The sequence below is a fragment of the Lonchura striata genome, chromosome 14 (assembly GCF_046129695.1).
Source record: "Lonchura striata isolate bLonStr1 chromosome 14, bLonStr1.mat, whole genome shotgun sequence".
Taxonomy (NCBI): domain Eukaryota; kingdom Metazoa; phylum Chordata; class Aves; order Passeriformes; family Estrildidae; genus Lonchura; species Lonchura striata.
The window spans coordinates 17902305-18043529 of NC_134616.1; the positions used below are offsets into that span (position 1 = coordinate 17902305).

The 141225-nt window shown below is 45.9% G+C and overlaps 1 protein-coding gene across 2 annotated transcripts; it reads left to right on the forward strand.

Annotated features, from left to right (window-relative positions):
- Positions 1 to 6230: 6230 nt before the first annotated feature.
- LOC110467900 (transcription factor SOX-3) lies at positions 6231 to 59394 on the forward strand. Of its 2 annotated transcripts, XM_077786590.1 has the most exons (2): positions 6231 to 7459; positions 59325 to 59394. In XM_077786590.1, exons 1-2 carry the CDS (start codon positions 6529 to 6531, stop codon positions 59363 to 59365), a joined length of 972 nt encoding a protein of 323 aa, XP_077642716.1. In that variant the 5' UTR covers positions 6231 to 6528; the 3' UTR covers positions 59366 to 59394. The 2 variants fall into 2 exon arrangements, with proteins under 2 accessions (XP_077642716.1, XP_021380986.1); XM_021525311.3 differs by lacking the exon at positions 59325 to 59394 and having other exon boundaries at positions 6231 to 8303.
- The last annotated feature ends 81831 nt before the right edge of the window (positions 59395 to 141225 follow it).

Sequence of the window (141225 nt, forward strand, 5' to 3'; positions counted from 1 at the left end):
GTAGTCCAGCTGAGTTAACACGAGAACAGAACTTGTTTACAATAAAGCTTTGTGGTTATAATGTTTAAATCATTACTGAAAGGTTATTTCAATTACAACATATTGATTGGACAATAGCAAATTATAATTTACTTGTTGCACCCAATCATACAAGTGTGGCTAGAGAGAAATGGTAGAGGAAGAAAGAACTATTTCTATGATTGCATCTCAGATTCACAAGAAGACTTGTATTATTTTTATGTGCAGGAGAATAATGTTCAAAAATAAATTTCAAACTAAATAACTTGAAACAGCTCATAGTTAGAAGCTATTATGCAGCAAATTAATTTTATACTTTGAGAGTATAAGTATTATTTCTAAAATAATAATGGGTTGAAAGTCATGTGGGGAGAACATGCCTGAAGTAATCTCTCGGTCCCGAGTGTAATGAAAAAACTCAATTTAGTTCAGAACAACTAGGGTTAGTTTTTGACTACAATCAAAAGACAGCAGAGTGTTATTCACTCTTCATTTTCCTCAGGTTCTTCAGCCCTGTTTTGTTTTCTCTGCAGAATGCACACAAGTATGAAATGCACGTGCAAAATGTAATTATTTGATGTGCAGTGGAAACATCCAGCTACCTAACAAGAAGTTTCTCATGTTACACCAGTTCCTTTACTGAATATAATCCATCCTGATTGACCTGGAGAATGCTATCCTGGGCTGTCTGAGTATTATAAAATATGTAATATTAGTTAACTGATTATAATAAAAACAAAAGGAAAATGGGAAAGCTGCCTGCCTGCCTTGTCTTGGGCTCCTTTTTTTGTGCAACAGAGTTTATATTCCCCTCTGTGTTTTTCCACTTTCCTTATTTGAAATGAACAGCTGTAATTGAAAAGCAAGAAGCTCCATGGTTTATAGAAATAGGTGTTGTTAAGAGCCTTAGCCATCTAATTTTCTTCCTATTGCAGGGCAGGCTTCCTATTGTCTGTCCTTTAGAGCTAATTTCTTTTCTGATCAAAAGGCCCACATCATTGAAAAGGTAGTAATGACTATTCATTCGCTTGAAACCTCCATTCTGCAGCCTGCAAAGCTTTATTTAGAAACTGCTATTTCTTTCTAAAAGGAAAATCTCATTTGTGTCCTCTATAATGTCAATTAAAGTAGAATATATTTTAATTATATATCCTGGAGAGAAACCTTTCAGGATCTCAATTTGCTGTGCCAGTGATACAGGCTGTAGTTTGAAACAATATGTGCCTTCAAAACTGCGTGTCAGAGTGTAGGAATAAGGTGTGTTTTGATTTTAATTTGCCACTAATGAATAGTTTATTTGCAGCTAATTAGCAAGTTAGAGTTTTACAATTAATGTCCGATTTCTAATCCAGCCGCTAAAAAGGAGCACGGCCATGATTACCAGTAAATAAGGTGGTTATTGCATCTGTCCGGAAAACGCCGGAGGAAAGAATCGCGAAGTTTTAAACGGGGAAAAACAGAGATTATTTGAGTTTGTGGGGTTTGTTTGCTTTGTTGGTTTGGGTTTTTTGGTTTTTTTTGTGTCTCCGCTAAAGCCCCACAACAAGTACCGGGGATGGGGGGGATTCCCAGCCGGGAATTCCCTGTCCCTGCCCCTGGGGGAGCGGCCCGGGGGAAGGGGCGGCTGTCCCCGGAGCCCCCGGCCCGGGCTCGCCCGCTCCGTGTCCCCGCTGTCTCCAGGGCCACCCGCACCGGGGCTGCCCTTGCCCTGCCCGGGGGCCGCAAACGGAGCTGAGGGGTGGGAACGATTGAGAACGATGGGATCGTTCCTGTTGGAGAATCCTTCTGGAGATCAGCGGGTAAAGCTGGCACTGCCAGCCCATCAGCGAGCCGTGTCCCCAAGCGCCACATCCCCCCGGCTTGTGAGGGATGGGGGCCGCAGCAGCGCCCCGGGCGAGCCCTGCTGGGGCTGGCTCATTGCTGTAACAGCGAGGGGAAGTTGCAGAAAGTGCCTGTTCCCCTCATCCACCGGGAATGAGATTTCTGCCAGGCGTTGGGCAGCGGGGGTGGTCTCTTTAGCATCTATTCTCGGGCTGGTTTTTCCCTCGGTGGTTTTGCGTGAAAACACATGAGCTAAATCTGTGGTTTCCTCGGGGCTCCGCAGCGAGCCCTGGCGAGTTATCCTGTGCTGGTGGTCCCCTCTACAACTCTGTTAATTGGTAACTCGGGGATGGAGAGAGTCCTTATTAGCAAACTGCCCCCTCCGCATCCCTCCCCTCCCGCTGAACACAGCTCCGGGAGGCGATTGCCAGGAAGGGCTGTTTGTCAAAGGCTAATAAACAAATTCCTCGCGAACACCTGAATGAGCCAGGGCCAGGAACAGCCCAATTAAAAAACGGGAGCTACTGGTTGTTTTTTTGTGGCGGTGGAAACAATCCGGACTCGAAAAGGGTCTATTCAGAGGGCGCTCCGAGAGGTCTGTTTGCAGCCCTCTATTGTTGTCAGAAGCCAAATAAAAGTTCAGCTGGGGGGGGCGGGGGAGGGAAGTGATTAAAAAAAAAAAAACAACAACAACAAAAAACCCAAAAAAACATTCACCGCTGCCTCCTGAACGCGCTGGGAGGCTCAGTTCAAAGGGATCGAGCTAAGACCAAACGACGCTGGCCGGGTTTACCCACGCACTTCAGATTTTTTGTTCCTAAATGTTGCGATTTTTAATGATGTCATCAGAAGTAACCCTTGCTTCCCCGGATCGGCGAGCAGCAGGGACAGCTGGGGGCTGTGTGCAGCTGCGATCTCCACGCGGCGAGGCGCTGGGGCAGCCACGGCGAGGAGTTGGAGTTCGTTTGTCGGAACTAATGATTTTGTTGTCCCCCTGGCCAGGCTGGGAGGTCGCTCCAGCCCTGTCAGCCCCGCGGCGAGAGAGGCAGCAGCAATCTCGAGCTGCCTTTTGGCGTGACAATTAAATGGAGAATAAAACAAAATAAGAATCTCCTAACGACCTTTAGCTGTAGAATCAGCCTTAAATGGCCCATTTAGCAGCCACATCACCACGCTGAAAACTTCTGCGGGAGGACGTGAATGCTACCCTGAAACGGGGATCACGTGAAGTTTTATCTTAAGCATCGCTAAAAGGCTGGGCGTTTTCGGAGGATCAGCCTGGCGAGGGTCAGCAGGGTTCAAACGAAAGAGGCGCCCAGCTCCCTTGTCTGGGCAAATTTCGAGAACGAACCCTCGTGGATCTTGGTCGGAAATTAGGCTGGTGACCATGGGGACGTTTTAATAACGGGATTAGACGTGGCCGGGTTCGTATATTCTTGAAAAGCCAGCGATCCTCCCTGACGCAGTTCCAAGATTCCCCCGAGCTCTTCTGGAGCCGCAATTAACATATATTAATGGTTCTTTCTTATTAAGCGTGGATCTCTCAGAAACTCCAGCCAGACTCTTTTAAATGGCCCTTTTCAAGCGCCGCGTCTCTCTCGCGTTCAAGTTGGGTCGTGCTGTAAACTCCTTATCTCGCCTCACGCTCCTTTGTCACCCAAATAAATAAATAACAATAATAAAAGGCTCCTCAGCCTTTGACAACTGTATTTACACGACCTCAAGTGTTCTCCGACCCCCACCAGACACACGGGGCTTCCCTCGGAGTGAATTTAAGAAAATGGCTCCAGGCATCAGGTTTGTTGTGCCGGGCTGGGTCCCTCCTGCCCTCGGCCCCTTCCCGGCAGCTCCGCAGGCTCCGTCCCCGTTCCCGGGCGAGGCGGAGGCTCGGATTTGCTGCCGAGGGGGTGGACTGGGGTCTCAAAGCGCGCTGCAGGTAACTTTGGGGAGCGGCAGCTGCTCCAGCCGGCTCGCCTCGTTCTCCTGCTCCGCACGCCGCCTCCCCGGCGTTTTCAGGGCAGGGACAAGGAGGGACAGAGCGACAGCCGACCGCAGGTGCGGGGTGGCCAGGGGAAGGGCTGCTGGTGGCCACCTGCGAGCGGTCCCGGGACAGCCCCGAGGGAGGGAAGGCGGCTCCGCGCTCCGCTGCCGAAACCCCGGCCGGGCGGAGGGATTGGAGCACAGGGTCCTGCTCACCTCTTCTGGAAATAGCAATCAGCCGGATTTGGGAGTTTTCCGAACAACATGTGCGGCGTGGGAAGCCAAGAGCGGCGGGAGCATTACAGGGAACTGTGAAGTCTGGAAATCCATGAGTCTGTACTTACATTTGTATTCAGTTCTTTTAAAAGATTAGCGTTCAAGAGAAATGTTGTCTTGGTTAGAAATAATATGGACCTTAAGCGTGCTTAAGAGCTTGGCTTTTAGAGGAAAAAAACCCTCTAATTTGATACTCAAGCAGTTCATAGTCGAATTGAAAGACAAGTAAGAGTCCGAAACTTAACGTTGTAATATTTATTCAAACATTGACGGAAATACTATTCAGGGGGATTTCAGCACGTCCTCTGATTCTCTATTCAGCCTAATTTTTCGTTGCATGCCAGCGTGTCCAGTCCCTCCAACAAACGCTCATCTAAAGAAATATCAAAGTACTGTCGGACATACCAGTCCGACTTCCTGCCAGTCTGGCAGGTCTTAAACCTCGACTGGAGGGGCCAAAAATATATTGAGGGTTAGAAGTTAATTACGACTGTCTGAAGCTTTCCCAAAATATTACAAAAGTACAAGCGAACCACTCCCGCCTCCCGCTGTCACCCTGTCCCCTCGGGCTGCCAAATTTTGACTTTGCTCAATACACCAGCAGCAAACCAAGCAAAAACCAAAGTGCTGACTACCCCATAGCCGGTCGCGAGCGGGATTTATTTCCCCTTCGACGTTGTTCAATAGATCATTTTGTCAAAAAAAAGAAATCCGTACAAAACGAGCGAAACGTTCGAGTGCTAAATCCCAGCAGTGTTCAGATCGGCTCACTGCACCCCCTCCACGCCACCGCGCTGTTTCCAGTCCCCGCAGCGCCCGTCCGCTCCCGTGCGGGCTGCAGCAGGGCCGGGAGCTCCTCATCCCCGCCCTGCCCCGGAGGTTTCCTCCTCCCCGTGCCGATTACCGTCCTCACACTCGCGGTCTTGTCTTTGGGGTGACCCCGGTGCCCGCCAAGCCGGGAGCTGCGGCGGCAGCATCGCTCCTCGCCGGGCCGCCCAGGACGGGACGGGAGGCTCAGACCCGTCCGCACCTCAGGGCCCCCGACCCTCCCCGGCGGCCCACACGCCCCTGGGGCAGTTTGCTCATAGCTACAGCGGCGATGCTGCCCGCATCCTCCGGCAGCGAGGCTTTCCCCGAGCAGCCTGCGGCTCGCTTCGCCTCTCCTGCCCCAGCGCTCCCCGGCCCGCAGAGCCGCCCGGCTTCTCCAGGCGCAGCTGGAGCGGGGCCGCAGGGGGATGAGGAAGAGCAGGGATGGGGCAGCCCAGCCCGCCTGCCCCGTCCGTGCAGGTGCGGTGTCCGTGCCTCTGGCGAAGGAAGGGAAGGAGGGGTAAGGGGAGGGGAGGGACGGACAGGGAAGCCGCTGATTGACAGCTCCAGTGGGCGCCGCTCCACTCGCTTATCCGCCGCCAAAGTTTTCTTTCACACGGAGAGAACTTTCTGTTGCCATGAAACTCGGGGGATTCGCAAGCGCCGTCCCCTCTACCCCACCCCTCCCTCCCGTTTTGGGGCAGCCGAGTGGAAAAGCTCAAGTGGCAGCGGGGTGGGTGTGGGTGGGGACGGCCGGGAGCGCCCGGTCAGTAGCCACCCATGCCGGCCCCGCGGGGCAGCCCCTCTCCCAGCGACAGCCGTGCCCGATCCTGGCACGGCAGTGTAGATTCTCCCCCAGGCCACAGCTGAGGAGTGGGAGAGTTTAGCCCGTCCATCCCTCCCCCGCCCCTTTATCCGCTCCGGGGGTGCGTCCGTGCAGTGCGGGCTCCCTCGGTCTCCGGGCAGTCTCTCCGAGCTTGGCCCGGGTCTGTGCATCAGCCCGGGAGCCCCAAACCTCTTTGTGCCCGGCAACCGCGCAGCTCCCGCTCGCAGCGCTGCGCTCCGCCCCGCTCCTCCTCCCCGCGGCCCCGAGGGCACCCCCGGGCCGCTCCTTTCCCCGGGGGCCGCTCCTTCCCGGGAGCCGCTCCTTCCCCCGTCCGTGCCGCGGCTGCTGGAGCCGCTCTGCCCCGGGGCAGGTGCAGGGCCGGGGCGGGAGGGGCCCGGCAGCCGCGGCCGCGGCATCCCCGGGCCCGGGTCCCTCCGCCCGCCCCCCGGCCGGGCAGACCCCGGCCCGGGGCTGCCGGGAACCGCTCGCTGATTGGCCGCCGCCCCCTCATTTATAGCCCGTCAATCACGGACCCCCGCGATCCGAGCGCGCATCGCCGCTGCCGCCCGCGGGAGCGCTCCGCACAGCAGCGGCTCCGCCACCGCCGGCACCTCGGGGAGCGGCGCTTCTGCCCGGCACCCAAACTTCCTCTTTCTCTCGTGGCAGCCGCCCAGGCAGGTTTTTTTTGTTTCTTTCTTTTTTGTTTGTTTGTTTGGTTTTTTTTCTGTTTTTTGAACTTCCTCTCCTCGCTCGGTGCCCGCCTGCCCGCCGCCCTGGCGCACCTTTTACCGGCCCCGGCCATGTACAGCATGCTGGAGACGGAGATCAAGGCGCCGCAGCCCACGCCGGGCAGCACCGGGGGCAACTCCGCTCCGGGGAGCGCCGGCAAAGGCGGCGGAGGCGGCGGGGCCGGCAACGGAGCGGGAGCGGGCTCGGACCAGGACCGGGTGAAGCGCCCCATGAACGCCTTCATGGTGTGGTCGCGCGGGCAGCGGCGGAAGATGGCCCAGGAGAACCCCAAAATGCACAACTCGGAGATCAGCAAGCGCCTCGGCGCCGACTGGAAGCTGCTGAGCGACGCCGAGAAGCGGCCCTTCATCGACGAGGCCAAGCGGCTGCGGGCCGTGCACATGAAGGAGTATCCGGATTACAAATACCGGCCCCGGAGGAAGACCAAGACCTTGCTGAAGAAGGACAAATACTCGCTGCCCGGTAACCTGCTGGCTCCGGGGGGGGGCAACGCGGTGAGCAGCCCCGTCGGGGTGGGGCAGAGGATTGACACTTATGCCCACATGAACGGCTGGACCAACGGGGCTTACTCGCTGATGCAAGAGCAGCTGGGCTACAGCCAGCACCCGGGCATGAACAGCCCGCAGCTGCAGCAGATGCACCGCTACGACATGCCGGGCCTGCAGTACAGCCCCATGATGTCCACGGCCCAGACCTACATGAACGCCGCCTCCACCTACAGCATGTCCCCCGCCGCCTACGGCCAGCAGCCCTCCACGGCCATGAGCCTGGGCTCCATGGGCTCCGTGGTGAAATCCGAGCCCAGCTCGCCGCCTCCGGCCATCACTTCCCACTCGCAGAGGGCCTGCCTGGGAGACCTGCGGGATATGATCAGCATGTACCTGCCCCCCGGCGGGGATGCCACAGACCCTTCCGCCCTGCAGGGCAGCAGGTTACACAGCGTGCACCAGCACTACCAGAGTGCCGGGACTGCCGTCAATGGTACCGTACCACTAACTCACATATAAACTTGGCTGCTCCGGACGGCTCCCCGGCTTAATCCCTAACCCACCACCGCTCTAGACTACACCGGGACGTACGGCAGTGTTGCTCGGCTTAGCAGACTTAATACTAACTCTGGAGAAATTTTAAAAAGGAAATCCGTTAGTTGTGTACTTTTTTTTTTTTTTTTTTTTTTTTTTGTACAAGAAATAATATTTGAGCAAGTTGTTATTTTAATAGAGCACAACTCCTGCCTCCTAGAAGCCGCTGTGAAGTTTTCAAACCACGGCAACTCCTTTCCTGGTTTCGGCTAGGTTGGGTATTGTTTTATTCGCTTGAAAGTTTTTTTTTAAAAATCTTGCATCTTCCAGTTTGATTTCTAGCGTTGCAATGACATAAACAAAAACCGCGGGCTTTTGTTTTTAAACTCGGTTGTTCACATAATCGCTGTGGTTTATTAAGTGTTTTGTTACCGACCCTCGCTTGGTTTCTATCAGCAATCTGTAGCTTCCACGACTTTTTTAATTTTGAGGTTTTAGTCCTTGAAAAGGGGGAGGTGGGAGAGAGCAGAGCTGTGCGGGTCGCAAACGCGTTTCTTTTATTTATAGTAAGTTGTATGTCTTGGTTTTTCTTAAGCTGTAAACTTATGTAAATGGGTTTGTGAATTTTACTGTGAACCATGTTTTGACATATCGGATAAAAAAAAACAACAACGTTTTAGTTTTGTTACCGGATTCCTTCCAAAAAAAAAAAAAAAGTTACCGAAATACTTCTTCCCTGTTCCTAGTCCTCGTTTGCTTCCTTCTTCCGAACGAAGAGAGATCAATAAATTTTCTATCAGGCACGTCGGCGGTGTCCGGGCGGTTTGTGCGGATCCCCCGCGGGAGCGCGGAGCGGGGCCGGGCCCATCGCGGGGCTCCCGCAGCATCGCGGCCCCGCCGCCCGCTCCGGGAGCTGCCGCCGCTCTCCGGCTGCGTTCCTCGGCCTGCCGAGCCGGGCTGTGTTTTGGGGGGCGGGCGAGGGAGAATGCGCTCCTTGGATTTGGTTTTCTTTTCAAGTGAAGCGGGAGCCGGGCCGGCGCTGCCGCTCTGCGAGCCGCGGCCACTTGTTGCCTCCCCGCCCGGCTGCGTTGTCTCGGCCGACGGGAGCGAAGGGATTACGGCTCCGCCTCGCCTTGTTGTGCATTTCCCTTTTTTTTTTTTTAAATCCGGAGGATTTGCCTAGATACGCCAAGTCATCTAAAATATTTACAAAAGCAAAACCCGTTGGGGAACTCTTAATTAGACACCATTAAAAATGAATGGTTACGGGAGTCCCCAGAGGAAATAAATAATTTAAAGTATGTTTGACGAGTGCTTGGAGTCTGGACGACTTTTCCTTCCTTTCCCAGCCCGTTTGATTTTTTTTTTTTTTTTTTTTTAGTGTTTTTTATTTTTAGGGATGTGCGTTACTCGTGCTGCGCTGCGGAACAGCCCCCGGGGCGGCCAGCGGAGCTGAGCATCGCTTCTCCCCCGCCCCGAGCCCTGTTCCGGCCGGTCCCCGCGTGTGTCCCCGCTCCTGGGCAGCTCCGAGCCGGCCGCTCCGCAGCGCATCCCCGCTTCGAGCTTCGCCGCCGGCCTGCTCCCGCAGGCACAGGAGCAGAGGGGACGCCAGGGCGCTGCTGGGGTTTGGGTTTGGGTTCGGGGGCCTGCCCTGCCACCCCGTTCCGACGGCGGCTTCGGGCACAGCCGGTGCCCCTTGGCTGCGCGGGGCGGCCGCATCCGCGCTCCTTCCCCGCCGCTTCCCCCCGGGCCCGCAGCGGGGATGCCCCGGCAGCGAGGGCGTCCCTGAAGGCTCCTGCCTTCTCCGCCGGGAAGCAGGACCGGGCAGGGCTTTCCTCGGGCTCTCCACGGGGTGAGGATGCTCTGCAAACCTCCCCGAGAGTCCCGCTGGCTGGCGGCTCCCGGCGCGGTCCCGCAGCGGGCCAGCCCCGGCCCCGCACGCCGCCCCCGGCACGGCCGGGGATCCCCTCTAATGAGAGCCCCCGTGTTTCCTACCCGCGGCTTAATTCATCCATGAGATTTCTGGTGAAATCTGGCGAAGCCGTGGCGCTGCTTCTTCTGCCTGTTTGTGCTGCTGTCCCACAGGTAGGAGCAGGAGAGTAGAGTAGCTGGTACCATGACTTAGCTGGTACCTTGAGGAGAAGCAGATCCATAAATAACCTGGAGGTCTGAGGGAAGGTGGTAGCATCTGTGGAATTAGCAGAGTACAGGGTAGCAGCAGGACCGATTTCATCTCAAACTGTTGCCCTGTGCTCTCCAGAACCGGCAGTACCAGGACAGCTCTCAGTAAGGAAGAGTGAAATTCCCATTTTCTGAAACAATTCTCCCTCCACCTTCCCAGGCAGGTTTGCAGGTGCAGGTCTGACAAAAGCCAGGGCTCCTGAGCAGGTGAGCAGCTGCCAGCACTGGAATTGTACTTGGTGTCTTCAAACTGCAGCTGCATCATTATAAATATTTGTTCTTTACCTCTGGTTTTGTGGAAGTGGATTCTCTGCCATGAAAGAGGAGAAACACCTTTTTCAGAGTTTGTAGTATTTTTAAGCACAAGTTATTCTTGTTTGGCCTAAGTCAGGGCCCAAGGAGGGTCTGTGAGCGAGTTCCTGAGGGGTCACAGAGAAATGTCTCTATAAATGTCTGTGCCTTGCTCTCTCTGGAAGGTCCTATCAGTGGTTTGGCTTAGGGCTGCTTTTCCTGATATACTGGTTTTGAGATGTCCGGGTAAAATTCCCAATGCAGTTCTCAGCTTCCTGGGGTAAACTTTATCCCAAAGTTCATAAGCTGTGTTCAGAGCTGTGGGAAGGGTTCTGAAAACTGCACACACTGGACTGGACAGGCCCTTGGAGCCCAGCCTTGTACATTAGGTACAAACAGAGATACAGCCTCTTCTTCCCTCAACGGGAGTGTTTTTAATTACAGAGCTAACAGCATGGAAGGAGACATTGCCTAAAAGGCAACTTTTTTTCCCCCAAAGAGCAGTTAACAGCCTTTTCTTGGGCCCAGGAGATTTTCCTCCTGAACAAATACAGATATATGTTCTCTTTAGACCTGATGAAGGTTTGTTTTACTTGTGCTGAGCTCCATTTTTACCTTTGCAGGGTATCTGGCCCTTGACATCCCTCCTGCATGCATGCAGGCATTAAATCTAAATGCCTTTTTAGCACTGCCCAGGCAGGATCTCCTTCCCCTGCTGGTGTGGGAGAGCTCAGAGTGGAGCCATTACCATTCACAGGTAAAGTTCCAAACTAGGAAGCGCTGGGTTGTTGCCCACCTAATACAACTCCAGCCTTATTCTACAACATCCAGCATAAATGCAAGTGCACCCTTTAGAATGATAGAGCACTGGCTCTGGAGAGGTTAATGCTGGCATTAAAGTGCAATGGCAATATTTAGGCTTTTGTTTTAACCTGTTTTTGAGGGGAAGATAACACTTGGTGCTGTTGGTTTGTCAAAATCCCATGCATTGGGTTACATTTTCATGGTTCCTTCCTATGCCAAAGAACTTCAGAGGTAATTTATTGCAAAAAAGTTGGTAAGTTAATATAGTTAAAAGTTAAATTTTTGAAACAGTGAGTAAAATATAATAACTAGCAGAGGAAACTTATGGTGAGTATTTTAATAATATTTTAAGAATACATATTAAACTGCATGTTTTTGTATTTCTGCTGTTTCTTTGCTACAAGAAGAGATGAAGACTAAATTCAGAAAAACCATTAGCATAGACACTTTGTGAAAACATTCATAAATTATCTTTTTAGTTGCCCCATATCAAACAAGGGACTAAAAAGATACTTCTCAGGAGCATTATTAGGAAGATAGGAACTTGTGTAACTATCCTCCAGTGCAGTGCTAAGGGAAAGGATGATTTCTCAGGAATGAGTACACCTGAAACCTGAAGCTGGGTGATGTTCAGGACTGGAATGTTGCTGCTGTTCTCAGTGCCTGCAAAAGTAAGAAGCTCCAAATGGTTTCTTTACCACTACCACAGACTTGATCCCAGATTTCCTGTAGTCATATCCAGTTTATTCACATGTTGCAGATTCAGATTATTTCTATGGTAAATTCCATCACTAAATTCTGACAAAACTCTGAAATAACAAAGAGAGAAAATTTTAATCCATTCCTTTAATATTTCTCAAGGAAGGTGTGGATAGCCATCATTGCAGAAGTTTGCATGAGATAATTTAGTGGTTAATGCAGATTTCCAAATTAGTTTTCCGCATACTTCCCTATGACAACTTTTAATTGATGCCACTGGATGCAGCAATCAATGCAACAGTGACTTTTTCCCAACAGAATGTCCTCAGGATGAGGAATTAATTATTCTTTGCTGCGAATACCATTCACAGCCAACTTCTTTGTGTTGCAAGTCAGGCAGACAGGATTTTAGATTTTCTTCTTCCAAAGGCATCCTCAGAAGCTCAGTATCTGTATTAAACCTCAGTTTTCCAGTTTCTAAAATATCTCAACTTCCTTAGTGCAGCAGGAGAGATTGCAAAGCATGTGAGCAAACATGAGAGAGAGCAAGAGAATTGGGAGAGGTCACAGAACATCCACAAAAAGATGTATTCATACCTTCTCCATGATGAAAAAAAAATGTACCACAGTGTTGTGCTCAGGATGCTCATCTTTATTGCTGTTGCTAAGTTCAACTAAAATATATTTCTATTTATTCAGGAATACATCAAATTAAGACCAATCAATCTGAGCGTGGTTTGGCCTGGTTTGAAAATATTTGTGCTGATACCAGTGAAGCCTCCAATTCAAGTCCACATGAGGAAGAAGTTGTGGGGTTTCAACACATCCCGTTGATCTTGTGGAAAAATCTGCACCTTTTTCCATGCTTTGGCCATCCCATGCTGGGGGATTGGTGCAAACTCCCCTGGCTGATGGGGTGAGGTGTGAAACACAAACTCCTGCATAAACTGGGCTGGCTCCAAAGAAATGCAGAGCGAGGGGGGCTCAGAGCCCCATGCCCGTGTGTATTTTCCACGTGCACCCAGGGCTGAGAGCCAGGCACCCGTGGGGAGCAGCTTAGCAAGAAGAGGGAAATTAAGCAACGTTCAAAACTTGTGAGCTGCTGTCATTTATCTCTTCTGTGGCTTCTGATTGAGATTCTGGCCTCGGTGAGCTTTTCCCTTTGTCTCTGTGGAGAATATTATGCATCTTTTCTATGCAGGCCATAGGAAATAGTAGAGCAGTGATTGCACCAAGCCTTCAGGATTTCCCCTTTGTACAAGACTCAGCTTATTCATTTCATGCATCATTCACAGCTTGCTGTGCTGATTTCAAAAATTCTATACATCCACTCAAAGGGGAGAGACACAAAGGGGAGAGACAGAACATAGTGCTGGACGTGCCCTAGGTGCAGGTAATGCTCCCAAATGCCATTTACAGGGGAGAAATCTTGAAAGTCAATGGGAACTTTGCCCATTCAGAGTTCAGGATAAGACACTTGGCATTGATTTCATTTTCATTGTACTGTGCTGCCAAGTCAGAGAAGCTTCTCTTCCACAAGGTTAAGGAAAGATATTTTAATCCAAGTAATTCTTTTCTCTCTCTTTATTTTTCCCTCCCCCTCCCTTTTTTGTCCCTTTTGATTCACTGGGCAGTTTTGCTTTTACAGCCCGTAAACAGCAAATGTCATAGTAGGAATTCCTTTAAAAAAAGCAAGTTATACTTTCATAATTAAGCAAAAAACTTCCTTTCCTTTAAGCCTGAGTCTGTTAAACAGGTGAACATTTGTGAAACAGGTGTGAATTTTTTATGAGCATACCAGAGCTGGGATAGTAACTGAATTAAGTGTCATGGCCCTAAAGTTAAAGGAAGTAAAGGAGCTGAATATACAGACTGGCAAACATTTGAACCAAGGTAATTCTGTGCAGTTTTCCAGGCATTCAGCAGGGCTCTGTGAGTGGCTGCAGGAAGGATTAGCTCTGCCTGTGTTCTCTGTCCTAAGAACTACTGAAGTTTTCCTGCCTTGGATGATTTTGTGCAGAGAATGGAATATTATAATAAACTTTTTTAAAACTATACCAAAGTAAAGAGATCAACTCCTTGAAAGTACTTTGTTTCCTTCTGCAATAACTCTTCTGGTCTTCTCTCAAGATTTCAGAATTTACTTGTATAAATTCTAGCCAAGAACAAATGCTTTGGTTTGAAAGTCTTGTGTAAGCAGGGGTGAATAACTTTGGATTATTTGTTACAGACAAATAGGAGGAATCTTTTGGTTTTTTTGTTTTTTTTTTTGTTTTTTTTTTTTTCCTTGTTGTTGTTTAGACAGCAGTAAAACAAAAATATCATTGGAAAGTTTCAACTGCGGTGGCATTGGCAATATCTTTGGAAGTTCTGGAGGCAGATCATTGAAGGTTCTGCAGTAGGAAACAGGACTGTTTTGGCCTCTAGCACAGGGCTGTCCATCTGTGCCCTGGAGTTATTTTGTTCTCAGTGACTGACAGGCCAGTTAATGACAGGACCAGGCTTGTGAGCTGCACAGAGAAGCATGGAGCTGCCAAAATCTGGCACATCCTTTGGACTTCCTGTTACATGAAGCTTTTCCCACCATCGTTTCCTTTTCAATTATTCAAGACAGAACTAGAATTTAGGCCAGCCTAAACTGAACTGAACAAGTATTTGATGAGGTTTTGCAGTCCTGTGCCTGGGCTCGGGTTCTGCTTGGCTGCACCTCCCTCCTCCATCCTGCCAAGGCTCAGAAACTGCCTGTGAGCACAGCCTCCACACCCAGGGGAGTTCCAACCAGTCAGTCCTACCTTTTTTTTTTTTTTTTTTTTTTTTTTGGGTGAAATCATTTTCACTGGACTGTCAGAATGCCAGCCTGGAGAAAGAGCCCAGGGTATGTTTTGATACACCACCTCAAGAAAGGTCATTTCTCCTCACCCCTTCTTTCCAAGCAGAACTACTTATCTCTAGCTTCTATTAGATGTTCTATTAGAGCTTCAAATTAGAGTTTCTCACAGCTTCACACCAGAATTTTGTTGTTGCTGACAAGGTATGAGGGTATTGCCAGAGTTGGGTGCTGTGCCTTGCTCAGGTAGGACTGCAAGGAAAGGAAGGAGGAACAAGGAGAAATACTCTGCAGCAGTGAGGTTACAAAGGCACTGGCAGACTTTTGGTGCTTGATCTGCTTCATCTTCAGTGCAAAGCAAGCAGATGTGTAGCAAATGTGCTTTTGTCTGTATCCATTTACAGACACACAGTGGCAAGCACATTTCTCTCCCTCTCAGGATTTTCATAGAGGTGCACAGAGAGAAATGAAAGAGAAAACAATTTCTATTTCTGCTCCTTGTTTTTCCCATGTGGAATGTGTTTGGAGAATTGTTTACCCGGGGTGTTGCTTGGTTGGATTCTGGTGAGGATTGTTTGAGCCTGATGGTCAATCCAACCCAATCCAATCCAATCCAATCCAATCCAACCCACTTGGGACTGGGCTCTCAGAGAGGGGCACGAGTTGAGTTAGAGTCAAAGTAGTATGCAGTTTTAGTATCCCCCTTTTATATAGTATATTGATGTATTTCAGCATAGTTATAATAAAGAAATAATTCAGCCTTCTGAATTGAGTCAAACATTGTAATTTCTTCCCATTGGGTTCACCTGCATTCACAATAGCACACATTGTTCAGTGAAGCCAGAGGTTCTGCATCAGGGTGGGAGCAGAGGAAGGACAGTGTGATGTTGAAATAAACACAAATTAACTAAAATGCTGTGTGATTCCAGCACCAAATTCTCTGTTTGATTAGTGACAAGGAAGTGGCTGAATATGGATGGAAGCAGCCACGGGGTCTCCTACTTGGTGGGTTTCCAAAATGTGATGCCTGAGCTTGTCAACCCATGGGAGAATTCCCTGAATTGCTCTAATAAGAACCTCAGTCAGCCATAGGTTTTAGGGCTGGCTTGTCCACAGAGGGACTGGGGAGGAAAAAAAGCAAGCAGAACAGACCTTTATTGTCAGGAAGGTAAAAAAGTCAAGGTTCTAAGCAGAGGCCTGAGCAGCTCAGGTGTGAGGAAGAGGATTTGGGTTTACCTTGCCCACTCAATGAGAAAAACCCCACTTGTAAATGGGGGGGAAGGTGGCTTCAATGAACTGCATCCCAAAATTTGTTATAAACATAACCCTTGAGCACTTTAAATTTTGATGTGCTTTAGGCTGGGAGCTTTCCAGGGGAACAGGACTGGTTTCCCTCAGCTTCGGAAGTTTTAGGTGTGATTTGGATGATCACATTCATTTATCCAAGCAGGTTTAACCACAGTTTGTGGCTGCCCTAATTCCAGCTCCAAAGGCTGGAGCAGCCCAAAGGGAAGTGTGGGAAAGCAAATAGCAACGCCCAGCATGGGAGGTTAGTGCAAGCTGGGGCTCTGTGAAATGCATTGTTCCAGCCAAACCGAGACCCTCTGCTCCCCTTTGAAGGCAGCTCATGAGCTGCACTGCTGCACGTGCAAAGGGGCACTAGAGACAGGGCAGCAGCTTAAAATCAGCCTTTTATGGTTCAATCACAAATCTGGGCTAGCTGCAGGCATGGGAATTACAGGTGTAGAAAACGGCATGGTGACAAAAAACACCAAGAGAGGTTTTTCTGATTCTGTTTAGTGAAAGGGGCAAGATGTAAAAAAAGGGGAATGATGCAGCTAATGGAGATGGAAGGAGAAAGTCCAAAGCAAAGGAGTTTATCACCTTGAAACATGTATGTTTCACTTCTGAGGATTCCTTAAAACTGTGAAGGAAACAATGCAATGTTATTTTGTATTTAAAATAACCAACATTTTCTGTGTCTCATTGTTACTTTTTCAAAATGCACAATGTAGCCAGAATCTTATCCTTACCTTGGAGTGTGAGCGCACCAGAAAAAGGAGTTGTAGCTAATGAATGAGCAGGAACAATAGAGATCTACTGGCATTTGTCCCTAAAATCTCTGTGTGAAGGGGAGGATGGATGGGGGAGCTTTGAGAGGGAGCTAGCCCAGATCTGCTGAATTTCGATGAGGATTTTTCTAGTTTGTCTCCCATTCTGGTTGGCTGCATTATTATTTATCTCATCACTCAAATTGTGGTAGGTGCTGCTTGCCTTGGAGTCTGAATAACAAAGCTGTTGGGCTCGGCAGAGTTCACTTATGCAGGAGGAGAGAATAATTCTCTCCTCTCCAGGAACTGCTGGGTAAAATTTAATAATCTTGGCTGTGTCTCAGTTTAGGGTAAAGGATCATAATGGTTCCCTTTGACCTTAAAGTACAGAAGTATTTAAAAATATCCAGGTGTTTACCAGGATTGTATCCAAGGTGCAGTCAATGAATTCCTCCTACATTCCCTTGTATCCCTGCAATAACTTTTCCTGAATTTAGGGTATAAAAACTAGTTTAATAATTGTTGGATCAAGTAATAGAGGAAAAAAAATAGCATACCATCCGGTCTGCATGTTATCCCACAGATGGTGCTGCCATGGCCTCAGTATTTAATAGCATTGTTCATATTCACTGTTAAACTGAGTCTGAAGAGGGAATTTAGTAATAGCTTTCAGGTAAAATTTGACTAATCCTAAAATAGCAACATTTTCACCTGAGACACCTGTCAAGGAGCAAATTCTCCTTCCCTGGGCCCAGTGAAGTCATCTCCAGGCTGGATATTTGTGGGTAGGAGCAGCTGTTAAATGTTTGACAGCATTTCTGTTTCAGTGGCCTTAAGCACGCTCAACACTGAGAGGCTCCTGAGCTGAGAGGGAAAGAGAAAAAAGAGAAAACTCCCTGGTGCTGAGGATGCTGGTGACTGAGTATTGCAGAATAGCTGAAGCCACTTTATGTGGGAATCCAGAGCTTCCCTCTGGCTGCCCTGGCAGGTCTGGGACCCTGGCAGGGCTCAGGAACCCCCTGGACAGAGCCCCCAGAGACACTGGCTGTGATCTCTGGCCATGGAAAAGAGTTTTCAATCTTACAGGATCAATTACAAGCTCTGAGTGTTTGATATTAGTAATAATTAAGCGTGGCACGGGTGCAAAAGTAAAATTTTAGGATTCTAGATTAGGGGTTCAAAGAGGACAAGCTGGAGGAAATTGGGTGTGCCTTGTCCTTTTTCTCCTTCTTCATGCCCTCCATGTCTCACTGTGGTGCTGGCATTTTTCTGTTGGTTCAGGCTGGGGACACACTGTCCAACGTAGGTGACAGATATTGGCACGTTCTTGTAAATCCAGCCCAGGGAGTTTCTGGTATTTAATGTTTGTCACATCCCACTGAGGGCAGAGCCCCACACGCTGCCCTGCAGGACAGAGCTGGGCAGGGCAGCAGAACATGTGAGAGATAAACAGAATAAACAACCTGGAAACCAGCACAGACCAATTATGGCTTCTGCTTTGGCAGTGGGGCTGACAGACAGAGACTTTCTACAATCTCAGAATCATCAATAGCTCAGATTCCAACAACTTTAGAGCCAGCAGGCAAGAAAATTGTTTTTATCATGAAAATTTAGACCATGTAGAAATGCCTATGCACATCTGGGATCACTGGGACCTGTGGGTTCCTGTCCTTGCTGTCAGGTAGAGAAGATGGCAGATTTAACAATCCATCAGCCACTTGGCATTTACTCTTAAAGACTCTCTCAAATGTCCTGGCTGTGGCAGAGGCACTGTGCAGATGTACAGGATGGGTCTGTGCTTTTTAGTGAAGGAAAATTAATCAGGGAAAGGGAAGGTGAGCAGGATGTTGATGCAGTTTCCCCACGTGTGTCTGGACCAGCTTGTCACCCACAGAGAGCAGGTGGAGAAAACTGAGACTCAGTTCAAAAAATCACTTAAGATGTCTAAAAGACATTCTCAAGAAACATATAAAGAGGTGGGTATATGAAGGACTGTGGGATGACCACTGAAGGGAGTCAGAAGTCTGAATAATACCTGAAAGAAGCAGAAAGAAAAGCTCATTCTGCTGGGTGGTGGCCTGTGACACAACCAGGCAAACTGGGAGGATTTAATGCCAATAAAATAAAAGGCAGATGTGCAATGTTCTCTCCAGGAGTTTTCAGATGTTTAAGCAGGGCTGGATAAAACATCTGGGAGCTCTAGAGGAGAATCTTGTGTTGGAAGAAGGGGAGATCAGTGTTTCCTGGCTGTCCTTCATGTTCATTTGTAAAAGAATTTATTTTCTCTGACTGAAACATCCCTGATCTGGTGTGTTCCTCAATGTCTTGGAAGTGCTATACTAGGAGAGAACTTGTAGTTTGATGATGGTTCTCAACTTTGTTTTTTTGTTTTTTTGTTTTTTTTTTTTCCCTGTGAGATCTCAAAACACTTTGCAAAGGAATCAGTGCAACTCAGTTACATAAAGAAAAAGGTCCAGGGGCCCCCAGTGAGGCAGGGGCCGAGCCAGGGGTGATCCCTCACCTCACACTGATGCTCTGCCCACAGTTTGGAATGGAATTTTCCAAATGGGCCCTGTCTGCAGCATTTCCTTATGCTGATGGTGGAGCTCCAGCAGCCCTGGAGGGAATTCCTCCCAATTTTCCCCTTACACCTCTGCTAAGGGTTCCTGGCCTTAGGAAGGGAAGAGTTTCCATGCCAGCTCCTCAGTCACTGCATCCTGGCTTAAAGAAATCATGCTTTCACATACTCTGGGCTACTTCTGCTCGAGGGCCGGCAATCCTCCTGCTTCATATGGCTTTGTCACTCTGGCAGAGGGACACTAAACAGTCATGTTTTGGTTTTCATTTTTCATTGTTTTTCATTTTTCGCAGTGCAGGCTGGCACAGCTTATCCAAGGAGAGTCAAACTTAATTTAAAGATACTTTTCCTGCCCCCAGTAAATAACTACACCTAGATATTTGGCTTAATTTCACTAAAAATAAAACCCCTACAAAGTTTTTCATAATTTTCATCAAACAGAAAAGGCTATGTGTTTTGTAGTAAAGCATACTGAAGACAAGGAAAGATAATGGGAATTAAAGTTTATCAGTGTTCCCTCAAAAATTTCTGAATTATAGGGGTTTGCTTTAAGTTAATTTTGTTTCAAATCAATTCTGTGGTGGGGTAGTTTGTAGCTGAGTTTGCTGCTAGTTTGATGCATCCGTTGAATTTACTAGCAGCTGCAAAATTCCAGGAGCCTGGCCTTTTCATGATTCAGTGACCATGTAATTGGCCATGGGATTTATTCAGCCTTTTCATTCTGTGACCCTTCCCTACAGCATCCTACCAAAACCCTCCTGGTTAAATTCTGTGCCTTTCTGTTGTGCACTCTGAGTGAACAGCTCACAGTTCCAAACCCATTTTCCTTGCATATACAGCGAGATAAAATATCATATTGATGGCTGCCTGCTTGTTGGCATCGCTGCTGAAGCTGAGAGTGTGCAAAAATGACAGTAAAATGTAGCGAGCTGGGCCTTTGTGAGCACGGGGCGCTGGATTCGTTCTCGGTGCCTGCTTTGGAGGCAATCAGATAATTCTGCAAGCCGGTTCCTAGATGGGCCATCAGGAGCAGGCGGAGCCCAGAGAGACAAACAGCCAAGCACCTCCTCAGCCTCCATCCTGAAGAACTCCGGCACTTCTCGGAAACGGATTGAAGGAGTTAGCAGCAGTGCTGGGCGCTTTGAGCATCCCTCCGGCTGCCTCCCTTCATCCGCCCTCTGCCTGGGAGCTGTGGGCGTGGGAGGAATGCGGGCTCGGTGCTTATCTCTCCATCCTCTCGTCCCGAGCTGCTTTGGACGGGGGATTTGCCTGGGAAAGGTTGCCAGGGGAAGGTCAGCTGCTACACCGATAGACATTGGTGGGGAATGGAGTTTTTGCGTTGTTTAGATTGGTGCTAAGCCCGCGTGGTGGCACACAAACGCGGTATTTTCACACGGGTGATGTTTACTGTGACAGCTTTACCTGGGTCACACGGGGAGCCTACCCAGAGGTTATCACTTGTTGCTTCTGGCACTAATGGTGAAGATTTTGATCTCTTGTTATATATTTTGGCATGGAAAAACTAGTTCTACAAAGGTGTGGCTGAAATCAAAATTTACTGTAGGTTTCACTTCCAAGGGCCGCCGATGCGGCAGGATTAGAGCTGCAGTGTCACCCGGGATAACTCTGCAAAGTCACCAAAAGCACCTCTTCCATCTGAGAATTACTGCAGGTTGTTTCAGGAAAGAAGTGGGAAAGAGTGCCTTAAAATATGCTGTTATTAAAAAAAATTAATTGAATAAAAATATCTTGTTTCAGTGAGGGTTTTTTCTCTTAAACAGATTTTTTTTTATTTTTTCCCGGAGCAGTAAAACTCATGCTATACCAGTTGTTGACTGATATTTGAAAGGGGTAAAAAGAGTTTTTGGCAGTTATTTAGATAAAGAAGCCTTGCCAGTGTCCCGGTGAGCAATGAGGGATACGTGGTAGGGGAATGAAGAGTGGCAAGAAAGAGCTTTGCTTTTTTTTTGTTTGAGAAAATTGAGACCACAGTTTTGTTTGTTTGTTTGTTTGTTTGTTTTTTTTTTTTTCTTTTCAAACATTTTCTCAAGCCTGTAATAGCTCTGGACATCCTGGGTGGATCTGGATCCTGGACCCACCCGGTCCATGGCATAGGAAAGCTCAGCTGCAGTATGAGGCAGGCTCAGAACAGAGCTCATGGGCTCGCTGGATTTCACCCCCTTGGGTGAATTTTCTGCATTTTTGAGGTAAAATGGCAACTCCCAGCCAAGGCACAAGGCTGCGATGATCGATGATCACCCTCGGAGCTCGGGGATGCCCCAGCAGTGGCAGGGCAGGGGGTGGCATCCTGCATCTGCATTCAGATCTTAACAGGCTCTGCTTGCCCACTCGCATTCCAGCCGGGAATGACCCCAAAGTCCCGGGAATGACCCCAAAGTTCGGCCAGCCCAGCCACCATCCCCGTCCCCCCGGGTGCCCAGGGTCATTGCGGTCCTGCTGCATACCTGGGCAACGAGCCGAGATCCCCGGTGATTAGAAATGGGTGATTCTGCATAGAATTACAGAGCTGCAGACAGAAATTCGGAGCCCGACTGCGCAGAGAGGGTGGCTTAATGCACAGGAGGTGACTTAGCTTAGGACTTCACTGAACAACTTCTGATAAATTTCATTTTATTCATATTCTGTGACAGACTATCTTTTTGGGATGGTTTTGTTTACCCCCATCACCCCCCCAAAGAAGATAGTAATTAAATTGCTTTCTCTTTCTACAAACTTTTGTTTTGGGGTTGTTTTTTTTTTTTTTTTTTTGAGGTACCCCAGGGCTGATGGCTGATTTATGTAATTTAAAAGTTCATCTTAAAAAAAATCTTTACCTTGAACCACAAGGCTGAACTGGAGCAGAATTGTTTATGATGTTGTACAATAAATTAACCCTGCTCGGCTTCAAAAAATCGTTAAAGTTTGGTTTGTATTTTTCCCCCATTTTCACGTCCTCTATACAATGACATTCCTGCAGGAAGTGAAATTTAAATCTTTTAATGATGTTTTTGATTTTATTTTATGGATGTTTAGATTTAATGATGTGTTAGATTTAATGATGATTTAGACCTTTTAATAACGTCGTGACAGTTTAGGAGAGGAATAATTGCAATTACAGTATAAATACTGCTGATTCTTTGTGATGCCAAGCAATAGACCCAGCTCATGACCCTCACTGGCGGCTCACTCGGCTCTTTTGGGGGCACGAGTGCTTTGGGAGCCCCTCCTTGGCCACACGAGGAACGGGCTGCTTTCCTGCCCCTCTGCCCGGGAGCTGCTGCTGCTGCTGCAAAAAAAAAAAAAAAAGTTGGGTGAAGATCTGATTTAATTCCTCCTTGTTGCAAAGCCACAAGAACACAAAATTGTCATCTTGAGTGCCACGGGACACAACCTTTGTGCTCGTAAACCCTAGATCTCGTGGAGTGCTTTTCAGGGAGGCAGTTCATTCGGTAACTCCAACTTTAAGGAATTTAGATTTTTAAATTAAAATAAAAATTTAAATAGGAATTTAAATTTCCACTAAAAGGAACTAGGAGATTTGGGCCGGAGGAGCCCAAGGAACTTCTGGAAATTCCCGAGGGCACTGAGGAGCAGCAGGGCCGGTGCCTTGTCCCCTTGTCAGTGGAGCACCTCGGGGCACCTCGGGGGCTCTGGGTGGGAAATGGGTACCCCAGCCAGGAGCTTTTCTGGCAACTTCCATGGGCCCTTTTCCCTCCGGCAGCCCGGGCAGGGCGCGGGGCTGTGGGACGATGGAGCGCTGCCCTGCAGCCGTGGATCCCGCTGAATCCCTCCTGGAATACCCGGCAGCGAGCCCCGGGCCCATTCACCCGCATCCTGCCCCACATCCGTGCCCCACATCCCTCCCGCGGGCACATTCAGCTCCGCATCGTGACTAAGCCTCATTTGCACTTGTGCATAAATATCAGGGTGAGATTTTAGCACCTTCCTGCACGGCCATCACCGGCACGGCAGCCCGAAAAATCCTCTGCTCTGCCTGCCCCGGGGCTGCCCCGGTGACACGGTGGGGGACAAGGGGACAAGGCACCGGCCCTGCTGCTCCTCAGTGCCCTCGGGAATTTCCAGAAGCTCCTCCGGCCCAAATCTCCTAGTTCCTTCAACTAGAAATTAAAATTCTTGTTTACCTTTATATTTTAATTTAAAATCTAAATTCTTTAAAGTTGGAGTTACCAAACGAACTGCCTCTCTGAAGAGGATCTCTCTCCACGAGATCCAGGGTTTAAGACCCCCGAGGGTCGCACTGGAGAGTCCCAGGGGCTACTAATTAGCAAGCGGAATAATTAATTTCTGGAAGTGGCAGGGGAAACTCCGGTTTTGAAAATGATTCCATATGAATTGCACATTTAGGAGCCCCCCTGATTGAGCAATGCCAGCGGGAGCCAAGCCCAGGGGGCAGAGGCAGACCCGCCTGGGCGCTGTGCCACAGCAGCAGCCCGGGCGAGGTGTCAAACCCGGGAGCTCCAGGTGTGACAAACCCATCAGCGAGCCCTAAAGCCATCTCGGCAGCTTGGCATCGATGCTATCGGGGCCATCGGCAGCGGGGGGTGCTGGCTCCCCGAGCTGTGAAGTCGCCCTGAAGGAGCTGCAGCCATCCCGGCGCGGCTGCATTCCTGCGCTCCTTCCACCCCGGGTGGAGCTCGGGCTGCGCGCTTTCATCCGCCCCGCTGAGAAGCAGCCAGGCAACCCTCCAACAACTTTCCCTCTGGGAAAGAGGGGAAAAAAAAGTCATATTCACCCTCTGCCCGGGATGAATAAACGTATGACTGGGTATACAGAAAAAAAAGAGATGCTGAGGGTTCTCGTAGTGCTGATCGGGGTTATTTTTGCCCTGAAATGCATCTCATGGCAGCTCAGACTTTTGCCAAGTGCTGCTCCTTTCCTTGGAGTAGGGACATTGTCTCAACATAGAGATGCCTCCTGCTGTGCCACACTTTAAAAATGAAATTTCTCACAGGCACGAGAAAAACAGGACCGAACCTCTCAAAAATTATGCGGCTGACAAAACTGGTCAAGCTGTAAGACAAACAGTAAAAAATTATAAGAAGCAAAATTTCTAAAAGTGATGTGGAAAAGGATGATGGGGCTGTCTAGGAGCAAAGGCTGTAACTTGGATTGCAGCGTGGCACTAGACAGGTGAGCAAAGAATTAGTGTGTGCAAATGATACTAAAGGCGAGAAAAGAGCTTTTTAAAGATCAACTGAAAATTTGAACCTGTTAAAATATGTGGTCAACTTTTTGATCAGTGTGGTTGCCCTGCCTGATACCCGCAGTATGTTTAGGTCTTCTCAAAAACACTTTAATCCATTTCTAGAGGATCAGTTGTATCTGATTCAAATAACATTTGGCTTCCCTCCCCACGCTCCCCCATTTTTTGCCGTAATTTCTTATCTTTGGAGTTCTGTGACAATACTGGCGAAGTATTTATGGGTGGAAAACAGGGTGTAGGTGACCTTATTTTAGCAGAGCTCTAAATCACTGAGCACCATCAGGAGGTGAGGACTCAGCCCATCACTTTTAGCAGTTATTTTGCCTCTGCGCAGGCTGACTTCCAGTCAGAACACTTCATATCACCAGCACCGTTCGCTCCCAATTAGATGGTTAAATTAACCCTTCATTAAGGCGACGGGAGGTGATAGAGACACGTTTCACTGCAATGAATACAGATTAGGGCATGTTCGCACCTCCCATTGTTCTGGATGCTGGGCTGGAGATGCCTGCTCCAGAGGCTGGGAAAAGAACTGCTTTGAGAATTTCCATTTCCAAAGGATCTGGGATCACATGTAAAATCTGCGTTCCCCCAGTCATACACAAACACGTAACTGTTTGGAGAGTAACAATTTGCATTATTGGAAGAAGAGCATATGGACAAAACTGAAATATTCTGCAGAGTATTTAGCACTGAGGTATTTGTAGCACCTCAATTCTCATGGTGACTTTAGGCTCAGTTTTTACAAAGATCTTTGCATTTAGATTGGCACATACTGAATTGGCATTTTTGCAACAGACTTAATTTTTTTTTTTTTTTTTTTTTTTTTCTTTCAGGTGGTAGTAACTTGAAAGAAGTTTGATGATTTTTTTTTTTTTTTTTTTAGGTCCTGTGCAGAGATGTGTGTAAATTGACCCAAAACACAGGACAGCTACTAAACTTGGAGATCATTGCACATGTTGGGCAGTGTGAGCCCAAGCATGAAGGAATGAGATCTTCCTGCCAAGTGCTTGGCTGGCATTTTCTTAATTATATATGCTATTTTATAGGCTTAATGCTCATGCCATGGCAGTGCCCAGAGACCTTGGGGTACAGTGTCCTGCTACATCTGCAGCCAGAGGTGCTGCCTTCTGTTGTGGACCCGGGCTGAAGCACTTTTTGTTGCCTGGATTAAGAATCTGATGCGGCTGACTATGATTTTTCTTCCAGAATAATTTTTTTTTCAGCTGGATTAACTCCTCCAAGTTGCCAGGGCAAGAGCAGAGTGGTTGTGAGCAAGGAATGTGGCGTAAAGTGTTTCCAAGGTGTAGAGGAGATTTAAAGCAGTGAAATGCTGTCTGTAGGCGTGGCAGGGGAATTTGTGATACTCTGCTTCAGGGGCATATGTAAGAGAAAAAAGGGATTTAAATAATAATATATCAATGTCTGTGTTGGCCAGTTTTTCCAGACCAGCAGAGTATTTTTCATTCACCTCTTTATTTTCTCTGCTTTTTTCTGTTGCTTTGGGATGAGTACAGTAAAGACAGGAATATGCATACAGAGTTTTGCTATTGGGGTTAAGCATAGGTTTTAAAGGTTTGTAGACCTTGCTACAAACAGGTCTATCTTGGCTATGTGAGTTAACATAATTTTTTTTTACTTTTTCACGATATTAAAAAAGTAGTTTTTAGCAGACCGTTCAATTTTCAAGGCCTCCCAGGGTTTAAAGAGCTTTTGAAGAAATAAATTCTATTTTTTTATTTTGCCAGGTCTTTTTCCCACAATAAAATATACTATTTTCCTCAAATATAAGGCTTCTTCTCCCCCTTTAAATACTTGGAAAATTAGACTTGTATTCATTGCTGCTGTATTAAGAACAGAGAAGTTTTAAATTCTTCACCAAAGCCAGCCCTGATGTTTGTTGGCAATATAGGAATCTGCTTTTGTCACAGTTTTTCATTCATCTGGGTGAACTTCCATGCAAAAGGTTGGGCTGATTCCCACAAGAAAATACGGTCACGGGCAGCTCTGAATTGCTGTGAGAGCTGAAAACTTTGCTCCTGGTTTCTTCTTCCAAAGACTGGGGGTGATGGCTGCACTCTCCAAAGGAGGAGAACAGCCTGGGAGGGGACAAATCAGAGACAAATCCCCATATTTCTTGGAAAGAATGAAAGGTGTGAGGTACAGGAGCTCTTAGCTCCATTCTCAGGGAGTCAGAGAATGGTTGGGTTGGAAGAGACAATAAATCCATCCCTCCACCACACCAGGAGTCTGAGAGCCCAGTCCAGCCTGGCCTTTGCACCTTTAAAATCTGCTTTATCTGTGCCTCTGGCCTGCTGTGCTGGGCATTGCCACTGGGCTGCTTGATTTTTGCAATCTGCTTTTTAAAACTATTTAAGGAGTTTATTTTGGAGCTCTCCAGTTGCTGCCACCCTGCTGGAGCTGGTTCAGCACCTCTCCAGATAAGAAAATGGACAGAGCACCTTTCCTTCAGTGTGTGATTTGAGCTCCTTGTATCTAGATTTGCTCTGAATTACCAGAAAATAGCAGAAAAGGGATGTCTGAATGCAATTTCTCTGCTTTGATGAACTCAGCTTGCTCTGTGATAATTTCAAAAGCACAAAACAGATTTTCTTTGGGATTTTTTGAGGAATTGGTTTTTTTTTTTTGGTGCAAAACCACATCATGGGAAATGCCAGCCTGCAAAAGTTAGATAAGTCAACAAGGCTACTTGTAAGAATAAATGTAAATTTCAGACCCTACAGTATTACTGTGCCATGCTAAAGTAAAATAACGATTGCAATGACAGAATATTTATCTGGAAAATAGTTAAATCTTGAAATATTTTGAGAGTTCTTCCAAGAGCGACAGTGCTGTGGTTGTATTTTTCTAGATGAAGTGGGGAAGTGATGAATTCCTCTAGCAAAGGCAAACTGATTTGTTGCTCTGTTTCCTGGTTTTTACTCAGTGTAGTGGTGCTATTCCAGCTGGGAACTTCTTCTGAAGCACACTGTATTGTGACAAAGGGTGTCTCAAGGCAACAGCACTGAGGAAACCACTTATTCATGGCTGCTTCAGGGTTAAAAGCAGCCAGGTTCTGAAATGTGTGTGTTGTTGATCATTTTGGGACTATAATCTACATAATTACAGATAAATTTATTATTGGTTGGGGGAAATCTAACTGGAAATGAGACATCATCCAGTACATGTTTAGCTCTGGTCGTTTCTTTTATGAAATGAGAGAATTGTGAGGTTGCATTATCAGCTTCATGGATTCCATATTGTGTCATTTATTGATTAGGTGCCATTGCTAATTTGTCATTTTTTTCATAATTTTGTCCTAAAGCGTTACCGTTAGCCAAATTTGTCAACTGGACTCATGTGACCAGACATGCTGTCAGTTCAGACATTTAGAAACAGAGTTGATGCACAGAATAAAGGTGTAATAATTGTTAGAACACACATTGCATTTTTCCACAGGGGCAAAAAGAAATCTCGCTAAAATGTATCTGAACCATTTTTGAAAAGCTGCTTTTTAAAAGACAATCACGTATTTACCAACACCATAAAAATGATATTCTCTAAATTTATTTCAGGAGCAAGGATCACCTCAAAGTACTTGGACTCCTCTTTCTGTGTTCTGTGGGAAATTCTGTGTGTGTGGAGGTGAGAGCTGCCCAAAAGTGCTGCTTATTTTTGTTTGCTTGTTGGGACTCCTCCAGCAGCAGAAGTCACTCAGGAACAATCACACTCTTATTTTACTGGCTCCTGGAAAAGCCAGCCCTGCTGGTGTGGTTTAACCCCAGCTGGTCACTCAGCCCCACTGGTCAGTCTCTGTCCCCTGGTGGGATGGGGAGAGGATTGGAAGAGTGAAGGTGAAAAAACTCAGGGCTTGAGATAAAGACTAACCTAAAGCAAATAATAACTAAATAATAACTAGTCGTGTATGCAAGCAAAGCTAAACAGGGAATTGATGCACTGCCTCCCTTGGCAGGCAGGAGTTCCAGGGAGGCAGGGCTCCATCTCTGTACCAGTGACCTGGGAGGACAAACTCAGGATGTCGCCCCTTCCTCCTTCTCCCCCAGCTGTGTGTGCTGAGGGTGATGCCACAAGGTGTGGGGTGCCCCTGGGGTCAGCTGGGATCAGCTGTCCTGGCTGTGTCCCCCCAGCTCCTCCCTGGTGAGGGTGAGGAGCAGGACAGGCCCTGGCTGTGTGCAGTCCCTGCTCAGGGATAACTCAGACATCCCTGGGGTATCAGCCCTGTTTCCAGCACAGAACCAAACCCAGCTGCTGTGAGGAAAACTAATACCCCAACCAAAACCAGCACACCCAGGGAATGAACCAGCCCAAACCTTGCTTCTCAGCCTCAGATCTGTGCTGTGCTGTACCACCAGCACCATCCTGCCTGTGCAGAGATTCCTTGGAGGGGCTTGATGTGGGCTCCAACAGTGCAGCACAAGCAGGTAATTAAAGACAGGGAAGGTTTATTCCACTAACCTCAAGAGAAGGTTCAACAGAAGGCTTCTATAAATCTTTCTCCTCATTTTCTCTATGCTGTACCCAGGGCAATGCTGATGTTTAACAACAACACACAAATAATGGGAAGTCAGGGGGCAGGGAGAGTTTTTCAGAGCCCTGCTTCCTGCCATGTGCAGAAGATGTGAAGGTCTGGGTGCTGCCTGCTCACCTTGCCCAAGAGCTGTCCCTGATTTCTGTCTATTTACCTGCTGGAAGGAGGAGGATGAGTTCAAGCCTCTCTTGGGTACTAAACCCAAGACTATTTTGTGTAGCTGGAGCTGTGCTGATAATTTTACAGTTGGTTAACAACTAGTGGCTTCATGGAGCCAAAGTGTAACAAATCTAAGAGGAGTTTTTTTTCCTGGAAGTAAAGCTGCAGTGAGCTTTCCTTGGATGGCTGAGAAGTTGCAGTTGTGGATAGGAAATAAGCAGAGATTCTCTGATATTCGAGGTCTTGGTTCACTGCCATAAATCATCTCTGAGGGGTTGTGTTGTGGGGTAGGGTAGAGAGACATTGCCTCACTTGATGCTGCCTTTTCTCTTCATCTTTTCCAATATTTGCTACAGTTTGATTCTAATAATCAAAATCCAGAAATTTAAAGCATTTATTGGTCTACAGTGATTTCAAGTGACAGCAAGTGTGAACTCTTTCCCACAGGAATATCCCACTAGTCTCTTGCAGAAATGGTCGGCATGCTAATAAAGTATTCTAGAGAGCAAAGAGCTCCTGCTGGCTCTTGGGGAGCACCCATGTAAAAACTTCACTTGGTGGAGGATGCTGAATCTGAACTGGGACAGCTGAAAATTCTGCAGAGCAGGCACCACCCCAGCCATGCAGGTTAAAGCTGAAAAATCTTTATTTTTGAAGAACTGCATGAGTGGATTCGCAGTTCCTAAGTGGACTCAAACCAGAAGTGTTTGCACTGTCAGCCCAGAAGTGGTGCTGGAATAATTATTGTGCATGTAGCTCCTAGGCCTTCCAGAACAACCTTCCCATTTATTGAGCAGTGTCAGAGAAAAGTGTTTCCTGAGGCTGGGCTGGGAGCTGGGCTCTGGGCAGAGCTGTTCCAGGCTGAGCTGGGATGATCTCACAGATGCTCTGCTGTGAGCTGCCACCCCTCTGCTCTGCCCAGGGGGGTGTGCAGCCTGCCTGAGCTTGGCCTGCCCAAAATTCTTGCTGTCTAAGGAGCTGGCTGGGCTGAGGGCTGGGTGTCTGCAGGGCTTGTGCCCACCTGAACCACCTGGCTGGGCTGAGGGCTGGGTGTCTGCAGGGCTTGTGCCCACCTGAGCCATGGGGCTGCTGGAAGTGACCACACAACCTCCCGCTGGCAGCAGCAGGGCAGGGCTCAGCCAGCAGGACAGAGTTCTCAGCTGGAAATCCATCATTATCTGCGAGTGGGCTGCAGGTGAGGAGATCATCCAGGGGTTGGTGTGGATGTGAGGCAGCACAGACAGTCAGTCCTTGTGTCTGAAGCCTGAGAATTGGCTTCTGCCCAGCAGCATCACCGGTGGGTGATGTTCCTCCCTCTGTTCCTCCCTTCTCTGATGGCTCATTGTTACCTTGCATAACTCCAGCTCCTAAGGAAGTCTGGGAAGATGACACAGTGAATAGATCATTACCTGTAATAATCAGCAATTTAGAAATTTGCCTCTAAGGAAAGTGTTTGGCTGTCTTGTTTGTTGGGGGGAAAGAAAGACAAAATGATAATTTCTCTAATTGGAAATCTCTTTTCATCCAGGGTAAGGGCACTTTCACACCAAAATCACTGTCATTTAATTCTCACAGCATCTTTGTAATTTGTTACGGGTTTAATTGCTGTTTAGATGAAACATTGCAGAGGAGAAAAATCAAGTTCAGATTTTTTTTCCCCCTTTATTTTTCTTCTTAGATTACCCACTGTAAGATGCAAATAAGAAATATGGAATGAATAGGAAACTTTGAAGCAAACCCACTGAGATTATGTGGAACTTAATGCAAAGCAGCAAAGAGTCAACAGTAATAAATGACTATGTAAGGATTATTAAATCTTAATTTAGTATTCATACAGCCCACATTTGCAATTTTTTTTATCTAATTGGCCAGTGTTCTGTGACTGTGAGGCAAAAATGATGATCCAAACTCATAGCTGTTCCGATAAATGGAGATATCATTAGCAATATGAAGTAGGTGATCATGACTTCTCTCTTTTTCATAAATTACACTAAATAACCATAATGCTGCAATTTAGCGGTCCAAAGTTCATCCTATTCAGCAGGCCATCCATAGTCAACAGTTTAAAGAAAGGGGACCTGCTGAGAAAATGGTGGTCTAATCAGATGCCATAAAATCTGGCTGATCAGATGAGCCCCATTTTCTTTTTTTGTAAGGAGATCCTAATGAAGCAGAGCATTGAGGGGATTCACAACTTTTGTTCCTCCATTTGATTATTCAGGTTGGCTGCACCAAGTTCTAAACTAAGCAAGCGGGGTCTAATCCTCTGGGCTGTTTGCATACACGCTGTGTTTTACAGGAGACTTATTAAATCCCACTTTGCCAGCCCCCAAATTGTGTGCGACTTATCTCCAGTGCAAATGATCAAAACACTGAGAGATGCAGCAAATCAAACCCAGCAATCGAAGAGGAATCTGCTATTATTGTCTGCTCCCTGCCTGCTGGCTAATTTACCAAGCATGGCAAAAATGAAAAGTACTTCACACCGCAGGCTTCATGAATATCCAAAGTGGTGCAGAGGAGAGGGGATGCTGGCTGCGAGCTCAGCCAGAGGTTAAACTTCCAAAGTTTGGGCCTGTCCTTGGCTATAACTAAACCCTGTCATGTCATTTGAAGTAATAAAAGTTCAGCAGTGCACCCGTTTCTATTCTGTTGTGGCCTCGGCAGCTTTGATTTGGCTGCCTAAAATACAGTTTTTCTTTGGAATAATACGTGGTGCTTTCACTTTTACTTGCATTTAAATGGACAAACCCCTTCATTTTTTCCTTCCCTGTAGCTACTGGGTATTCTTGGTATCTTTGTGTTGCCCACAGCTGGGAATTGCTCCCTCGCAGAAAATGTGGGGCAGGATGGCAGCAGCCTGATGGAGAGCTCAGTGCAGCCAGGTTTTTGTGGCAGCCTGAGCCTGCCAAGCCTGCTTTGAGAAGTGCTGAGCTCCTGCCCTCCGTGGAGTCTCAGAGCCCCCACTTACTGCCACAGTGAGTCAGAAAATTGGAAAATTGCTGCAAACCTCCCAGATGTGGCTCCTCTCTCTTTTCAGAGCGTTGCTGCCAGACTTGGAGAGGATTGCTTGTCTGAAGAGCTAAACACAAACAAGCCCTGGTTGTGTTCTGTAAACAGTGCAAAGGTGTAATGAGCCACATACACTCCTGGGAGGGATGGCCTCTGCTGAGGGCTTTTTTTATGATTACAGAAGAGGCAGGTTTCCTTTGCAGCCTTAGACAAGAGGGGGAATTCCTGCAGGAATCCCAACTCCAGTGCTAAACAAAAGGAGAGCAGTGTGCTGCCTGCCATGCTGCTGCTCCAAATAAATCTGCTGGTGATAGCTGCCCAGGAAAAGCTCAGGCAGCTGTTTTAGTTGGAACCATCTTTCCTGTGCCTTGATTTGGGCTGTCCCATCGAGGAAGTTTCTTTCTGTGCAGGACTATGGAATATCTCCGTGTTTATTGCTGCCTCCTGACACCTGTAAGCACTTCTGCCTATGAGCACATTAATTCACACCGAGCTCTCTGCCAGACTGAGATCACTGCCTTGGACACTGCAAGTCCTTCAGAGTAGTCATTGGCTTTTTTGCAGTTTCTTCAGCATTTCTTTCTGTTTCAAGCCCTTGGAGAGCAGTTTCTGTTCCTGCTTTCACCCTGTAACACACCTTGCTTTAATTTTCTGCACTGGCTGTTGGGAAGTCAAAAATCTTGTCTCAGCTTTGCCTTCTTTAACCACTTTCATCAGAGCCTTTTCCACACCCTCCCCTGTAAGCAGCTGACCCCCTGCCTTTTCTCACCCCCTGCAAGCTCAGCTTGTCCCAAGCTCTGCTATTGTCATTGTCCTTGGGTATGCAATGCCCTCCCCACAGGGGCTGCAGAACCATCTCGGTGCTCACCTGTCCTGCACCTATGGCTCCAAAATTGCCAGAAGAAAACTGTTCCAGAGGGAAATCACTGATGTTTCCCTGCCTTGGCTTCCCCACAGCCTCACCTGGCTCTGCAGGTGTCTGTGTTTTAGGGAAACCCACCCACATCTCTCCAGCTTTCCTTAGGGTTCAGTGTCCCCAGTCAGAGGTGCTCCCAGGCTTTTATAACTTTGCAGAGATCACCACTGCCCTGCTTCACCAGCAGAGCTGTTCACAGGAGCACCCCCAGCTTAGCTTCAGGTTAACCAAGTGTTTAATCCCTTCCAGGGAACCTGGTTTGTTCTGGCTGGAGCATCTTGGGAGGCAAACGTGCGAGTGGTGCTGCTGGGGCTGAGGGGTGGTGACCTTTGGCAGATGGTGTTGCAGAGATGCTCGGGGGCAGGCTGATGAGCAGGAGCCTTTTCCATAAAATTGTCATGTAGAGCATGATCTTCTGCTTGGATATGTTTACACCACAAAAAGAATATATATTTAAAAAAAAAATTTTCCAGTGTAGTTTGCCACTGCTCAGTGATGGTGTCCTCACCATGAAAATCAGTATAATTTGTATGGCAAAATTCTACTTTTAAAATTCCCTCTGCAAAAGAAAGGATGGACTGCCAGTCTCTTGAGGCAGAAGCTATTTTCTACTCTATACACAATGATTAGATCTGTAAATTTTCTGTCAATATCAAAGTCGTAAAGATAATTAATACTGTTGCCTAATCTACTCTCTACCTGTGCAGGAGAAGAAAATCTTCAACAAATAATATTCTTAAAAAGCACTTAAGAGCTAGGCTGTGTGTACATAACAGAAATTCTGCTAATTCTCAGAAATGTAATTTTTTGTAGGGAAGGAGAGGAGTTAAATGAAAGGGAAATGGTCAACTGTGTTTTGAGGGCAAGAGATTACTCTGATCTGTACTATTAATTTTTTAGAACTCTAGCATAGCAGGGATTTGTTAGCTCACACAGAATTTGGTTGAAACAAGCAGAATTTTCCCTATAAAAACCGCTTGTGCCAGGATGGAGGTGTGTGGGCACAGAGGAAAACCTCTGCTGAGGCTGACTCCTTGTTGCACACCCAGGGCCGACCCCGGGCTCGGCCCTGTCCTTTCCTTGTGGCTGGCTAGATAGAATTTGATTGCAAAATAAATATTCTATTTTTTTTTTTCATATTAATTTGGCTGGACAAATTTTCATTTATAACAAGTACTTTGTGTGTGCCTGATTGCCAAAGCCCTGAGATTGATGGCCTGCTAATCCCAGTGACACCATCCCTACACCAGAGCCAAGTGTTTTGGAAGACATCACATCCTTTGCCAGCCTTTCTCATCCCAAAAATGCTGAAATGGACCATTTGTGTGCAACTGAGTTGCTGCCCTTCCTCCTCTCTGTTCTACTCACAGACAGTGCTCCAAGGGAATTCTCATCACATTTCTCTGCAATGGTTGTGGTCACCTGAAATAGTTTCAAGCACCAGGATATCATAGATTTTGTAATTACCAGGATCTCCAGGGCACTGAGGTCTGTTCAGCCAACTGATTTATGTTACTCAAATGCAGCTGTTTAATGGTATTGAAATATTCCTAAATTTTATCAGGTGCTGGGATGGAAAAGCTTGTATTAACACCTCCCCTTTAATAAATGAAATATCCTAACAGTTCCCAGTGTCAAACCAATGGCTGATTAATCAGGCTCTGGTTACATCAGAGAGTGCTGGATTGCCTGATCTCCCTCCCACTCCTGCTTTATGCATGTTCAGCCCTTTAAAACATGGATGTTGTACCTGTGATTTAACAAAGCAGAGCAGTGAGAGGGAGCTCAGGGAAAAATTGTGAGGCTGCTTTAAAGACCTCCACAGGAGATTCTGCTGTTGATAAGTTGGAAAGAACAGCCCAGGCATTAAGATTATGCTTTCAAGGTAAAATATTTTCCCTCAAGTGATGTTACACATTCGGGGTTTTGTTTATTTATTTATTTTCCTCTTAAAAACAAAACAAAACAAAACCAACACAGCAGCGCAACACTACAAAAGTGGCACACACATGTTCAGGCCTCCACAGGTTTAGACTGATGTTTTACTTGAAATAACACTTTACTGACGTTTGGGATCCCCCAATTTCCAAGGAGAAAAGCTGATTATCTTCGGAGGCAGTCTTCTAGAGAAGAGCAGACCCCCAGCAGCCTTCCGCCCCAGCCTGGATCAATGCAGAGAAGTGCTCTTTGATGGACTTTCAGGCCCTGTGATCTCCCAGCCCTGGGGGTTTAAAGGATGAGCATATCAATCCAGGACCACTGAACTGCATTTCCATTGCATCAGGGCTCCTCCTCCCGGCTTTGTCCGGACAAACTCGGCTCCTCCTACTTTTGTCACTATTCTTTCATGCTTTGTTTAGCAAACACAAAAAAAGCTTTGCTTGTTGCTGGGTCTTTTTTAAGCTTTGCATAAAACAGTTTAAAGTGCAGTAATGCTGCGTACCTGTGATCACCTTCAGGGTCAAAATCAGTTTACAACAGATTAACCTATTTATCTTCGCCCCACCTCACCCCCGGCTTATGATTTGCACGAATACAAATTGTTGTTCTGATGAGCACAGTCTTCCTACTTTATTCTGAACTCGGACTTTGCAAGCATCTCTAACTCTGCGGATTTCCCTGGGAACACTTTTCTAGAAGGCAGCACATGTGTGCCTGCCTTTCTTTCCTGCCGTTGTCCTGCTGCGTTTCAGCATTCTGAGCAAGAAGAAAACCGGTCACATGTAATTTGTAGAAGTTTGGGTACCACTGCTGCAATTATTTTTCTTGCCCTAATAGTTAGCATTAAAAATGTGTGTGCTTAACTTTATTTTTTTTTTTAAGCTGTAAGGCTTACAAACATGGTGTTATAGATTCTATTTCTGGTTTTTTCTCCTCTAAAACAAACCAAAAATCCCCATTCTCTGTGATATTTCCCCATTCTCTGTGATATTTCCCCAATCTCTGTGATATTTCCCTATCTGCCCACTGTTTTGGGGTAGATCATACCTAAGTCTTGAAGTGAGAAATGCTCATGGAGTATTGCATTTCTTTAATAGTGAAGTTCAATGAAATAACTCAGTAGCAGAATAGATTCTACATTACCTGCATTCTTTAAAACCACTGCCCATGAAAAAGGTCAGTGGCCATGGGAGAATAAACCTGTATTTATTCATCTTAACCTGGATGTAGCAGTGCAGGCAATGCAGTTCACACCAGCCCCCCAAGAGTGTGAGCACACACTTAACAAACCCAGGAACAGAGTGGCTCCCCAAAACTGCTGAGGCAGTGTAGGAGAAAGACTGTCTGGTGCTGTCTTGCCACATCACCCCCAGAGAAGCTCCTGAGAGTCCCATTAGGTGAAATTGTGGAGTAATGCATCACCTGGGAGAATTTGGCTTTTGGGCAGGTGATGACTTCCTACAGGGCTCCTTTCTGAACTATTTGTAGGCTTCCCATAAGGGAGTCTTCAAAATCCTAATGTGATTGAGCAGCTCATACTTAGGGTCCTCAGGTGCTGAACTCAAACCAGTTCTTCTCCAGTTCCCCCCAAAAAGAAGAAGCTTCCTCCTCTACTCCAGGAACCGCCTATGCAGTTCCTTTGCTAAAAAGGAGAGAAGAGCTACAGTCCTGTGCCAATCTTTTAGCATTTTTTGGGCTATGTTTTTCTGTAGGACACTGATCCCAAAGCACTGCAAGATCCCAGGAGCAAGGGCTGAGAAGCTGTGCTGTGCAGAGCTGGCCTTGGAAACTTGGAAACTCCTGCCTTTTCTGGGCAGGCAGGCAGGAGCTGGGGTGGTGCCACGTTCCCCCAGCCAAGCCCCAGGCTGCTGCCAGGCTGGAGAGAGCTCTTTGGGATGGGCTGATCCTAATGGACTCACTGTAGCACTTGGCTCTTATTGATCCCTGTCCTATTTCCCAGAGCCTGAAGTGGGTCAGCCTTCCTTTCTTAGGCTGAGCAGGGCGAGCCCTTCCCAGCTCAGGCTGATGCTCAGAGCTGAGCCTCTTCTGAGGGCACAAGCAGCATTTAAACCCTCAGCCTGGCTCTAAGAGGAGATGCTGATTTTTATTCTGTGCCTGCAGCTCTGCAGTCCTGGCACTTACTGTCCCAAGTGGGCTGCCTTGGGTACAAAATAATGCACCAAAAGGCAGGGGGTTACTGAATTAACTGTGCTCTGAGCAGGAGCATAATAACGAGCACAGATGACGGGAGCTGGCTGTGAGAGAGAATAGGAACAGGGATTTTGGGATACAGGACCAGCAGGTCTCAGATTGGCTCAGCCATCTTTGGCTCTCTTCTGCACAATCACACTTCTCTCAAGTGTGAAGAGAGTGGGAGAATTGGTGAAACAAATAAAGACAAAGAGCCAGAAACTCACGAGCTCCATGAATTTACTGCCTCCACTGTGTCTCCCATTCGCAGCAGGATTTCTTGGCTGCCCTTATGCTAAATCCAGTTTGGCAGGGCTGAGGCTGGAATAAGATCTGCTGAAGGCTTTAGAGAGGTAAATGTGAGGTTAAGGTGGGGAAGGTGTGTGAGAAATGATACTTCCAAAAATTTAAAAGGTTTATTAAAAACTTATCAAAAACACAACAGAAGATGGAAGAGAGAAAATATTGCAGCGTGGCGCCGGGACCAGAGGATTTTTCCCACCATGGGCTCACCTACACAATGGAGGTTTCCCCTTTTAACCCTTTGGCCACTCCCAAAGTTCTGTCCATTAACTCCTCCTTCGCTGTCCAGTGCTGGAGATCACTGCCTGACACCTTGATTAGGGGTCAGGTGCTGCCATGGTAACAAGCCTCCCAAATGTCCCAAACCCCATAATAACAATGCAAGGGGGGGCAAAACAGAACTATAAATCTATAAAAATTAACACATATACATGAAATTTGCCTTTAAATTGTGGCATCACTCATCTATCACAGGTGAGACTGGGGCAGGGGCTGTGTTCTCTTTTAGCCCCTGGCATGACAGTGAATTTCCCCTTCTCTCTGCTGCCAGAGGTGCCCATTCACTCTGCCCAGGGTGAGCTACACATTCCTGACCCCCTGAGCATTCAGCGAGGCCACACACCCCAAACCTCCTCACAAAGGCAGCCATCAGATGTTCTTACATATTTTGTGCTCTGACTGCCCGTCCTTAGGGGTCGCTTTTTTTAGATCACACTTTATTTTCATACGCCTCCCCTGTTGAGTGCCATTTATGGGACTATATCCTCTTATTTTACCCTGGCTGCAGTTCCTGGGGGTCAGGAATGTCAGAGCCCCCATTCTCCTTGTCCCCTCTGGACATTCTGTACTCATGGTACGTCCTTGCTGCCGGGGCCTTGTACATCCATGCTGGGTAAGCAGCCTGAATGTGTACTGATTCTGAGGCACATTGCTAGGCTCAGGATCAGGACCCCACTATGAAAACTCCTCTGCCTCTGCCTTTGCCCACTGGGTTGCAACCAGCAGGAGGGTAAACCATCTTCAACCATCTTCTCAGCAGCAGGATTCTGGTGTTGTACCCGGCCCGAGCTGAATACTTATGTTTAAGGATGCCCTACCTTGAATAGTTTAACTGAGTCTGCAGGGTACTTTGTTTAATCTCTGGCACTCAGCAGTAATGATTGGAGCTTTTGACCTCAATTTTCCCCTCAGCCCATTTTGGAATAGGTGAAACTACACCCAGCAGTCTACTTTAATTATACCCAGATGAGTGGTGAGCCCTAAAACATGGCTAGTCAGGCACTGTTCTTCCTGCAGGCACTTATCACACCAGCCCTTTGGCCAGAATCCCCTTATACAGTGTACCACCCAAACCTCGTTACAGTATTCACACTTAAAATGCACAAATGGATAACAACCACAGCCTGGTTCAGTGCACCTTATCAGATCCCTATTAGTTATTTACTTGGCTGATGAGGGTTAACTTCAGGTCTCCAGGGGGATGCCTGCTCCGAGCACCAGGGCTGGATGCAAAGCTCAGTTCGAGGTCTCTGCCTCAACTCTCCTGAGCCCTTGGCTTGGTTATTGCCCCATATCTTGGTTTGAATAGACAGGAGTCTGTGAAGGAAGGCAAGAGCCTCCTGTGAAATGGAAAAGGTAAACCCCCTCCCTCTGAATTACCACAATTTCAAAATTAAAAGGCTCTCAGGCAAAGATATGGGAATGGGAATAACAGTTCTTTACTAGGAAAAAAACAAACAAACAAAAAAATTATAGGTAGTATAAATAAAACTAGTGATAGAGTCAGAAACCTGACACCCTGGGGAGTCATGGTGCTGGTAATAGTCCAGTTCAATGGTGGCTGCTCCTCCTGGAGGGGCAGATGGAATGCTGCTGGAGTGGGGATCTGGAGAAGGGTGGAGTTTTCTCTGAAGCTCTGGGGATGGAGTAGATGGGCATGGTCTTCCTCTGGGAATCCAGTGAAGGGGCTGCCCTGGTGTCCCAAAAATGCTGATTTTATGCAGGTAGGAATGCTTGGCTCCTCCCTCTGGGTGGAGCATCTCACCATGGGCTGATGGAACTTTACCAGTCATGCAGTGAGCCATTCAATAGCCCATTAACAGAAGATATCTCCCCAGAGGGAGACATTGTTCTTGGGAGAGATAAGAAAACTGCCCAACCTCCAACAGATGGCAATAGAATACATGCTGATCTTACAAGCCAGGACACCCCAGGACAGCTCTGCTGATAAAATGGGATAAATGCTGATTGGGAATCCTCTGTGGGAATTTCAGGGCTCTGGAAGTAAGGCAGGTTGGGCTCCTGTCCGTGTGTAAATGGATTTTCTTCAGTGTTTCTTCTTGGCCTCTCTCTTTTGCTCATGTACATATAGACATGGTGAAAAAAATTAAAATCTGCCCCAGATATTTGTAATATTAAAGAAAAAATAGTGCCTTTGTTTTAGTTTACAGGTGTTTCTAAAGCATTTCAGTGTAACTGGAATGGGGCAAAAAAAGTACTTAAGATCTCAAGAAGCCCAAAGTTTAAGTGCTGAATCTGAGTCTGGGAATGAAGCTACATGCATAAATCAAAATGCTCAACCATCCCCTTTGGAAAAAAATCATCTTGTAAAGCAACATTCAAACCTCCAGACTGTGACAGAGCAATAAAATATTACCCAAAATCCCACGTGACTAAGCAAGAGGTCTTAAAGCCTGACTTTCAACTGGTCTGAATCCAGTTTTTGTTTGGGAACTAATTCCTAGTTCAAACATTATTATAGACCAATCTCTAGGAGGAAAAAGAAAGTTAATACCAAAACATAGAGTTCTAGGAATTCTTGCAGAAGGAAAAGTATCATAACCACAGCAGTGAATTTTGCTGCTTTGTGTCATCTTCTAGGGAAAAAAAAATAAAAAAAGGTGCCTAGAATTACTTGTTTGTATTTTGAATTTTGTTTGAATTTTGTTGGATGAAATAGAAGAGGATATTTCCTAATGATCTAAAATTACCAAAGAGGATAAGATAACAATTAGGGAATTGCATTTGTCATTTCTAGTTTATGGCAAAGGGCTACAATAATTACATATAACGTGTCATTAACAGATACCATGTTTGAAGTCCTTCAGTCTCATCCCGGAGTCAGTTTTTAACTGTGGCCCACATTTCAGTGATTTTTTGCTCTTTAGACAAGAAAAAGATGAGAGAAATTCACCGTCATCTGTGATGAGCTGTGAGAACAGAGCTAAGTAAGTTTTAACAATTGAAATCAGGGGGAAATGTGGTAGAGAGTGACTCTTTTTCTTTAAGAAGTCTGGTGGAAAATATGATCAATCTCTGCAGCTTCAGAGGGAATCAATTTCCCTTACATAATTTCACTATATTTCACCATTTATGGGCTATATCTGAGGTGGAACAGTCACCTAAGTTTTGGGGAATTCTCTGGTATTTTCACACTTAATTTCTTCCTTAATATTGTGTTTCAGATTGACCAATTAAGGTCATCTAGAAATGAAGCAAGGTTATGCAGACATGGGTCAAGGAACTGCACTTTCCTCTTTCCAGGAAAAGGTTTGAAAGCCACATCATCCTCTCCCTGTGCTGCTGTAGCAATTTTGGCAACTGTGAAGAGCTACTCCATTATATTTGTGATAACTTAGCTTTAAATAATTATCAGCAGCTTCCTCAAGCACCTGACACTGGCGATTTGTGGGGCTCCAGAAATTTGTGTGTGCATGAGCAATATTTTTATCTGGGATTTTGGGTAATTTAGGAAATTTGCCTAAACAGGAAAGCCAGACTTAATTTTTTATATCCATATAATGATTCTTGTTATGTTTCAGGCTGTAATAATGTTCTCAGACTTTCATTTTGGTAGAAGCAAATACTTTATTCCTGAATAGGTGTGTATGCTCAGACTGTGATGTGATTACAAAATTGGGACTGTGGATTAAGGCTTGCCATTAATTAGGATTTTTTCCCACCCATTTTTGCACTGAGAGTGTTCTGAAGAACTGTGTTGCCTCTTTGAGCACCATGAATCCTCCCCTGTTTATTTTTCATTCACACTCCTCTGTCCTTTTCTGCTGGGTACCAGAAAAGAAGTCAAGTTCCTACAGTGGGAACTTTTTACTCTGTGTTAGGAGATTTGGGATTTGTCCAAAAAACTGTGACCAGCTGGTTGAGGACAGCTTCCAGAATATTGGATAGGAATACAACAAGGAGTAAAATTTTGGGGACAGACTGACTTTTCCCAAAGGGGAAAGAAGCAGCAGCCACTGCTGTCATCATTGTTATTGTTTCTGAAAACACTGAAAATGGTGAGTATGGCAGTCAAGGGCCCAGTTCAGTGCCTCAAAATTCAGCTTTTCTCTTTGGGTACCTCAGGTGTGTTCATGCACAACTCTGAAAGAGGACTTTCTAAAATCAAGGTGGCATCCTAAAGATCTCTTTACTTCTGCAGAAAACCAACTTTCACATGGTTATTGCAGGTTGATTTGGGGTTTGCTACCCCACCATGTGCACCAACTGCTGCTGGTTCAGTCTATTTTAAAAGTAATTAATTTCTGGCAAAATATTTCCAGAGAAAACTGTTTGCTTCATCTTTCTAAATGGAATTTTTCATTCATTTTGTCTCACTTTATTTTGTCTCATTTTATAGGAGATTATCTCTGTTAAAATTATTTTCTCTTCCTAAGCTGTCATTGCCCCTTTCCTTCAAAGGCTTATCTTGTGAAATACAAGTTTCCATGGAGATATTATTTAAATATCTCCTAGCTCCTATTTAATTCATAAATCAGAAATCTATAAATTATATTTCCTTCTTTAAATGTACAAGGACTATTTTTTTTTAAAGAGGATGTTGACAACTGGCTTGTCAGTAACACGTGTGTTTGCAAACACTGGGGCTTGGGTTTGGCAGAGCACAAACTCCTGGTTTGAACAGATTTAGTTTATTCATAAAGAAACTGGAACTTTCTGGTTGACAACACCATACTAAAAAAAATATAGATCATGTGATTTCAAAACACCAGAAATGCTTTTTTTTTCCTTCCAAAAAGGCTTTTCCATAGTGAGTTTGTGTGATATATCATGTCTTAAGAAGAAAATCTTCTATTTTAACCTAAATGAATGGAAGTCTCAGGCAGGCTTGAAAAACAGGAATGTAGCAAACAGAATAATCTCCTGCATATTTCTAATATGATGAGAATATTTCTAATAATGGATGACAATCAGCAGGATAAACCTTTGCTAAATTAATGTCTCTATTAAACACAGGCACTGGTAGAAGCCAAATTTCTTAAATGATATTTGGCTATTTTATGCCATTCTTGCCCAGGGAGGAAAGGGAAGCAATGCTGTATCCAGGTTTTTGACCCTTTGGATCAGCCCTTGCCAGCTCTTTGCCCCAGTTCACTCCAGTTTTTCTGCACACCCTCCTGGACTGGCCAACTTGTCTAAATGGACAAATCAGTACCAGACTATTAATCCAAAGCACCCCAGGTTTCCAATGCTTTCCCAGCAAAGAAGGTGGGCAGGGAAGTGAAGGAATTTATGGCAGAAAGGGAAATCTGACCTTTGTGGGGGCAGCAGAAGAGGCAGACCCATGTAACACACAGCGAGGCTTGGGCACTAAATAAAATAACATTCACTTGGGCAGTAAATAAAATATCAGGTCCATTTCCAGCTGCCATATTCTGGTGAAAGAAGGGAATAAAGACAAGGAGAGAGAGGATGATGAGGAATTGCTGCAATCCCTGCAGTAACCTGAGCCCAGGGATGGGATCTCGGGAGCACCACTCAGGGATTGCTGTGTCCACCAGGGAAAACTGGGCATGCCAGGGGGTATTTCATGCAGACAGCACAGATTAGGGCTGGGTTTGGAGCTCTTCAGGGAAATCCTGCCACTAAAATGACATTCCTGGGCAGCACTGTGCCCTTTGGAGAGAAACATCCTCTCTGAGCATCGCTGGTGTGTCCCGAGCCACAGGCTCCTCTTGGAGACCACCCCAGTCCTGAGTGTTCAATATCCTCCTCCAGCAGGATCAAAATAAATCTCTGCACAGCTTTTTTCTCATTCTTCTTCTAAGATGGGATGAGAGGGGAGAAATAAAACTGTGTTTCAGTTGCAGTCAGATATTATTCGAGCCAGAAGAGTGCTGGGGAGGTAGGAAATGCCAGCTCAGGGCAGGCTTTGCTCCATCAGATGAACATCTGTCCCAGATGATGGCTAATCAGAGATAAAGCAGGCACCAGCAGTGCAGTTTCTGCAGCGCAGCTCCAGCAGATTTGCAAGGGAAATTCAGATCGACAGGTGGTCCTTACCTTTGGCAGAAGGTCAAAAGAACATCACAACTTTCTTATCTGGAAATGGGGACAATATCTGAGTTTTTGTAGCCGTAGCCATTTAAATAGAGACACACCATTGCAGGGACTGAATGATGTTTACAACATTTTAAGGATGACAAAATTAAACTTTTTTTTTTTCCCCACAGTACAGAGGCGCAGTTTAGAGGCTTGTTCTCTCCATGGGAAAGCTATAAATCCTAATATTCAGTTCCATAAGTATCTGTGCTTGTTCTCTCCATGCAAAAGCTATAAATCCTGATATTAAATTCTGTTAAATCTGTTTAAATGTTACTGTGGCATTATTTTGACAGTTTTTTTTTCAGACTGAAAAGGGGTTTTAAACTATAAATTTTGTTGATTCTCCTCTTCTGTATGATTTTTCCCTTGTTCAAGCCCTACAAAAATCTTTGTTACACTGAATAACCCTGGTAGTTCAGGGATAATGATATAATGATGATATGAGATAATGATTGATGCACACAACCCTCGATGTCAGGTCATTGCTGGATGCCAGGGTCAGGATTCAGATCCAGATTTCTGACACTCCTGCTCCAAAGGGTGGAGCACCAAAGCAGCTCCTCAGCAAGATCCCCAATCACATCAACTGCAGATTTTTCCAGTCTGAGCTATCTTTGGTATATATACCCAGGTGTCATTCCTGGGGGATCTGTGAGGATGGGAGAAGCTTTGACCTGGTGCCAAAGTATTTGCATGTATTTTTTCCAGCAAACCACATCCACTCAGGTGATTTTTTGTGCTGGTTGGCTGTGGGTACAGAAAATCTCCAGCTGTTGGCCTGCCACCTTCTGACACACAGCTGGAGCTGTATGGGTGATAAAGTGGCTGCAAGGCCTCTTAAAATTAATATTTTAAATGTAATTGAAGGAAAAATAATTAGATAATTCTCAGTTGAAGAGCCAGAAACTGTTTTGTAGAAAATGATTTGTTGTGTTCAATGATGAGCCACATTAGAGAGGTAAATAAAGATTATGAATGTTCCTTTTATTTTTGCAAGAGTAAAAAGTTCTGGCTCATTCATAGCAGAGATGGACAAGGGGCACACAAAGTAAAGGTGATTAATTAAAACAAGAGGAAGAAATAGAGGGTCAGGAGAGGCAAATTGATGAGAAAGACAAGGTAATTTGTACTCTCTGTGCTGTGTAATTGTAACAAGTGCTACAGCTGAATTTGTTGTTTGAAATACATGCCACAATTGTTTATCCAGTGGCACAGCTACCTTGGGCTGGCAGCTGAATTTCTGATTCTATGATAAAAACTTGTGTTTGTTTTTCCTAAATGCTGAACATCCCCTTCAGAGACCCAGCAGCCTCACCATTGTCTGCTGCTTCTTTTGGCTGAGTTTTAGGCTGATTTTAAATTTCTCCCTCTGATGGTGTTGCTGTTTCTTCCCTGGGAAATTTTGGAATACCTTTAGACATCTTTACATCTACTTCAATGGATAATTCTTTGAAGAGAAATATGACTTTCAAACCACTGTTTAAAAGAACAGGAAAGTTCATTTGAAGTGTCTGATTTCCTAGTGAAGAGAATCAGCTTTGTTTTTAGAGCAGATCTATGGATGTGTGGGCAGACAAGATACGTTTGAGTTCCAGTTTACCAAGCTGGAGCAGAGCAGGTAAATCTTTGTCCCATCTCTCACTCCCTCACTATTTTTTTTTTTTTTTTTTTTTTTTTTTTACACAGACTAAAAAGTTCACACTGTAGGAAGTTAACTTCATTTCTGGTTTCCAGCACAGGACAGAGGAGTGTGAATGAAAAATAAACAGGGGAGAATTCATAGTACTCAAAGAGGGAACACAGCTCTCAAGGACACCCTCAGTTTTTGTTTTATTTTTTTTTTAGGAAACCTAATCAAGGTAATTGACATTTAGCAATCAGGTTTTAGGATCTTGACAGTTCTGCAATGTGGTTTCTGTCAGTGCTCTGGGAAAGCAGCAGTGAGGAGGAAATGGGAGCTATCATGTCATGTGGATGAGTAACTGGCTCAGACAGAGCTGCCTTTGTGTCAGTGCTTGAAGTCACACTGCTGGCTTATTACAGCCTGTGGCTATTGCAATAAAAAGCAGGTGCAGAGGAGAAATAGGGGGAATGGGAAGGTTTTTAAAAATTCCACTTTTTTATACATTAGCACTCATTTTCTTTTTTAAACTTGTGGGATGTGTTTGAATTCTTCAAATCTCAGTACAAAATGGAAAAAATAGGTTTTGTCTGCAGCATGATAATTTACTTTATCAGCAATGTCAGCATGAAGGAGATTTTAGCAGTCACTCTTGGGTGTTTATATCACTTTAATCCCACACAGGTAAATGGTTAGCTCTTAGGAAAATGACTCACTTGTCTTAGGTGCTTGTAGCTAAATATTTATGTTCTTTTAACCAAATAATAAGAAACAATACCCATGTTCTAAATCACAGTTTGCTCTTGAAGAACAGTATTAAAACTAAGTAGAGAGCTGAACATGGAAATTCATTCACCAATTCTCCCTGCTATCAATTTGGCAAACCAAAAATCCTTCAGATGCTTGGCTTTATGTGTTTAGCTTCTTATTCAATTCCTGTTTGCTGTTTGTTTTATTTAAGCTCCTTTATTTCCTTGCTGGGAAGAACTCTACAGAACAACACTGGGAATTAATTACAGGCTCAGGAGTGGTGCCCCTCAGATGTCTGCACAGCTTCTCAGGCACCAGAGAAGTACAAAAGATTCTTTTCCAGCATCTGCTCTGGGTTGTGGCACAAATTTTCAGGTAGTCATGTAAATTGCTGTTGAGAGTCTGTAATTGCATTTGGATTGGTTTTTAAATTAATTAATTATTTTTGATTGATTTAAAAATTAATTTAATTTTAAAAAAAATCTATTCAGGAGCAGCAGTATGTGTATCCTCACAGAGTCAGACCTGTGACAGGTGACTGCTTCATTGCTGTAAACCTGCTGTACAGAGTTGATCAGCACAGCCATCCCTGTATTCCCTGGGACAGCACCTGGATGCAGCAGGGCCAAAAGGGGTGGTGGGACTTCTTCAGGGCCCTCTGATAAACATAATTCAGCTTCTCATCAGCAGCCCTAGGAAAGACTGAAATGTTTCCAGATCAAACTCTCCAGGAGTGCTGCTTTTGGCAAGCGTGGCTCAGCTGCTGGGGGTTTGTTCTCCCAAGGTGTGGTGGGCAGGTGCTGGGAGGCTGAGGTACCTCAAGCTGGCAGAATCATCAGTGGAGTTTTCCCAAAACCCCTGCTGTGTTTGCATTGTGAAACAGGGGTGAGCAGTGCCATGCTCTGCTCTGGAAGCTCTCAGCATTTCCTTCACCTCCGAGTGCTCAGGTGTGAGCACACCTCATCCCTGCAGTGTCCCGGGCCAGGCTGGGCAGGTTTGGAGCAAACTGGGTGCTGGGAGCTGTCCCTGCCCATGGCAGCCATGGGATGAGATTTAAGGGCCCTTCCAACCCAAACCATTCTGGGATTCTGTGCCAGGATGGTAGCTCTGGACAGAGAAACCAATGCATTTCTTACATTCTTAAGCTTTCCTGTAGTAACAGATGAACAAGCTTAAAATTAGTTTAATAATTATGAAAAAACCAGAATTGCCTGTGGCTTTAAATTGTCTCAGCTGAGATTATGTGAAAAAAAAGTGTCTCTGGTGCTAACCCTGTAAACTGAAAAATCAGGAGTTCCCTTCCCTGTGGGGTATTTAAACCTGTCTCATGCTGGGCAAAACAGATGAGAAAGGCAGATAACAGCATATTTGAAATGACTGTACTTACACCAACCCTGGTATCTCTTCTGTGCTTTCTATACAAGTAAAAACCTTGGGTCTTTTTAGAAAATGTTATTATTATTATTATTATTACTACTACGACTACTACTACTACTACTACTATTATTATTATTATTATTATTATATTTTTAAATGACAACGCTAGAAAATATTTTGAATTGCAGGAAGTATTTTAGGGAAATAGTTTTTCATCTTGTTTGCCTCTGGCACTGTTTTGAAAAGCAGTACTAAGAAAAGTTTTTGGCTTGAGGTGTTAGTGATATGTACCTTGTTATCAATCTGTATGAAAATGCTTTCATGCTCCCAGATTTTCCCTCTCTGGTACCACCTGTAAGATTCGTTTCTCTCTTATAGCAACAGCATCTCATTTATGTGCCTGGCATTCTGGAACTAATAGAAAGATCACAGTTAAGGTAAAAAAAACCCAAAACCCCAAAACAACAAAAAACCCAAAAAATCAAAGTAAGCCCCGTTTCCTTGTGCTTAAACATGTCCCACAGTTTTGATAGGTGTGAAAATTAGAGGTATGTTGCCAATAGGTTAAATCATGGGATGGAGTGAAGATCACTGATTTTAATGTTTAAGTAGTCTGCAGCATTGCTTGGGAATAGCTGCTATATATCAATTACACACAGAGTAGGAAGTTTGGAGACAACTGGTACTGCTAGAAATTCTGCCTGTCAAATTTGTCATAGTTTATTTAATTACAAGTATGAAGAAGAAACAACCTGGTAGCTTTTCCCAGTCTCCCCCCCAAGGGCAGATGGGTATTAAAGCCAATTCAGTCTGTTTCCTGATTGCTCCAGGCTACAGAAAATTGTTCCCCAGGGAGGAGAAGTAAATCAGTTATGATCTTTAGTCTCTCAGAGGGAGATTAGAGCCACCACACTGGTGAAACAGCAGTAGGCTGCCTCTGTGTAACTGATTTCACCTTTAATCCTGCCATTGATTGAATATTGCTAAGAACACTGCCATGCATTTTAAGGTCAAACCGATGATGAACACCCCAGGGAAAGGAAGTTATTTACACAGAAAGGTAAAGACAAGCCTTGAGCTTTACTGTTTCAAAAAAGCAGTAAAACATCTCCTTTGGGAAAAAAAAAAAAAGAAATTATTCCAATTTCAGCCATCAACCTTTCCCAAGTTTTTGTAAGGCTGCTTATCACAGTGGTATCTGATCATCTTCCAGGTAATGTGGAATAGTGAAGGCTTTTGTGGGCTTCACTGAATGTCTCACTCTTCTTTCTTTTCCAGGTAGGGGTTGTCCTTAATATGAGGCTTTTATTCTTTATCTGTTGGTATTAATTTTCTTCTAGGATTAAGTAGAGTTAGGACAAAAAGTGACACAAAAGTTGCAAGAATGATTTTAGGGCAGAAGGTGCTTTTATAGGGAGAAAAAAAGTTTCCTAAAACCCCCTAAATTTTCTGCTACTGCTGAACATCCTCTTTTAGTCTGTCATTTTGGTTTTTTTTTCTTTTTTTTCTTTTTTTTTTTTTTTTTCTTGAGCTATTATTTGTTTTTAATCAGTAAAAGAGGATTCTTCTGTCTCTGCTGGACTGGAAAGCACAAAATGTTCCTCACAGGAAAGCTCTGTGTGGTTGTATGCAAAAGCTGTGTGCACAGAGCTGTGAGAATTACTGAGTATAGGCCATGAAAAATGGGCACAAGATCCTGATAGGGCTGCAGGTGAGATCTGGCACAGAGAGGTTCTCTTGATTTTATATTGCTGCTTGGAAACTCTGATTGCTGAGAGACTCATTTGCCTTTTAATAAAGATGCACCTACCCCTGGAAGGACAGTGAGGGTGATTTCTTCTGCCCTGGGTGTTTAGGTATGGTTTGCAGAGCTGCTTGTTTGACAGGACACTTGATTCTGTCTGCAGATGTTAGTCTGCCAAGGATTTCTAAGGATAAATCTCTTATTTTTTCTCTGATTCTTTTGTGATTTCATATATCCAGCTGTATGTAGCATGATTTGTTTCCAGCCCTCCACATTTGAAATGAGCCTCCCTGGTTTTCCATCATAGAGGTTTTCCTCTAAAGTGAGAACTTGAACTTGCATCTCATAATTCTGTTTTTCTGTCTCTGGAATGCAGATCTCATCTCTTGAGTGATCTTAGACTCCTGTTCTCTCAAGTGTGCTTCTTACTTATACTGAACATTATTGGGGGCAGAAACTTGGAGCCAGCTCTTAAAAGAACTTTAAAATTTTTGGGAATTCTGATAATTACATATTTAAGATAATACAAACCAGAGTGAGACCTCGAAACACATGCAGGATAGGTACTTGGAGAGAAATGACTGGACTGAACCAAAGTTGAGAAAACTTAAATTAAATGAGAGGCAGCCCTCTTTTAAAACTGCTTTATGTTTGGGACAAAGTCCTGCCTTCTTCATGTGATCCCAGAATTTCTGAGGAGACCTTTGGCTGGCTGAGGTCCCCCTGTGTCTGTTTTTGCACCCATCCCCCGTGATGCTGCTTGGTGCCAAATGTCCTTTCTCTGCAGCTTGGCTCCCTGCTCTTTGTTGCCTCTTAATCCCAGCATTATGACAATTCTGTAGGGAATTCTGTAAGGGAATTCTGGGTGTGGGGCACCATTCCATCAGTGCCCACAGAGCTCCATGCTGAGCTCTGGCCGTGCCTTCCTGGTGGCTGTCCTGGGCAAGGAGGTGACCCGGCCACCTGCCCGCAGTGTCACCATGCCAAGGCCTGGCCACGATGCAAACCAGGAGGTGCCTGGCAAGTCTGGGGCCATGTAGGACCTGCCACCCCCACCTGAGCTCATAGGGGAGGGCATGGAGTGACTCCAGCACCTCTCTGGGGGCAGGGGAAGCAGCGTTTTGGGGTGTCCCTGTGTGAGTCCAGGGCATCCCTCTGGCTGCCCTGGCAGGTCTGGGACCCTGGCAGGGGTCAGGAACCCCCCTGGACAGAGCCCCCAGAGACACTGTCTGTGATCTCTGTTCATGGAAAAGAGTATTCAATCTTACAGGATCAATTACAAGCTCTGAGTGTTTGATATCAGTAATCATTAAGTGTGGCACGGGTGAAAAAGTAAAATTTTAGGATTCTAGATGAGGGGGTCCAAAGGGGACAAGATGGAGGAAATTTGGTGTGCCTTGTCCTTTTTCTCCTTCTTCATGCCCTCCATGTTTCACTGTGGTGCTGGCATTTTTCTGTTGGTTCAGGCTGGGGACACACTGTCCAACGTAGGTGACAGATATTGGCACGTTCTTGTAAATCCAGTCCAGGGAGTTTCTGGTATTGAATGTTTGTCACATCCCACTGAGGGCAGAGCCCCACACGCTGCCCTGCAGGACAGAGCTGGGCAGGGCAGCAGAACATGTGAGAGATAAACAGAATAAACAACCTGGAAACCAGCACAGACCAATTATGGCTTCTGCTTTGGCAGGGGGGCTGACAGAGAATTTCTACAATCTTGGGATCATTTAAATACCCAGATTCTGACATGTCCCCAGCAACAGCAGCTCTGCAGAGCAGCTTGGTCCCAGTGGCAGCAGGGCCTGCAGCGCCTCGGGGCAGGGCTGCAGGAAGGGCTGCCCTGGAGCTCAGAGCCTCTCCTGACAGTGCAGAGCACAGACTGAGCCTGGGCTCACGGCACAGACTGAGCCTGGGCCCAGAGCACAGACTGAGCCTGGGCTGAGAGCACAGACTGAGCCTGGGCTCACAGCACAGACTGAGCCTGGGCTCAGGGCACAGACTGAGCCTGGGCTGAGAGCACAGACTGAGCCTGAGCCCAGAGCACAGACTGAGCCTGGGCTGAGAGCACAGACTGAGCCTGAGCCCAGAGCACAGACTGAGCCCGGGCTCACAGCACAGACTGAGCCTGGGCTGAGAGCACAGACTGAGCCTGGGCCCAGAGCACAGACTGAGCCTGGGCTCAGGGCACAGACTGAGCCTGGGCTGACAGCACAGACTGAGCCTGGGCTGAGAGCACAGACTGAGCCTGGGCTCACAGCACAGACTGAGCCTGGGCTGAGAGCACAGACTGAGCCTGAGCCCAGAGCACAGACTGAGCCCGGGCTGAGAGCACAGACTGAGCCTGAGCCCAGAGCACAGACTGAGCCTGGGCTCAGAGCACAGACTGAGCCTGGGCTCAGAGCACAGACTGAGCCTGAGCCCAGAGCACAGACTGAGCCTGGGCTCACAGCACAGACTGAGCCTGGGCTCACAGCACAGACTGAGCCTGAGCCCAGAGCACAGACTGAGCCCGGGCTCAGGGCACAGACTGAGCCTGGGCTGAGAGCACAGACTGAGCCCGGGCTGAGAGCACAGACTGAGCCCGGGCTGAGAGCACAGACTGAGCCTGGGCTCACAGCACAGACTGAGCCTGGGCTGAGAGCACAGACTGAGCCTGGGCCCAGAGCACAGACTGAGCCCGGGCCCAGAGCACAGACTGAGCCTGGGCTCAGGGCACAGACTGAGCCTGGGCTCACAGCACAGACTGAGCCTGGGCTCACAGCACAGACTGAGCCTGGGCCCAGAGCACAGACTGAGCCTGGGCTCACAGCACAGACTGAGCCCGGGCTCACAGCACAGACTGAGCCCGGGCTGAGAGCACAGACTGAGCCTGGGCTCAGGGCACAGACTGAGCCTGGGCTGAGAGCACAGACTGAGCCTGGGCTCAGAGCACAGACTGAGCCTGGGCTGAGAGCACAGACTGAGCCTGGGCTCAGAGCACAGACTGAGCCTGGGCTCAGGGCACAGACTGAGCCGGGGCTCACAGCACAGACTGAGCCTGGGCTCAGAGCACAGACTGAGCCCGGGCTCAGCTGCCCTTCTCCTCTGCGGGCAAGGAGGGCACCCAGCAAGGCCGGCCCTGTTCTCGGGGACTTTGGCAGCAGGTCAAGCCTGGCCACTAGCTGCCCCTCACCCAGGAATTTGCCTTTCAGGTGGATTTTGTGCCCTTCTCTGCTCCGGCTGAGGCCAGGCTGAGGGCCAGGACTCCTGTTGGCATCCCAGGACTCTCCGAGGGGCTGGGGGCAGCCGGCAGAGGCTGTGCCCTCCTTGGCAAGGAAGTGGCTGCAGAGTTGCACCAGTTTTTGCAGCCCTCACTGTGGCAGGAGGATTTGCTCTCCTTTTCTTGGTATTTTCCTGGCTCGCTTCGTGCTGGTTCCTATTCCCAAGCACTTCTCTGGGTTAGCCACAAGGTGCCATCAGTAGACGCTGCTACACCAGTATTCGGGGGCTGGAGGAGAGAGCCAGGCAAAAACACCCTGGTGCTACCGGAGGGAAAAGCTAATTAGTAAAAAACATAAGCAGAAGGATCTCAAAACACGCAGGAAAACGCAGCAAGGACAGGCAACTGGACCTCTGTGTCCCTCGCATGTTTTGTGCTGCTGCACTGACAATCTCATCAGTTCGGATTTTGTTTTTTTTTGTTAAACTGGTTTTAATCTCTGTTGCCTCTAATGCCAGTGTGGCATCAAGCAGTGTCAGAGCAGCCCTGTGTCCCACGGCGTGTGAGAGCACAAATCAGAAAGCGTGGCCCCTGCCTCCGAGGCTTCCCATCTGATCCAAGGCAGCAAGCACATCAAGGGGAAATAATAGGAAAAGGGAGAGCAAGAATAGGCTTGGATACCATTTGTTTGACTTATTCAAATACAGAAAAGCCATTCTCAACATACTTGGATGGTTGAGACAATTGTCTACCTGCTGGTAGACAATTGGCCAATACCACAAAATGTCTCTCCAGATCTTTCATGATTCGTTCTCAATCCCACTGAGGCTGTCTGGACCAAATTTCTTCCCAAAGCACCCTATGAACCTCAGGAATTGGAAATCCTTGGCTCAGTGAAAATGGATTTTTGCATAATATTTGATTTTCCTGGGTCAAAACAAAGTAAACCAAATTACAGATGTCTCTCCAAATCACACCTTGTACGAAAATGCAACATCCTGGTGCAATCCTGAAGAGCATCTTCCTGAACGTGAAAGAGTATTTCCTGGTGAGATCTTGCCGTGCCCCTCTCAGGTGGCAGCTTCAGACAGGCAGAGGTGTGATAAGGCAGGTGACAGTGGATTTATAGAGCAGCTCTGGGAGGAGTTGTGTCTGGGGAGCAGCAAACAGGAAGGGAAACCCAGGACCCCCTTGAAATCCCAGCAGCAGATCTGGTGGAAACAGGTGTTTACAGAGCAGGGCAAATTGGAGTATTTTCAAACATGTGAAACCTCTGCAGATTGTACAGTTGTTTTCTTACCGGCTGGATTTTGGAAATTGGGATGGAGGTCCTGGAAAAGCAGGTCATACTCCCTGGGGAAGGATAGGACGCAAAGATTTTCTCAGCAGGAATTATTATATTTTGGCTGTGTGGCAAAAATTGGGTGGTAGGGGCTGAGTGGCACTAGTCTGGAAAGGATCAGCCAGGACAGGAGCAGGTTTCAGTGGCAGAAGGGAAGGATGATTTTGGAGGAGCTGCCATGTACAAAAGCACACCACCAGTGCCAGAGCAAAGGGGTGAGTGGGAAAGCTTGGGAGGAACGTGGGGCAATGAAGGTGAGGCATGTGTTGCCTTCTTGGATGTGAGGAACTTCTCCCTAATTGCATTTCTGAGTGCTTCTGACAAGCCTGGCTTGTTTGCCCAGTTTCCTTTTTGGCTCCTTTTACAAATTGACCCATATGCTTCAATTTGTGTATTTTTAATTTTCATTTGCAAAATAGCTGCACTTGAGGCTCATTTGGTAAATTAATATTAGTGTTTCAATAAGGCTGCTATCAGTCCTTATTTTACACTAAATCTTTCCTACAAGTTTTTCTTTCTCCCTCCTCCTCTGTATGACTAATAGATATAATTTCAACAGTTTGACTAACTGCCGTGTTATAGAAAAGGCAGTAATTTATACTGATGTAATGGCTGTGATAAAAATCATTTGTGTGCTGATTTTATAAATTAGCTAGGAAATGTGAGTGCCTCTGAAAAATGAAGTGCTACCACATGAATTCCAGTGTTGTTAATGCTTCATACCTTTCTGCTTCATTAAACCAATTTCACGGGGAGATGAGTTAGAGGAGGAAGCTGTGCTGCTTAAGAGAGGCAACAATGGTTTATTGAAAGAAATGGGGATAAGATTAAATTAAGTGCTACTTGAGAAATATGGAAATACAAAAATATTCAAGCTTAGAGATGGCGAATTCAAAAATATGATAAGTTAGCTCTTTCATACCCAAAGAACTGTCTCATCATAATTGCATAGGCTGAATTCACAGGCTACTAATTAATATTGAAGAGTTTCTTCAACCACTCTTATAAATGAATCAGAGTGCCCTAGAACTAATTTATAACTATTTCCTTTTGGAAATCAAGACAACTTAAAATGCTGCTTTCTGTGCACTCCTATCTTAGCTGCTAAATACCTTGAAATTATTTCTGCCGTATATTTTATATTTATTTATTATTTTACATATTCCATTTATCAGCTGAATTTAAAGGGAATACTGAAAAAAAGGTGTAAGATTAAGAAGCCTTCAGGTCTGGTAAGACCCTTCTAATTTAGGATAATGATCTGGAGCAGCCTAAAATAACTTTTCTGACCACTTTTTGTTCTGAATTCAGCTGCATTGAAACCAATGCGCTTCAGTTAGATTTAGATCAGAATTTTTTTTCTGATTGAAGCTGTGGAACATGTAACTTTAAAAAGAATATGTGACCTAAGAAAGAATATGTTTATGTCCACAGAACACCTTGGAGATCAGGTATGATCTGCATCTAAGAGGCTAATTGATTTTTTACCACTTCCATAAAATAGCTGCAGCTATTTCCCCCCCTCCTCCCTTGAGGAGGAGAGGTTTTCATTCTCAAACCACTAAACCCTATTTGTCCTGTGGATGGTGGAACATGTAAATACAAAGGGAGTCATTCATTAAATAAGAGGCTTATGCATACACAAGTTTTAAAAAATGCATAGTTTCAAAGCCCAACTGCGCGGCTGCCATTTTCCCCCAGCTCACAATGAGAACCCTGTGTACAAGTGACCCAAGTGCTGGGATTTGGGCCAGCTCTCAGATTAGCACAGAAAACACGTCCAGGCTCCATCCCCTCCTCCCCCCGATGCTGCTGGGGGCTCAAGCTGTGCCCATGGGGGATCTCGGGGGCAGCAGCTCTGCCCTGATTTCCCTCTGCCCCTGTCCTGGGGGTGCAGCCCCTCACCCAGCACTGCTGCCCACCTCATCTGCTTTGAAATACCTTGTCGTAGCTGAGACAGAGAAAATACAAAGCAACACACTCCATTTTCAGAAGGCTTCAAACTGTTTTTATGATAGCATGGATGCTTTTTATACATTCTTACAAAACTCATCAGTTTACACTTTACTCATTGGTCATGAGAGACAAACAAAGTGCTCATTGGAATAGGCAGTTGCAGGTTTCTCTTATTTATCCTTCCTTCTTTTTTGGTTTCTATGTCAACTGTTGGAGCTCTGGATGCTGAGAATTTTAGACTTTTCTATACAGACAGACTCTTGACTCCCAGGAGAGCACTGCATTTGACCTGAGGCCGTGGAAAAGGCTTCCACAATTGATTGATAACACCAAGATTATGAGTGTGTAATTAGAAATGTGTAATTTCACAAAGTAGAAAACTTAGAGTTTGGGGTTTTAGCATATAGTAATAGATATGAAGCAAGGTGGAAGTTTTAGAGTGGAAGCAAGTTATTCTTCTTTACTTTCCTCTTCCTTCTTCTTCATGACCTTGGTAGGAAATTCTTTCAGGGGTAAACATGGATCCTCTTATCAAACTTCTCTCTGGTTCACAGCAGTCACTGAAAAACCTCTTCCCCAGTAATTCACCCCACAAAAGGGGACAATGTGCCAGGCAGCTCTGAGGCTGCATCCTGCCAAGTGCTCTCCATTCCCCAGGGAAGGAAGCAGCACTGAGGATGCTCAGCCCTTCCCTGGAGCAGCTCTGGGGCATCCCAGCACAGCTCATGGCAGTCCTGCCAAGGATCTGCCCAACAAAGTGCTGGGCACCATCCACTGCTGCTGCTGCTGGATGGTTCCAGTGGGACTTGGAGCCAGGCCTGGCCTGTGAGGTGTAATTAAGCATTCAGCTCATCTGCATGCACAGTGCATAGCACTCATGGCACCCTCTTACTTATTTTCCTCTCTTTCTTCAGAAGCTGTTGAAGGAAGGAGGGGATAGGAAAGCAATAAAAATGGATTTCCTGCTAGTACAAAAATTCTGCGAGTCCAAAGCCTTTGTCACTGCACATAACCAAAAGTTACAGTCTTGGAATTTGGAATGATGAGATTTTCTAAAAATACATAATTGCTTTTACCTTATAGAAATAGCATATTTTGACCATTTTTTCAGAAAAACAAAAGGAACCTGTACATCCCCATTAATATTTTTAGGATAGACATCAATTTCCAATAAAAAAATGTGCTTTGAAGCAGCCATAATTGCACAGGACCCATATGGCTTGTCTTTGAATTACTCATTCTGTGAGGTTCTCCCTCCTAACTGTACCAGAATAATGTTTTTCATTATCCTCTAGAGATATCAGGACATTTTCTCTGCAATTTGGGGAGTTTTCAGAGGTTTGGGTATGACATTCCTTTCTCTGAGTAAGTTTGTTCCTGCCCATTTGCATTTAATCCTTCCTTAGCCCTGCTTGGATGCTCAGGATGGAGCTGAGGCTGCTGCTGGATGTGAATTCCTGCCTGCTGGCACTGGTGTGCCACTGGTGGTGGATGTTGTCACCCAGGCTGGCAGAGATCAGATCTTGCTGCCCCTGGGCTTCTCTGAGCATTCCTGGGAGCCTGTCACAAGTCTGAGTTTATTTTTACAAATTCAATTTCTTTCTCTCTTTGATCATGTATTTGATTCTATCCTTCTTTCTCTTTTGAATATTTTTTTCCTAAGTTTGTTTTCTTTTTTCGGTCTCTTATTTGTTCCTTAGTCTTTCCCTTCCCCTTTACTTTTCATCTCTGTACTCTCTGCCTTTTATCCTGCACCAAGTGAATGCAGCTTGTTTTGAGTCCAGGAATAGAAATGCTTGCCACTTTCCCTTTGCTCTGCTCCAGGCATGTGTAAAGCAGCAGATAAATGTTGACAGCATTTTGTCTTTGTACAAGTTGGGCTTACTGCAGGCATTGAGTGCAAATTGCAGAATAAATTCACGTGCTGAATGCTGGAGAAGAATTACTTCAAAGATCTAATAATGGGGAACTGAAGCTGCCCACAGTTGCTAAAGCATTTAGCTTAGTGAGACACTTATAAAAGGTAAACATAAGCACAGAAAAGAACTCTGTAGTTTGCCTGTATAGATTCTTGAACTCCATTCTTTTTTGTATCAATGTGCATTTTGAATCAGTTCATTAGAAAAGAATGAAAGATAGAGTTTGCTTTACAGTGGCCACAAGATTTTGGCACATCATGAGATATCTCACTCTTGTAAAGGCTGACTTGTACTAGAAAGTCTCCCTTCCTAACATTTTTTCTACCCCCAATTATATTATTACCCTGGTTGGTTTTAATTTGGAGGCTTTCTAGCCTGCAATCTCAGTATGGAAGAATTACATGCTTGCTTTTATTAAAAACTGCCTGTGCATATTGGGACCAGCTTTGCTGTTTAAATTAGAAATGTTTTCACTTGTTTCTATATTTTAGATAATCTGAATTAATCTTAGAGATTTCATGGTAATGGGTGGCTATGTCCAGAAGCAGATCTTTGTAACAGAAGTGTGAAATTCCCAGGATTGAAACTCCTGACTGGCACAATTTGGGTCAGTTTGCCACAGGTCTTCCAAATTCCCTTCTCATTGAAACCATGGCCTGGCAGGAGAAGGGGCTGAAATATTCTTTATCTTGTCCTAAATTAGTTCTTCTCTGTCCTTCCCAGCTGCTCTCAGCTCTACCAAGTGAATAGTGCAAAGGTGTGAGATTTAAATTCTCCTCTCTTACTCCCCACAGTCACATCGATTATTTCCTACCCTCAAAACTGCTGGTGCCAACAGCAGGGATTGATTTGTTTTGCACAGTGGAAATGGCAGGGCTTGGTATGCTCAGCCCATGGAAAATCTGGACACAATGGAATGCTTTACTGGCTCATCTCTAGGTGAGTCTCATGCACATCTCTTGCAGGGTTATGAAACCAAACTCTCCAGAGTGCAAAACAAAAGTCTGAATAGTTCCCTGGCCCTGCTCATCAGCTGGTAAAAAATCATCAGCTCATTGAGGCTGCATGCCTCATGCTGTACATGGCACTTTCTGGAATGTTTTATTCACTCACTGAGCATTTTGAGCTGTGGAAGTGACTCATGAGCACAAATCCCAGTACATTTAGCCTTTTTCACTTTAGGATGTGTGTTTCCAGCATCAAACATTAGTTGGATTTTCCTGTCAGAATAGCAACCTCTAAATGTGTAGATTTGGTGCCAGCATCAGAATAGACTGGTAGAAAATCCTCTGTCTGATATCAGAAAGGGGCAAATACCTTTATTTTATATCTCCCACTGAGATGCAAGTTTAGACTTTGGAAAACAGCATTTAAACTTTTAGATTTTGTTTGATTTCACAGCCAAGACACTGGGCAGAAACTTTGGGGGTTTTTAGTGCTGCTTTTCCCCTTTAATGAAGTTGAACAAAGCTTGTTCACCCCCAACTTCAATTTGTCACTCACCACTGCTGTCCTTACCAGGCTGATGATGCTACTGGTAAAGTACATACAAAATTTACTCACCAAAGTTTTTTACTCATTAAAGTCTAAGCATCAATCATTTTTAAACAGCAGTGACAATCCTTGGTTAGCAGAAATGTCAAAGAGTGGGCGGAACATTCATAACAAGGAGCTCTCGTGATAGCTGGAATAGAATGGGAAGGAAAACAAGATCACAGAAGGGATCAATGATCAATAGCATCTGTAGGCAGAAAAATCTCCCATTAACTCCCCCAGCCATGGCCTGGTGTTTTCATACTGTCCTATCTGCTGGCATCAGTGTTTCTTTTCTGTTATTGACCTGCAGGAGGGCACCTGCGAGGAAATCAAAAGTGCTGTTGGCAATGAAGTGCACGTCTCCAGAAATGTGAGAGGAGGAGTTAAACTGAGAGATCAGCAGTGCAGGAGGAAGAGGTGAGTGAGCAGAACTGACAAACAGACCAAATCTGCACCATAGGAAACCTCTGTTCAGGGGTTTTTGCAGGAGGTTGCTGCTCTTTGGCTGCAGAAGTGACACATTTGCCTTTTTTCTGAAGATGTTGGTCTTATTTCCCCTAGATGTGCCACAGTAAGAAAAAAAAAAAAAAACATGACATGCAGTAATGATGACTTGCCCTGCCTTTATCCCTGTGATTCCTTTCTGCTAGGAGAAACACTGCACTTGAAAGTCTTATGGTTGATGACTTAGCAGAGTTTGGCATCTTCTGACACAGCCACATATGTTCTAATGCCAGGAAGACATTTCACAGAACAACGGGCCTTCAACCCTCTGTTGGAACATTAAAACAAAGTATTATAAGGTAATTTTAACATCCAGCCTCTCTGTCTGTTGTGGAACTATGAATCCCCTTCCCTCCTTAAGAATTTCTAAATCAAGTTGTGGCCAATGTCGCCTATTGTATATACCCTCATAAATGGAAATAGTGCCAAAATAGGCCATCAGGAAGGTGCTGCTATAATTAGCGCTCTTGCAGAGAAAGAGAAAAAAGAATTCTGAGCTTTCTTCTTCCTTCTATGGATAAGAAATATAATAATATATTGCCTGATGATAGCATGATTCCAATGCAAATGGCAGGGGCTGGTGGCTTATTTAACAGGCCTGGCCTGTAGCAAGCCTCCCTTCCCCGCTTCAGTTCAAAATTGATTATTTTAATACAGAATTCCTGAATGAAAGAGGTTCTTGGCCTTTTCCTGGGCTGTTGAATAATGTATGTGGGAGAAAGCAAATAGAAGCAGAGGGTCTCAGCTGCTGGAACAATGGGCTGAGCACAGAGCTGAGGGGGCACATTAGTTTATCATTGCCTTGTCAATCCTCATAGGCTGGGAATCGTGGGATAGCCTGGAAAGAAGCAGCTGCTGAACGTGTGGTAAACTGACCGGGGCACTTTGGAGAGACGACTGCATTTACACATCTGAAAACAAGATATTGATTTTCCCCACAAAGCTGGGCAGGAATAGCCATCCTGGAAAAAATATATCTGGATCGTGGCTCGTTTGCAAAACCCCGGTGCTTTCCTGGCTGTGCCCAGGGCCGGGAGCTTCCTCGTGATGGGGCTTGCAAATCTAAAAGTCTCTGCATAAACTTTGCTTTTCCTCCTCGTTGATTGACTGCCCTCCTAATCCTTTTAGTGATTCAGTACAAGTAAAATGTAAATGCAAGCGAGCTTTGTGAATGCTCACAAAAATATTTTCCCTCGATTAGTAGATTTCTCTTTTTTTTTTTTTTTTTTTTTAAGTTACATATTCGCTTTTGTGGAAATATTTGACTGATCTTGAAGATACATTTGTATGATATCCCTGATATCAAAGCTCTGCCCTTTCCAATGGACGTGGGATTCACTTCTGAACACCAGTTTTGGTGTAGGACACGTCTTCAGGCAGAAGGGGATCTTTCAGAAGTGACACAAATAAGAAAGTGAAGCAATGCTTGACATGGGCAGAGTGGGATGATTAATTGTTTTAAACAAGGAAAGGTTTAAGGCAGAGATGAGCACACATTTCCTAGTGATTATTATTGAGTAAAATACTGATGTCTTGCTCTAGGCCCAGTTATCAGGATGCTTTTATGTGGCTTTATTGCCACATGTTAATGATTATTATTTTAGCTATCAGAAATCCTATTTATGACTCAGGATTTTCTCTGCTGGGTGCATACATTGAACATATTCACAATGTGAATCACAATGGGGGAAGACATTTCAATTGAAAAAAAGTGGCCTGTCAGAGGGGACTTATTTTTTGTCTGTGTAGATCTAATTGTGGATCCAGATTCACCACAGGAGTAATGAGCTGGTTTGTCCTTATCTCTGCAGCTTGACTGACACAGCAAACATGAAAAAACTCTGGGTTTTATGAGCTGCTCTTAACGATTTTGTCTGTCAAAAAGGAGCTGCCTCAGCACTTAGCTGGTGTCAACTTTGCATTTTAGCATCCACAGTATGTGTTGTAAAATAAAAGAGTATTTTGATACTGGATATCATCATCCATAGTCAAAAGGGCTCCCAAAAGCAGGACAAAATGAAGGCATGAACTTGTGCAGGGAATTTCCAGATTGTTACAAGGTTTTCCATCTCCACAAATACGGGAAATCAGATTCTCATTGCCTTCCAGTTTGGTATTGTGATGAGAAGAACTAGAACAGGATAAAAAGATTTTTCTGCACCTTTCTAAAGTCAAGGGATGTTTAACACCTTTAGTGTGGTTGGATTCCTCTATCAGTGAGCTGTATCACAAGGTATTACAAAATACAATCACTTCAAATCAGGGTTCTAAGTCTGCATCTCATAAATGCTCAGTTTTTCTGGTGTTCAAAGGAGCCAGATCCTCCTGCTGATTGTTATGAGAATTCAGTGATTTTAAAAACAGTTTCATTTGTTCATATCTGGGCTCAGCACTCTGGGTGCAGGCAAGTATTGTCTTTAATTATTTCTGAATAGGGGAATCAAGATAGATTTTGCTCTCAGATGTGATCAAGGTTAACCTATTAGGAATTCACAGATTGTGCTGTGTGATTTCCTGACATCTCTGGGCTCTGGTTTGAGCTGGGCCCTGTGAATACTCTCCTCAGGAATAACCACATCCAGAAAATGTGAGGGGAGACCCATTCTGTGATGGGAAACTCCTGACTAAGCAGCAATGAGAAAATGCTGAATGACATCAGCCAAATAACAAATTTATCACTTACTGGAACTTCACATTATATTTGCTTCAGAGATCTTCTTTTGAACAATAACAAGCTCAAAGTGCCCAATCTGTCATCCATTTCCCCATGACTTTAATTTTGCACTTGCTGAGCCAGAAAGGATCCTCTTAAACTGTGAAATAGAGGAAGGGTTGTTTCTTCTGTACATTAATATAATCCTACAAAACTTGAATTAATTACATGGGAAGAAAGTAGTAACAGAACAAATGAAGTCTTGATCAAAAAGGTGTTGTTTCATTGTCTTTCCTTGGTGAAATAAAGGCCAATAATTTATAAGCCAAGAAAGCATTGGGGGAGTTTTACTGAGCACTTTTAAAACCAGTCACAGACTGTAGATTCATTAAAATCCATTAAAATTCATGACTTATAGAGTGATGTGCCTGTCAGCTCGGCTCAGTCTCCATTCTGGTGACACAATCGTGCCACTTGTCCATGGGATAATCTTCTCAGCAACATGTCCCAGGTTGTATACATTTGAATTCCTTAAATTCAAAGCAAGAACTACCCCAGAAGTGAATATAATGAGGGAATATACAAATATCGACAAGTGTGGTTGTGGATTCCTGACAAATCTAAAAAATCCCAGTGAAAATGATGAGCTACAACACCCTCAAATAAAAAACCCTTGCAGAATTCCTTGTAGCTGCCACCTTACCCTTCTCCCAGGTGGACAAACACTTGGTTCCTCTCCTGCCCTTCCTCACTGAGCATGCCAAAACAGAATCACAGAATCACAGAATTACAGAATAATAAGGTTGGAAGAGACCTCCAAGATCATCAAGTCCAACTTATGCCCTCACACCACAACTAGACTATAGCACCAAGTGCTAAGTCCAGTCTTTTTTTAAACACATCCGGAGATGGTGATTCCATCACCTCCCTAGGAAGACAATTCCAGTATTTTATTATTCTTTCAGTGCAAATTTTTTTCCTAATATCCACCCTAAACCTTCCCTGACGTAGCTGAGGCTGTGTCCTCTTGTTCTGTCAGTGCTGCCCGGTGGAAGAGACCGACCCCACCTGTCTGCAACCTCCCTTCAGGAGCTGTAGAGAGCAATGAGGTCACCTCTGAGCCTCCTCTTCTCCAGGCTAAACAACCCCAACTCCCTCAAACGTTCCTCACAGGGTTTGTGTTCCAAGCCCCTCACCAGCCTCGTTGCCTCCTCTGGATGTGCTCAAGCATCTCAACGTCCTTCCTGAACTGAGGGGCCCAGAACTGGACACAGCACACAAGGTGTGGCCTCACCAGGGGAGGAATAACCTCCCTGCTCCTGCTGGTCACACAATTCCTAATGCAGGCCAGGATGCCATTGGCCTTCTTGGCCACTGAGGCACACTGCTGGCTCATATCCAACCGGCTGTTGACCGGCACCCCCAGGTCCCTTTCTGCCTGAAAATATTTTTTTCACATCTTAGCAAGAAGGATTTATTGTGACTAAACAAAATGTACAATGTTTCCCAAATGACAGAGTGTTTTCAAGACCCTCTGAAGTCTGCTGTTCTGGCTGTCCTGCCCCACTGCTGCCACTCAGTCTCCTTTCCCCTCTTCCCACTGCACCTCAGGGAATTTGGTGCCTCATTTTCCCCCAGACTGGATTGCCAAGCTCCTGCAGCATCCCTTGCTCGAGGCTGTTCCCATCCCACCCCAGCACCTTTCCCTATGACCAGGAATGTCCTTTCCTTGTTTTGGGTCACATTTCCCCTCTCCCAGTTTGCAAAGCATTCTGCAAAGTTAAACATCAATCTGCCCTCAGCTCCCAGCCCCAGGGAGGTGCCACCCTGCTCTGATCCTGCCTGGGCAACAAGGCCTCTATTACAAGAAGAATAGCAATATTAAAGTAATTTTCTCAAAACATTTTCTTCTGTGCGTGTGTGGTGTGGGGGAGAAGCAAGAAGGAATACCTGCATTTTCTTCCAGAGTAAATGCTTTTCAAATTACTCATTCTGCACAGCAGCTAAATGCCTTTCATATTCCCTCAAAATTTCCTCTTAAAAGAGAGGCTGATAAGTATTCTGCCATTTCAAAATATTTTTGGAATATATGAAAAGTTTTAATACAGAATAATTAGTCTTGCCCTGTTTCCACTGATGTTACAAAAAACATTTAGCTATTTTCCCAAACCAAGGATGCTTCATAGAATAAGGTTTTAGAAAATATAATGTGTTTTGTTTCAGAGGACAGAAATGAGATTAATCAGAGCTATTTCTGTAGTGCTAAAAGTAGTTAAATGTAACTTTAAACAGTGAGGGGGTACAGAAAGACTTTTGATATGCTCGTTCCTTCTTTCCCACAGTGTTTTGCACTGGCTACAGTCTTTAACATAATTTTTTTTAATACAACTGGCACAAGATAATCCTATCTTTGAAACTGTTGGTGCAAGTGCAGGGAGTGAAATATTTGCTTGAGAATCTGAGTTGAGTATTTTTATCTTTTAGTAAAAAGTTTGTGTCAAATGTGTTGCTTCTATGCCCTTCCTGCTGTGTTAAGCTACAGGGAGAAGAAACCTGGCATCTTCTGCTCCTCCTCTGTTGGAACTCAAAATGTCCCTCAGACATTTGTGGAGGTTCCAGGCCCAGGTCAGAAGCATTTGAGACCCTGGCAGGTGGCTGGAAACAGCTGTGATTTTGGGTTTGAGCCATGGAATGATTTACCAACCTTGCAGGTAGAACAAGAAGTCACAAGAGTTTAGATATTATAGTAGATGTAGTCACAAAGTAGAGGAAAGAATTTTTTAGTGTTGTACAGGGGGGTTTTAGCACCTGTACAGGGGGTTTCTGTTTTGTACATGGGAGTCAGAGGTTTTAAGATGGAGGAATGTAGGCCGGTCCTGTTCCTCCTCTTCCTTCTTCCTCACCTCCATGCTCTTGGTGGTGTTGGCACTCCCAGATTGGTTAAGAGCAGAAAAACACATTTAATATAGGTAATAGGCATTGGGGAAAACTGTAACCATGTAACACGTAATGTACCATATAAAAGATAGAAAAGCACCATTTAATATAGGCAATAGGCATTGGGAAAAACTGTAACCATGTAACACGTAATGTACCATATAAAAGACAGCAGCAGCCCTGGGCGGGGAGAGAAGAAGCAGTCGGGGTCAGAGAGGATGTCAGGGTGTGTGTGTGCCTCTGCCTGAGCTGTGAGCAAACCACAGCAGCCCCAGGAGAAAATCTTTTAGATAACTTGCAATAAACTGCCTTGAGACTGCTGAGCCTTTCTTTGGAAGCTCGGGTTGGGGGAGAGACTTTTCCACCACATGGAGCCACCCTGACCCAGGATGGTCTTCGACACTCCTCTCCCTGAGTCCTGGCTCTAAACCAGTGATCTCCTTAACCTGGACCCTTTTATCTGCTCACACATGAGGTTTGGTCAGAAGTTAAACTCTTCCAACTGGCTCACTGTGGTTTATCACCTTTTATAGTCCAGAGAAGATGTCCCAGGCAGTGCAGTGTCACAGAGCAGCCCTTTGCTACCAGAGATGCTGTGGGCTTGGTTGTTTTCAGTACACTGCATTTTCTTACTGTTCCACCATGAGTTCATTGAGCAGCTGGTGATTTTCACTCCTTTCCTGGAGAAGTTTCATTCCCTTTTGAGCAGTTGCAGGATGCTGGCTGTGGAAACAGGACTGTCTTCCACTCTTGGAAAAGTTACCTCAGGCTGGGAGGGTGAGAGGGGCATTTGTGAGTGCTGTCCCTCTGCATTCAGAGTAGTAAATGTGTTACTTTTCCCTTGGACTTAAAATGAAGCTGGTGAAATATAAATCGAGTTTAATGTCATCTGATGGAGCAGGATCTGTATATCTCTGGGATATCTGCCAGTGCATCTTGTTGCCACACCTGAGGGCTTCCAGGTTTCATCTCAGCAAAGCATTCATCAAATTCACCAATTCTTTTCATGCAGGATCAAGTATCTGCAGATGTGGCCGAGCAGTGGCTGCAGGTCCTCTCTGCACTCAGACAGGCCCACAGGGAAGAGGCTTCTTGACCTCACCTGTGGGGTGGGAGTTAAGAAATACAAATACATTTTCAAGTAATCTGGAAATACCTCTGTTAAATTATGCCCTTTTTGCTAGTTATTTTCCTGCATGAGTCAGGCTCAAATCACAGGCAGCTGCAGTTGGAGGTAATCAAGGGTAACTTTCTGTCAAACCTTGCTGGCACTGCTGCAGCACATGCAGCCAGCAATCAGCCTGTTCTCCTAAACCCCAGCATTGTCACTCTGTCAGGGACAAACACATCATTGGAAGCACTCACTGCAGCTTTTCCTTTATAGGAAAGTCAAACAACTGCTCTGATGTGTGAGACCTTTATACAGGTGCCCATACAAAAGTTCACAGCAGCTTATCTATTTAAATAGATGACATCCCCCAGCAAAATAATGCAGAGTGCTGCAGAGGCTGTGTGTGCAAAAGGTCTCTGTGGTCATTTGGCCAGTGAAAATTTATGTGCTTGGCATGTATTTAGTGTCATCTGTCTTCAGATAAGTCGGGACATCTGTAAGATAAGATTCATGCAGGAACATTGTCTTCCTCCGTTCTCCAAAGATCTTAAGAGGTTTTTAAGGTCTGTTTGACTTTGCTTAGTATAATGTTGTAATGGGAAGTGACTTCTTCTACCTCCACAGCACCAGGAAACTTGTGTCCCTTCTGGTGGGCAGGGGACTAAATCACAAAGTTCATCTGGAGGCTCAGCCTTGGCTTCAGGCAGCCCTGCTCTGGTGTTGGTGCCACTCGCAGGTAAGGACTAACAGAACTCTCCAGGTAAGCCTTTCATCATTTTATTGTGCACAATCCAGGGCCTGCACAACCATTTCTGATGTCCTTGGGGAGAATCAGCCTCCTGCAGTGCTCCTGCAGCACAGAGCTGCTCTGCTGAGCACTGCACACGGTCAGTGTGGGACGCCCAGAATGGGACCTGTGCTCTGGCCTAAAAGAGGATTTATTAATGCATTCCTATGCATTAAAGTATTAATGCATCTCGACTTCTCCTGGCCAAAAAGTATAGTCTGATATGGCAGTATAAGAGCAGAGGTGAAAGGAAAACCCAGTCCCTATGGGGGAAGGAATTTGTACATTGACAAAGCAAAGAAAATCTCAAAAATACAAATGTTTCATGTTGTTTATTGCTTTACTGATTGCTAAACTATGGAAAAAAAATTTAGAGGTCACTCCAGTTTCCCCAGTTAACCTTTAGATGGCCTAAAATGCTAACATTTTCAATTTAATCCATGAAATAAATGCAAAGTGAAAATATTAAATTAATGGGGAAAAAAAGAGTTTAAAGCTAATGGTGGGTAACTTCTATGTAAGCTCATCTTCTGAAGGATCTCTTTATCCCAGACCTCCTTACATTTTTTAAACTCACAGCCTAAAGCATATTTTCTTTTCCCAGCACTGCTAGAATTCAAGCTGCATCTTTAACTGGTTTAATGGAGCCACAAAGCATTACATTAGACAGCTTTTTCCTAGTTCACAGGGGTCATATTGACATGTAACTCGTGGCATTTCCTTGTTTCCAAGATAAGATAAAACAAAAAGGAAGTGTTCAGTTCCAGGTGAGTGGGAGAGGGCACAAGAAATGGGAAGAAGATAAGAGTGTTTGATGCAGGTGGGAATTTATCATGCAGGGTCTTTTTCCTCTCAGGTTGCAGTTGCAGAGGAGGCTGCCTGCTCACAGCACCTCAGTCCTGCCTCAGGAATGCAAGCAAATAAAGGAATGATCCAGCAGGGGAATGAACTGTTGACCAGTCACTGCCTCCTTTCAAATCTCATAAAGCTGCAGCAGGTTTTACTTGAGATGCCTCAATGCTGGGATAACTCCTGGGCTCCTCTCATGTCAGAATAGCAAATTAAATGCAAGTAGAAGCTTTGAGTGTGTGGTTTTCAATCCTGTCCTCCCAGCAGAGCCCAATAAATTCCACAGCTATAAAAAACTGGATTGGATTTTATCAACGAAATGCAACTTCTTTTCAGCAAAGAGATTTATAAATTTTCACATCTTCTCAGTGAAGAGTTTTCTGTTCTCTTCTACACCAGTGCAACCTTGACTGGCAGTGATGGCAGTGCAGTGTTTTTGCTGCTGTCTGTGGGAATCCAGGGCTTCCCTCTGGCTGCCCTGGCAGGTCTGGGACCCTGGCAGGGGTCAGGAACCCCCCTGGACAGAGCCCCCAGAGACACTGGCTGTGATCTCTGTCCATGGAAAAGAGTTTTCAATCTTACAGGATCAATTACAAGCTCTGAGTGTTTGATATAAGGAATAATTAAGTGTGGCACAGGTGCAAAAGTAAAATTTTAGGATTCTAGATGAGGGGTCCAAAGGGGACAAGATGGAGGAAATTGGGTGTGCCTTGTCCTTTTTCTCCTTCTTCATGCCCTCCATGTCTCACTGTGGTGTTGGCATTTTTCTGTTGGTTCAGGCTGGGGACACACTGTCCAACATAGGTGACAGATATTGGCACGTTATTGTAAATCCAGCCCAGGGAGTTTCTGGTATTTAATGTTTGTCACATCCCACTGAGGGCAGAGCCCCACACGCTGCCCTGCAGGACAGAGCTGGGCAGGGCAGCAGAACATGTGAGAGATAAACAGAATAAACAACCTTGAAACCAGCACAGACCAATTATGGCTTCTGCTTTGGCAGGGGGCTGACAGACAGAGACTTTCTACAATCTCAGAATCATCAATAGCTCAGATTCCTACAGCTGTCCTTGCTGAGTGCAGCTGATCAATAGCACAAGGCTGCCAGATCCCCTGGTTCCAGATTCCCCTTCCCACTGGGAACATCTGCTCTGAGCCTTTTGTGCAGCTCTTGTAGAGGTGAGGATGTTCTCTCAGTATTTTTCTTAGGATTTTCATAGCATTTATTGGACACCAGGAGGAATTTCTTCACAGAAAGGGCTGTTAAACTTTGGGAGGGGCAGCCCAGGGAAGTCTGGGCTCCCAGTCCCTGGAGGTGCCCAAGGAGCAGCTGGATGTGCACTCAGTGCTCGGGGCTGGGTGACAAAGGGGGTGACTGCTCACAGGTTGAGCTTGATGATCTTGAAGGTCTGTGCCAACCCAAATTATTCTGTTATTCTGTGTTTTTTTGCCAACTTGTGGCTGTAAGGGACAAACTGAAGTTCATGACCAATAGCATTGCACATAGATTGTACTAATAGTGGGGGTTTTGTACAGTTATCTTGAATATGAGCATTATTTTTTCTTCCAGACTTGGGGCCCACTCTTCAGTGGATGCCTTGGATTTGAAAGGCAGTGGGACAATTGTGGGCATCAAACTTAACTTCCTGAATGGCCTGAGCAGTGCACTCCCTGTTGAACTGCTGCTGCAAGGTCGCTATGTCAGTAGAATATTATCTTTAAAAATGCCTTTACTCATTCATGTGCCTTTTCTCTTGACCCTTGGATTCTCTGGGATCATTTTTGTATGGTAAATGTCAGATTCCAGGAGCAGTAGCACCAGTTCTGGATGTGAGGGTAAAGCTCCTGCTGTTCTGTAGGTTCTGCTGCTTGTGTGCCCCAAGCTCACACTGGCCCCTTGCTCCTTTATTGTGCAGGACACTAATTTTTATCCACAACCTCACAGGGTTTTTTTTCCAAAGCTTTCAGACCCCCAGACAGATTCCTCAGCCTGCTATTGTGGCCTGCATTCTTCATTTCCAGGTTTGTATTTTACATTTGGCTCTACTGAGATGTGGATTTGCTCATATTTGTGCATAATTTACCAAACCATCCAACTCACCTTGTATTGCTGGTCCAGTCTTTTTTAGTTAACATTCCCCTACTCTCTGTTCTTTACCAGTGATGTTTTTATGTTCGCTTTTTTCCCTGAGTCATTGATAGAAATATGAAGTAGCAGAGAACAGACCTTTAGGGACTGCACTTGAACCTGCTGCTAAACATGATTTCTATTTAGTTGCATGTGGAAATGCATTATTTAACCACATTTAATCCACACAACTGACACAATTTTAGTGTTTATTTGTCTGGTTTATCAATCAAGATGTCACCAATAAACATCACAGACATACAAACACTTGTCATCAACAGCTAGCCATAGGACTGTTGGTTCTGAGTTGGTCTGACAGTGTAAGTGGTAGACAAACCTTTGCTGCTCAGCTTTGGGCTGATGCCTTCCTTGTTTTTCTGTCTGTCTTTAGCTGGGAATGTGTTGTTTGATTCTTCTGGGAGTGTTTCCTCCTTGTTTTTTAAGACACCTCCTGATTTCATATTTCCAGATGTAGCTAATGAAACTAAAAATAATATCATTGCAACCAAAAACAAAAATCCATTTTCTTTATTGATGGATTTTTAAATAAGTAAAACAGCTCAAATGAAGATTATACAAATAAACAGTATGTGGTTTGGGGCTTGTTTGGGAGCTAATCATGATGCAAAGCAAGAAAATAATACTACTTTATGATATGCTAACAGTAATGTTGAAATGTGTTAATGACTATGAGCAAACCACTTGCATTAGTGTAATGCAGCACAATCATTTCTGTGATGTTAGGTTGTATCTAAGTAGGTGTCTGGAGCAGCCTTTGTTCAAGAAAGCAGAAATCTGTGAGGAATAATACCATGTGTATACTGCCAGAATAGAATGAGCAGTAAATTACCTTCAAAATCTGATGGGAGAAGTTTCTGCTTAAGAATTACATCTCAGAGCAGCTCTGTCTCATCAGTGTACTCAAATAAATGGGGGGAATAACCCCAATGTGGCCTGCTCCCAGATTTTTCATTGTCCAATTAATATTTTACTAAACCATCATATTTAGTCAAAAATAATGCTTTGGTAAAAGCCTGGTGAGTTGTTTTGCCATGAACTGCCTGCTGCTGTTTCAGTTATAGAGCTTCAGTAGCTGCAGATGCAGATGAGCATTGCCAGTAACTCCTCAACAGCAAATGCAATCTATCACCTGTATACTCAGTTCTGTAAGCTGGAAAACTGGATAAATGATACAAACAAACAACCTGCTCTATTTGTTCTATGGGAATTGTAAGCAAAATATTTATATTTTAAAATCCATATATAACATATAAAAATATATATAACATACAAAATTATATATATCTATATATACTTTTAATAATTATAGATATAATATATATACAATACAAATATATAATAACAACAATATTATAATTATATTATGACATATAATATAAGAATATATAACATAGTTTTAATATTTACATATAAGATATACTTTATATATAATACATTGTTATAATTTTATATGTATTTGAAATATAAATATATATATATTTATATTTAAAAATTATAGAAAAATGAAGAATTTACTGAAAACAGTTTTTACAATGGATGTTGAGCCAAGTCAAATATTCACTTCTGGAAAGGCAGTGCTGATTTTTTCCCGTGGAGTGGATGGTGGCCCTGTGGTGGCACACGAGGTGCCCTTGGCTCTGAGCAGGAAGGGTTAAGCTTTTTGGGAAGTGCATGGTTTGGAGGCTCCCAGCTGTGCTCATGGAGGTGCAGCAGCCACCAAGTCACCTCATCAGATGTCACTGACACTACTGGACGTGACAAATAACCCAGGAAAGTGCAGCAGGACAAAACCACATTTTCCTGAAAATCTCTGCTTGAAGTGGCTGCGTTTGCCCAGTTCTGTTTTCCACCCTGTGCTGGACAGTGGGCAGGGGGAGGGAGAGCACATGGAAAGTTTCCTGATGTAGAAAAAACACAAGTGCTGTGGTGTGGGCACAATAAAACTCGGGCAGAGTGGTTTTTGCAGCCTTTCCACCCTTGGGAAGATGATTTCTGTCTGGGTGTGAGGAGCTGAGGGCACATCAAGGAATGCTTTTGGGATGTAAGAACAAACACACATCGCACACAGGAGGGCTTCAGACAGGAGCCACAAAAGAAATCACACACCTGTGTAACTTTATCATACATGCTGGTGATTTCTTCTGTTTGATAGCACAGTTCTGGCCAAAAAAACCCTTGACAAATACAAACCCTGGGGTTTTGCACACCTAAAGAGAAGGGCTCCTCTTACAGCAGAGCTGTTCTCTTTACTTCTGGCTCAGCGCCGTGCTCAGGACATGAGACCCAACATTTTCACAGGCATTTCAAAGTTATTCTCAGGATGAACCCCAGCCTTCTTCCACTGCTGCTTTGCCTGAACATCCACACACAAGGATTGCAGCAGAAAAACCCCTTGTAAATCCTGATACACCTGCTTGGAGTAGGGATGTGTTTCACTTTCCTTGGAGTTCTCTATAATTAGAAATATCCAACAAGTTTATGCAGAGAAGAGCTCAGCTGCAGCTTGGTTTTGCAAGGCTATTTTATCTTTTTTTTTTTTTTTTAATTTTTTAAAATAATTGGTGGTTTTATTTAAAATTTGACTAATATATGTCATTTGGACATTATGACAGTCCTGTAGGAGAAATGATTGAAAGAGATCTGTGAGAATTCAAGCAAGGTAAGACATAATAGTAAAAAATAGCTGAAGCATATTCCAGTCCTAAGAAAATTATCCCATAATTAAGTTCTCCATGTTTTTCTCTTTAGCCATCTTATTCTTTGTAGCCTTTTCTCATTCTTTCTCAGTGCAGTTAAGCAGACAACAACTTATATGCAGGAAAATATAAAGATCTAATGTGTATATATACATACAGTGGTATAAAGTTCAGGTTTTTACAGCAAGGCAATGAGAAATCAACATTCAAAAAAATGAAGGCATTTGCTTTTTTTTTTTGTTGCATGAATGTCGATTTAGGAATTTTATTGTTGGTTGAGTTGGTTTTTGTGCCATGCAACAACCAGATCCCTGCTATGATAAAGTGGCTTCTCAAGAAGCAAGAAACTGAGGTATCACCTTTCAAGAAGCTGGCTGCCTTTTCTTTTACTTCTGCTGTATTTATCCCCTAAGATTCTTGCCAAGCCCAGGAGGAGAAGCAGCTGTTTAAAATTAGAACAGTACACATGTTAACAAGTGCCTGTACATCTCCTAGCAGAGGCAGGGGAATACACTGGAAAATAACAGGCTTTTAAAGCTGCTTTAGCTGCACTGAAAACTGATGGTATCTGGGAGCTTCAGGGTGCAAGGTGTGACCTGTTTTCCAGACAGGGCTCCTCACATTTTCTGTAACCAGCCAGGGAGCTGGGCAAACAGGGAATAGGCAAAATGGGCAGAACATCCCTGGTTTTTGGGTAGGTATTGGCACAAAGCATTCTGCTCTAGAGGAGCTTCTGTGCTGGAAGCGTTGTTCCCATGCAGAGTGTAACATTGGGAACCTTCAGTTTCCTACACAGAGGAGTTTTTATACTCAACCAAGCACAAGTGAGTGTGCTGAGCTGGTGTTTGTGTCAGTCTCTCCTCACTGGTAGTGAGTGACAACGTAGGAGGAAACAATCTCAAGTTGTGCCAGGGAAGGTTTAAGTTGAAAATTAGGGAAAATTTCTTTGTGGGAAGGGTTGAACAGGGGGTTCAGTGGAGTCACCATCCCTGGCAGTGTTCACAGAACGTGTGGAGGTGGCTCCTGAGGACAGTGCTGCTGCTGGGCTGATGGTTGGACTTGGTGATCTCAGAGGTCTTTCCCAGGCTGAGCAATTCCAGGTTTCCACACCTGTGATCAGGAGCTCGCTGGGGGCAGCTTGCCAGTGCTCCTTAGTTTTGGGGTGATTTTGCACATCACTCACCCTTCCCCTTGCCCTGCCCCGGATGAGTTTGGACAGCTCCACATCCACATTTGATGCCCTTTCCTGGCTCCCAGGGTTGCTCGGAGCCTCCTGTCCCCGGGGACTGGAAACCTGAGCCTGTGAGCCTGCAGCTCCCTGGGGAGAGCAGCACATTAGCCTGGAATGATGACCTGGCCAGCGGTGCTTCCCCGGGGGCTCTCACAAGGTATGATTTCAAACCGGGATCACCTTCCCAGAGCCTCGGGTCTGAGTGGCAGCAACATCCCCTCTGTCTTTCTCTCCCGCTCTAATCCTTCTCTTCTCCTTTTCTTCTCCCCCTGCTCCCCTTTTCCCCTCTCAGCAGCTCTGTGTCTGGGTGAATAGCTGCATTCTTGGGCTAAATTGGTTACTGTTGGAATTCTGTAAACCCCATTCTTCCAAAAAACCACGGATTATTAAGGTTCTTAAATATAGGTACATTGCACTTCCCAAATGATGGTTAAGGGTCGATTTTGCATGTTTAAAAACTTCTTCCTCGAGTTTTCCAAGTGCACCTAAATAAAAATCAAACAAAACACTGTAAGGTGGAAGTAATAGAGTTTTTGGAAACCAATCTGTGAGAATCAATCTGTTTTGCTTTTGGTTAAATCACATGGAGATTAAGGCTTTATTTTAGACAAGTCCTTTGCTACCCCCAAGAAGCACTGTAGTATCAAAGAGTCTTTCCAAAGTGCCTTCGTTATGTTGCTTGTTACTCTGGCAAGAGGTTGCAGAAAAAATTAAGGTTAAATTTCCTGTTGCTCTCCCAGTTTCCTTTAAGTTCTGTCTTTTGTGTGTGATACAGTCATTAACACCTGAATGAACAAAGCTGTCTTGCAGAAGTACTTCTGAATATTTGAATCCCAGCTTAACAGGTTGAAGGAGGAAACTTAATTATTCTGTAAAGTACAGAAAAAGAATTATTTCTGTTCTAAAAAAAATATAGATGTTTCTGAAACAATTTGTATATATAAACCTTTTTTCAGAGGGGATTGTTTAATTCCTGTTTACAAGTGTTTGGCTTTTGTAACTATGGTTTTGCTATAAGTTTCCCTCCTTCCCCCCCCTCCCCATTTTCCCATTAGAAAGCCATGTTGCAACCTATTTGTTCAAACAAGGATGTTTCCTCTCAATAAATCATCAGATGAGCTATTGGCTTCATAATCTTTACTTAAACCCAAAAATATCCACATGGGTGCACAGCATTTGGCTAATTAATTTCTGATAATTTGCAGTGTTCACAGCCAGCTGCCAGGGGCTCCTGTGAGTGTTAATCTGTTAGCCATGGGGAAATGATTGGAGATTTGCTCCTGCTGGTTGCCAGATAAATTCTTCCTATGACAATGTCACTAGGTTAATTAATTCAATTAATGACTCCCAGTGCAATGTTTTTCTTTGTCTCTTTCATTTGCCACAGGCTGCTGAACAGGTACTCCCAGGGATGTATTCTGAAGTTGTGTCACAGATAAGGAATTATGTAGCATTTGCATGTCTAGTTCTGAAGTGTCTTCATTTTTTAAATGAAGTTCAGTAGCAGTTAATTCCACCAGAAATTAGATTGTTTTCTGATTTTTTCTTAAATTTAACCAATCAATTACTCATCACCTTATTTTCAGGTACAATCATGAGTTTAGGTAACTTTACTGTTAGATAATTTTTACTCACTGTGTAAGTTTGCTCTACAGATGCCACAAACTAAAAATTTGCTTTCACCCTTGAAAAGAGGAACTTCCAAGCTGGATCAGCCCTCAGGTATATCTGCCTTATCACGCCAAATCTTACAATAGATCTGTTCTCTGGTTTGGAGTTTAAGTAGAAAAATTCATCTTACATATAGTTGGTGTTTTTTTTACTAAGGAAAAAGTGAAAGATGCTTCCAAAAGGGACACATGGAAAGAATCTCAAAGGCAGCCTCAGAGACTGTCAAGGTTCTCTCTCCTGAATGCCACCTCATTTTGCTGGGCAGAACTAGGAGGGTTTGGAGAGAGCAGCCTTCTCTTTTTTAGATCAGCTCATCTAAAAACAGGACTAAAGCACAGAGCAAGCAGTGAAATGAGAATGAAAGCAAATTTTTCTTCTCAAGCTTCAGCTAAGGAGCAAAGCAGGGGCATCATGACCCCACCCCAGTCATGGTCCCTGTGGATCTGGCTGTGCACCAGCATTCCTGGGGCTTCCTGCAGACCCCTGTGGATTTACATTTTAAATTGATATTTCTACTGAGATCACCCTGTATTTTCTCTACTGTGTTTCCCATTCATGGCTTTGTTTTTATTCCTTTTCTTGAATATGAGGTGGAAACATGTTTGAATGTAAATTCTGCATTTGGAAAAGAACTGAAACAAGCTGTAAATCCAAATTCCACCACTGAGGTTCTGCCCTGGCAGCTGTTTCAGGTTAGCCCCCATTTGGGGTGTGACTAAGTCACTCTTAGAATACTTTTAATCATTTGGATGATTAAAACTGGTTTAAACCCAGTGAAGAAGGCTCTAAAAGGCTTCCAGCAAAAGCTGTGTCTTGCTCTGGAGCATCACAGCAACCTGGAGGAAAAATGCAGTGAGGAAGATGTTGAGCTGTTAGGAAATCCGTGCTGGCTCTTGGCACCCCCCAAAAGCTGAGGAGCAGCTCACAGCTGCTCCATTGCCCTGCAGGGGAATAGCTGGCTGGCACTTGGGGCTGTATTTTCAGACCCTCAGCAGGGCTTTTCTCCTGTGCCATGTTCACCCCCCTGAACTGTGGATTCCAGGCTCAGGCCAGCTGAGGTGAGCTGTCCCTGCTGGTTTGGGGGTGTCTGCTCTCCCCAGAGCAGGTGCACAGCCCTGAGCAGCCCACGCAGGAGGGGAGGGAAGGGACACCTCACGTTCACTGCTGAGCCTTAAACAAAGCCTGCCCTGGAGTTTATGGCATCTTCTGACACTTGTCATCTCATGAAAAGCCTATTATCCCCCCGAGGGGGAAATCACCACGTGCTTTTTTCAAAATCCAAGCCAAACATATAGTTTTTAAACAGAGCCACTCTGGTGGCTGGTGTCAGGGCCCTTCAGCAGGAGCAGCTGCCCAGGAGCAGCACTGCACTGGAGCTGCAATTTCCCTGCAGTAAAGGCTGCCCTTTGTCTCTGCAGGGAGTGATGGAAACCAGGATATGCAAATTCGGGCAATGGATCCTAATTATGAGCAGCAGGTGTCTGTGCAAGAGAGCTCAGGTGAGGGGGCACCAGCTCCCTGCCTTGCTCCTTGTTGTACAAAGGGAGGGCTGGGAAGTTCCAATTAATTATCCACGTTAATGAGCTCGGCAACCCGAGTGAAAGGAAGGGCCTTGTCTGCTGCTCCAATTTGGTTTTCTCCACAAACAGTAGTTGAAAAACCAGTGATGCAGCTCAGCCTCTGAAGAGCATCACGAGACAGCAGCAGGGATGAAATTACCGAGATGAACCACAAAAAATCAATTTATGGGAGTGCAGACTATGATGGATCATCCTGCTGGAGAAATTAATTGTGTGAGGAACGTTTCTTCAGGATGTCTTGACCAGAGGAGCACCTTCCCTGTGTGTTGGTAAACATAAACCTTTGTGAAATAACTCTGTTTAGTTTTTACTTATTTAAAAATGGGTAATTATTATGATTATTTTTAAATTTTTGTCAGCATACCACTAATCACACTGCAAGCATTAACATCAGATAAGTTTGGGGCATAATTCATGGTTAAAAAAACATGTAGATTAGTGTTGGGCTGTTGTGTCTCTACCTCATCTCTGACAGGCACAAGTAAGGGAGGGCACACAGGAACGGTGTCTCCAGACCAGATAAAATCCACAATTTGTCCAGCCTGAACCCGTATCTGAGTGGTTAATTCAGTATCTGTGTCCATTCAATGATGACTTTTGTACCAAGGATGTAAATATTGTACCATTTATTGAAGAATAAACCATTAATTTTCCTTTTTGTTCAAGTTACTAATCTGTTTTGTAAGGAAATGAATAAAAGCCAAGTTAGACACTGTGCTTTCAGCTGATTTAAGGTCATGCTGCTGTGTGAAAGAGAGAAGCTCAGCACCTGGCTGTGTGATGCTGCCCTGGCTTTGACACATGTGAGGCTCTGTACTGAGTCCATTCAGCTTGCTGACCAACAGAAAACGAACCCAGAAAAAAAGAGTGGCTGAAATCTTCTTTCTTCCTCCCTTGGTGTGAAACCATGCCTTTTTCCCCCACCAGACACCATCCCTTTTCCCCCCATTATTTTCGTTCAAGTAGGGAAGTTTAAGTAGTAACAGAAAGGAGCCCCACGTGTGGACAGTAGGGAATAGTCTGGAAAATATATTTTAATTGAGTGTGGTATTTTTGGGTGGAGACCTTGGGCCATTTCTGGCATAACCCAATGATTTTTATTACACAGCTCTTGGACTGGAGCAGGTTCTGTTTGCAGCCTTTCAGTCACTCCTTTCCCCAAACTTCTTTTGGTTTTCTTTTTTCCTGCTGCCCCCTCCAACCGTGGCGATATCTAAGCAGACATCTGGGCCCCGATTATGCACACCTTGTGTGGCCCCCGGGGCTGGTGCAAAGTGGGTGTTAAACAGCATCATTCTTATGTGGCAGCGGTTTACACCCCTGGGTAAATGATTACCTGAGCTCCAGAGAAATGAACCGGCAGCCTCAGTGCACCACAGGGCAGTTCTGCCACGAATTTGGAGCCCTGAAGTTTGAAGGAATCGAATCCTTCCTTCCTTTGGAAAACAAAAGCAAACCCAAAAGAAATAAAAAATCTCTACCCGCCGTCACCATGTGGAGGAAAGGCATTTGGCTGGCTTACAGCAGGATAGCTGAATGGGTGAGCTCACACGGGAAACAGTCTATACAAACAAATAATTATTAAAAAACCCCACTTTACTCCTCTAGCCCTGCTGCTTCTTGCACAGCAATAACCCCTGATTTGTTTTTTAGCAGGAAACTTTGGGATATGGGTGCAAGTTTAAAACTGTGCAAAATGCATCCTATGCATTTGTAATTCTTTCCACGGCCAGGAATATTTCTGAATGAGAACCGAAGCACCTCTGCTTATTTGGAGGAAAGGCAGGACAAAACATTTCAGGCCACTTTAAAGGGGATAAAGGGATGAAGGCTTCAAGGTAGGATCATCTGTTTATTTACACCCATTGTCTCCTTGTTTCCCACACGAATATATTCTGTGTTTAAAATGTATAAAGCTGGGCGAGCCCTTCTCACGCTGTTCTCAGTAAAATATTGCTCACCGCATCTCTCCGAGGGGCTGCTGACAAATAGGCTCTTGTTGTCCAGCTCTGCCTCTGCCGAGGTTAATGATTGAGTGGTTCAGGAGGTTAATTCCTGGAGATAGTGTTGTCTTTGCCTTGAACAGATGTTGGTGGGGCTTTAATGCGGTTATCAAACTCTGCTGCCCTTCATGCTTCGCTCCGTGCAGCCCTGGGCATTGTTCCCCTGCATTCCTGGCCCCCTCTATGGAGATGCAGCAGAGCCATCGCCTGGGGCTGCCCCCGGGGCCAGCTGCCCGTGCCCGGAGCTGCCAACGAACTGAGAACAGCAACATCTGGAAATATTCGGCAGCGCGGAGAGGTGCAGAGTACCTGCAGGGCCACAGCTGGAAAGCCACTCGCAGCTTCTACATCAGCCCCACAGGGCAGAGCTTCACCCCAACATCTGCCCCTCCTCTTCCTCCTCAGCATCCTCGCCAGAAATGAATTCCAAGGGTGCCTGAAGTGTTCTGTGCTGTAACCAGCAGCTTCAGCAGCCTGGAAAACCCCCCGGGCTTGGACCAGTGTTTGCAGCCTGCCTCATAACCAGCCAGCAGCAGTTAAAAAAAAATAATTAAAAAACCCAACCAAACAAAGAACCCCCAAACGAACAAAAAGAAAACACAAAATCCAACCAACTAAAAAACAGTCAAACAAAAAAAACCCCAAAAAAACAAAACAAAAGAAAAAAAAAACACACACACAAAAAAACCCCACAAAAAATCCCCCCCCCAAAAAAAAACCCAAAAAAACCCCAAAAAACCCAAACAAACAAACAAACACCCCACCAAAAAAAAAAAAAAAAAAAACCAACAAAAAACCACCAAAAAACCCCCACAAAAAATCCCCCCCCCCAAAAATAAACAAAACCCAAAAAACCCCAAAATAAACAAACAACCCAAACCCAAAAAACCCACCAAAAACAAAACCCCAAACCCCAAAACTTTATGATTTCTCTAAACAGACCTTGAAGGGGTTGATTTTAGGCTGGCCTCAAGCTGAGGTTGGTTATATTTGAATGTCTGCCAATGCCATAAATGAAACATCATCTTGGATTTTACCTGTTTGTCATTATTTGTGAAATTGCTTCCTGTCCTCTTCCTACACAGCTCCAGACCTGCTGGCAGGAATCCTGTTGGAGTTAAAAGCATCTTACCTCACTCAATCTGAATATGATAATCATTTTAATTATTGCACTGCTTCTCTTGTTATGTGCATTTTGGTATCACTAACTGACAAATTGTATCTAGATCAAGTACAGTATAAAGGGCTGGATTTTGATTTGGGAAGAATACTGATAATTTGGAGGAGTTAACTGGTTTATGGAATCCCAAGAATCATGTTTTTCTATAATATGGAGATTTGAAAAAAGTAATTTACAGCTTCAAAGAGAAGCAGAGTCCTGTGACTAAAATACACATTGGTGTTTTAAATAAGAAGATGCAAAAAAACAAAACCCCAAACTTTATGATTTCTATAAATAGTCTTAGAAATTATTAATTTGAGGCTGGTCTCATGCTGAGATTGGTTATCTTTGAACGTCAATCCTTCTGATGCCATAAGTGAAACATCATCTTAGGCTTTACCAGTTTGTCATTATTTGTGACACTGTAAATGGAGAGGAATTGTGGCCTTTTGCTTTTGTTTCATTCCAAGCTGGGATGAAACTCATTGTTGGCCTGTCATTGATTAGAAACTCCTTCCCAGCCTGTCTTTCCTTTCTCTCCCTTCCAGCTGAGGATCTTGCTCTCTCTGCTGATGCCTTAAGGAGCTGGAGCAGAGCTAGATGGGGATAAAGGGAATAAAGAGATTTATTGAAGAGCCTTCAGAGGCCACACCCTGGCAGGAGCAGAGCCACAGCCGTGGCTCTGCCTGGATGGCCCCAAGGTGGAAGCAGAAGAGGGCTTGGTCACGAGATCTCTCATTTTTATAAGTTCTGCTCCATTTGCAGATTGGAGTTCATTGTCCAGTTACAGCTCCAGCCCATGAAGTCCCATCCTGATTGTTTTTCTCTTCAGTCTATGTTATTTATACTCTTGGGCCTGAGATTTGGATAATTTGTCCTTGGTCCCAGCTGGAGAAGGAATTGTTTTGTCTCCCTGCTCTGTGAAGAGAGCTCACCATCCCCTGATGTGAAACCCAGACCCATACCTTACTGTCCCAGATCCATGCACCAAAGCAGCACAGAATTGAAAAACAAAAAGAAAAAAATAAAAAGCTCAAACCCGTGGTATCACTGCCTTTGCTCCTTCCTGGGGGCTCACTCAGTGCTTGCTGTTGGTGCCACAGCAGACACAGCTCTGATTTAAAGTGGTGAGAGCAGGGGGAGCTCAGCCAGGGGAGATCCCCGTGGCAGACACGAGGCAGCGTGGGCATGGAGCAGCAGGGCTCAGGCTGGGGACACTGCTCTGTCACACTGAGCTGGGCACAGACTTCCAAAGTGCTCCTCCTCAGCCTGCTGCTGCTGGAACTGGGCTTCCCAGAGGTTTCCACAACAATGTAGGTAAAAAGCTCCTTCCCCATGGATAACTCAGGTTTAGCCAAGAGTCTGGATTGGGCTAAAGCTCTCTGTGCTGTTTGTGTCAGACCTGGGACTTACAGAATCATGGAATGGTTTGGGTTGGAAGGGACCTTAAAACTCATCTCATCCCACCTCTGCCATGGCAGGGACACCTCCCACTGTCCCAGGCTGCTCCAAGCTGTGTCCAACCTGGCCTTGGGCACTGCCAGGGATCCAGGGGCAGCTACAGCAGCTCTGGGCACCTGTGCCAGGGCCTGCCCACCCTCACAGGGAGAACTTCCTCTTAACATCTACTCCAAAGCTTCTCTCCTTTACTTTAAATCCATTCCTGTTTGTCACTCCATTCTCTTCCAAAAAGTCTCTCTCCATCTTTGTTGCAGTTTCTCTTCAGGCCCTGGAAGGCCACAGTGAGGTCACCCCAAAGCTTCTCTTTTCCAGGCTGAACAGTGCCAGTTCTCTCAGCTGTTCCTTGCTCAAGAGCAGCTCCATCCCTCTGATCATCTTGGTGACCTCCTCTGGACTCATCTATGCCTAATGTGAGATAAAATTGTAGTGATTTTATAAAACCCTGGAGGAATAGCCCCTCGAATATTTCTGTGGAGAAGCACAGGCAGAGAAACATGGGGTAGCAGGGGATGGAAGGGACAGGGCTAGGGACAGGAGAGGAGACAGGAGCAGGGACGGGCAGGGACAGGAGCAGGGGCAGGGACAGGAGCACTGACAGTGCAGGGGACAGGAGCAAGGGACAGGAGCAGTGGCAGGACAGGGGACAGGGGCAGGGGACAGGAGCAGGGACAGGAGCAGGGACAATAGCAGTACAGGGGACAGGACCAGAGACAGGAGCAGGGACAGGAGCAGTGTCAGTGGCCATACAGGGGACAGGAGCAGGGACAGGGACAGGAGCAGGGACAGGGGACAGGGACAGGAGCAGGGACAGGAGCAGGGACAGGAGCAGTGTCAGTGGCCGTACAGGGGACAGGAGCAGGGACAGGGGACAGGGACAGGGGACAGGGACAGGAGCAGGGACAGGAGCAGGGACAGGAGCAGTGACAGTGGCCGTACAGGGGACAGGAGCAGGGATAGGGGACAGGGACAGGAGCAGGGACAGGAGCAGGGACAGGGGACAGGGACAGGAGCAGGGACAGGAGCAGGGACAGGAGCAGGGATAGGGGACAGGGACAGGAGCAGGGACAGGGGACAGGGACAGGAGCAGGGACAGGAGCAGGGATAGGGGACAGGGACAGGAGCAGGGACAGGGGACAGGGACAGGGGACAGGGACAGGAGCAGGGACAGGGGACAGGGACAGGGACAGGGACAGGGACAGGGACAGGAGCAGGGACAAGGGACAGGGACAGGGGACAGGGACAGGGACAGGGACAGGGACAGGGACAGGGGACAGGGACAGGGGACAGGGACAGGAGCAGGGACAAGGGACAGGGACAGGGGACAGGGACAGGGACAGGGACAGGAGCAGGGACAAGGGACAGGGACAGGGGACAGGGACAGGGACAGGGACAGGGACAGGGACAGGGACAGGGACAGGAGCAGGGACAAGGGGCAGGGACAGGGGACAGGGACAGGGGACAGGGACAGGGGACAGGGACAGGAGCAGGGACAGGGGACAGGGACAGGAGCAGGGACAAGGGACAGGGACAGGGGACAGGGACAGGGGACAGGGACAGGGGACAGGGACAGGGGACAGGGACAGGAGCAGGGACAGGGACAGGAGCAGGGACAAGGGACAGGGACAGGGGACAGGGACAGGAGCAGGGACAGGAGCAGGGACAGGGGACAGGGACAGGGGACAGGGACAGGAGCAGGGACAGGGGACAGGGACAGGGGACAGGGACAGGGGACAGGGGACAGGGACAGGAGCAGGGACAGGAGCAGGGACAGGATCAGGGACAGGAGCAGTGTCAGTGGCCGTACAGGGGACAGGAGCAGGGACAGGGGACAGGGACAGGGGACAGGGACAGGGGACAGGGACAGGGGACAGGGACAGGAGCAGGGACAGCCCGTGCAATTCCTGCTGTCTAACAGCAGAGGGCGCAGGAGGGCCCGGCCCGTCGGAGGCTCAAGGGATGGAAAAAGGGATGGAAAAAGGGCAAAATCGGGAAATTCAAACTTTTCTGTGCTTTGTACACACAGGCAGAACCGCAGGAACCGCACAGAGCTGGCTGCAGTACCACAGAAGCGCGGCTGTCTTTCAGACTGCAGAAACGCCGGACCGCACAGCCACGTCCGCGCCGCGCTGTCCGCGCTGCCCGTGCGGGGCGCGGTCCCGGGAATGGACCGGGAATGCTCCGGGACTGTCCATCCCGGGCCGCGGCAGGGATACGGGGCAGCTTTTGCCTCCGGCTTTCCCCGGGGCTCTGTTCCTGCCGGGGAGGGCTGTGCCCCGCTGTGCGTGCCCTGCAGCGGGGTGAGAATTCCCGTTTCTCCACGGAGAAATTCCCATTTTTCAACGGAGACATTGCCATTTTTCCATGCCCGCACGGGGACTCCGGAGGATGGGAAGGCTTTGATGGCTCCTGTGCTCTGTCTGCTGTGCTGTAATGGGTGCTGGCGAGCTCCGGGAGCGGATGAAGGCTGCGATGAGTGCGGCTCCCTCTGAGGATGCCTGGCTGGCCCTGGTCCTGCAGGAGCTGTCTCTGTTGGACTCAGGGGTGATTCTTGGAGAACAGCAGCCTCTTGTCCCTGCAGCTGATTTCCAGCTCTTCTCCGGCTGCGGTGCTTGCAAAACACATCATCAACCTCGACTGGCTGAGAAGTAGCCCAGCCAAGACAAGGAAATGATTCTCTTCCAGCTGGAGCAATTTCCCAGCTCGGCTCATCACAGAACTGCACCCTTGCCTGTGCTGCTGTGGCACAGGAGGAACAGGAAAAGCAGCATGGAGAGAGGGATGTGACTCCTAGCCCTGGGCCGAGTGCCCTTTGCCAAGCTGGTGCTGAGCAAAGCTTGTTCTGAATTAGAATTTATGCTAAAAAAAAAAAAATTGTTTGTCATCCCTGGAAGTATAAAATCCATGTTCAGCAGTTTCCCACAGTGGGGAGAAAAATAGTTCAGAAAGAACAGTTTTTGTTTTGGAATCTTCCAAGGGAAATTGAGTCCAGACCTCCACTTGCCAGGGCTGTGTCAGAATCTGAGGTATTGATGATTCTGAGATTGTAGAAAGTCTCTGTCTGTCAGCCCCGCTGCCAAAGCAGAAGCCATAATTGGTCTGTGCTGGTTTCCAGGTTGTTTATTCTGTTTATCTCTAACATGTTCTGCTGCCCTGCCCAGCTCTGTCCTGCAGGGCAGCGTGTGGGGCTCTGCCCTCAGTGGGATGTGACAAACATTAAATACCAGAAACTCCCTGGGCTGGATTTACAAGAACGTGCCAATATCTGTCACCTACGTTGGACAGTGTGTCCCCAGCCTGAACCAACAGAAAAATGCCAACACCACAGTGAGACATGGAGGGCATGAAGAAGGAGAAAAAGGACAAGGCACACCCAATTTCCTCCATCTTGTCCCCTTTGGACCCCTAATCTAGAGTCCTAAAATTTTACTTTTGTACCTGTGCCACACTTAATTATTACTTATATCAAACACTCAGAGCTTGTAATTGATCCTGTAAGATTGAAAACTCTTTTCCATGGCCAGAGATCACAGCCAGTGTCTCTGGGGGCTCTGTCCAGGGGGTCCTGACCCCTGCCAGGGTCCCAGACCTGCCAGGGCAGCCAGAGGGATGCCCTGGATTCCCACAGGACTGGGGGATGTGACTACATAGCCAGAGCTGCAGGGCCAAGCCCTCTCACACCACAGAGCCTGGAAAACCTGGGAGGAGAGTAAATTAACCATGCAGCACGGAGGAATGATCTGGGTGCTGCAAAAAGAAAGCTGCTAACTAAATGGAGCTGTGCAGAGGAATTTGGGAATTCAGCTGGGCAGTGGAGCAGAGCAGCTCTGAAGTGGAGAAGCTCCAGGGGCTGCAAGGGGCAGCAGGAGTTTTCTCAAGGTCCTTGTGAAGGGTTTGGTGGAGCTGTGTCACTATAGGACACGTGGAAGCACAACGTGAGCCACTGCTATTTGCAAGGTAAAGAAGAAGGTTTATTCTCTGACCCCAACTTTTCCAAAGGTGACAATGGATTGGAGAGTGAATGGGCCACCTCTCCAAAGACATTGGACAAACCACCAGTACATCAAGTTTCTCCACCCCCATGAAGAAATGCAAAACAGTGTGTTGTTCATAGAAAATTGTGTGAGAAAGTTTTCTAACAGAATGTAAACTCAGAAGGCTCTAGAAAATCTTAAGAATCAGGGCGACAGAGATGTTCCAGCATTTGGGAGGTGTCACCAGGGTTCTGCTGGCTGCCAGGGTGACAGGAAGCGGTGACACCGAGTTAAGGCCTTGCCATAGATCACTCACAGGATGGTCTGAGTGGGAAGGAACCTTAAAGATCATCTTGTTCCAACCCCTGCCATGGGCAGGGGCACCTTCCACAAGGCTGCAGAGAAGAAATTCAAGTCATGTTCTAAAACAACTGTACAAACCTCAGTAGAAAGGAGAAAGTGAACTACAAGTAAGCAATCTGGTGGAGTTTTAGAATGGAGAACAGTAATTTCTCTTCAGCTGAAGTGCTATAATGGAGCAGAAAGTCTGGAAGCCTTTTCCTTCATGACTGTTGAAGCATGAGGAAAAATCCAGGTTAATTTTTATCCCTTTGATTGCAGGTGTGAATTTTCAAAGTCACTTAGGACAGTGGGGTACAAAGATTACAGTGAGATTAAAAAACAGCTGAATACTTTCAGGTATCATCAGGCCCCTTTGGAAAGTCTTGTTGGCTGACCAATGTGTGTTTTATGTGTATCTTTTTGGAAAAATGACAACATCTTTCCTGCAGCAGAATATGGGAAGTCTCAGGTTCTGTCAAAGTCCTTTTCAGATCACTGTTTACTTGTGATGTCCCTGTTATTAAAAGTCTGCTGCACTCTAGAGGATGAAAATATTTGTGGGGCAAAGACTTGCCTTGGATCCTCTTTGCTTTGCCCACGTCCCTGGGTGAGGCATTTTGCACTTTGAAACAATGAAAGTTCACAACAGAAATGTTCAATTAACTGTTAAACACTCTCATCAATTCAGGGATCATTTCCAAATCTGATGGATGAGTTCAAAATCTCCAATTCATTCTAACCATCAGGCGGAAAAACAGTTCAACTCCCGAGGAGAAAAGAGCAGATAAATGCTGGAATGAACTTGCATATCTTTGAGAGGTGCAGTGCTCTGCAGACAGTGAGTTATGAACAGGAAAACTTCCCAAGTGTGTACTGTAAGCAGAATAATAATGGGCAATGGCTCAAGCTAAGGGTTTGTTTCTGGCTTCATTTAGATCCCAGTTTAAAAGGCATGGAGTTAGTTTTTGTGTACACATGGGGAGAGTCTCACACCATGCACAATTAAATTATTTCCCATGACAGTAAAAAAACCCAAAAAACCAAAAAAACCCCAACAATTCTATTAAAACCAAGAATCTAAAAAGCATGCAAATATTCAAGTGGAAGAGGAGAAGCTGAAAGAGGACTTTATGAATTCTTGGCTAAGGGAGTCAATTATTGAACTCTCAAAATTAATGTTAATTTTAAGTTAGTTTATTTGGACAGTTAGGATATATTCTGAATTTTTCATCAGGTCTGTTTCTTACATGTGAATCTAAAGGATTAATGCTGCAGGAACTTCTGGGAGAGTTTTTAATTAATGCAACCTGTAAGCCACTGAAAAGTGAGTGGAAGCAAATGCAATTTCCTGCTCCATAATAGTAGGATTCTGTTTGGTGTCAGCAGTGCTCTTAAACTCACTGATTCTATATTTTATTAAAAACAGGTTATGTAACATGGAAAAAACATTGTTGAGCATATTTTTATGAATCCCATCACAGTTTCCTGTAATTCTGCATTATGCATGAACAGACTCAATTATATTTCTATGAGATTTTTAGACTCTGGCTGCACTTGCTTCCATTGAAACCTGCATTTTGAATATGCTGAGCTATAAATTAAAATCCCAAATCTAAACAAAACCAGCAGTAGGTGCACTGATAGCAGTGGAAAATCTTTTTTCCTGGTAATATCCATCCTGTTACTTGTCAGTATATCCAGATTCCAGCCATTTCAACTCTTATGGAGTGATGAGACCTGGCATAAGTGAGCTATTCAACACAGAATAGAGGTCAGTGTGTTTGCTTAAACAATCATTTAAATAGTAATAATTTGAATATAAAAATGTATCCCAGCTGCTCAATGCATTTCCAGAAGCACAGTGTCCATTCTGTGCTTAGGGTTGCATGGAAAAGGCCAGGAAGCTGGAAAAGAAGGAAGAGTTCTGCCTCCCATTTTGCAGGCAGAAAATTCTGCCACTGATGGATCAAGAGACAAATCCAGACTGGTTTAGGTTGATAAAGAACCTAAACTGAGCCTAAAACTAGTGAGCTTCAGGGTGCTGTTCATGGTGCAGCTGAGCTGCTAAACTGCAGATCCTGCTGGAGAAGGAGATTCACTGAAAGAGGAGATTCACTGAGGCAGGGCAGGGACCCAGCAAACCAAAACCCAGCTCACCCTCTCCTGGAAGTGGGAGAAAGGAGAAGGGCACAGGGATCCCTTGCTGGCTCCTGCTGTGGCTGTCTGGGGGCTGGCAGAGCTCTGAGGATGCTTCTTGAGCCCTGTGGGAATCCAGAGCTTCCCTCTGGCTGCCCTGGCAGGTCTGGGACCCTGGCAGGGGTCAGGAACCCCCCTGGACAGAGCCCCCAGAGACACTGTCTGTGATCTCTGGCCATGGAAAAGAGTTTTCAATCTTACAGGATCAATTACAAGCTCTGAGTATTTGATAGAAGTCATAATTAAGTGTGGCATGGGTGCAAAAGTAAAATTTTAGGATTCTAGATGAGGGGTTCAAAGGGGACAAGATGGAGGAAATTGGGTGTGCCTTGTCCTTTTTCTCCTCCTTCATGCCCTCCATGTTTCACTGTGCTGTTGGCATTTTTCTGTTGGTTCAGGCTGGGGACACACTGTCCAACGTAGGTGACAGATATTGGCACGTTCTTGTAAATCCAGCCCAGGGAGTTTCTGGTATTTAATGTTTGTCACATCCCACTGAGGGCAGAGCCCCACACGCTGCCCTGCAGGACAGAGCTGGGCAGGGCAGCAGAACATGTGAGAGATAAACAGAATAAACAACCTGGAAACCAGCACAGACCAATTCTGGCTTCTGCTTTGGCAGTGGGGCTGACAGACAGAGACTTTCTACAATCTCAGAATCATCAATAGCTCAGATTCTGACACATCCCAGCACCACAGTCCCAGGGCAGCAGAGGTCTGAGGATGGAAATCCTGCCCTGCTTCCCACCACCACTCCCCTGGCTCTGCTCTGCCAGCCCTCCAGCACAGCTGCTTGGATTTCCCCCTCGGATCTGTGTAATACATCAGCAGTGAAATCAATCTCACTGTGAAATCAATAAACTGGGGGCACAGGGAAATAAGTTCAGCTGGCAGAAAATGGCATTTATGGTATGAGTGTATCACTTCCAGTCGCTTGTCAACCCTTTGAAATAATAAACTTCACTAGTTGACCCAGATGTAAGTACTAAAAATAAACAGATCAGCACCACTTTGCTTGTTTTTTACAGAATAAAAGGCTCCTGTTATTTTCAGAGCTTGATTTTTCCATTTCCCTCAATGCCCTGACCTCTCTTTCCTGGCCCACTTATTAGTAACACTTACTTTTGGGAGATTGTAACGTGGCTGAAAGCACGGAAAATACAATTCCTGCAGCCATTAATCCTTGTCTTGATGCTACCTCCACAGCACAATGCCTCTCTCTTTTACTCCTGGCTTTTTTTCTCCCTCTTTTTCTTCCCCTTTTTTATCCCCTCTGTTTACCCCAGTGTAGCCACTCCACGAGGTAATTCCCTTTGTGACCAGCTTGCTGCAAACTATGTCCTATTTACACTGGCTGCAATTTTCAATTAAAGACAAGAACTTAACTTTAGTGGAGGGTCCTATAGAGTCCAGCATTTGGGAGTTAAGATTTGCTTTCCCAGCTTGAGACTTTGAAGTTGGGAAGCTGGAGAGAGAGCCCGGATGAGGTGGCAAAGTGTCTTTCACAGAAGAGCTTTAAAGCAGAAAACATGTTAACCCCCAGGCTCTGGGGCTGGGCAAAAACAAAAGGTAGGGAAACAAATCTCATGCAGAAATGAGGTACAGGCCTGGTACCCAAAACATGATTTAAGTGGCTGAGTTACCCTTTGTACAGTATAATAATGTCAGCACATAAAAACTGGGCTGCTTTTAAAGAATATCCTAAATTTTCCAGTCTAAACGGATTAGGCTTGAAGCAGAGGACTGTGAAATGCCACTTAACATGCTGTTTTAAGCTCATAAAAACCAACTGTAGGCAGAAGGAACTGTAAGCTGTTTGTTTGCCAAATAAGCAGGACACATGAGAAATTATCATCAGACAACGAGAAGGATTTCAATGTTCAAAATTCACCTTACAGTTTCTCATTTCATTCTGTGTATATTGGGATAGCTTTGGAGACTGCAAATCAACTTTTTGTATTTAAAAGATGGCAGATGCCATTTATTGTGTCTCAACCTACCACAGAGTAGATCATATAAACTGGGAGATTTTCTGGCTACATTAAGTTATATATTATATGTATATAGCTCTTACAATAGACAGGAAACAGTCCTGACTATTTTTGATAGTCTCAGCCCCAAGGTGAAGAAAAACCATATCTAAACCAACCTTTTTTTTCAATTTCTGTCAGCTCATCAAGCTTTAAACCCCTTACATGCTGTCTGCTAATAAGAATTAAATCATGTAATAGCCAGTGGATAAATTAGCTGAGCACAAACGCAATGCTTTATTTAACAATTTTTATCATTATTTCGAAGCATCCAAGAAGAACGGGGTCTGAAAAGTTTTAAATCTGAATTAGCTTAACTACTTGTGACAAGTTTACACATGAGAGACATGGAGACTGTGTTCTACTTGCTACTTTGAGTTTCATCCTGGCTTTCTGTTTGAAAGATCCCAGCCAAAGTTAAATCAACCCACCCTTTGCTGATTTCCAACATTAGACATGTCCCCAGCTCTTTTTTTTTTTAACCTTGCTTTCAGGCTGACTTTCTCCCAATTGAAATTCAGTTCCTGAATGGTCGGTTTTTCCCTTGCTTCTAAACGTTGATAAAAAAGGGTTTTCTTCACTCCCTCAATTTGATGTGACAGGGCCCTGACATGAATAATGGACGTGTTTCTTTCACAGGCAAATCAACTTAATTTAGCATGCTTTTATACTTTCAATAGCAAAGCCACAAGCCTGTAAATTCCATGAGATCCTTTAGGTTTGCAGAAATCTTTAGAATTAGCAGAAAATGTATAAAGTAAACAGCACTTATTTTGTCAAAATACTTGAATAACTTTTATACAGGAGCTAGAGATGAATATATCACTGCCTAATCAGATTGTGATTTACATGCAGTTGAGGATGGGCTGCCCGGGTTCAGCCTGCCCTTTTGCTGAGGGAGAAAAGAGGGGTAGGAGAACTGAATAATCACAAATATTAAATAGAATTAAAATCCCAAACTTTCTTCTGAGGGTGAAGGAGAAAAGTGGAATTTGAAGAAGAGGTTTATGCAATAGAGGCTCTGTCAGGAGAACTCCATTCTCTGCCCATCTCCCTGGAGAAATTGCTGCTTTGCAGGTCAAGAAATGAGGAGAGAAAAAAGAATATTATTTATTATCTGCAGAGGAGGGTGAGACACCAAAACAATCCACCAGCTTTAGAAAATAACCTGCCTGTGTGCACTGACAGATATTATCTGGGTGAGGTCAGACCCTTGCAGCCCTGATGTCACAGTTTTACCTGTGGCAGCTCCACCTCTGTCTCACTTTGGTGCTCAAGGTGTGTTAAAGCAGTGCTGGAAGGTTTCCTTTGTGCTGAACAACAGCAAAACTCCTCTTTGAGGCTTCAGAGAGCAACCCTGGGCTCCTCCTGGGCCGTGTGGTTTCAGGATGTACCAGGACCTGCTGGTACCTCCCTCCTGACCTGCCATAAATCTCCTGTTAAATCCAACAAATGCCAGGGTGAGCTCTGCTCTCTTCCCCCCCAGAAAGCCAAGGAGTGGAAATGAGGAGAACTCTCTCAGCTTGCCCTTTTCACCTTTAGGACTCATCTCCCAGCCCTGCTGCTGCCTGGTGACACTATCAAAGAAAATAGAGGTTAATTCTATTGTCATTAGTTATTACTGGAACATGGGGCAGCTGTAACAGCTCATTCATTGAGATACCCTGATAGTGCTGATAGTGGATCAGCGAGTAGGAAATAGGTTGGTTTGGGGTGTACTAACTTTACTGCTAAAAATCATTCTGTTTGCATGACAGAGTGCTAAAAAACAAACCCTTTATTTGTAGTATTACGTAAATAAAAGAAAAACTAGTTTAGGAAAGGGTCTTCTCAGACAAAATGCTGCTCAACTGGAACTCATCAGGCTGGGTAGGGAAAAGCCAGCCCACAGAGATGCTCTGCTGCATTCAGCCTTGCTTCCCTTGATGCAATCAACGTGGCTAAGGGGATCCCACATACCTCCAGGTCTGTCTGTAATAAGTAGTTAATCAGCCAATTAGGGGAACCAACAATTACAAATTGGGAAGAGGAGAACAAGGGAAGAAGAAAGGGAGTGAGTCAAGGTAGGCTGCAATCCCTTTGAAAAGGTTTCTAACATTAACTCCTAAAGAATTAAGTTCTACCGTACCTTGACTGATTTGTTTCCCCCCTTCCTCCCCCTTCTCCTTTTCCTACTCGTTGGGTCAGTTAATTGGCTGATTAACCAGCAATTACCTCTGGGACCAGCTCTATATAGGGTCTCTTTTAATCGAGAATTTTATTGACAAAGGCACCAGAGCAAATTCATCTCTGGTGTAAGCTTGCTGGAGTGAATGGCCTGACACCCAGGACAAAGTTGATCCATTGTACCACAGGCACTGTGTTTTTAAAGCATTTGATTAACTTGGAACTTTTAAAATGGCATTCCTGTTCATTTTGGGTAGGAGCAGGAGCAAGAGCTGGGGAGGGAAGTCAGCCAGCTGGGCAATGTCTGGAGCAGCAATATCCTGCTCTGGGTGATGGCAGGACAGCTACACAGGGTGGCACCTCTCTCTTCTCAGGCTGGCACTGCTGCAGGCTTGCTGGCACGGGCTTTTTCCTCAGCATGTGCCCAGTGATTAATTGGCAGCCCAGGAGGGTGGGGGACAGCTCTTACCATGGGTCTGGTGTGCACAGCTGAGTTCCCCAGCCAGGGGAGGGTGTTCCTAACATTATTTGGGGACTCAGCATAGGGAGTAAAGCAGCTCAGCTGTCCCTGGTGCCTTTTCAGGCCCTGTTTAGATCATATTTTACATTATTTTCCTTGTCCTTGTTCCTGGCACTCTGCTGGATTCCTGCAGCCCTATCAAGCCCTGTGTTTTGTGCTGCAGGAATCAAAGCCAGTGCAGTTATTGCAAAAGCTCCAGTGGGTAGCTGCAATTAGAAATCCTGCATTCCTGCATGTGCCTGTGCTGCCTGGGGCTGCTGCTGCTGCCTCAGGCTGCCCTGCTGGGAGGGGGATGCTGAGCTGGGCTGGAGCCTCCACACGGTTAGTGGGGAAAGCACGATGCAGGAGGGGATGGAGATCCTGGTCTGGGAGAACTCAGACCCAAGGGCCAGCTCTGAGCACTGCACCAGAGGATCAGATTCTTGAGGGCTCTGGCAAACTCCCTGGAGCATGGGGGACTGGCAGAACACATCCCTCCCTGCATGAAAGGGGCTCTGTGTTTTACAGTTTCAGACAGCTCACGGGTTAAAGCTAGGCCAGCCTGGGGATGGAACAGGAGTATGGGATATCTGTGGGGAGGGAATGGAAAAAGAATGGCTTTTTCCCTTGCTATGCAAGGGCAAAAAGAGTTCCTGCTGCAGACGAGGCAGTGCCAGGTTTAGCAGCAGATCTGTGTCTGCAATCCTCATTGTGGAGCTCCAGATGCTGCAAGAAGCAGCGCAGGTCAGGCAAAGCAGTTTTGCAAATTTAGACACAAAAGGCAGAGCTATAAGTCACAAAAGTGACAGTGGATATTTTATAGAGGTAGAGGGACAGAGGTGGGACATAGAATTGCATCCTGTCCCTCTGCAGCTGTCCAGAATTAGTGATGGCACCTTCTGTAGCCAGCAATGCCAGCTGGAAATGTCCCTGTTTCTGCCAGGAGGTCACCTCTGCATGGGTGCTCACTCTCACTCCTGTGGTGAGGGTGTCATGTAAATGTTTTCTTGCTAGAGACCAAATTTTCCTGGCTAATCCAAGCGGTCTTGTTAAAAATGTTCATGATACAGGTCTCTATATAACAAAAAAAATACTGGTGTTTTTAATAAAGCCTAGTTAATCCTTTCTCTTTCAAACTTTTGCACTTGGACTGAAAGGAGATTTGAGCTGGCAAAAGCAGAGAAAAAGAGAGGGAAATAAATTTTTTTTTTCCTAATGAAAACATGCTATCTGGTTCAGGGAGCAGCTGAAAAAAAAATCAGTGGAAGAAAAGCCTTATCATAATTGGTCTCCTTACAAAAGACACTTGCTGAAAATACTCTGTTATCCTCAGAGTGATAAGAAACTTGTAATAGAATTCCCAGGATCTGAGGGATGTGGTTATCAGAGGGAGAGAGTAGCTTTGCCTATCTTTGAAGTAAATTCAATCCCACGAGGTATTTTTGAGTCTGAGAACACCTGGTACCCAGTTTACATGTGAACTAGAGAACAATACATTTGAATTATCATTAAAGTGATAAAACGTGTTCCTCAGATCCAGACAAAACTTGTCACTTTGGTGGTCACAGCTCTAGATTTCCCTGGAATACAACTCATCCTAAAGCTGGATATTTATCAGTGTTGTGGAGGGACTTAGTGGAGAACTCACCCAGAAACCTTGTGGATTACTAAAAAACATTCCTGTCTTTAATGCTAAAGGGTTTAGCAGCCTCAGATTAAAGACAGATTTTTCCTCAGATGCCAAATGGGCTGCAAAGAGGCAGGAGGCCAGACAAAATTCTGTTTATAACCTTTTAAAAGCAATGTATATTTGCCTTATGAATTAAGATCCAAGTTTACAGGCAGGAGCAATAACTCTGGTCCTGGCCACGAAGGGAGGAAGGAAGGGCAGGCAGTGAGAGGGTGCAGCAGTGCCTCTGACCCATTTCAGTGTAGGAGCTGGTGCTTCTTTACTCCTCCTTCCTCCACCTCTGCTCTTTCCACAAACCATTAGAAGAGGTTTTCAGCCATGGCAGAACATGAAGAGAATGGCTGACATTTCCAGGAAACCCAACCCAGGACCTGCTAAATTCAGGGTTTGCTATAGGTTAGAAGAGTTCTTTCCATCCTGAGCCAGTGGAGGTCTGTAAGCCAAGAGGTGGATGCTTAAACATTCCAAGTTTTCTGTCCTTGCAAAAGGAATGAGGGAAAAGGGATTTTGTACCAATTGCTTGGTGGAAGATCTGGAGAAGGCACAGTTAGCCCTCTGCAGCAAGGGACACCAGTTAGGGACTTCCTCTATCTAGGAAAATGCACAACCTTTTAGAAATGGTAAATAAAAATGATTTCTCACAGCTTTTGAAACTCTGCTTGTTCTGAGCTGGACAGCTGTCACAGTGATGGTGGAAAGGTGTGGTTAGTGTGGTTTTGGGGCTTGCTAGAGAAACAAGGACCTGGGTGCACCTTGTAAAAACCAAAGGAGTATCTTGTGTATCTTATTCTTACCCCCTACTCAATTGATGTCTCTTAATGTTGTGCTGCCTCCAATATTCTGATGGGGTGGAGGGAGAGGGGGTCTTTAATGGGTGCTAATTTCTACCTACATGGTGTGATCAGCCCACTAGGAGTGAAAGTGGCCCCTTCTCAGAGGTGTAGGATTGCACAGTTGTGGACTGGGATTCAGGCAGCTTTTATTCACTGCTAAGCATGGAATAGACACGTGAGGAGCGACAGCTTGGGCAGCCCATCATAGCAGCAGTAAAGATATCCCAGAGCAGGACCAGAGGAAGAGAACTGGTTGCTTTTCAGCTGATCAGTCAGCTCCCCCCTTGGGATGTGCAGTGCTCTGCCCTGCAGCCCTCCTGGCCAGCAGGCTGCTCCCTCCCCCGGTGCCAGGAGTGACCACGATAACACAAGCAAGTTGGCAGCAATAATAGATCCTGCCACCTTTATAAAAAATGAGACACACAGGAGTCCAGTGCTGCTGTTTCCCCTCTCCTGCCCCCATGCATCCCTGCAGAGGCTCAGAACAGACGAGCCCACTATTACAATGTTGTCAGGGCCCTGCTAGCTTTCTAGTCCATATCCTTGTTCATGCTGTTTGCTAAGTACTTGTTCACTGTGACAGCTTTCAGCAAAACAGAACACACTGAATGCTTCTTTCCAAACAGCTCTGTCCTGCTGGGCTTCAAGTGAAACAAGCCCTTCAGGCTCCATCATGTGAACTTTTCATAAGGAACAATCTCCTTTAGACAATTCCTTTCAGAGATACTATCCGTGAAACTGGGACTTGGGGATGAGGTGACATCACAGCCTTCTTCCTCTGGCCAGGGTCATGGCCACCAAAGTTGTATTTGTTAGGAGGCCTCCACATGGCATGGTGCATGATTTCTTTAATTACCTAATGTTTCCCTATTAAAAAAAAAAAAAAATTCTGCAACCACTTGAAAGTGTTGTTAGTATGTTTTCTGTTGAAAGAAAAGGCTTTTGTGCAGACAGTCAGATCCTGGCTTGTGAAAATCAGAACTCATTAATGAAAACATAACTAGCCTGCAGTTAAATCTTAAAGGTAGATGTGCCAGAGCTGGTGGACCAAGACAGGCAGATCTTTGCTATTTACCTGGTTGGTGTCTGTTCTTTGTGCTATCCCCCATGGGCTCACCTGTGCCAAATGTAGAAAAAAGCAGGAGGTTGAAGAGCAAGGCAAGGTGTGCATGTCCATACCACTGAATTAGCACAAAAATGGGGCAGAAAAGGGTGGGTTAGAGAGTCTGGGAGTGTGCAAAACGTTCATGTGCACTTCAGCACAAAGAACTTTGCCCCGTGGGGCTCCTCCTGCCTCACTGCTGAGGGGAGACCTTAAAAAAGTCACACCACTTTTCCAGGAGGTGGAATTGGAATTGCTGATCCATGAAAGGTGTCCCAACCCAAATATCACTGAATATCCACCACCCCAAATATCTGCCATGCACGGGCAGGGGAGGAAAAGTAATGTGATAAAAGCATGAGAGAAGCAATCACATGGAGGAAACTGAGGGGAAAGAAAAGTTTCAGGGTTAGGATTGGGTGCAGAAAATGGGTAGTGGTGTGTTCCATTGATATAGGAATGGAGATTTAAGTGGCTTTGTGCTTTTAACTATTCCTGTTTTTTGAATTTAAATATGAAAAAAAGATATCTCATGAGCAGCTTGATATTTTATTCTGGTATTTCTCTTTTATACTGTATCAAAAAAATTGTTCTTCTGCACTGCTTTGCACAAAAGGATAACCCCAAAGTGCATAAAGAAGGTATTGCCCTTAAAGTACTTAAAATGCTAATTGGAAAACAAATTTGAGAAAAATGTCCTTCAACCCAAGCAGTGTTTGGTCCCTCATGAGAATGTGCTAGGAGGTGTCAGCTGCCCAGTGGTGACATTTGGAGCTGAAAGCTCTTTGCTTATCCAGCTTCCATGATGAAATGTATGAGAAGCATGAGCTCCAAAATGTGTCTTTCCCTTAACACTGTTGTAAAAGATGTTGTTTTTTAACTCAGATGGTGTTTTTTTCCTCTCTGTGCTTCTCTAAATGTTATTTTTCTGAACCAGGTTTGATTTATGTGCCTGAGTCAATCTGTTGGCCAAATTTAAAAGGCAAATGATTTATATGAAAATTTTGTCTATAGCATATGTACTCTTTAAGATACTTTCTGTACCATCTCTGGATGAAATTAATTGTATAGACTGAAAAATTTACTTTGTTATGTCCAGAAGTAGCAATTTAGTTTTTCTGACTTCCTATAAATCCTCACTGATTTTCAGTCAGACCAGGGAATTCAATCACTCTTTTTCTGTCTGGCCAATAATTCAGGACTAAGTACAAGCAGCACCAAAGCAACAGGTCTCTCTTTTTGCTCCACTTGCTTCTAATGAGAAATATTAATTAATAACTGCAAAAAGTTATGCATTTTGACTGCAGGGTTCTAGATGAAGTCAGTGAAATTGGGGCAGTCTTGGGGCATAAGTTACTCATGATCCTCTGGAAATTTATGCACACAAGGTGTTGTCCCTATTGTTGCTGGCATGGAGGCCATTCCTCCTCCCAGCTGCATCCCTCCTTAATGAGAAACCACTTCCATGTGCAATTTCACAGGTGGCAAATAAAGAAGGAAAGTTTGAGGACAAATTTTAAAGATATTGAACAGACAATAGCTCTGCTAGATTTTGATTGGTACTTGTGATTCCCTCACTGGTATGGAAAAGAGAGATCATCCTCACACTCAAGTGTCTGTTTCTTTTCCTTTTCACAGCTCAATGCTGTGCAATTCCCACTGAGGGCACTGGGGTATTTTTAACACCATAATCTAAGATATTAAAATAATTTAAGCAACAATTAGTGACTAATAATTAATCCTGCTAAAGAAGAAAAAAAAAAACTAACAGAAGGAAAAGACCTCTAAAGAGTCTCAGAATATTTACAAATCGATTTACCTTAATGATTGTTCTAAATGTAACCATAATGAAACCATACTTGGCATTAATAATACTGCTTTGGAGCAGTTTGCCTTAAAATGTTCACTATATCCTAAGCTGTCCCATTCACATTCAGCAGGGACAGGCAGTGATAACGCACCAATTTCAGGGTCAGCCAGGAGTGGGAACTGGTCACAGAGCTTTGGGCTGTGTAGGACAGAACCTCATAAATAACAATTTGCTTCTGTTTTGTGTCCTTTAAACCCATATCAGAACACACAGAGGAGAGGAGAGGAGAGGAGAGGAGAGGAGAGGAGAGGAGAGGAGAGGAGAGGAGAGGAGAGGAGAGGAGAGGAGAGGAGAGGAGAGGAGAGGAGAGGAGAGGAGAGGAGAGGAGAGGAGAGGAGAGGAGAGGAGAGGAGAGGAGAGGAGAGGAGAGGAGAGGAGAGGAGAGGGACTGCATGTGGAGAACTCGAACACGGAGTTATCTGCAATCACCTATTGCATTTGTTTGTGCTGTACAGAGAAGAGCGACTCCTGTGCCCAACTATTTCCATGTGTGACTCCTGTGCTCGACTATTTCCTTGTAAAAAAAGAGTAACTCCTGTGCTCGACTATTGCCGTCTAAAAAAGAGAGTAAGTCCTGTACTCGACTGTTTCCCTGTAAAAAAAGAGTAACTCCTGTGCTCGACTCGTTCCTTCTAAAAGCAGAGAAGAGAAACTCCTGTGCCCAACTATTTCTCTCCAAAAGCAGAGAAGAGGGACTCCTGTGCTCGGTTATTTCCCTCTAAAGCAGAGAAGAGGGACTCCTGTGCTACATTATTTCCCTCTAAAAGCAGAGAAGAGGAACTCCTGTGCTCGATTATTTCCCTCTAAAGCAGAGAAGAGGAGCTCCTGTGCTCGCCTCGTTCCCTCTAGAAGCGCCCATCCCGGGTTCCAAGTGCAGGCTGGAATAAACACAAACAGACGCCGTATTCATCCAGCCGGGGGTTTCTCCCATTCGCCCCTCCGCATTCTCTCAGCCCTCTCAAAAGTGAGGAACGCACGTTTCCAAGCGGGGGGATGAGGAGGCGCTGGGACGGAGCTTTTTCTAAGCAAGCCTTGCTTTTTCACGATTCATTAAACCCTTTCTCCCTCGCGTGTAATTGGAGCCCTCTCATTTACATGCATGAGGGATGCGGAACTCCGCGAGAGGTGCTGTGGTCAGGGAGGGGGGAAAGTAAACCAGAGGAGAGAGGAGCCGGGCCAGGGTGAAGGAGACACGGGCCGGGAGAGCGGAGCAGCGGCGTGGGGCTCGGGAAGGGAAGGGAAGGGAAGGGAAGGGAAGGGAAGGGAAGGGGAGGGAAGGGAAGGGAAGGGAAGGGAAGGGAAGGGAAGGGAAGGGAAGGGAAGGGAAGGGAAGGGAAGGGAAGGGGAGGGAAGGGAAGGGGAGGGAAGGGAAGGGAAGGGAAGGGAAGGGAAGGGAAGGGAAGGGGAGGGGAAGGGGAAGGGAGGGAAGGGAAGGGGAGGGAAGGGGAAGGGAGGGAAGGGAAGGGAAGGGAAGGGAAGGGAAGGGAAGGGAAGGGAAGGGAAGGGAAGGGAAGGGAAGGGAAGGGAAGGGAAGGGAAGGGAAGGGAAGGGAGGGGAAGGGAAGGGAAGGGGAAGGGGAGGGGAAGGGGAAGGGGAGGGAAGGGAAGGGAAAGGGAGGGGAGGGGAGGGGAAGGGAAGGGAAGGGAAGGGAAGGGAAGGGAAGGGAAGGGAAGGGAAGGGAAGGGAAGGGAAGGGAAGGGAAGGGAAGGGGAGGGGAAGGGAAAGGAAGGGAAGGATGCTGGCGATGCTGCCCACCCTGAGCCCGCCGCTGGCCCTGACCAAAGCCGTCCGTGCAGAGGCTGAGGCACTCTTAGCGATACAGATAATAGTGGCTTTTCACAAATATGAGAATAGATTTTATATGTCTGGTATTAAAGTAGCTTTGCTGTAAAATTATTTATTTCTGTTTTTATTTTATTCTGGTTTTATTTATGTTGTTAATTAAACTCACACATAGCAGTGAAATTGCTGATATACATATACTTGTGTTAAAATACTTAGATGAGACAACATCCAATGAACATATAATAAAAGCACATACTACAACTATACCAACTATCAACACTCACTGTCTAAAACAATATAGACCAAAGTTCAAAACTAGAATAAAAATATAAAATTTATATTAAAAATATAAATAAATATTAAAAATATAAGATACAGATGTAAATACATACTAAAATATATAGAAACAAACAAATAAATAATAAAATACATTAAATATATAATAAATACATATAAAATTAAAATATTTTTAAGATAATGAAATAAAATTATAAATAGATAACAAAATATTTATATATAAAATATAAATAAAACTCTATATAAAATAAAAATAATACAAATGGACTAAAAACACAACCAAAGAATATGAATACTCTAAAAAGGCAGACCCAAAGAAGAACCATACTAAACATTCCTTAGAATATGTAAACTAGTTTTAAGAAAAGTTTACAATACATAATTTTTTATGAATATGTAACAAACTAATACAATAGAAATAGTGTATAAAATGTGTTTCCAAAATACCAAGTGTGCTCTTGGCTAAGTGCCAACATACACCCAGCCCTAACATCTTTACAGTCTTTATCTCCTATTGTCCTTTATTAAACTTTTAAATTTTCACAAGAGAGTAGAGGTGCTTTTCACAGGCAACAAGCAGCGTGTCTGCCCGGGAGCCTCTGCACCCAATTGATTAATTAATTAATTAATTATGGCTGGTAGAGCATTCGGGTGCAGGCTCCAGGGCTCCCACCCCACCTGCCAAGGCTGAGCTGGCAGTTTTGGGGTGCTGGAAGGGACCAGACCCCATTCCTCCCTTCCTCTGCACTATGGAAAATAACTCTTCACACCCAACAGATTTTTTTTTTCTTGCAAGACAATGTCAGAATTTTAGTAAGCTTGTTCATGGTGGGGAAAAGCCTCCAGCCAGAGGGTGAAATATTTAGCTGGTGTTTTATATTGCTAAATTTCTGCTTAGGAAACTGCACCTTGCTCTTAGGAGAAACTGCTCCTCTCTTTCTCTGCAGAGGCCCTGTGTTGCTCATCTTTGCCCAGCTCTTAAAGTTGCTGTGGCAATGCTGAGCTGTGTTTAAAAAAAGCTCTAACATCATGTCTCCCACTGGCAGCTCCTGATTTATCAGTCAGGTGGAGATACAATCAAGCTTGTTAAGATCTAGATGCTGACTAGCAAAACTTATTATATTAAGCTGTGGTTTTGGCTATCTAATGCATCGGACAGACTGCCTGGATATGTCAGACAAAAAATGAGGTCTGATATCTGTCCTGCAGGAGAAGAACCATTCCCTCTGCAGGAATACCTGCTCTTCCTGCCAACCCTGCCCAGGGCTGCTCTTTCTAGCTCCCTCAGGGGAGCAAGCAGAAATGATACTTTTCCTGGTAAAAAGCTGACTGGTGCTGTGGGCAGAGTGTAAATATCTTTACATTGCAGAGGAATTTGTGAGAAGGGACTCTGCATGGCATGGAGACTTGGTAATTCACATCTAGAGACAGCAGCTGGCTTTACATGTCTTAAGAGATGCTGCTTTATGGTGGTAGTAATTTGGTAATTTTTAAACCCTTAACAGGAAACAAGGAATGTGATATGACCCCCTAGTGTAGCACTTAGAACTGTGCCTTTTGTTAAGACTTTTTTTTAGCTTTTATTTTTCTAATGATTTTTATAAACAAGTTGATTACCTCTGATGGAAGAAAATATTAAAACACTATCAGGGCTAATATTTGTTTGCATGTTGTCGCTGGGAAAAGTTTTTAAGGAATGAAATAAAAAGTACATAGATATATTAATGAGCGTTTCTTCTAAGCTCTTACTTTATATGCTCAAGCCCATCTTTTAGCTTAACTTCTATTTAAAAAGTTGAAAGAAACGAGGAAATCCCCGCAGAGAACAGCCAGCCACACTTCTGAATTTCAATGTATCCTTCTAGATAAGCGCCTTTTATTTTAAATAGTAAAGTTGTTGCTTCAATCAGGAGACAATCCTTATATATTAGTTGTACTGACTTATAGTTGTAAGAGCTAAATGATACACAAAACTGGATACACATCTTTGCAGGCCGATTAATGGGGAGGACTGAAAGCAAAAGTAAACACTAACCTTGCAAAATGAAAGAAGTTAAAAGATAAGTGTTAAGGACCTTTTCCTTTTTTTTTTTTTTTTTTTTTTTGAGAATAAAACAAGATTTAGTAGCTTTCCACTTAATTTAAATGAAAAGAATCGCTACCTTACATATTGCACTGATAATGCGGGGGAGAACGAAAACAAAACCGCCTTTGTGGCACTGACACCTCCTTTAGTTGTTGTGAAGAAACTTTTCCCCTCGGTATCTGCTAACCAATTCTAATTAATGCTGCACATTCCTCCACTGAAATCATTTAATGCATAACAAGGGGGTGGAAAAGGAAAAAAAAAAAAAAGAGAGAGAGAGAGGGAAGAGATTCTCAATGCTGATGATTGCCCTGTTCGAATTATGGGAGTGAAAGCCCGGGCCCCCCTAACCTACTGTCTATAAAGCAGAGCTTTGAAAGAGAGCTGCGCCCTACAAAAGCTGTCAATCTCCCCTGCCCCGAAAGGCTGGGTTCACATGGATTCCAGTGACAGCCCTCCTCCCCCACACACAATACATCAATCTGTCTCTCCCCCGAGCACCCAGGGCCCATTGTCCGGCCGCAGGTGCCTCATACAGCACCCATGGCCGCCCTGGGAACGGCCGCACAAAGGCCGGGCCGGGCAGATGGGCTGGGGGGAGCAGCCCCTGGTTACTCGGGGCTTGGCTCTTTGGGGGTGTCCTGCTGCAGGTTGGCACCTTCCTTCCCCCTTGGCAAGGGTGCCAGCGCTCCGGAACACTCATAATCACGGGGTATGATTATCTGCAGGTGCTTTTATTGAGAGCTCTGGGAATCAGGGGTCCAGATCCAAACCTGACTCCAACATGGCTTTTGAGCTGAGCATATTTTATATTCTATCGTTATATAACTTACATATTAATTATTAAACTTATATTGTTCTATTGTATACATTGACATGAATTTCTAGTGATCTTTCTTAGGTCCCTGACCACAGTTTCTCATGAGTATTCAGTAATTATATTTAATTACTAAAGAATCATCACATCTAACAATTATAGGTGCAGTTCTAGCAAATACAAGTTCTCCATGTGTTTAGGGTGTTTATTTTTCCAGGGCCTACTAAGTTTATTTTTACTTTTAACCCTTAATCCCCATGATTTTAAAACCCTTTTACTATCAAGGGGGTTTGGTGCTTGGCTGCTGGCATTTGGAAAAGTGGGTGTTGAGATGGATGGCAGCATTTCTGAGGGGTCAGGAAATCCAGAGGCAGCAGCTGCTCCTGCCCAGGGAGCTGGGAAGGAGCTCAGACTCTCTTCCCAAAATCTTAATGGGCAAACGAGCCCTGGGGACCTGTCTGTTCTGAATTGCCTGTGTCTGTCTGCCACAAGGGCAAGTGGGCACTCAGCTGTCCAGCCCTGCTGGCCCTGGGAGGAGCTGACTGCTCACTTGGTTTTGGGCAGTGAAGGTCTGGCCTAGAACAGCATCCCAGGTTTTCTGCAGACCTCAAATAAACGGCTTTGTCACTTGGTGTCTCAGCTGGCCTCCATGTGAAACAGAGTGAAGGCTTTTCTCTTTTTTCCTTGTTGATAGGAACTATACATTTCAGGAGATGGGGATGTGTCTGTGTGATTGTACAAGAGGAAATTCCTGCCTTAAATCAGTGGCAGCAGTAATGTGGGTGACACAGAAGAGCTGCTGAGGCACAGTGATACTGCTGACCACGTGAACACGCCATGTTCTGCCTTGCCCTGTCCCCCTTTAGATCTGTGGGTTTGGGTCAGGTCTGGGGAACCCAGAGGACAGCCATGGTGTGACAGGGAGCTGCACAAGGAGGCTGAACATGGAGAGAAGGGAGCTCATCCCTCACATGCTGCTACAAGAGGTGTGTAAATGGCTGCTGCTGGGTTTTCCCAGCTCTTTAGAGCATGGGACTTCTAATCTCTTCCACTGGTAATACACTGTCTTCCCAAGAAGAATTGTAACTCTAAGTTTGCTTAATACCCTTGCATTTATGGATGTTAAAATCAGCATAAAAAGACTTTCAATTCAATGCTTTCAATTCCCCTTTACATATATCAAAAACAAGCAAGAAAACAAAAAAATAACAACACAGGCTTGACTTCTTAAAGCTCCTTCCTAGATTATTTTGTTCTAGGGTGTCCCAGGGAGTCTCCCTTTCTCCTCAGCAGTGCCACAGCTCCATGCTCCAGAGCTGCACCCCGAGCTGCAGGTTTGGCTGGGGGCTGAGGACATCCCAGAGCTCCTGGTGTGACTCCTGCAGCCCTGAGCTGAGTGCAGGCTAATTGCTCAAGTATTTCCTTTGCACTTGGTGAGGTTCTGCTTCAGCGGCTGCAAATTAAAGTGGCACTGCAATTCAAGCCAGCACAATGAAATGATGCTCCTGCTGCTTTGATGTTGGTCCTTAGATAGATAACTCCTTAAAAATAAGAAAAAAAGAGGAACTGCTGACTAATTTGGTACTAAGCATCAGCCAGAGATCAAAGATGAGCACGTGCAGAGCCTGCTTGTAGGAGTGGTGATTGATGACATCTGTAGGTGAAGACAGGTAAAAATCATTTGGTTCACCTGCAGCAGTTCCACTTTGCTGGCTGAATAGCTACATTTCAACTTTCATTTCATGGGGGTGTTTTATAAACACCAGCCAGAGCTGGGGCTGAGAGAAACAGCAGTGCAGCACAGCCCAGGTGAGCCTATGGACAAAACTGATTGCTTTGAGCTTATTTAAGGAAAATATCCCAGATGTAGGATGCTCTGTTGCAGTGAAGCAAGGAGCTCTGTCTGAACAGGAATGGTTTAATGGCTGTTGACATTTTCTCAGTTTGCACTGACAGAGCAGTCTGCTTCAGGCAGATTTTGAGTCTCCTGCCAAGATACATGGCAAGTTGACTTGTTTCAAAAATTTCTTAGAGTATGAGAACAAATGATCCTGTTGCCTGATACTTCTGGTTTCTTTAATTCTTCTTCAAGACTGGATGAATGTATTCTTCAGCATATCAGAACATAGAAAAGCTTAGCTGATCCAGGCTGAGCTTTATTTACAACAGATTCCTACTGATGTCACCAGGAATTTGTTCTGGATTCAGGTGTAGGACTGAGTTGTATTGAAGGCTTACAGCAATTCTCATCCCCACTTCTATGCATGTTGCTGTAAGGTTGCAGCTTTTGTTTCCTTTTCAGGATTGGTTGGCTCCAAAACCCCTCAGAGATTCAGTGTTTAATGTATTTCACTGAAGACAGATGTATTCAGCCTGTGCTGGGACAGGGCAACAGTACAAAATAAAAATTACCTGGATAGCATCATACTTTGTCTTTCTTCAGCTTTTAAATTGTGGTGACCTGGGGTAACTTTATGATGCTGAATTGTATCCGCATTCATCTGTTTAGCTCAGTTTTGTGCCTTTAAACTAGATCTGAGAGCAAAATGGGGGGAGAAGGAAAAGCAGGACAATTTTTTCAAAAACATAGAGATAAGAACTTCAGTTTTGTATGGTGTCTGCAGCAAGGATAGGGAGCAGGAGAGAGCTCTCCTTTGCTTTTAGCTGGTGTTTCTTAGCTAGCTGAGGCAGAGAAGAAAAGTGGCTTTTCTTTCCCTGGGGCTGTTCAGCCCTGCTCTGGACCAAAATCCCAGAGGAACACCAGGAGCTCATGTCTGTGGCCTGCTGGGGACAGGACGTGGTGTTCCATCACCAGAGGGACTGAGGAACACCCACAAAAAAAATTCTCTCTGAATTTGCCATCTCTTCAGAACAATGAGAGGTTCCACTATTTAATATTCATTTTTTCATGTTTGTGAGTACTTTGCTTGTTAAATAAACACTTTTCCCCATTTCTCTCGGAGGAGGTTTATCTCCCAAACAGGAGGGAAGGAAGGACTGCTGAATTTTGCCCTGTAGGGAAACATCCCTTTGGAATTTCCCTTCCAAATTTATCCCAAACCAGGACATGTGGTCACTAGTGACGTGGAAATGTTTCCCTGAAGGCAGCAGTCCACCAAAGGTTTTTGAGACACTCTTGCCTTGAGCAAGCAAAAACCTCCTTGATGTTCCTGACCTCTTTGTTGTGATTATCTGCACCAGAAGCCAGGGAATGGCAGTGCTGGTTACACAGTGCTCCGAGTCAAGCTTTGTTCTCCCAAACTTAAACACCTGAGAGGAAGTTTAGATCTACAGGTACAAGAATAAAGTCCTGTAAATACAACACCTCTCTTTAGAGATAGCTGCTATCACTCAACAATAAATAAAACTCTACAAGGCTGATCTTCAAAAGACCTGTCTTCTTCTTCCTTAAACTTTACCACAAGTTAAAAATGAAGGCACAGCCTGGACAGTAAGATGAGCTCAGGAAGATCTGATGTACGATTTGCAGTGAGGAAAGTGGAGCTGAGCTATGGAAGTGATTCATTACCCCTGCATTCAGCTCCAGCACAGTGTTGCAGAGTTATTCTGGGCCTTAATTGCTTCTGTTAACATCATATTCTAGAGCTCATTAGTGATAAACAATGTGTATTAATATCATTCAGACAAGAACTAAAGATTAAGGTGGAAATCCATTTGCTGTGATGGCCATTAGTCAATTCAGAGCTGTTGAATGATGCTTGAGAATCTAATATGAATTGGGAGAGTCAATATTTCATCAGGCAGATCCTCTCATCCTCCTGTGTAAAGTTCTTTGTCTAAAAAAAAGTTACTTAATGAAAAGTGCGTGCTTGAAAAGGACATGCACAAAGAACTTCCCTGCAGTTTCAGTCCTGAAGGGTGGATAAGGCCTGGTTTGGGTCTGATGGAAGCATGTCATAATGATTCTCCCAGTGCAAGTCTGGCCCAGTGTTGCCAAATTAATTGTTTTTAAATTTAGAGACTTCTCAGCCTCAGTTCCATTTTCTGGCCTGGGCAGGTCACTTTTTGTAAGTGAATACATGCTGGGATTTTTTCAGATATGACTGACTGAGGACATAATTTATTGCTTAGTTTGTTCTTAATTAATACTGGGGAGACCCCACAAATGGCTCAGCACCAGGGGGATAAACATGAACAGCACCAGTGGCACAAATAATCTCTTCACTCTCAGAAGTGTTGCCTGCTCCCTTCTCACACACCATTTTTTGTCCCCTTCTTCCTCAGTGCCAGAAAATGTCCATTTCTCTTCATAATTTTGCTTTGAGTGTATTTTTCTGTATGATGTAGAAGACCCACAGTGCTGGAGCCTGTGTCATCTGGGGAACAAACGTGGTGGGGGTGATGGAAAGGCAAAGCAGCAGCTTCAGTCCTGCAGCAGGCCAGCTGTAGAATTTTGTAGTAAGATCTGGAGTATCTTCAGAGAGTTTAAAGAAAACCAAAATCTTTAAGATTAAATTTAAGAAACTGGGTTGGTTTTTTCAGTTAATTAAAAAAAAAATAGTAGAGAGGTAGCATGACTGTTGAGTTACTCATATATCAGGAGGTCTGGAAAGGAGTTCTTAAAGACACATAGCCCAGCTAAAAGCAGGAATTTCCTACCTCCAGTGAAAGTGTGATTTCTTCATAATATGAGGATTGTACACTGAAAAGTCTTGCTTGGGTGGGCTCATAAAGTATCTTTATTTGGAATATGTCTTTAAAATTTGTTCAATTCTGGGAAAAATGTTTACGCAGGAGGTCGACAAGATGATCCTAATGCTGCCCATCTTAGCCCTCAGAACCCAAACTTCTCTGAAAGTTGGGAAAGTGCTAAAAATCGGCTGGATATGTTTGAATGAAACTACTTGTGATATCTTTTGGCAAGTTTCATGTGTGAATTGCCTGTCCTTCACCAAAGGAGCACAAATTTCTGCTACTACTTTTTGTTTGTTTGTTTGTTTATTATCTGGGAAGTGGTTCAACTAAAGAAATTCCTCCACCCCATACCTAAGAAAGTCAGCTAAAGCCTTCTGCTATCGGAGATCACCTTTTCCCGTGCTGGATGTCTGCAGAGGTGTTGGGGAGATAATTGCTAATGTCAGCACAATGATCTCATGTTTAGCCTCGGTTTTTCTTTATCCTCCAGCGCAATCATTATTTTCTCTTTCCAGCAGCATTAAGAGGGCATTTCAGTTTACAGGAGGCTGCACAGCTGAGTGAGCGGCTGCCTTTGCCAAACCTCCGGGCTTTTCAGAGCGCAAATGCCTCGAGTTACCCGCGTCCCCCGGCTCAGCCAGCGGCTCTGGGTGTGCAGTGCCCACGGCTAATCCTGCCCTTATCCCCAGCTGCGGGCTGGCCGGGCTGTGCTGCTCCCGGGGAGCGGGCGAGCAGAGGGGCTGCTCCTGCACGGGGTGGCACTGCTGCCCGGGCTGGGCACCGCTGGGGACAGCAGTGCCACCGCTGCTGGCACCGGCCAGGGCACAGCCAGCGGGGACAGCAGTGCCACCGCTGCTGGCACCGGCCAGGGCACAGCCAGCGGGGACAGCAGTGCCACCGCTGCTGGCACCGGCCAGGGCACAGCCAGCGGGGACAGCAGTGCCACCGCTGCTGGCACCGGCCAGGGCACAGCCAGCGGGGACAGCAGTGCCACCGCTGCTGGCACCGGCCAGGGCACAGCCAGCGGGGACAGCAGTGCCACCGCTGCTGGCACCGGCCAGGGCACAGCCAGCGGGGACAGCAGTGCCACTGCTGCTGGCACCGGCCAGGGCCTTCGGGAGCGGCTGCGAACTGAGCACCGTGCTTCGGGAGCTGCTACGGACTGAGCTGCTGTTATAGGAGCAGTTTCCACACCGAGCTGGATGCTCTGGGTGCATGTTCCACACTGTGCTGGTGTTTTAGGAGCAGGTTCCACACCGAGCTGGATGCTCTGGGTGCATGTTCCACACTGTGCTGCTGTTTTAGGAGCAGCTTCCACACCGAGCTGGATGCTCTGGGTGCATGTTCCACACTGTGCTGCTGTTTTAGGAGCAGGTTCTACACCGAGCTGGATGCTCTGGGTGCATGTTCCACACTGAATAGGATGCTTTGGGAGAAGGTTCCACCCTGAGCTGGTGTTTTAGGACCAGGTTCCACCTGGAGCTGGGTGTTTAGGAGCAGGTTTCACGTGGAGCTGGTGTTCTAGGAGCAGGTTCCACCCTTGAGCTGCTGTTTTAGGAACAGCTTTCACACTGAGCTGGATGCTCTGGGTGCATGTTCCACACTGAATAGGATGCTTTGGGAGCAGGTTCCACCCTGAGCTGGTGTTTTAGGAGCAGGTTCTCCCTGAACTGGTGTTTTAGGAGCAGATTCCACCCTGAGCTGCTGTTTTAGGAACAGGTTCCACCTGGAGATGGTGTTTTAGGAGCAGGTTCCACACTGAGCTGGATGTTTTAGGAACAGCTTCCACCCTGAGCTGGATGTTTTAGGAACATGTTCCACAATGCTTCAGGAGCTGGCAGTAACCACTTGTAATACTTTAATTCACCCCCTTGCCCAGATTTTTCCAGGCTAGAGGTCAGGTAATGCCCTCCTCAGCTGCCACTGGTGTTCAGGGTGCTTTAGGAGGAGAAGCACTGATGGGATTGCTACAATTTGTCTCAGAATTGCATGTGAGTCCTCTCCTGTTTTGATTTTTAAAGAAAGTTTTATTTTGTAATTTTTTTTTTTACTTTTTGAAAGCAGCACACTTTCAGATATCTGTAATACTGACAAAATTCACAGCTGTGTTCCAGTTCCATAATTCTAAAATATGTACCAAAATGATATTTTACAACCTCAGCCTTTAACAGATCATACTAGCAGCTAATCACCACTATTAATCAGAAGAAAATCTTAATTTATACCAATTGAGGGTGTTAATTTTATTTTTAAATGGTGACTGGGAAAAAAGAATTAAAAGCAATCTGTCTGTCAGTCTGAACCCTCCCTCTTGCAGACCAATAAATCAATGACTGTCAGAGTCCTGAGGGCACAAGTGGGTCCTATCCCTGTCCCCTGGGCCATCCCATCCCTTTGCTGCAGCCTGAAAATGATGAGTTAAACCACTCTCATTTATAGCTGCTGTGTGCTAACAAACCTGAGTACAGACCAGGCTGAAATGATGCAGTTTTGGTACAAATGCTGACACCTCTTCCACACCTTTTCCACAGCTCAGAGAACTGTGAAGAAGAAGAAATTAGAAAAACAAAAAGAACCCAAAACAAACCAGAGAGGATGCACAAGATGAAGAGTACTTGGCTCCACACCTTTAATCACAGTGCAAATGTGAGTGTACCACCATGGGAGGAGTGTTTGCATTGGTGCATCTGCTTTATTTTACCCATTATTTCCACCTATGAAATAAAGGCAGTTGTGACCTTCCCTTAGTTCTAGAGCTGCCATAATGCCCTGGCAAGGCAGCAAGACCCTGTCTCAGCCAGGATGCAGCTGCAAAAGAGCAGGGAAAACAAACTGCTCTGGAATTTCCTAGATTGTGAAAGAGCTTGGATGTTTTTGGGTTTGGTAGTAGCTGCATTAGCTCCTGCAACTTTTGGGGAGGAATCTTCAGTCTTTGAGCACCTTGTCCTAAAAAAGAGCTTCCCCTGGTCAGGTACACTGTGGAGACTTTGCTTCTCTATTTGCCAAGGTTGGGATTAAATGTGCTAGATGGTGTTTCTTGTTTGGACTCAGATGTTTATTAGTTCTTATCTCTGTCACAGTCTTCACAAACCTCTTCACTCTAACAAACTGAAAATGGAGCCCCATCACTCTCCCTACAAGGACTTTTAAGGATAAACTGTCCAATTAAGAAATGACATCTGAATTATTTTTTACTTTTAGCCCAATAACCAACAACCCATGGCCCACAATGGGGACTTTTTTATCCAATTACACAAACCACCCAAACCCATGGAGAAGAAGTGAAGAAGGACCAGCCACTGCCCTAAAAACTCCATCTTGCTTTATATCTATGACTGTGTTCTAAACCCTTATACTCTTAAGTTTTCCACCCTGTGACATTATCTTCTATTCAAACTCCACATCCACAATCCCAGTTCTGTCATTCCATTTTGGAAGCTTCTCCACGGCCTCAGGTCAATGTAATGTTCTCTTGGGGGTCAGTGCCTGTCAGCACAGAAAGTCTGAAATTCTCAGCAGCCAGGGTTCCTGCAGTACCCCACATGGGGTTGTATTCTCTTGTACTCCTTTGGGTTTTTCTCATCTGACATTGTATGGATTTGTATGTTTTTCCACATCCTGACAGCCAGAAATATGGCTCATTCCTCTGGGCACTCAGGGCTCTGCTGTGAACTTGTCTCTTGCAAGGACATCACCAGAAGCTGGTTTAGTGCTTCTGGAATCTCTTAAATAGAACATGAGCTGATTTAGGGGGAAAACACTTTCTCTACAGGCTGTGAGCACAGCTCTTGGGTGGTTAAAGCAGTTCCTATGTGGTGAGAAGATTACCGAGAAGCCTTAATGACAATTCTGGTTCCAAAGCAGCTCGTTTGGGACCCTGTTGCCAAAGGGAAGAATGTGCAGAGATGCTGGAGGAGAGCTGCTTGAAGAGGCTGGCCTGGGAGGGGTTGGTCCAGGGAGTAAATGAGATTGGAAGGGACATCGGGATGTCACCTCTCCCACTGCCTGCACAAAGCAGGTCCAGTTCTGACAGGTGGCTCAGGGCCCTGTGCTGCAGAATGTACAGCTGTCTTGTGGTTTTGATGCTTTAAGTTTCAGCTTTCCTATTTTCCAGACTCTGTACTGCATTAGTAGGTAACTCTGAACTTCATATAAAGTGTTGGCACATTCTCCTCACAGTTCAGTCACACAGAACAATGCTTTTCCAGCCCCAGAACCAAGGACACCGCTGCAGCTTCAGGCCCAAAAGTGCAAACAACAGGGAATGGAGGAGAGCAACCTGGGAGGATGGGACTGCATCACCTGGAGCTGTAATTGGACAGTTAACCCCAAAATGGAAATGGACCAAAACTTATAAAAGTGTGAAAACTCCTGACTTGGGCCCATCTTGGGTGGAGCCTCAGCCGGGCTCTTGCACTGCCCAAGGTGAATCCTGTGAAGGCCTTTTAATAAATCCCTGTTTTATTCCTTTAAGCCACTCCAGCCTCTGTTCCAGGAGCCTCTCAAGGCATCATTTTGAGTACTGGAATTCTGTCCTCAGGCCCTGGCGGGCCCTGGGCTGTGTGGGTCCCCAGGGTGTCCCTGGGGCTGTGTGATGTGGGACATGGAGCTGTGACCTCCCTGAGGAGCAGCTGGCAGCCCCTCAGCTCTCTCGGCCAGCCCGAATTCCTGCTGGGAATTCTGTGTTAGCCCATGGAGGAGGCAGCACAGCCATGGGCAGGTGCCTGGTGCTTTTCCCTCTTGCAGCAGGGATTTTTAGGAGCTGTGCAGCGATCCTTGGTTCTCCTGCCATCGTGTGGCTGCCAGAGGGATGCTGGGCCGCGTCCTCCGTGCGGGGCAGGCGTTTGTCCCCTCAGCGCTGACAGCCCAATGAACCCAAGCTCCGCTCCCCCCTCGCCTCAGCCCTCCACCAGCAAAGGGATTTACAGCTCCCACTCCTCGCCAGCACGGAGGAATTGTGGCAAGGACCCCCAGCGCGGGGTGCAGGCTCTGTCCCCACAGAGCCTGGGTGCAGGGCACAGCCAGCCCCGGGCGCTGCTCTCAGCCCCCCAGCCTTGTCCAGCCCCGACGCCCTCGGCAAAAAGGGGACATGGAGCTGCTGGTGCCAGTCCAAAGGAGCCATGAAGGGACCGAGGGAGCGCCTCTCCTGTGGGGAAATCTGAGGGAGCTGGGCTACTTCAGCCTGGAGCAAAGATAGGATGAACTTATTGCAGCTTTCTGGTGCCTAAAGGGGCTCCAGGAGAGCTGGAGAGGGGCTTTGGACAAGGGTCTGGAGTGACAGGACAAGGGGGAATGGCCTTGAACTGAAAGAGGTATGTTTAGACTGGATATTGGGAAGAAATTCTCTCCTGTGTGAGTGGACCTGGCACAGGTGCCCAGAGAAGCTGCAGCTGCCCCTGGATCCCTGGCAGTGTCCAAGGCCAGGCTGGATGGGGCTTGGAGCAGCCTGGGATGGTGGAAGGTGTCCCTGCCATGGCAGGGGTGGGACTGGATCACGTTTAAATCCTGTTCCAACTGAAATAGTTCCATGATTCAGCTGTGCTCTGCCTAGCAAAGCTGAGTCCCCACTGGGATTGTTACTGAGCATTTATTAGAGGCCAAGGAAAGTGACTGGGAGATGCAGAGCAAAAAAGGCAAAGCTGTTCCCAATCTTCTGATTCTTTCCAGCAATATTAGGATGGGAATGACTGGAGTGTGAACAGGAATAGGTATGAAGGCAGTGGAAACAAACCCTTGGGTGTGTGATGGGGTATAAATGGATGAAATCTGTCTAAGAATGCACCCCAGTAGGTTAAATCATGTTATCCAGAGATATTATAAATAAATACAAGTTCTGCAAACTCCCTCCATCCTACAAAGGAACAGAAAGAAGAGACCCTTAATTTTTCAGTAAGAAGCTGAAGTTATATGTCCACAACTTCTGCGAAAAGAAGGGGAGAGCAAGGTGGTCCAAGAAGACCATTTATAAAGAGGGAGGGAGGAAGGGAAGGAAAAGGCAGAACATCTCCTTTCCCAGCTGTGATGCACTGAAAGGAGGAGTGATGCAGCTGGGAGGTGAATGTGACAAGCCCTGCTGCCTCTGATCTTCCCAACAAGGACTCGAGTGAAAAGCAGCACTTCTCTACCTTCTGAGCAACCTTGTGTGGGGTGGTCTTGTCCTTCTCACCAAGGCTTCAGGTCCTTTCTCTCTTTATTGACACAGCACCTCTTGTGTTGGTCCCTTGTGAGGAACTCAGCAAAATTGCTGTCAGAAGTGATGCCTTGAGAAAGCTGACCCAGAACAGAAGCTGGACAGAGCTAAAGAATAAAGCAGGGATTTATTAAAAGGATCTCCTGAATGGATCCAACTTGGGCAGCACAAGAGCCCAGCCAGGGCTGCACCCAAGATGAACCAAAATGGTCCCAAAATGCACGAGCGCTCCCAGGGGCTCTCACTTTGATCAGTTCTGCTCCACTTGCATATCGCAGTTCATTGTTCAGTTACAGCTCCAGCCCATGCAGTCCCATCCTGCTTATTTTTCTCTCTTCAGCCCATGTTGTTTGTACTGTTGGGCCTGAGATTTCGATCATTTATCCTTGGTCCCCATCTGAAAAAGGAGCTATTTTGTCTCCCTGCTCTGTGAAGAGAGATCACCATGCCATGATATGAAGCTCAGAAGTGCACACTTAAGCAGCACAGAATCTGAAAATATAAAAGCTAAAATCTGAGGCATCAGAAGAATACAACCCTTGAGACAGATCTCCCAAAGGCAGCTCCCCTGCCTATCCACAGGCATTTATTGCTCACACCCCAGACCCAGGACAGCATTGTCTCAGTTACATGCTGTCTTTAAACAGATGGCATCCACCATTCCCCTAGGCCAGAGCTGACCTGGAGCAGTGTTTTGGTCCTCTCAGCACCTTGCAATGTGTATTTACACTCAGGGTACAGGACAGTCCTACAGAAAGCTTCTCAGTGTCTCCTTGGCAGTACCCAGCCAGCCTGCAGCATTTAACACCTGAGCTGGATGCCACCAACAGCTGCCTTCACCAGGTCACAACTGAGGTGCAGCCTAAGGAAAGCAGACATTTATACCTCGTGGCTCAATGGAAGCTGAAGAAGTTCTTTGTGTGTTAGAAGGTGTCCAGAAATTGCCTCTTCACACTTTTCCCTACCTTGACACTTTGCTGTTAGAAAAGGGAAACAGTGAAAAACCTCAGAGGCAGCTCCTTTCCTTCAGCAGCGATCCAGCATGACAGGACAGCTGGTACTCAGCAGGGTGCAGCTCTGAGCCCAGGTTAAACCCTAAAACCAGAAGATACAACACACAGGGAATTCATGACATTGTCCCCTAGACGTGCAGAAATGTGCCTGTTTAACTTGTGCCTTCTTCTAAGCTTTTCTGACAAAGCTGTGCTGCTGACAGTGCCGTGCCGGGCAGCACATCTCAGCAGCTGCTCAGTGATTCACATCTGACTGTGGCTTCTTGGGGTGTCCTGTGCAGGATGAGGAGTTGGACCCAATGATCCTGACAGGTCCCCTCCAACTCAGCACATTCCATGGCTCTGGGTAGCCCTTCACAGCTTGAGGCTTCCACCTTATTCCCAACCCTCTGCCAGCCTCAGTGCAGACACAGAGCCACTCTGAGAGCACAGCAGTCACTGCAGAGCTGCCTGGGAAAGCTCATTCCCCTGCCTGGCAGCCACAACTGCACGCAATAAAAAAGATTCACGTCCTCCCCACACCTGTCATCTCACCTCCAGGACATTTGTGGATAGGTCCATTTTCCTGACAATCTCTCCCTCTTCAGAACAGGAGACACAGTCCTCCAAACCACACCCCAAACCATGAATTTCTAAGCCCAAACATTTAAGTGTTTACACATTCAAGCACTAAAAGCTGCTTCATAACTTCTCCACTCCAGAAGGCGAAGGACAGAGAGGTTGCAGACCATGACTTAGCTTAAAAGCAGCCGAACACTTCACTCCAAGGGCACTGCAGCTCCAGAGCCTGTGCCCAGCATTACACAGACATCCATCCACACATCCCAGAGCTCTTGGCAGACCACTTGCTCCACTGTGCTGCAGATAAAAGGCTCAGAACACTCAGCAAATGAAGATTTCAGAGAACACTTAATTTAAAAGCTAAATGTAGTATCAGAATGATGCTTGTCAGTGCTCCTCTAATAAAAAAAAAAAAAGTTATTTGCACAAAGATGCCTACCTTTCAAACAAGAATTTGATACCTGATGAGAGCTATTTTTCAAGCACCTTGTTTTCCATTCATAGAGTTGCCATTGTGTACCATTGTACCCACTATAAAACCCCAAATGCTGTATTGACTTGAAATAAACTGAAAACTAAATGTCTGTGCCAAGTTCAGGCTTCTGAGGCAAAAACCCCAGTGCTTTTGCCCACCATCCTTGTGGAAGCAGCAGTAATTCAGTCACTCAAAATGAGACATGGTAATCCCTCCTGTGCCATGCTGAGGGCCACAGAGCAGAGCTAAGGGGCTGCTCTGGGCTCTGCCCCACAACACCACAGAGCACTTTGTGCTTCAGCTGCTCAGAGCAGGACAGAGCAGTGCCACAGGCTGGGCTGAAGGCAAGCAGGGCTCTTCCCCTGCTCTGGGAAAACTGAGCCCACTCCCATTTGGGAGGGCAGAAGCTGATGCCAGTTTGGTGAGGGAATCCAGGGCTTCCCTCTGGCTGCCCTGGCAGGTCTGGGACCCTGGCAGGGGTCAGGAACCCCCTGGACAGAGCCCCCAGAGACACTGGCTGTGATCTCTGTCCATGGAAAAGAGTTTTCAGTCTTACAGGATCAATTACAAGCTCTGAGTGTTTGATATAAGTCATAATTAAGTGTGGCACGGGTGCAAAAGTAAAATTTTAGGATTCTAGATTAGGGGTTCAAAGGGGACAAGATGGAGGAAATTGGGTGTGTCTTGTCCTTTTTCTCCTTCTTCATGCCCTCCATGTCTCACTGTGGTGTTGGCATTTTTCTGTTGCTTCAGGCTGGGGACACACTGTCCAACGTAGGTGACAGATATTGGCACGTTCTTGTAAATGCAGCCCAGGGAGTTTCTGGTATTGAATGTTTGTCACATCCCACTGAGGGCAGAGCCCCACACGCTGCCCTGCAGGACAGAGCTGGGCAGGGCAGCAGAACATGTGAGAGATAAACAGAATAAACAACCTGGAAACAGCACAGACCAATTATGGCTCTGCTTTGGCAGTGGGGCAGAAAGACAGAGACTTTCTACAATCTCAGAATCATCAATACCTCAGATTCTGACAAATCTGGTTTCTACACATCTTTTTCTTTTATAGATTCTGTGAAATCTTTACATATACATTAGTAGCCTATTGTATCAGTGGCTCGTTTTCCCAGTAATTTTCCCTGCCCTTTCCCTAGGCAGAAAGACACAGCAGATTCCAAAAGCCCCTATCCCATCTTGGTTCTCCCTGGCTACCAAGGATGCAAACAGCTCCTCCAGTCTCATTTTCCCCAATAAAGTACAGCTTGTACCAAGGCAGGGGCTCTAGAGAAGGGGCTTGACCTGGGGGGGAATTGCATCACCACTTGTTGTCCTAATTGGTGATTTTTGTCAATTACGTTAAATTCTTAAAACCTATCAAACTGTATTCCCCCTGTACGGGTGGGCTTTTTTGGATATTTTCCCATAATGCCCCTGGAAGCCTTCAATAAATATCCACTTTTATATTACCTCCTATGTTAATATTATCTCAAAAGAATGTGTTGTTTCATTTCTAGGTTGGAAAAGGCATCAAAGGTCCAACCATCAGGGCCATCACTCCAGATGACTTCTGTGTCCTGTCAGCCTCTGTGTCACCTTTCCTCCCTGCTGCATGGCCCTGTTGATGCCTTTTGGGGCTACCTGAAACAGAGGCCAGCAAAACTTAATGGAATAAAAAGCAGGAATATTTATTGAAAGGCCTTCAGGTATATTTAGGGCAGACAAAGTCCCCCAGGGGCTACACTCTAAAATGGACCATGGTCACAGGTTTTCAAACTTTTACAAGTTAGGACCATTTGCATATTGGGGGTTAATTTTTCAATTACACCTTCAGGTAATGAAGTAATTTATCTCATTTTGCTCCTCCCCAACTCACTTTTGTTTCCATCTCTGCGCCCTGAGGCAGTGAGGAGTCCTTGATTGCCAGGTCTGGAGAGGAATTGTTGTGTGTGCCCCAAATGGGACAGCAGCAGCTCACACTGCACATGGAGTTTGGAGTTCTGCACTAAAGAACTGCAGGATTACAAATATATGACAATATAAAAGCCAAAATCCTAAGGCATCACAGAGTCCCCAAAATGCCCACAGACTAAAGGAAAGCCAAGCAGACACACACCCATGAAATTTGCTCACCTCCCACCCCTGCTGACCTCAGTAACTGCTTTACCTTCCTCTGTCATGGCCAAGAGAAGCCCTTGCCCTGCAACAGCACATCTGGTGCCTTGTGCTGCTGCATTGCACTTTGTGACATGGGTTTTGAAAGCAGCCCAAGGTATCAGCTGTAAAAGCAGCTAATTTGACAGTGGAGGTTTATCCAAGCATTGCTCCCAGCCCTGGGACTGACAGCTCATCAATAGGGAAGAGACATAGATCAAAAAGGCCATCCTCAGAGAGGAGGATAAAAATAGGAGAGCAAAGCTGCTCTTTCCAAGATGCACAGCTGCCCCAGGGCACGCTCAGCAGCGCTGCCCCAAAGCCACACAACATCCCAAGGCACACATAGAAGGGATTTGCCTCTCCCCTGCTTCCTGAGCTGTTCCTCAGCAGGGGTTTTAGCAGAGAAAATAACCTGGACCAAAGAAAACCCTTCCAGAGACTCCCATGTTCTTCCTGGGGACCAATGTTCCCAAAGAAAATGTCACTGAGCCTCAGCAGCATTGGAAGGCACCCAGGCAGGGGAGCTGAGGGCCACAAAAAGCAGGAGGGGGTTTCCCAGGCCACTGCCATTCCTGACAATTCCTTTCCTTCCAGAGGATGTGGAACAGAGAAGCAAAGCTCAGTTCTGCTCTGGACTTACCCAGCTCAGTGCCAAAAGTACAAGCCAGGCATGTCAGAAAACCTCAGCAAACCATTCCCATGGGTCCTTTGCTGCTGGTCTTTCCTCCTTCCTAAGATTTTCCTCATCTCTTGTCCTTGCTGCTGCTGCCCAAACCTGGCTTTAGGAACACCTCACTCTGCTGCCCACAGAGCTGGGGAGGCTGAGCAACACCTGCAGTGCCACAAAACCAGGTCTCCACAGTGTTCCCACCTGCCCCACGGGACATGTCTGCATAAAGCATGCTACAATTGTGATGCACAGACCCACAGTGGATGAGGAGAACAGTTAATAGGTAAAAACTTCATGTTGTTTTTCAGCTGAAAAAGCAGTCTGGGAATTTGGAAGGCTGTTTTTTTCTCTTTTTACTTTTTTTTTTTTTTAACTGTCTAGTATGTCAGGGAGGAAAAAAAATTGGAAAAGAAAAAGAGATTCAGCCTTTGCATGTGATTCATGTCTAAAAACACCCACGCAGCTCATTGCACTGACCTCAAAAGGCAGAAATGCTGCAGCAAGATACTTCCAGAGAGAGAATCCATGGGCACTAAACCATGGTGAACAAAGAGCTCATGAATTACCAGCTCCTCAGAGCTAATCTGCCAGAAAAATATTAATACACTGTTGATCCCCAAGTCTCATTGTTTCCAAGTTATACTGAATTTTTTGAAGGATGGGAACTTGTCACTGCCTTTGGCAGATCTGAGCTGGGAGGGGAAAAAAAACTAAAAGAGAAAAACCTAATAAACCAAGGAAACCCTTTTTTCCCTACTGTGTGAGCAAACAGCAGCTGGGCATGGCCAGGATGGCAGAAATGCTCCTGGGTGTTATTTCCATCAGGTTGCTCAGGAGCCCTCTCTCCAAACGTGGCACTGCCAGGACTGCCAGCTGTGCTGTCCCAACCTGTCACACATCACCCTGCTCTAGATTCACTGGCCAGGGAAGGTCTGCAGGGGCTGTCACTGCCCTGTGCTCGTGCTCTGGCTGCCAGCACAGTGAAACTCGTGTCAGGGATTGCACAGCTCAGCCCAGCGCTGGCAGGATGTTGTTGATGTCCTGGAAATGAAGAGGATCTTTATCAAGGCATGACCCAAGGCCAGACACTGGCTCATCCCTGCAACCAATCCAAACAAAGTAAAACCCATCCTTTCCTCATCCCAAATGAAGCACCACAGGTGGAACTCACTGTGTGGATATTTCCAGATGAATCTGCACAAACAAATACAAAATTATCTTCTGTGGTTTAGAGAGCTCTCAGATCCCAGAACTTGGTTTCCAACCTCTTTTTTCCTTTGCTCCATCTGCTCTCCAGCCAGTTTCTAACTTCTCCATGAATTTTTTGGCTCCTGGCAAAGCAAACCTCTCCATGCAGATGGAATAACTGGGGGGTTTGCACAGAGTCCCTCATTTGCTCAGTGCACATCCAGGTTTGGAAGCCCTCAATGCTCACCCAGCCAATTCTCCCTCAGAAACAAGGAGCAGGCTGCAGCTCTCTGTGGTGTTGAGCACCTCTGTCCCGAGACAATGAAAAAAACTGGAACACCTTTTCCAGGAGAAATTCACAGCAAGAACATCCAAACATCAGCCACAGATTCAGCCCTTTGAAGACAGGGAAGCCTCTGCAGCCTCAGGCTAGCAGAGTCACAAGATATTCCTAACTAAAAAGAGAAATCCCTCCTGTGACAGTCTGAGCACTGAGCCTCCCAGTCCAAACCCCTCTGAAAAATTCCCTTCTTACATTTATTTTGGAATGAGATGACCTGGACATCAGAATAACAAACTCTTAAAATTCATTAAAGCCTTACCTGCATCCAGGAGAGTTTTTCACATTGTTAAACATTGTTCTGGGAAATTCATGAGCTAAATATGATTGTGCTTCAAAAATGTTGTATGCCTGAGGGCAGAACATCTTGTGAAAATACAGAACAATCTCAACATGCAAACCTGACATTTTATCCTAAAAGATGAATGAAAAACAGTTACTAATGCTCTAACATACAGTTTTAAGACTTTTACAAGAATTTGCCTTTCATTTTCCTGATAGAAATAATTTTTACAGTGAAAAAAAGCTTGTATAGTATAAAAAAAAAATGTAAGAGGGCATAAAATTCTGAGTTTGAGAGATCACGAGTCACATGCCTGTCTATCAGTTCCTGTGTCACTTCCAACAGAGGCTGAAAGCAAAGGCAAGGAAGGTAAAGAGCAGGACAAAATTGAGCTACTGATGGTCTCTAACACCTCAAAACCCTTCCAGCCCCTGGGATTCTGAGCAGATGCAATCTCTGTCTCTCAGCAGCACTTTAGGGATGCCTTTCACAGACTGGCCATTTCCCCCTGATCCCACATAAACCTTTGCTACCCACGGTGTCCCTTTGCAGGAAGAGCTCCAGTTCAGCCACAGGCTGGGTGAACAACCACAGCCTTTTCCTTGCCTCCAAACTGCTCCTATCGGTTCTCTCAGCTGGCTCCAAGGTGTCTGTGGTGGGAAAGGGCTCAGCAGTGAGTGCCCAGCCACTGCCTCCACTTTGCCCATGTCCTGTGTACAGAGGCAGAGGAATGAGATTTTGGAGATGCTGGATGGTGCAGCAGAACAGATACAGGAATTGAGCACAATAATATAAAGCTTTTCCAGAGACTGATAGGTTCCCTCCCAAGTTGTCACAAGGAAAAAAAAAAAAAAAAAAATTCAAAGGCTTCATTGTCAACCTTTCTGAATGAATAAACAATTCAAAAATAGCAGAATTCCCTTTGATACAAAAAGCCTGGCTTCTGCTAAGCGGTGCTGTTGAACAAGCAGCTTCTGTGGCACTTCTCCTCTATTGTTTCTTCCCAGAGACAAGCTCTGTGCTGTCCCCATTGCAGGTGATGCCTGTGAGTGGTGAGAGGGTGAGACAGGCACTTCAGAAGTTTCCTTTTTCACCTGTTCAGGGAGGCAGAGCTCTGAAGCTCGCAGCCATGAAGTGATTTCTTGCCATTTTCTCTCTTTGTGCTTCGCTGCAGGTTTCCACCTCTGGTCTGCAGCACCCCAGGGAAAATACATACTACTTGTAAGCTGTCAAGGCAAGGTAGCTCACTGAAGGAAGTCATAATCAGGAGGCTAAAATTAGCTGTAGAGCAGGCTGCATCTTCACTGGGAAATACTTGGATGCTGCATACTGATCGAGGTAGAAAACAGGGAGAGCAGCCCCGAATGCAGTGGTTAGCAGAGAAATGAGAGAAGTAGCATTTGCCTTCTCCTTCCTCTGCCCTGAAATATTGCTTCTGTTTTAATTTATGTACACTCTTGGATTCTATCCATTTTAACCACAGGAGTGCAGAGGCTCTCCTTTCTCTGATGCTTTGCATTGTTTGTTTTTGTTTGGATTTTTTTTTTTCTTTACCTCTCCTCAATTGCCCCTTTTCCTTCCCTCCAAAGAGCTTTCTTGCATGGAAAATGGCAGCCACCTGCTCCCATTGTGAAGCTGCTGCAAATGGGAGCAGCCACTTTACTGAGCACAACTGCCTTTGGGCAGGAGCAGGCCCAGCTGGGACTAAGATCTACAAGTGGACAATTAGCAGCCAAGAAGTGGACTGAAGCTGGTTATTTTTATTGCTGCCCCGAGGAGATAGGTCAGGCAAGGCAAAACATTAGGATAACCAGCAAACTGTGAGCATCTGAAGCTCCTGCAAGCCCTGAAATGCCTCATTTCTGCTCAGCACCAGGCAGCAGGGAGATGTTTTTCTCATCCTTGTCTTTGTAGCATGGAAGCTGTTGAAAAGAGGAGCTTGATGATAATTTTTCATGTTTTTTCATTTTTAAAAGCCATTTCTGTATATTTTTCTTTGCTCATCACATCATGATCTATCATTGCTGGCTGCCACTGGTCACTGGTGCTGCCAGAGTGGCATTTTCCACTCAGGTGTGCATGAGGTGAGCCAAACCCATATCTCCAGAACCAGCCCAGAGGCACAGGACAGCCTCCAAGGGACACATTTACCCAGTCCTGCTGCCAAAGGAACCAAAAAAGGGTGGCAGCAGTTTTGTCATGATTCTTTGTGCATCTCTGCCATAGACCAGCACTGCCCTGCAAGGCCAGGATGTGGATCAGGTGTGGAGATTAGGAAAAATTTCTTCATGGAAAGGGTTGTAAAGCACTAGCACAGGCTGCTCAGAGAAATGGTGAAGTCACCATCCCTGAAAATGCTGAAAAGCCACGTGGATGTGGCACTTGAGAACATGGTGGTGGTGCTGGACTTGTTGGTCTCAGAAGTCTTTTCCAGCCTGAGGAATTCCAAGATGGAGAATTGCCTAAATCTCTGGTGTGTGCACCAGCACAAACTGCAAAGCCTGCCAGGAACGACCTCCCTCATCACAGACATTTGGCTGGACTTTGCTTCTTTCCAATTTTCAGGTGTGTTTTATTGCAGGAAAAGCAGAGACAGAACTGAAACCTGCTTGCCTGAATCCTCCACGTGCTGCTACGGCTGCTTTTCCAGCCACAGTGACACCCCATGTAGTGCCAACCTGGCAGCTGAGTTCCCAGAATAGCTGCACAGGACTTTTTAAAAATCTGTTATGATGTCAGAAAACTTCCTTTTTTAGCTTTTGCCTCATCTATCAGCTATAACTTGCTGGTGGCTGCTGAGCCATAAATAGAGACAAGCAGTTAATGTAGGCTAAGGTTCACAAAATCATTTCAAGGAGTTAAAGATCATTAGGAGAGAGCCAAAATATATTGCCTTAACCTTGTGTTAGGATGAGAGGCACAAAAATGGGATGAAAATGTGCAATGCTTTATTGTAATGCGGGAAAGCTTTTTTAACATATTTTTTTATCTATCATAATGAAAAACTTAAGGCACCAGGCAGATAAAAGGTTGTGTTTGACCTAAAAATGTCAAAGGTTGAGAACAGGGGGACAGACAGAGGGACTTGTGTTCCATTTCCAGAGCTCAATTAATCTCTCCCTGCAGTGACTGAAGGAAATCTTTTACAAGTGGACTCTGAATGCAGCTCTGGGTGAAAATTTGGTGTGGAGACATCTGAGCACACATTAGAAGTGAAACAAGGAATCAGAGCCTGCCCAGGGGCGGGTGCCTGCAGCTCCCCAGCAGCTGGGGGCAAGCACAAGCTGAAAACTGGTGGGCAGCCAGCAGGGTGAATGCAGACTTCCCTCCCTTCACTCCTAAACCCTTCTGGGACCTTCTGAAGTTGCTCCAATTGGCAGAGCAATGATGATTATTCATCCCAGGCAAACCAAACCCCACCTCAGCTCTAACAGCTCTTCAGTCAAAGCATTGAGCATCTCTGCCACAGCCAGAGAATCAGAAACATCAGAGTCCAAACAGCAGCATGAATGTAGCTAAAAATCCACTAGAGATGGACATTTAAACCAGAAACATTTGCTGTTCTTTGCTCCTGGTTGTTTACCACAAAGCAGGAAGATGCAATGACACAACTCATGTGCATGCACTCCTTCAGGAGGTCATGAGCACACCCAGGGATCACCCACTGCTCTGGAATTTGATAAAACCTTGCTTTGCAGTGTCAGGTCCTGAGGAAGAGAAAGACCAAAACTTTAGGGGCAGAATGAAAAATGACAAAAACTTCTCCCCTCCAAACCAACCATGAAGCACCCTGTTTTTCATATCTCCATTCACTTCCTCCTGTTTCCCCAGTTCACAGAGGGCAGCTGTGCTTAAATACTCAGAAAGAAAACCCTAAATGGTGAATTTTGGGAAGCAGGGAGATTGCTTCTTTAGGGAGCACAGTGTGCCTTCTAAATCTCAAATGCTGCAGGACAGAAGGCTTCCTCCATTTCCTTCACTGAATTCCTCTTCTTGAACAGATATGCCAGGACTCTGCCACCCCCCTGCTCCACTCCAGCCTCAGCCACACTCCATTCATCTCCTTCTTTTCCCTGAAATCCGAGTTATGCAATCCCAGATCATTCATTACAGCCTGGCAACCCTGAGCCAAGTGGAGCGTGACAGAAACACGGAAAAATTGGAGCCGAGGAGCGAACCTTGATGCAGCCCATGGGAAAACTCCTGCACATGGCACTCCTTCAGCACGGAGCAACAGAGCTGTGCTGCAGCACAAGGAGCAGCAAAGGGCACAGGCAGGAGGGGCTGGTATCTAAGATAGGATTTTTATTTTCTTTTAAAAACAGTTTATCAACAGCTGAGATAATTTCCAGTTTCTTTTTTTTCTGCTTGAGCTGGAATCTTTGCCTTTTTGTATCTCTGGTCAAGGACAGATTTAGATTTACTATTCTACCACATCTGTAGCAGCAAGACTGCGTCTTTCACTATCTGATCATATTTCCTCTTTTTTTTTTTTTTTTTTTTTTCCTGTGTCTTCCTATTTTTTACTCACTGTGGTTCCCAAGGCATCACTGTCTCCTTTACCTGGGAGCCTTTTTTAAGAGCCCAGTCATGGACCAGCCACCTCAGTTACTTGCATCTAGTTGTTTTGAAGGTATTTTGTTGATTTTAATCAACATAACCCTCTAACAGATAAGTCAAACTGTACTGCATCAATCAGTCCTTTTTTGGTGGACAGCTGAGACAGCCACAGGAGAAGAGTGTTCAGCCCCAGAATATGCTTTGAATGAAAACCAGGACCCCCCAAACAGTATCTACAACCATGAGAAAAAGGTCCCCAGTATTTGCTCCCAAACCCTGAAAGAATGGGTTTATAATTATATTTTGAGAATGCAGTCATAACTACTCTTTTCCATTACTGTAGGACAAGCAGCAGGAACACAGCCCCTCTGCCACGGGTTATTTCTCCAGGAGAGCTGCAGTGATGTGCAGAAGATCCTGCAGAGTTCAGGAAAGTACAACTCTAGGATTATTTATCTCTGTGGTAGAAGTTCAGGTCTCTGCCTGCTGACTTCCATGTTGTTTCAGATAGGGATTCTTGGAAGATTTCAATTTCAGATTAAATATTTATGAACTTCATGTTAGTGACAGCATAGCGAGCCTGCAGATGATCTGTCCAAAGGCAGCTGATATTTGAGGACAGCCCTATTTTAATCCTAAAGGGTTTCTTTTGGGGTTTAGCTAGTCATGGACAAACAGAGAAGACTTGCACCTTAGAGATGCTTAGATACCTCCCCAGACTGGCAATCCAGTTTAAAACAAAGTTCAGTACAGTTAGGTATCTGTTACACTTCATTACTGGCTTTCCTAATTGCAGATTCAGTGCTTTTCACTCGAACCAGCACAGGGCCTTCAACAGGGACAAAGAGGGAACATTCCTGTGCCCTGTGCAACTGCTGCCACTGCCAGGAGTTTGCTGCCTTAAAGCTACACTTGGCAGGAGAGCCAAACACTGAGGGAGATATGGGCTGTAAAACAAGTATATTCCCACATGGAGATTCAGGGCTGCATTTGTGGGCAGGCACCAACTAATTTGAAATATAGTCCCAACTGAAAGACAAAACTGGTGCGGGCAAAACATTAAGGGGAGAGCAAGGGGCTATGAGATTACATCATGCAGCCTTTGGGGCAGCGTTCACTTTGATTTAAACGTTCAGTTCCCCAGGCCTGCCACTAGATGGGAATAAAAACCAAAATAAGGGTCAAGAGAGGCTTAGCTTTAGCATCGCTGCCAAGCATGGCCGCAGGAGTTTCCCAGCTCCACGCCACAGCCCCGCGAGCACAGAAGAAAGGTGATGCCTTTTGGGGTTACCTGACACAGAGGCCAGACAAAATGAGAGAATAAAAAGCAGTTCTATTTATTGAAGGGCCTTCAGGTACATTCAGGACAGACAAAGCCCCCCAGGAGCTACACCCAAAAATGGATGAGAGGTCAGGGGTTTTCATATTTTTCCATGTTTGGTCCATTTGCATATTGGGCGTTAATCTAACAATTGCAGCTTCAGGTAATGAAGTAATTTATCCCCAGTTTGCTTCCCTCAACTCACTTTTGTTTCCGTCTCTCAGGGCCTGAGGCAGTGAGGAGTCCTTGATTGCCAGGCCTGGAGAGGAATTGCTGTGTCTGCCCCAAATGGGACAGCAGCAGCTCACACTGCACATGGAGTTTGGAGTTCTGCACTAAAGAACTGCAGGATTACATGAAAATATAACAGCTAAAAGCTAAGGCATTAAGGCACTGTCCCTTGAACAGCCAGCAGAATGCCATGATGTGACCACAGCAGCCAGCAGCAGCTGGGTCTGCACCTCACAGTGGCACCTGATGGCTGCTTGGGCACAGGCAGAGCCACCCCGAGGTGCAGTGCCCCAGGGCCCTGGCTATGAGCCACACTGCAGCTTTAGGCATCTCTGCTCCACATTCTTGCAGGCATCCACCTTCCCATGGCATAGCTACACCCTACACCCAACAGAGCTGGGCTTCCCTGAGTGCTGTTCAGAGAGAAAAACAAATCTTGTCCTGGGCATGTCACAGAAAAGCTTTGTGTCACATCAGTCCCTTGCCAGCTTGCCTATGGATCAGATATCCCACTCCTCCACTGCATTTAGGGTAAAGGGGAAATAAACCATATTCACTTTCTGATCCCAATTTATCTCAGATTGCTCAAATCTTCTGAAAAATACCGAGTAAATCAGGGAATAATTGTAGCCTTCAGCTTGTCTGGAGCAGACACCATATCAGACATTGAGGCAGGTCTGGTTGGCATCATTTTGGGGACCAGCATCACCTGAGATAGCCTGGGCTTCAGCAGAAAGGATTGCTGCTAAGCTTAGGATGTCTATGAATGACAAAGGTGTTCTAGCAAAACAATCTCCTCCTAAACAGAGCTTTTAAAAACACCAGGGACTCATGGAAAAGTACTGGATTTGGGGTAAACAAAAACCTGCATGTGCTCAAAGCCAGTTCAGAGCTCTTCTTTCATCATCTAGCCCTGCTAAAACCAGTGCTTTAGTAGAGACAACCAAGCAGATGCACCTGCTTCATCCCTTTCCCTCAAAGATAATCTTTCCACCAGGTTAATTACCCTGTGTTACTGAAATTAGCTCAGCCTCATCTTATGTGGCCCTTCCCTTCCCTTCCCTTCCCTTCCCTTCCCTTCCCTTCCCTTCCCTTCCCTTCCCTTCCCTTCCCTTCCCTTCCCTTCCCTTCCCTTCCCTTCCCTTCCCTTCCCTTCCCTTCCCTTCCCTTCCCTTCCCTTCCCTTCCCTTCCCTTCCCTTCCCTTCCCTTCCCTTCCCTTCCCTTCCCTTCCCTTCCCTTCCCTTCCCTTCCCTTCCCTTCCCTTCCCTTCCCTTCATTGTATGGGGTGGTCACACAGCTCCAGGAGCTCAGCAAGGTGATGCAAGGTGATATTTAGATGAGATAATAGGAAAACTTCTATGGGAACATTGGAACAGGCTGCCCAGGGAAGTGGTGGAGTCACCATCCCTGGGAGTATTCAGAAAAGGTGTGGATGTGGCACTTGGGGACATGGTTTAGAGGTGAAGGGTGGGTGGTGCTGGGTTGATAAGGGAATAGCTATGGTTGGAGAAGACCTCTCCATAAGAGAGACATAAGGAATGGGAAAGTTTCTGTGGCCAAACAGGGTCATTAACAGCATTTCTTGCATGAGGCAAAGCCAGGGGAACCTGGTGCCAGCTGCAGAGGGCTCCCACGAGGGGACAGTCACCTTTCCTCTCCCACAGGCAGTGCCAGCTCCCTCTAGCAGGGCTGTGTGGTCTGGAGGGAGACTTTCAAGTAGAACATTTAGAACCCTAGAATAAGGAGCACAGCTCAGAGCACCACAGCACCCTGAAGGTGTCAGTTATTCCAGAATAACTCAGTTATTCCAGAAGCACCCGAGCATGTGCTGTCAGGAGCAATGCTGCTTTGGCAGACAGGATGGACAAAACAGCCTGATGAATCCCTTCTTTCCATCCTGGCATCCCTAATTTCTCTGTTAGTGACTTGTAATTGCATCCTACGTGTCAGGACACATTTTAGTTCCTTGCTTGATAAAGCACTGGGGCCAGTAAGATCAGTCAATTAACTGCACAGTCCAATACCTCCCCCAGCACCAAACCCTTCCATTCCAGATCAGCTGGGATCATCTTCCTCTACCTCTGCAGGGCCCCAGGGGAGAAGGGAGCAGAGCACAGAGAAACATTCATTCCCCTCATTTAAAAATGTAAAGCACATTCAGGACTACGTGTAATAGTGTTGTAAATCTTATTTCCATAAAGTACCTCCAGGGCTAATTCACGAGACATTAATCATATTCCAGCTTCTCCCAGCTGTTAACTCATCTGCAGGGTTTTTAATAAAAGATTTTGTGTGCATTTTCAAGAGACAAAATTGTACCAATGAGGGCTGGTCTACTTGGAGCTGATATTTCCATGGTCTGGAACTAAAGCCACCTTAGAGGCTCCCAGGCTCTGCCCAGAAGGTTTCACTGCCCAGCTGAGCCCTCCCCAGCTCCAGCCAGGGTGACCTCATGCTCCATTCAATGACACCCCATGGTGAGGAAGTTTGGCTAAGGGACAGGCAATAATATATTTCCAGGTCACTTCCTTCAAGTGAAATCTGATTTATTCCCAGCCAGTTCATCAGTGTTGTTCAGTGGCAGAACCCTTAATTACTCCTTTAAATCTCATTTTAATTTCCAAGCTCTGTTTCTTTCTAGCCTCCTGGAATTATAGTCTGAGTTATGGATAAACACACTTCTTCCTTTCAGCACAGGATCACAGATGCCTCCCCAGCCAACCCCTGTGCTTTTCCTCCAGGTGAGGCTGGGACAGCAGGGGAGGGATGGTGGTGCCAGCCAGGCAGCAGCTCTGCCCTCAGCCTCTCCTTCCTTGAGCTCCTTTTCCATATGCAGAGGCAGAATTGGGAGGATTGCATTGTCTGACTCCATCCCCACATCAGCTTGTTGGCTAATCCTGTTTGAAGTGCACTGCACATTTGAGGGTGCACCACCAGTTGCAGAAGCCCCTCTTGCTCCACTTAATTACACAGACTAACACTAGACCCAGCCTCAAACTCCAGGAGCCTCGTTGTCACAGAGCAGATGATTTCCAAAAGCAGTTTTCTCTCCACTCTGAAGTCTTTAACAATTGAAAGCAGGAGACACCTGCATTCATCACAAAGGGAGAAAGCTGGGCAGCTTCCCATTATCAGAAGAGTAATTTTCAATATCAGCACTCACTCAGGGTAGTATTCCTATCTGATAACTCAATTCTTTTCTGAGTTTCTTAACCACTTAAAAAGCCAATTTAATTTTTTTTTTTTTTTAAAGCACCACTTCACACTGAAGTGTCCAGGTGTTCACACCTGCTGTTTGCCAAGGGAAGCCTTTCAACTTTTCCTTTCCTTTCCTCAGCTGAAGTTTATCAGCAAATTTGCATCAGTTCCTCAGGCTGTGTCTTTAGACAAAGAAAACAGCAATACTAAATTTAGCTATTTCATTCTTTTTGAAAAAGGACATGGGTAATAAAAGCCAAATTAAACATAGGTGGAACCACATTAGGTTTAGACAGAGCCACAGTGAAGGGAGAGATGTGTCTTCATTTTCGCTGGAGGAGAAAGTTTTGTAAGCTTATGGTGAGCAAATAAAGCCTCCATATTTCACCTTGTGCAGCTTTATCTGCATTTTTTCCTTGAAGACAACTTCAACCTCCTACTCTTACCATAATCACCTGTGGTGTCAGTGTCCTCCAGTGATCTCAGATGTGGAATGGGACCAGCTTTTTTTGTCACCATCAATCCCAGCTGTTTTGCCAACTTGAAGGACCCCCATGGCTGGGTTAAGGCTGATAGGAGGTCTCAAACTGCCCACAAAAAAGGAGCATTTTCCAGCAAGAGGTGGGCTTTCAGCCAGCTGCATCACAAGCAGTGCAGAGGCAGCCAACATCTAGACATGCCACCAGCCAGGAGGCTGTGCCTGCACATCTGGCAAAGCTGCTCCCAGTTTGAAGCTGCTGCTGTACAGCAGAGATGGGCACCCAGCATTTCCTGGCAACGGGGACCTGGCTCTGAGCCCTCACTGAGCACACAGAGCAGGGGAGGTACAACCTCACCCAAAGTCATGCAAGTGTTTGTAAAGATAAAGCAAAAAAGAATAAATCCAACCCCCAAAAAACCCCTGAGCAAACTGAAGTCAAAATGCTGATTGCTGCTGTGTTTTGGGTAGGAAAGTACAGCCTGTGCTCCTGGGGTTTGGCTGTTGGCATCTACACAACTCTCCCCTGGCTCAGCACAGGCACGAATGGTCCCCTTGGGACTGCACCCTTGGTTCTTGCTCTGTCTGCAGCTCTCTGCTCAGAACATTTGTGCTGCCCTCTCCCCCTTCTCTTTGCCTTTGGTTCTGCCTTTCCAGGAGCTTTCCCTCAGAGGTGACAGTCCAATCCTACAGCTGTGCCAGATATGTCACTCTCCAAAGAAAAGGGAACATTTTTTCTGGGATTAGGATCCTCTCTTCTGCTAATCCACTGCCCACCATGCTGCATGCAACCTCCTGTTGCATCTCAGCTGGGTCTTTAACACCATAAGCCAGAAATACCTCCTTGAAGGCAGAAATATTTAGCAAAATCCTATCAGCACCTTGACTGTGTCATGGCCACAACTAGGGACACAGCCAGCAAAAAAAAACAAAACCAAACAACAAAAGCACAACCACAACTCTGATTCTTTTTCTCACCTTTCCTTTGTTTTCCTTCCTAAAGGATGCTGGTTTTCTTTTCTAGGTTTCTGTAGGTTCCCCACTGCCCCATACAGCAGAAAAAATAGATTCTCCACATTGTCCCCAGACAAACTTATTCACAAACTGAATTTGCTCTGCTTCTTCCCAAGGTGAAATGCAGATTCTCATCACTGCTATCATCTACATGCTTCTTTTGAGGAGGAAAAAAGCCAATTCCAAATATTAAACCTATGGGATACCAGCAGCTACCTTCATGTTTTCCATTCTCTGGGGTGTTTGTACCTCCCTTCCCACAGCCCCCACTGAAAACCCAACTCTTCCCCAACAGAGACCCAACCCATCACACATTTTGTTGGTGGCAATAATTATTTTGGAGTCCCATAGCTGCAACTGAGCAGGAGACCACCACCAGTTCTGTGAGCAGCTTAATTTGATAATCTGGATAATCTGTTTTCTTAGTGTTAGGTAGTTTAGATTGATTTTGCTATTATTTTCAGCTCAATAAGAAAGAAAATTTGTAAATAACTTCTTTTTTAAAAATAAAATTATAACAATCATTGACTGTCAACAGAGCAGCAGCAGCAGCACTGCTGCACTGCCCTGTGTCCTCTCAGTGTCCCCTCAGCAACACATCCTGAACACCAGGGGAAAAATGAAACCATCTCAAGCTTAGAGATCCAGACCTAAGACAGAGCCAAATCAAAATTTCCTGTTTCAGAAGTCCCTCATTATTTTGGCTTTTCTTACCTGATTTTTCTTGCTCCTCCTCCTCACCAAAATCTCAGGCAAATCTTCAGCAGCAGATCCACATCTCCAGATCCTTCACACCAAGGTCTCATGCTTCACCCAAACTAACCAGCAATACCACACAGCACCTGCTGTCAAAGCTTACATCAAAAAACTTCTCCCCCAACTCCACCACCAGGCTAAAAATCCTTCTCCCAAGCCAACACTTTCCTGCTGGGCTTTTCCCCTTTCAGCTCTCACCCTAAACAGCTTTGGCAGGCAGGGCTGGCTGGGCTGGGGATGAGCAGCTCTGCTCTGTGTGAACACCAGTTTTTCTGAGATTAGGCACTCCATAGGAATGGAGGGTAAGCAATCAAATACCACCCTTTTTTCCCCTCCAAATTTAAGATTTGAGGAAGTCATGTAGAAGTCCTGCCTGTTTGGAAAGTATTGTTCATATAGCAGCACTACAGGGCTTGATGCTCCTCTGCAAAGTGTTCTGGGACAGAAAAAATGGCCTCAGGTTATCTTAGGAAAGGATTGGATTGAATTTCTTAATGGAAAGGATTGTCAAACATCAGAATAGTGAAGTGATAGAGTCACCATCCCTGGAAGTGTTCAAAGGACATGTAGATGTGGCACTTGGGGACATGGTTCAGTGGTGAGCATGGTGGTGGCGCCAAGCTGGACTTGATGATCTTTTCCAGCCTTAGCAACTCCATGATTATTCTGTGGCCTGCAGGTAACACAAACCAAAGCTCCTCCAGCTGCTTGCTCCCAGGATTAAAATCATGTGGGGTTTGGGACATAGCCCTAGCAACAAAAGTTCCTAATTTGTGAGATGTCAAAGCTCTCTGCTATCCTATCCCTAAGGAACAATCCACCCTCCATTTCCCCCTCCCCATCTGCAATTCTGCAGCTCAGAAAATCACACATCCCTCCACGAACAGCAGTGCAGCTGCATCAAGGGCAGCACTTCATTTCCAGAGCAATCACATGAAGTCTTTAGCAAGGCCAAATACTTTAAACAAGCACTTGAAGACATGTTCACATACTGGGAATTCTTCAACATTAGCAGATTGATTGGTAGGTGCAGTGAATTAATCTGGGTACACTGTAATCCAATGCGATACCCAAGTGATTCAATCAAGGGAACCACATGCAATGTGGTTTTTTAAAGAAAAAATAATATTTTGTTGTCAAGGGCATCAAGATGTTCTGGTACTGACCCTCCTCCTGCATACACTGCCCATAAAAATATGCCCTGCTATCCTTCGTGGCCAGTTTCTCTAAGTGAGCAGCATCATTCCCACTCAACCTGGATTACAATGACTCCAGGGAAGGCTCCAGTGGAGAATTTCCAGTCAGGCCAGTTCAGGACAGACGGTACAACCAGTTTTGTCTAAGCAAAGATTTGGACACCTGGCAGGGAGGAGAAGCAGAAAACACTGAGGCTTAATTTTATGCCCAGTCAGGCCTGGACACCCTCTCACTCAGCTCCATAAATTAGGCTGCTCTTTTCCTAAATTTTTGCTTGGAACATCTCCTGACTTTATCCTAGAAGCTCAAAGATAAACTCTGAGGTTCCTGTATCGGGCCAGGCTGCAGCAGCCCAGCTGTCTGGAGGAATCCTCCCTCTCCCCAGGTGTTGGAATCTGAGCTATTGATGATTCTGAGACTGTAAAAGTCTCTGTCTGTCAGCCCCACTGCCAAAGCAGAAGCCATAATTGGTCTGTGCTGGTTTCCAGGTTGTTTATTCTGTTTATCTCTAACATGTTCTGCTGCCCTGCCCAGCTCTGTCCTGCAGGGCAGCGTGTGGGGCTCTGCCCTCAGTGGGATGTGACAAACATTAAATACCAGAAACTCCCTGGGCTGGATTTACAATAACATGCCAATATCTGTCACCTACGTTGGACAGTGTGTCCCCAGCCTGAACCAACAGAAAAATGCCAACACCACAGTGAGACATGGAGGGCATGAAGAAGGAGAAAAAGGACAAGACACACCCAATTTCCTCCAGCTTGTCCCCTTTGGACCCCTAATCTAGAGTCCTAAAAGTTTGCTTTTGCACCTGTGCCACACTTAATTATTACTGATATCAAACACTCAGAGCTTGTAATTGATCCTGTAAGATTGAAAACTCTTTTCCATGGACAGAGATCACAGCCAGTGTCTCTGGGGGCTCTGTCCAGGGGGTCCTGACCCCTGCCAGGGTCCCAGACCTGCCAGGGCAGCCAGAGGGAAGCCCTGGATTCCCACACCCAGGCAGACCTTTGCAGCCAGGTGACCACTGGTGACTTTGGTCCCTTTCTTCCTTGGCACAAGGGTCACATTCTGGCTCGGGGCTGACCCTGATGCCTCAATTCTCCTCACTCCCAGATCTCCTCCAAGCCTTCCCCTTACTGCGTGGTTCCTGGCGTGTTTTGTGGGTGGGAGTGGGGCTTGTTTCACCCAAATACCAGCGTGGTTTCTCCACCTGGAGCACTGTCAGCATCCTTGCTTTTCCCCTGGTACTGTGTCTTTCCTTGTAGCATTTATCTCTCTTGGGAGGACAATTAATGTGTGTGATGATCAGACAGTCTGATAAAGGAAAAATGACACGTACTACACCAAAAGGGAAATGAAAGGGCTTTTTCATGCCTCTGTGTTAGTTAATAGGCTTTAATTGCCTGGATCAGCCTGATCTGGGACCCCCCCCATGTCAACCATCAGTTTATGAGCTACAGTTAGGCTCTGATATGGTTTCTAGTTTTTTCCTCAAGTATTCCTGGCTTAACTGGCAACATTTTCCTTTCCCTGTTGGTGACACAGGCTCACCTTTTTCAATATAGTGGGATTGCACCCTGGCTGGTCAGGGTAGTGCTGCCACTGTGGTCACTCTCTGTCCACAGCTTGGTTTTCCTTTCCTTGGCTTTCCTCTCCTGCTAGATTTCCCATGTAAACAAGGTGGGAAAGGGAGAGTGAAAGGAGAAAAACCTGCCCCCACGCTCAGACTGTCACTGGATAAACAGCAAAGGCTGTTGGTAGTTTGCAGCAGGCAAATCTATAAATCTATAAATTAAAGAAGTCAGCTTTGCAGGAGGGGAACACAATGAACCACGGTTTCTATTGACCCTTGCCCAGCCCTTGAGAAGGAGGGAGACCTCACAGCTCCTGTGCCTGGCTGTGAGCAGAAGATGGTCTTGTGGAGAGCTGCATTTCCGAGGTGCAGCTCAGCTCTGGTGAAAGCCTCTGGCAAACTCCTCCTGCTGTGCATGGAGAAATCCAGAACCACCAGGCTCTCTGCTGCTGGAGCTTGATGGATTTGTCAAACACATTTCTGCATGTTTTTTTGTGGTGCAGAACCATGAACTCTCATTGTGTTTGATGCAGTTGAAATGCACTGAATTGCTCAGAATGGAAAGCTGGCTGTCGTGTGAAGGGGCTGTCCCACGCCACGGTGCCAAGGCTGGCAGGGAGCACTTTGCCATGGTGGGGCTCAGTCCTGCCTCGGGAGGTGTGGGACACGCTGTGCTGGTGGCACTGGCCCCTCTGGGAGATGGGAGCATCTCTGGGGCTTGAAGGTTGGGACAGGAAACGTGTGGGATCCTCACCTTAGCTCGGGGTCAGGTCTTTCTTCCAGGGTATTTCTTCTATGAGCTCCCTGTTTGAAGACTTGTTTAAGAAAGTCCCTTTCAGCCCATCTTCAGAAGAGTCCCTGTTGGAACAATTTAAACTTTTTTCTCTTGAAGTGAGGGTTTGGCTGCCAGCAGCTGCTCCACTGTCAGTGATGACAAGGGAAGGAGTGTGGAGCCAGAGGTGAAGGAGCAGCAGTGGAGAGCAGCGGCACTGCAGTGGCTTGTCAGCTTTGGCATCAGCCAAACTGGGAACACGGACATGTGAAAGGCAGGGTCAGGGGAAAGTCAAGAGCAGAGAAACTGCTGAACAACTCAGCTCTGTCTGGTTGCTCAGCCCTTGCACTGCTGGTGCTGTTGTGAGGATATTTCAAGCTGTTATTAGTCCCTGACCCTTATAAGTCTGGCTGCAGCAGTGAAGTGGGGTGGGAGCAGGGTTTTCCAAGGTGTGGGGCTGATTCTGACTGCTGCCTTCAGAAGCTGGTGGTGCTGGGTTCTCCCTGCCTGTGGCTGAGGTCAGGGCCTGACCAAGCTCCTTTACAGGCCATGCTCAGAATCTGTGCTGTACTGCACCTCTGGTTCTCACAGATGTGGCAAAATGCAAGGGCTGAGCAGGGTCTCAGCCACACCTAGAGCCCACCTGGGACAGAGCAGGGCTCTGCCTGCTTGTCAGGGAGCACAGGAGGGCACTGCTGGACACACGTGGGGTCCATCCTCACCACCCCAACAGAGCCTGTGAACTCCAGAGGACATTCCCCCTGTTCCCATGGGCAGGAATTGTTAACTGGGCACAGCCGGTGGCACTCAGGAAGATGAAGTAGCTTTATTCTGGATACTCCTTTCCCATCACATCCCTCTGGCTAGTCCCAGCCAGAGTCCATCTGTGGCTCTGCTAATGCTCAGTGGAAAAGGGAGGAGGTGGAGGAGGTGTGGGTGCTCCCTGGATGGCAGCACAGGCACTGGGAGCTCTGGGAACCACTCCTGCTCATGGCCAAGGCTAATCCAGCCTCTTGGACTCGGTGCAAGGAGCCTCAGCCATCGGGTACAGTAACAAGTGGGCTTTAATGGTCCCCAGCAGGCAGCCCTGGCCCTGCCAGGCTTCCCACAGCCCGGCTGGGAAGATCAAAGCTGTCATGTGTGAGTGCCAGCCTGACTGATGGGGACACAGGCAGCAAATGCCATTAGGCAGGAGGGATAAGGCTCTGCTGGGACCCTGCTGGCAGCAGGGGCAGTTTGGAGAACAGCTGCTGTTGATCTGGTGTCCTGTCCTGGGCAGGAGGAGGAGGAGGAGGCAGGGGAGGAACTGATGTTTCACACAGTGCCATGTGGGAGTAGCTCAGCTCCTGGCTCTGCTGTTCCAGCCCTCGCCTCTGCTCTGAGAGCACAGGGACAGTGTCTCCTGCTCCCCCAGCCCCTCCCTGGGTGCTGTGGGAGGCACCTGGGCTCACACCATGCTCAGGTCTCATCAAACCCCACCTCAGAACCCACTGCGGGACGGGGAACTGCCCTTGCTGGTCCCACTCCTGATGCTGACACTGCAACACACACTTATGGGGAGTTAACTGGGCCTTATTAGCAGCCATTATTCATTCCTATGATGTGTATGCACATTTGTGGTACTGGATAAAAGGAAATTATGCCGAACAATTAAATGGCCCTCCACAGAGGAACAGCCTTGAGAGAAGTGGATATATCTCAAGGCAAGGGGGGATTTAGTGGGGAAAGGAGGTAACAGACCTTGCAGGAGGAAAGCCAGGGCAGAAGGCAAGAAACCAGCAGAGATGTGTGAATTACAGCTGGCTGAACAGACTTTTTCATGTGACTGGCTGAACCCAAAGAAAGCAGAGGGAATTTAGGTCAACCATTTTGGCAAAACTAAGGCCTAAGTGGTTCCTTCAACAGGAAGAGAAAAATATCCTTTATCATCTACTCTGTTTTTTAATGTTAGACTAAACAAAATTTGCTTCAGTGTTGAAATTTTAAAAAAGGCCATTTCAAAACATTTCAACTTGATGTCAAAACTAATCCTGCATACATTTAGCTGAAGCTGTTTGTGAAATTAGACACAAACTTGCACATAGATTGGGTTAACTGGGAAAAGGAAGATTTACATTAATTTGGCATATTTGTTTTTTATATATATGGCATGGTGGGGAGGGAGAGGAAGGAATCCCTCAGTGCTCAAGGGGGAAAAGCAGATCAACCAGCACAGCTCAGAGCTGCAGCAGGTGTGTGAAAGCTCAGAGCTGCAGCAAAGCTGGAGAGGGGAAGCTCAGGTTCTCAGAATCCATCTCAATTGACAGAGATAATTACAGGTGCCATGTTCCCAATTTCTTCTTCTGAGGACTCTCTTCTTTAATAAACTCATTCTAACAAATTGATCACAGCCTCTCTGCTACTCAGCACATATCAAAGCCATTTTTAAGATTGAAGAGAACACTTTGGGTGAAAAATAGGAGCCAGTGCCAGACGTTGTAGAGATCTAAATCTACCTCAGCTGCAATACAACTGAATTAACTTGCTGTCTTCAAAGGCCCCTGCTTAACATGTTCATGGATGTCTGAGGGTCTGAGGTTTGGTCAGTGCTGAAGCCAGGATCCAAAGGGACTCCTGGAACTTGCTCCTGGTGCTCTCTGGAGGTTGCACCCCAGCTGGGGAGGCCAGCTGAGGATCACACTGTGGTTTCCCAGCACAGCTTGGACACCCCTGTGCTGTTTTGGGCAGACTCCAGGGAACCAGGAAATCACAGAGAATTTTGGGTTGGAAACAACATTGTTCCACCCCTGCCATGGGCAGGGACACCTTCCACTATCCCAGGCTTCTGCAAGCCCCATCCAGTTCTTGGACACTCCCAAGGATGAGGGAGCCACAGCTTCTCTGGGCACCCTGTGCCAGGACCACCCCACCCTTGCCCAGCACGACAAGTGCATTCATATAAACAATATAGAAATAACAAAAATAGAATCATAAATTCTGGAGGAGATTGAGTAGACTATTGCTTGATTGGGTCTAGGTTACTTCTTGTGGTTGTTTCCTGTTCTTTTTTCCTACATTCTCAGTGGAGTGTTTGTACCAGCATAATTCCAGTGAAATAACTAGACAAAGAGTAACATTTTCACAGGAGCATCCAACATACTGAAGACCTTGTTTTATAAACCAATATAATTAAACCAATAGCCCCCAAAAATCAACAAGTGATTTAAACCCAGGCTTTTAAGTGCATTTCATCAGACAAATGCAAATACCACGAGGATGCCGTAATTCCCTTTGTTGAGTTACTCTGAGGAAAACATCATCATTAACTCCAAAATAAATGCTTCCTAACTGTCTTAGGTTACAAATGCCAGATGTGGTTGGGGGTGTGTGTTCTAATCCCACCTGTCAGAGCTGGGGCAGCTCTCTGCTGTTCTTTGGGCAGTTTTCTTTATCTCTCCCACAGCCAGTCCTCCCTCCTCTCCTGTTCATGGGTCATTAATTATTAATCATCTCCTGTTCATGGCCAGTGAGTGTCCCTGCATGGCTGAGAAAATTCCATCATCCCATGGGGAGCTGCTCTGCCCAGGGGAGGAGCCAAACATTCCTACCTGGATCCAATCTGACCTGGGAACAGCACAGCAGCCTTTGCCCCCTGCATTCCCAGAGGAGCAGCTTCCTTCCCCCTGCATTCCCAGAGGAGCAGCTTTCTTCCCCCTGCATTCCCAGAGGAGCAGCTTTATCCCCACTGCATTCCCAGAGGAGCAGCTTTCTTCCCCCTGCATTCCCAGAGGAGCAGCTTTCTTCCCCCTGCATTCCCAGAGGAGCAGCTTTCTTCCCCCTCATTCCCAGAGGAGCAGCTTCCTTCCCCCTGCATTCCCAGAGGAGCCCAGGCCCATCTCCCCCAGCCCTGGAGCTCCAGAGGAAAACTCCCCCTTGTGCAGGATCCTGCTCCAGCAGAAGCACAGCTGGCACTGCAGGAGGGCTGAGCCCCCCTGGGATGGGGCTGAGCCACCTCCCTGACACACAGGGGTACAGGGCCTGCTCTCATTCTGGCAGTAGTTTGCGTGTTTTTTTGTACTATTGCATTTGTATTTTTAATTTTCCTAGTAAAGAACTGTTATTCCTGCTCCCATATCTTTGCTCGAGAGCCCCTTAAAAAATATACAAATTTGGAGGGAGAGGGTTTACATTTTCCATTTCAAGGGAGTCTCCTGCCCCCCTTAGCAGACACCTGTGTTTTCAAACCAAGACACCGACCCAAACTGAGGGCAGCCCTGCTCACCCAGAGCACCAATGCTGGCATTGTTCATGTGAAGAAGCTGCAGGTTCAGTGCAGCCACGTGGAGATGCTTTGCTCTCCACAGTGACCCGTTCAGCTGTTTCATCTGGCCCAAAATCTTCCACCATCCTGATTATCAGCTGTCTACAGGGATAGGCGTATCCAGGACTGCTCTCCTGGTGTCCAGTGGGACAGTGCTCAGTCTAAGCTGGGCTTCACCTCCTGCTCTGTGAGGAAAGCAGGGCTGAGGAAATGGTTTGCTTTCCCCAGGGAGGATGGCGGGGAGCAGCTGAGGCTGGCATTAAGAGTAACAACATCCCAAGGGAGAGAGGGATGTCCAGGGCTCAGAACAGCACATTTGCTGCAGCTAAAGCTGGGAATTGTCCTAGGGGCTGTGGGGGGGTTTTAAGTCACTGCTCCACAAGATTTAGGAGCTTTCTGCAGCTGCTCAAATTCCCAGAGTGACGAAGACTGAATCAGAGATCCCAACCCACCCCTTCCTGTCCCTGGTGCTCTCCCAAACCTGCATCTCACATCTGCCCTTTCTAGCCAGGAAAGGCTTTGTCTGCACAGAAAACTGCATCACTTTTATGGAACACGGAGTTACAGCCAAGACAGACACCTGCACAAAGCCTCTTCTGGTGCACCCCTTGTGCCAACGTTCAGCATCTAAAGCACCTCCTCCTGCTCCTGAGGGACAGCATTGGCAGTGCCACGGCTTCACAGCCAGCCCCAGGACAGGGAATGGCTGCTCTGTGTCTCTGCTTCACACTCCTTGGTCAGCAGGTCACAGACACAGGTCCTGAGTGAATCTTTTTCCTTCCAGCCTCGGCGGAAG

Bases quoted from the DNA above. Each gene is read 5' to 3' on its own strand.
- LOC110467900 (XM_077786590.1), top strand. From the start codon at position 6,529: ATGTACAGCATGCTGGAGACGGAGATCAAGGCGCCGCAGCCCACGCCG. The intron at 7,460-59,324 runs GTACCGTACCAC...ATTGACCTGCAG, and splicing joins TGCCGGGACTGCCGTCAATG to GAGGGCACCTGCGAGGAAAT.